Below are 138318 nucleotides of genomic sequence, written 5' to 3' on the forward strand. Positions count from 1 at the left end.
CAGGTTGGCTGGACTGGAAACAGCAAATGTGCTTGAGGGGGCCAGGGCTGCAGAGTCAATAGGACACAAGAGAGGTCAAGTTAAGACCTGGAAAAACACTAGAAGAAAGAAAGAAAGAAAGATATATATATAGAGAAAGACTTACTCTCCGTGGAGGTGCGCGGCAGCAGTGATGCCACAGCGCTGGAAACGGCTGCAGCCATCTCGTTGTGTCCGTTGCTCTCAGACGTGGGGTCATTCAGGCTGTCTGCAGGGGCCAGGCCCTCAGTGGGCAGGGCTTGGGCGTTTCCTTGCTGCTGGGCCTGAGCCAGGGCCTGAGCCAGGGCCTGAGCCTCCTGGAGCTGCTGCTGCTGCTGGACCAGGGCCGCCAGCTCTTGCTGGGTCAGAACAATGGGGATTGTGGTGGTCTGCTGTCCGTCCGAGCCAGAATCACCCTCGTCTATGCATGCAGAGAATGTACATTTTGATTGTGAGACTATGGCAGTTGGGGCGACAGGTAGCCCAGCGGTTTAAGGCCATTGGGCCAGTAACCGAAAGGTTGCTGGTTTGAATCCCCGAGCTGACAAGGTGGAAAATCTGTCGATGTGCCGTTGAGCAAGGCACTAAACCCTAATTGCTTTGGTAAGTCGCTCTGGATAAGAGCGTCTGCTAAATTACCAAAATGTAAATGAGTAGCGGTTGTCTTCACACACGTAAAGTCTTGAAATTCATCTCTATAATTTACCAACAATCTGAGGGCCATACTTACTCATGGCGGCCTGCTGTGCTGCCTGGAGAACTGCCTGGATGGCCCGGGCCTGGGCCTCCTCAGTGGCTGCTGCCTGTGCTGCAGCCTGTGCTGCTGCCTCTGCTGCTGCAGTCACAGCCAGCTCCTCTGCAGACAGACCAGTTCCTATCTGTCCCTCTGACATCAGCTCTGGGGGCAGCCCAGTCTCCATAGCGGTGTCTCCCCCTTCTGTGGCCGCATCAATCTGCATGGGCTCTTCTGTGGAAACTGCTGCACCCTCAGTGATCGATGAAATGGACTGGAGATACAAGGGTAGAAATTAGCAAGAGTGCAAATTCTTAAAATGGCCAAGATGACTGAATTGTCCATATAATGCATTTCTTTTTGGCATTAATTACTGATAATTTGCCTAACCATGCCAGTGTGTGATTTAGAACTAAACCCTTAGCATGACAATTCTGAAATTGCTAGTGCATCAGTAGTCTAGACTGGCAAAGTATTGTTAGTGGTTATTTTACAGGTACTGAGGGCCCTGGGGCTGGTGTGGACTGGGTCACAGTAGTGATAGCTCTGCTCTGGATGGTGGCTGGGGTTGTTCCTGATGCAGTAGTGGAGGGAGTCTCTGTACTGCTGGTGCCACCGTCTGCTCCATCTGCTGTAGGACACGCATTAACACAGTCCATGAAATAACCCTAAAACATGATCCTGTTTTTTAAAATAAAAACACTGAAAACAACAAGTATGTATTCTAGCGTTATACCTGTGGCAGTAGTTGCCGTGTTGGTGGTGCCAGTCTCGTGGGTTTCACAGGGGGGGTCTGAACACACCCCCTGCACCGTCACTGTTCCTGTCTGGTTCCCAGCCATGTTGGAACTGGCCTGGGATGGGGTGTTGGTGGTCCCCGTTTCGTGGGTCTCGCAGGGTGGGTTTGAGCACACTTTCTGCACAGTGCTAGTCTGCCCGTTACCCATGCCGGACGAGGACTGAGTGGCAGTGTTGGTTGTGCCCGTTTCATGTGTCTCGCAGGGTGGGTTAGAGCAAACTATAAGGCCCACGGCTGGTGCTGGCTGCTTGGGACTCTGCACAGTGCCGGTCTGGGCTGAGCCCATGTCAGAGCGTGCTGTGGTGGGGGTGAAGGTGGTGCCGGTGCGCAGGTTCTCTGGTTCCTGGTTGCCTGTGGCGGTTCCGGGGTAAGCAGAGGTGATTGTCTGAGGGGTAGAGGAGTACAGAGATGGGGGGTGAGATGATGAGCTACTCTTGACAGTATCCATTTTGTTAGTTCCCATGATGGAGTGGGCGGTGGTCGAGGTGTTAGTGGTGCCCGTCTCATGGGTCTCTGACGGAGGGCTTGTACACACCCTCATTGCCCCTCCCATGTTGGTGGAAGAGGTCGTTGCGGTGTTGGTGGTTCCAGTCTCGTGGGTCTCACAGGGAGGGTTGGAGCACACTGACATGTTAGCAGACGCAGTGGTGGCCGTGTTGGTGGTTCCTGTCTCGTGGGTCTCACAGGGTGGGTTGGAGCAGACCATGGTGACAGTACCAGGGGCATCCCCGGCCTCAGTGGAGGGCTGCTCAGAAGTGGGGGAGGCCAGGAAGGACACGGGCAGGTCCTGCACTGGCTGGGCTTCAACACCGCTGGGGGTGGTGATGAGAGTCACCTGGGTTGGCTGGTTCACCGACTGCAATGAGAGAATATCAGGTATTGACTGAGAAAACCCATTAAAAACGTGCTCCACATTGGGCAGCATGACATTTCATGTTCCAATTCTCAAAAACATAAATTGGAGCTACATCTACATTTCTGTATAAAGAATAGCCCCTAGCTGTCTTACCATAGTGGAGGTGGACAGGGTAGTGACTGTGGTCAGACTGGCCTGGGCCACTGACACAGTGATGGCAGTGGGGTTGATGACTTGGCTGGGCAGGGTGGCGATGGTGCCCAGGGTGGTGATGGGAGGTGCCAGAGAGGCATTGGCACTGGCTACACTGCCCCCTGCCAGGCTGGAGGAGACTGTGCCTGTGACTGTCCCCAGGGTGGCGACACCTTGGGGAACAAATAAATCACAAACTCAAAAGGGCAGACAGCTGGAACTTGGCCTGAATTTATTTTACTGCATACTTATTAATTGAACAGACCACTTGCCATCTTCAATCAAGGAGTAATTATGAAATGTCATCCATACCAGTTGTTCCCTTGACGACCAGTGTAGTTACACTGGGCTTGACAGAAGTCATCGTAACCGGGGTGACGAGTCGGACTCCACCCATGGGTACAGTGCGCAGAATGGTGCCAGGTTGGCCTGGAGCACCCTTCAAAACCACCTTAAAACCACCAAGGGGGAGGTATAATTGAGACACTAGGGGGCACTATAAAACTCCTCTACTGGGGCAAGACATTTGATAGAGCCAAATGTGTTAGTAGCACCAATCAGAGCAGATCCTAATATAGTCCCCAGAACTACTGAAGCATTTCAACTGCTTCAAAGGCCTTGCTGTACGAGATGTATCGTATGCGACTAAATATAAATGCCATGTGATATTTAAAATGGAAAGTGCACCAATGCAAAAACTGTCAAAGATCAGCTATGAAAGAGCCAACTGACACTTACTCTTGTGTTACTGACTTGTTGCACCCTCGACAACTAGTATGATTATTATTATTTGACCATGCTGGTCATTTATGAACATTTGAACATCTAGGCCATGTGCTGTTATAATCTCCACCCGGCACAGCCAGAAGAGGACTGGCCACCCCTCATAGCCTGGTTCCTCTCTAGGTTTTGGCCTTTCTAGGGAGTTTTTCCTAGCCACCGTGCTTCTACACCTGCATTGCTTGCTGTTTGGGGTTTTAGGCTGGGTTTCTGTACAGCACAGATATCAGCTGATGTAAGAAGGGCAATATAAATACATTTGATTTGAAACATCTTCAACACCTAGAAATATTGTACAATTCATATAAATAATATGTATCTGCTACAAGAGGTTGTAAGGGTAATTTCTGTGAGGCACCTGTGTCAGCTCCTGCTGGCCAGTTGCAGTGCCAAGCTTAGGCATGGTAGTGATGATTTTTCCTGGAGTGCCAGTGGTCATCATCTTGGTGGTGAGAATGGTATAGGGCATCTTCCCTGTGCTGCTGGTCACTGTTATCAAAACAAAAAAGAATAATACCTGTCAGCATATGCTCCCGTTGTATTGTCCCTGAAACATGAAGCCATTGGGTTCTGACCTGTGGCTCCAGACTGGTTCATAATAGCAGACATAGGGATGGTCTTGATGATGGTGGTGCCCTGTTTGGTTGTGGTGGGCGACATGCCGCTGATGTTCAGGATGGTGGGTTTGTTCCCTGTGCCCCCTGCCTGGGACGTGGTGATGATGGTGGTGGGCTTGCCGTCCGCTGAGGTCACCAGCTTCAGTATGGTGCCGGCAGGGAGAGAACCCTTAGTCTACAGGAGACACAGTGGATTATGAACATGATCAACAGAAAGCCGGCTGAGCCTGTCCATGGAGTTTTAGTTAGCTCCTTTTCCTGCACTCATGAAGATAGCTGACCTGTATGAGCTGTGATAGAGGGTTAGTGGAAGCCTGGCCTGTAACAGCTGATGTCTGCACTGGCTTGGTTTGTACCACAGATATCATCTTGCCAAGGCTGGAGATCTGCTGACATAGGAGAGAGACTCAAGTTTATGAGTCACCAGAAAACATCACAGTATTTGGCGTCAGGAGATCAGTGTCTCATGTGAACAACAACTGTGAGTGTGGATAGCTACATTATTCCATGCCAACTGACCCTGACAGTTATGCAGATCTATGAACTCAAGTTGTTCCTTCTCTGAGTTTTCCACAGCCACATCTTCTATAATGGGTTCATGCCTAGGCCATATAAGAGTCATATGAATACAGGTGGGGGACCAAAAAAATATATCAAAGTGTGGCAAACTATTTCTCAGTTCATGGCATGCATATAAAATCCTTAAGTGGGATTGTGTATAAGGACGATACATTTCTCACACAGCCTTCTCCCTGTACTCCCTTCCTGTTCCTGTCAAGTTCTCTCACCAGAGTGCCGCTGCCTCCCATAGTAAGGGGGCTCTTGACCAGGGTGATTGTCTTGGTGACTCCTCCCACCATGGTGGTAACCACCTGGTGTTGCTGGGCTACGGTGACCGTGCCTGACTTGTGCACAGTGATGATGGGTCGGTTGGGCGAGTTGGGTGATGATACAGTCGCTGTGCCCACCTGAGCTGCAGCAGTCTTCAGCATGCGAGTGGCTGGGTTACTGACCTGGAAGCAGAAAATACAAAATGTTAAGTTGTCAATTCTAAATTGGGTCTTGAAAGAGACTGCCTGACAAACTCATACATTCTACCAGCGAGTTTCATTTTCACAGACCAATATTTTATGAGTCTTACCATGAGAGGAGATGACATTTTGACTGCGGTGGAGCCAGCCATGGTTTTGACAAGGGTGGCACCTGCTGGAATGTTGAGCACAGTGCCTGAAGAGGGCGGGATCTTTTGTGTGGCTGCTGCAGCTGCAGCCAAAGCTGCCATGCCACTCATCTGAGGGCTATTGCCGATTGGCTTAAAGGAAAACAAATAGTCTTGAGTGAGACAATACTCTCTTGGCATTACTCTTGACAACATTTTATCCTTGAATAACCAAACCAATTCACAACTGTAAATACCGTTCCTTGGGCAGTCTGGGCAGGAACCATCATCCGAACCCCTGGAGGAAGTGATGTCACAGTGACAGGGGATTTCACAGCCTGGTTGGCTCGCACAGTGACAAGGGAGGTACCCGTGCCAGACTGAGGGGCTGCAACCTTCAAGATGGCTGTCAAATCAACAGAATAAATGTTCAGTATAGAGCCCTCGAGGCCTTCTTTTTACATACCATTTTGGGCTACGATTACTGAAATACAATGGGCTGTAGAGGAGAACAATGCAAATGATTTGTGACAATACTCCACAAATTGGTATGAACAACCTCCATAGAACAAGTAGGACATGCATGGTTTTAACTGGCCCACGAGCTGTGAAGGCAGTCTGCGGGCTTCTGGGGATGTTGGGAAGGAAGCTTGGGGCACCATAGTGATACCTGTGTGTGGTAGGTTCTGAGCAGAGGGAGCAGCTGGGCTTTTGGGCAAGTTCCCTGGTAGAGAAGAGGTGGCAGTAAGGGCCGGGGAGGTGGCAGCAGCGGCAGCTGGGATGTCGTACTTCTGCAGCTGCAGCAGGTAGGTGTCTGCGGTGGACACAGCGCCCCAGCTCACCTCCAGGGAGTTGGTGTTAGCACGGACAAGCTGCACTCTCGAGGGAGCGTGTGGCCTCTCTGTAACCAAATGACAAAATGGTCCCATTTCTTATAAGCAATCAACAGCACAGTTGAGCAAATAATGGGGTTTGCTTTATCAGAGTAAATTAGCAAAATAAAGGTGACTCGCCTGTCTCAAGGTACCAGAGGTCTTTACAGCAGACTTGGTTGTTCCATGCTTTACGGTAACCATCACGGCCACTCCAGACATACAACCTAGAGTTGATGGACACAGAACAATGTCCTGCCCGGGCCCTTGGGATATTGTCCTCCAAGGTGTCCATCAACACTGATTCCCAGGCCATGGAGTCTGGGGTAAAAAGAATCATGAGGGTTCAATCTTATTTTCTGACAGTAATATAATTTGCCCGTGACACTGCCATTTATCAATGGAAAGGGGGATACCTAGAAATGTCACAGTGAATGGTTTCACTCAGAATGAGGTCAGTTCATAATGCACAAATCTAGATAAACATTACTCAACAGTATGTAAGGTTAAATGCAAGTACTAGCACCAATAACTGAAAATGGGGAAGACAAACCGAGATTTAGGCAGGCCAGAGTGTTTGTGCACTTCCATTCCTTCTCATGTGTTGCCACCTTCACGTCATCCATAACCAGGGGAACCCATCCCCCAAAAACAAACATCCTACAATGAGAGGCAGACAAAGAAATCAGAAGCAAGCAGTCACAAAATAGGTTAACTGCTGAGAGATTTAACCGATTGTTATCCCAGACACTGAATTGATCATTTCAACAGGTATTCAGGGAGATCTCACTTGTTTGTGATGGTGATGGCAGAGTGGAGACTCCTGGGCAGAGGTGCTGTGCCATTCACCGATGGCTTAGTCCAGGTCAGGGTGTCTGCAGACAGAGCAAAATCATTTAGAAAATACATCGTCTCTTACTCTAATGAATCAGTCAAGTCAAAGGGTTCACTGTTAATAATTTGGTAATACTGTTAACTCAGGAGCCTACCAATGTCAAGAGTCCATAGATCTCCCAGACGACAGCCACTCATCCCTCCATAGATGATCAGGTGAGATTTCTTGCTCTCCTTTTCTGTGTACACTACAGCAGTGTGGCTCTCGCGAGGAGGTGGCAAAACGCCATAAGTAATTGGTATATCCCAGCCTACAACGCTGGAGCCAGCACGAAGCTCCAGGGTGTACAGATCATTCAGGTATCTAGTGACGAAAGATTTCAGTCAGAATGTCTTTCCAACTGCTAACTACCAGTGCTTGACTTGGACTGAAATACACTACAGGTCAAAAGTAATAGAACACCTACTCATTCAAGGGTTATTCTTTATTTTTACTATTTTCTACATTGTACACATTAAAACTATGAAATAACACATGGAATCATGTAATAACCAAAAAGGGTTAAACAAATCAAAATATATTTTATATTTGAGATTCTTCAAATAGCCACCCTTTGCCTTGACAGCTTTGCACAAGCTTGGCATTCTCTCAACCAGCTTCATGAGCTAGTCACCTGGAATGCATTACAATTAACAGGTGTGCCTTGTTAAAAGTGAATTTGTGGAATGTCTTTCCTCCTTAATGCGTTTGAGCCAGTTGTGTTGTGACAAGGTAGGGGTGGTATACAGAAGAAAGCCCTATTTGGTAAAAGACCAAGTCCATTTTATGGCAAGAACTGCTCAAATAAGTAAAGAGAAACGATAGTTCATCATTACTTAAAGACATGAAGGTCAGTCAATCAGGAAAATTTCAAGAACTTTTAAAGTTTCTTCAAGTGCAGTCGCAAAAACCATCAAATGCTATGATGAAACTGGCTCTCATGAGGACCGCCACAGGAATAGAAGACCCAGAGTTACCTCTGCTGCAGAGGATAAGTTCATTAGAGTTACCAGCCTCAGAAATTGCAGCCCAAATAAATGCTTCAGAGTTCAAGTCACAGACACATCTCAACATCAACTGTTCAGAGGAGACTGTGTGAGTCAGGCCTTCATGGTCAAATTGCTGCAAAGAAACCACTACTAATGGACACCAACAAGAAGATACTTGCTTGGGCCAAGAAACACAAGCAATGGACATAAGACCGGTGGAAATTTGTCCTTTGGCCTGGGTCCAAATTTGAGATTGTTGGTTCCAAGTGCCATGTCTTTGTTAGATGTGGTGTGGGTGAATGGATGATCTCCGCATGTGTAATTCCCACCGTAAAGCATGGAGGTGGTGGTGTTATGGTGTAGGAGTGCTTGCTGGTGACACTGTGATTTATTTAGAATTCAAGGTACACTTAACCAGCATGTCTACCACAGCATTCTGCAGCGATACGTCATCCCATCTGATGGCTATTTGAAGAAACTCAAATATATTTTGATTTGTTGAACACTTTTTTGGTTACTACATGATTCCATACGTGTAATTTCATAGTTTTGATATCTTCACTATTATTCTACAATGTAGAAAAGTAAAATTAAAGAAAAACCCTTGAATGAGTAGGCTTTCTAAAACATTTGACTGGTAGTGTAGGTGCCGGTGCTCATTTTGGGTGCTGGTAATGTTTATATTTAGGTGCGGCAGCTCCACAATACTTTAGAGATAATATTCTATAAGACGAACAGGCGCTCAAACAGTATAATATTTGAGGAGCCGGTACTCAGCTCCAGTGAGCTCCTGCCCAAGTCAAGCAGTGCTTACTACAAACCATTCCACAGCATTTACATTTTAGTAATTTAGCAGTCTCTCTAATCATGTGTGGCTTACAGGAGCAATTGGGGTTAAGTGCCTTGCTCAAGTGCACAGCGGCAAATATTTAGCCTAGTCGGTTCAGGGATTCAAACCTTTTAACCGCTAGGCTACCTGCCACCCCATCAGTTTTTCCTGTTACTCCACTGGTCACATTTCACATCTCCTTCTTACGGCAACGGTACCTAGGGATGTTGTTTTTGGGGTCCTCGCTGTCATTAGCCAACCCTCCAAACAGGAAGCACTTGTTGCCCACCAGAGAGAAACTGTGGCCAAGTCGAGCACAGGGAGGTGGGCCATTTTTGGGAGACTTAGCTTTTAACTTTTTCCATTCCCATCTGCTGGCCTGAACAAGACAAAATGCAAAAGACGATAGCATGCTGTAATCCAGTAAACATAATAATCTATTCATAAGTACTTAAAGACAGCCATTTTAGCTCTGGTTTTATTGCTACCAATGTTTAGAGCGAGAGTGTGCTGTAAGCATTCTATTACCTGTAGCTCATAGAGATCGTTGCTGTATTTTCCATATTCCACCATTCCACCAAACACCAGAAGCCGGGTGCCATCACAAACAAAACCGTATGCAGCACATCCAGGGGGAATATCACCACGAACCGCAGGGATAAACCATTGGTTTGTTGCTAGATTAAATAAGTAGAGGTTAGTCTGTGTGTGACAGTGCTGGGTGGTCAAGTGCTAGGTTGGCCTATGATGTAAGGTGTGAAGCGAACGCTCTTTGAGTAAATATTTACTTGAGCATGATCCAAGCATCTCTGACAAATGCAGCCTGCATCTTCAGGCCAGGTCTGTCACCTGAGAAGTGCATGTTGTATATTCTATACATTGTACTTATATCTGAAATAACCCAAAGATGAAAAACAACAACTGAAATGTCAATTGTAATATAATTTCTCTCATAAAAACTAAACATAGACAATAAGAATGTATAGCTGTCCATGTTGACTACATGAGTCACACTATCATAAAACATTGGAATTGCTGCAATCCACTGTCTTTCTTGTGAACAAAATGTTCAAATAGTCCTAACCAACTTTCCTACTCAGGAAAATATCAGTAGTCATGTGAACAGAAATTGCGTGCATCCATTACAACATGCACATGTGATACAGCATAATTTAGTGTTCAAAACAGTACTCCGGTCGTCCATTTTATTTTAGCGCGCCATTTTTTATTTGTGCGCTTTCAGTTCTGTACCACAAGACGGCGACAGTTTCTCAGGTAATATGTCAGGCTACATTTCCCGCGAAATGATCTTACCTGTGTTGTAGACATGCAATTCATCCACAATTCCTTCATTTCCTCCTCCAAAAACCACCATCAATTCCTTTATAGCAACGGCTCTGTGACCATGTCTTGGTCGAGGCACAGGCCCAGACCATCCTAGAACCCGCTTCCATCGTGGCTGCAGAGTTGAGCCAGTGGTCCCAGACACCATTGAACCAGGAAATGTCATGTCCTCTTCAGATGAAAAAAAATAATACAGCTAAAAGAGCATTCCAGAACAATATTGACAAGTTCTGATCAGGTCTATTGTTGATACTTGCGAAGTGAAGCCAAAATACAAGACACATTTTGCAAAGTGAAGACTTCACGTGCAATCGATTGCTGGGACCAAAACCGATGCATGTGAAAAATAATATTGTAATTGTAAACTCCAGGGAAGCAGCCATTTTACTCACGCTTCACAAAATGGGAAAAGCCGGCTATTATTACCACAATACACCTAATACTAACTAAAGATAATTATAATATGTATTCGACACCACAACTCAACGTATAACAAAGGTGTATTGTACTACCTTCTAAATGTCATGTTTTTTTGCCGTAACATTTTGCAGTTAAAACTGAAGTAATCAGAGTGCCACTCCATGGGAGCCGCCATCTTGTAACAACCAAACAAATCTCCGCCAGTCTGAAAAATGGCGGAAGAGAATACAAACGAAAAAGACAAATAATACCGGTGTTAGATTACACCTTAATTTAGCTACTGCTTCATCAAGAACGTACACCAGCCATGTCCCACTACAGTCATATTGGTAAATATGTGGATGAAGTGTACCACAATTAAATACTCGTAAAGCATTTGTAATTAGACCCCTGTTTACTGTGGATTGCTATTTTCATGCTTCTCTGGGAGTAGCCATATTGTCACACATTCATTCAATCTGTCGCCGCTTCTGCTTCACATTAACATTATATACACATTTAAATTGGAATCGAATACAAGTCAGATGCACACCATCACTTGAAATGTGGAATTTTCGCAACACATCAATTACAAAACCGCGCGTCCCCTATAGAGTAATGGCTAACTAGCTAGGTTAACGTAGCCAGCTGGCTAACAATGTTAGCTTGCGAGGAAACGGTACTAGTACAGCGTCATGCACCGATTACATGCAATTCAGTTAGATAAATATACATGTATTATATAGCCAGCGTAATGCAATTCAACATATCTTATTCAAATAAGCCGAATTGTATTCAATATCATAGTGTTATTGATCATGCCGTGTCTGAAATCGGCCTATATTTAAGCTCCCTCAAGAAAAATGGCCGAGCAGTCTGCCACAACAAAACCCCTATAGTCACAAAACCTGACGTCCATAATACGAATTACTTACTTCGTTCGATGCACTATTTCCAATGAGATGATTTGAGGGTCTACTCTTGAATCACTAGTCCAAGTTCATTCGATTTGTGATTAAGTATTCCCTCTCATGCCTGCCTGGAAGCTGCCATCTTCTTGACAACCAAAAGGGGAGGAAAATACAGCAATTTGGCGTCACCCAAAACAAACATGGCGACTGGTATAGAACCAGTACCAATTAATGCATATTAGAGTAAACTAACCGTGCATTTTCAATTCAAAACAACCTACACCATTTCGTTTGAGATATTTGAAATGGGCATTTGCATTTAGACATTTTCTTTAGCTCGTTGGAAGTTATCATGCTTGCAGACTACATTGTCCCTTACTAAAGATGGCGACCTACACAACAAACTCATTGCAGATTTCTATCAGTTTAGTACACGATTAAAGAAATATAAGATATGTGCTATTGGTGTTCCCTAAATTACGTATAACAAAACACAAAATCAACTGTGCATTATGCAATTTTCATTTTTGGGGACTATACAGTCCTATTCAACAACCCAGTGGATGCTAATTGCCACGTACCCCCACCCCTTTCAATAAGTGACAAAGCCATGGCGCATTTCCAGGCAGGTTTTACCCAAAGCAGACCACTGGCACTTTTCAGCGTTCATATACATAGGCTAAAACAGTGGCTAACTAATACCCGCCTCACAATGCAACTTCTTTGATTATGCAGAGGTTGTTGATTCTGCTCTTCACAAGTCCTCACTGTCTCACTAAGGAAGGCTCCAAAACGGCAGCTTGAGCACACACTTCCTACCGAGCTCTGCATACCAACTTTTGAAAGATAGTGAAAAGTGTATTATTTTGAACTACCAAATTAATACTTCGCTTTCTAAAAACACCAGGTTATTGATGATTTAATATTATATTTTCCCAAATGTAACAGAGTGCTGACAGAGAGATCTTTTGGCTTCCTCCTCAGCTAGCAATGCTCAGGCATCATCCAATGTTGTTACACAGGAGGCAAATGCTTTGATTGACAACTGCCACAACTATACTGGCCTGACTGACTCTATGACACTTACCGTGTCAGACGAGGATTTTCCTTCTTTGTCTATAATCCCAAGCAAACCTCCAGTTTCCAAGAAAGGCATGTTTGAACTGGGCCCAAATGCCGCTGCCAATAATGATGTTATTGCTACTCTTTCCAGGCTCATCACTGCAAGGTCCGATGCCATAGAGAAAATGCTCGGCGACAACGTAACGAAAATCGAAAACTTAACAAAAACTGTTGACTTTGCATGCATGTAAATCAAGGATGTTAAGAAGAAGGTCGCCCACATTGAAAAGCGTGTTGAAAAGGAGGAGGGAAAGATGGTCTTGTGTCAAAGAAGAATCACGGAACTCGAAAGCTACTCCAGACGGTGGAATCTGAGACTGTATGGAGATCCCAAGGCAGATGGGGAGAACGTGCGGCAAGAGACCATCAAATTATGGAGAGGAGAAGGCTAAGCTAACAGATGTTGTCGACACTGTACATCGCCTCGACACGAGAAGGCAGGGTGACTCCAAACCCAGAAGTTTCATTCTCCAGTTCACATCGCGGTTCTACAGGGATGCCACTTGGAAAGCAGCCAAGAAATCTACCTTCCTACGCGACAACAACCTGCGGTTTGCTGAAGACCTCTCGAAAGCAGACGGAGAAAGGAGAGAGAAACTGTGGCCAGCTGTGAGAAAATAGGGGAAAACGGCTTACTTAATCGGAGGGCGCGCTTTCATCAACGGATCTGAAATCAACCTTCCTCCTTGAGGACAGTCATAGACTGTGCCTGGTGGTCAACATAGGCTACCTAGATAGCTACCTCTGATGTGAGCAGATCCCACTCCCGGCCTTAAGGTGATTTAACTTTCGTTCTAATTGCACAGGACTACTGGAGTAATGGATATTTACTATTTTATTTGTTCTCTCACTTCTGATATTTTTACCTGCAGTATAGGCAGTGAGCAAGCTCTTTGTTTCTTGTTCTGGGAGTTATCTTTGTTATGCTAAATTATTTTCTCTCAATAATTTATATCTATCTATATGGTGTGCAACACTGGTTTATTTTCATTCTTACTCGATTTGCGATTGTTGTTTAGCTCGTAATACTTTCTGTTCTATATTCCACTTTGTCTTTGTATATAGTTTCACTCAATGCTTTTTTCAAGAGTCTCATTCAGTTTCTACCGACGTCAACTTCTGGAGATCTGGGGAAATGATGTATGGCTCTCTCATGGTTCTGAACACTCTGCTGCAGTTATCACTCTAAATAATAATTTCAATGGAAGTATTTTGCACTCCGACATACTTTTTCTTGTTATCAACTGTAACAACATCGTTATTATTATTATTACTAACATTTATGGGTACAATTCCAAACTTGAAAATGATGAGTTACTTGAATCTCTGGAAAAGCGTATTCTCCATTGGCTAACCAAGTTCCCTAATGCTTTACTTATAGTTGGTGGGGATTTTGATATTTCTCAGAATAATTTAATTGATAGATGGCCTGCGGGACAGTCCACTTCTATGCATACAAGTTTGAGGCAGTTTATGGAAAGGTTTGGTATTATAGATATTTGGAGAGTAAAGTTTCCTAATGACAAGTCTTTCACTTGGAGTAATAAGGCACGCTCCAGACAATCACGCATAGATTTTTGGCTGGTGTCTAAATGTTTTTATAAACAGGGTATTTCTGTTAACATCCTGGCCACTCCCCTTACTGATCATAGAGCTATTTATATTGACATTAAACTTTTTATCTCTGATAATGGCCTTGGCAGAGCATCCTACTGGAAGCTTAATAGCTCAATATTAAAAGATGAGCTGGTCAAGATGGAGATAAACAATTTAATTACACACTGGAACAAAGCTATAAATGACAAATCATACAGTAATAACTGGGAGCTTTTTAAATATGAGGTTGGAAAATATTTAACAAAATATGGGAGTATTCTTGCCAAGACGAGGAGAGCTGATAAGAAAGTGTAATTACAAAGATCACCTCTCTTGTTCAAAAGCCTGTTGAAAGTCTCTCAGAGGAGGACAAATCTGTTCTGTTTGAGCTACAACTTGAATGATATCTATAAACTGAAAGCAGAGGGAGCCTTTGTCAGATCTAGGAAGAAGTGGCTAGAGGAGGGTGAACAAAATTCATCTTATTTTTTCAGGTTAGAAAAATACAACTCCAAAAATAATACAATTCAACAATGAAATACTAGTGGTCTCATCACAGATGATCCCAACTTAATCTCTAACTTTAGTTGCAACTTCTACAGGAATTTATATAGTTCTAAGTATTGTGAAGTTTCCTCAACTCTTTTCTTTGACTCTCTGGGGGATGTGAAAACAATTGGGGAGGCTGAGAGGGAACAGTGCGATGACCCTATTATAGTTGAAGAGAGAATTTATTATATTGAACACCTGAAAAATAATACGTCTCCCAGGACTGATGGTGTATCTACTGAGTTTTACAAAACTTTTTGTCAACAGTTAGCCCCATTTCTGTTGGTGGTCTTTTCTGAAAGCATTGAAAATAATGCTCTCCCTCCCAGTTTGACTCAAGGTCTGATTACATTAATACCTAAGCCCAAGAAAGACTTGCTTCTCCTCGATAATTGGCATCCAAATCTCTCTGCTCAATAACGACTTTAAAATATTAGCCTCTATATTTGCAAAAAGAATAAAGGCAGTATTGGACTCAATTATAGAAGAAACCCAATCTGGCTTCTTGAGGAATAGACATATAATCTAATAATATCCGACTAGTGTTATCGACTATTCTGATCTAATCTTCGAAGATAGTTTTATTGTCTTTTTAGATTTTTATAAAGCCTTCGATACAGTGGAACATGAGAAATTTGTTTTTGGGGAATTATTTTGTAGTACTATTAAAACTCTTTATATGAATGGGATCAGTTCCATTAAATTAAAGCATGGCACTTCTCCTAGATCTGATTTGAAAAGAGGAATTAGGCAAGGTTGCCCAATTTTGCCTTACCTCTTTCTGCTTGCAACCCAGCTTCTTACAAGTTCTGTTAAATCCAGCGATATAAATGGATCTCTATTGCTGACAGAGAGATTCTCATAAATCAGCTTGCAGATAACACCACTCTCTTTTTGAAAGATGCTGACCAAATTCCTAGAGCAGTCGATGTGATACATATTTTTTCCAAAACATCTGGTCTTTGCCTAAACCTTAATAAGTGTGAATTGTTTGCTGTTAAAGACTGTGTGATACCCTCTATATGCAATATTCCAGTCAAGGAAAAAGTAACATACCTTGGGATTACCGCATCGAAGGATCTACAGGAAAGATGCTCATAAAATGTCATACTTATTATTGAAAAAAAACAAAAAGAAGTTGAACCATTGGTTGCAGAGGGATTTATCCTTGAAAGGTTGAGTATTTCTTTCTAAAGCAGAAGGTATCTCCAGACTTACTTAAGCAGCCCAGTCCCTATCTTGACAACAAAATAGGTAAAGCGGTTGACCAGATGCTTTTCAACTTCATCTGGAAAAATCGTACACATTATATTAGGAAATCTGTTGTTATGAACACATGAATATGGTGGTCTCAAATGTTTAGATTTTCCTACTTTGAATAATACTTTTAAGATAAATTGGGTTAAACATTTCTGAAAGAATCCAACTTCAATTTGGAATTTCATCCCTCATTAAATCTTCTCCCGTTTTGGTGCCTTCAATTTTATGTTACTTTGTAACTATAATGTTGAAAGGATTCCTACAAAATTATCTGCTTTTCATAGACAAGTATTCATAGCGTGGTTGTTAATATATAAACAGAATTTTTCCCCGCATAAGTATTTCATTTGGAACAATAAAGATATTTTGTATAGAAACAAGTCTATATTTTTTAAGAACTGGTTCAATAATCATACCCTGTTGATTAGTCAACTTTTTAATGCAGAAGGATTGTTACTCAATTATGGGGAATTTTTATCCCGTTACAATATTCCTGTTCCACCTAGAGAGTTCGCCATAGTCTTTGATGCTATTCCATCTGGAACTCTCATGTTGTTTGGAGGTAAACTCAGCAAAAAAAGAAATGTCCTCTCACTGTCAACTGCGTTTATTTTCAGCAAACTTAACATGTGTAAATATTTGTATGAACAGGTTCCACAGACATGTGACTAACAGAAGTGGAATAATGTGTCCCTGAACAAAGGGGGGGTCAAAATCAAAAGTAGCAGTCAGTATCTGGTGTGGCCACCAGCTGCATTAAGTACTGCAGTGCATCTCCTCCTCATGGGCTGTACCAGATTTGCCAGTTCTTGCTGTGAGATGTTACCCCACTCTTCCACCAAGGCACCTGCAAGTGGCCGGACATTTCTGGGCCTAGCCCCCCCGATCCAACAGGTCCCAGACGTGCTCAATGAGATTGAGATCCGGGTTCTTCGCTGGCCATGGCAGAACACTGACATTCCTATCTTGCAGGAAATCACGCACAGAACGAGCAGTATGGCTGATGGCACTGTCATGCTGCAGGGTCATGTCAGGATGAGCCTGCAGGAAGGGTACCACATGAGGGAGGAGGATGTCTTCCCTGTAACGCACAGCGTTGAGATTGCCTGCAATGACGACAAGCTCAGTCCGATGATGCTGTGACACACCGCCCCAGACCATGACAGACCCTCCACCTCCAAATCGATCCCGCTCCAGAGTACAGGCATCGATGTAACGCTCATTCCTTCGACGATAAACGCAAATCCGACCATCACCCCTGGTGAGACAAAACCACGACTCGTCAGTGAAGAGTACTTTTTGCCAGTCCTGTCTGGTCCAGCGACGGTGGGTTTGTGCCAATAGGCGGCATTGTTTCCGGTGATGTCTGGTGAGAACCTACCTTACAACAGGCCTACAAGCCCTCAGTCCAGCCTCTCGCAGCCCATTGCGGACAGTCTGAGCACTGATGGAGGGATTGTGCATTCCTGGTGTAACTCGGGCAGTTGTTTTTGCCATCCTATACCTGTCCCGCAGGTGTGATGTTCTGATGTACCGATTCTGTGCAGGTATTGCCACTGCGAGGACGATCAGCTGTCCGTCCTGTCTCCCTGTTGCGCTGTCCCAGCTGTCTCACAGTACGGACATTGCAATTTATTGCCCTGGCCACATCTGCAGTCCTCCTGCCTCCTTGCAGCATGCCTAAGGCACATTCACGCAGATGAGCAGGGACCCTGGGCATCTTTCCTTTTGTATCTTTAAATCAAATCAAAATGTATTTGTCACGTGCGCCGAATACAACAGGTGTAGACTTTACAGTGAAATGCTTACTTACAGGCTCTAACCAATAGTGCAAAAAAGGTGTTAAGGTGAACAATAGGTAAGTAAAGAAATAAAACAACAGTAAAAAGACAGGCTATATACAGTAGCGAGGCTATAAAAGTAGCGAAGCTACATACAGACACTGGTTAGTCAGGCTGATTGAGGTAGTATGTACATGTAGATATGGTTACGGTTAGTGTTCTAAGTTTTCATAACTGTGACCTTAATTGCCTACCGTCTGTTTTTAATTATTATTTTTATTTATTTCACCTTTATTTAACCAGGTAGGCCATTTGAGAACAAGTTCTCATTTTCAACTGCGACCTGGCCAAGATAAAGCAAAGCAGTGCAACATGGGATAAACAAAAGTACAATAGAAAAATCTATATACAGTGTGTGCAAATGGAGTAAGGAGGTAAGGAAATAAATAGGCCATAGTAGTGAAGTAATTACAATTTAGCAAATGAACACTTTACTGATAGATGTGCAGCTGATGATGTGCAAGTAGAAATACTGGTGTGCAAAAGAGCAAAAAAAGTAAATAAAAACAATATGGGGATGAGGTAGGTTGTTGGATGGGCTATTTACAGATGGGCTGCAGCGATCGGTAAACTGCTCAGATAGCTGATGATTAAAGTAATTGAGAAAGATATATAAGTCTCCAATTTCAACGATTTTTGCAATTCGTTCCAGTCATTGCCAGCAGAGAACTGGCAGGAAAGGCGGCCAAAGAGGTGTTGGCTTTGGGGATGACCAGTGAGATATACCTGCTGGAGAGCGTGCTACGGGACGGTGTTACTATGGTGACCAGTGACCTGAGATAAGGCGGAGCTATACCTAGAAAATACTTATAGATGACCTGGAGCCAGTGGGTTTGGCAAAGAATATGAAGTGAGGGCCAGCCGGCAAGAGCATACAGGTCGCAGTGGTGGGTGGTATATGGGGCTTTGGTGACAAAACGGATGGCACTGTGATAGACTGCATCCAGTTTACTGAGTAGAGTGTTGGAGGCTATTTTGTAAATGACATTGCCAAAGTCGAGGATCGGTTGGATAGCCAGTTTTACGAGGGTATGTTTGGCAGCGTGAGTGAAGGAGGCTTTGTTGCGATATAGGAAGCCGATTCTAGATTACATTTTGGATTGGAGATGTTTAATGTGAGTCTGGAAGGAGAGTTTACAGTCTTGCCAGACACCTAGGTATTTGTAGTTGTCCACATATTCTAAGTCAGAACCGTCCTGAGTAGTGATGCTAGTCGGGCAGGCGGGTGCGGGCAGCGATCGGTTGAAGAGCATGCATTTAGTTTTACTAGCATTTAAGAGCAGTTGGAGGCCACAGTAGGAGTGTTGTATGGCATTGAAGCTCGTTTGGAGGTTTGTTAACACAGTGTCCAAAGAAGGGCCAGATGTATACAGAATGGGGTCATCTGCGTAGAGGTGGATCAAGGAATCACCCGCAGCAAGAGCGACATCGTTGATATATACAGAGAAATGAGTCGGCCCGAGAATTGAACCCTGTGGTACCCCGATAGAGACTGCCAGAGGTCCGGACAACAGGCCCTCCGATTTGACAGACTGAACTCTATCAGAGAATTAGTTGGTAAACCAGACGAGGCAGTCATTTGAGAAACCAAGGCTGTTGAGTCTGTCGATAAGAATACAGTAATTGACAGAGTTGAAAGCCTTGGCCAGGTCGATGAAGACAGCTGCACAGTACTGTCTTTTATCGATGGCGGTTATGATATCGTTTAGTACCTTGAGTGTGGTGCACCCATGACCAGTTCGGAAACCGGATTGCACAGCGGAGAAGGTACGGTGGGATTCGAAATGGTCAGTGATCTGTTTGTTAACTTGGCTTTTGAAGACTTTAGAAAGGCAGGGCAGGATGGATATAGGTCTGTAACAGTTTGGGTCTAGAGTGTCACCCCATTTGAAGAGGGGGATGACCGCGGCAGCTTTCCAATATTTAGGAATCTCGGACGATACGAAAGAGAAGTTGAACATACTGGTAATAGGAGTTGCAACAATGCCGGCAGATCATTTTAGAAGGAGAGGGTCCAGATTGTCTAGGCCAGCTTATTTGTACGGTTCCAGGTTTTGCAGCTCTTTCAGAACATCAGCTATCTAGATTTGGGTGAAGGAGAAGCTGGGGAGGCTTGGGCAAGTCGCTGCTGGGGGTGCGAAGCTGTTGGCCGGGGTTGGGGTAGCCAGGAGGAACGCATGGCCAGCCATAGAGTAATGCTTGTTGAAATTCTCAATTATTGTGGATTTATCGGTGGTGACAGTGTTTCCTAGCCTCAGTGCAGTGGGCAGCTAGCAGGAGGTGCTCTCATTCTCCATCCCAAAGCTTTTTGGAGTTAGAGCTACAGGATGCAAATTTCTGTATGACAAAGCTAGCCTTTGCTTTCCTAACTGACTGTGTATTGGTTCCTGACTTCACTGAAAAGTTGCATATCGCGGGGACTATTCGGTGCTAGTACAGTTCTCCACAGGATGTTTTTGTGCTGGTCGAGGGCAGTCAGGTCTGGAGTGAACCAAGGGCTATATCTGTTCTTAGTTCTACATTTTTTGAAAGGGGCATGCCTATTTTAGATGGTGAGGAAAGCACTTTTAAAGAACCACCAGGCATCCTCTACTGACGGGATGAGGTCAATATCCTTCTAGGATACCAGGGCCAGGTCAATTAGAAAGGCCTGCTCGCAGAAGTGTTTTAGTGAGCGTTTGACAGTGATGAGGGGTGGTCGTTTGACCGCGGACCCATAACGGATGCAGGCAATGATGCAGTGATCACTGAGATCCTGAAAGATCCTGAAAACAGCAGAGGTGTATTTTGGAAGGAAAGTTGGTCAGGATAATATCTATGAGGGTGCCCGTGTTTACGGATTTAGGGTTGTACCTGGTGGGTTCCTTGATAATTTGTGTGAGATTGAGGGCATCTAGTTTAGATTGTAGGATGGCCGGGGTTTTAAGCATATCTCAGTTTAGGTCACCTAACAGAACGAACTCTGAAGATAGATGGGGGACAATCAATTTTCATATGGTGTCCAGGGCACGACTGGGAGCTGAGGGGGGTCTATAACAGGAGGCAACCATGAGAGACTTATTTCTGGAATGATTCGTTTTTAAAATTAGAAGCTTGAACTGTTTGGGCATAGACCTGGAAAGTATGACAGAACTTTGCAGGCTATCTCTGCAGTAGATTGCAACTCCTCCCCCTTTGGCAGTTCTATCTTGACGGTAAGCTGTTAGTGTCTTAACGACCGTTCCACAGGTGCATGTTCATTAATTGTTTATGGTTCATTGAACAAGCATGGGAAACAGTGTTTAAACCCTTTACAATGAAGATCTGTGCAGTTATTTGGATTTTTACGAATTATCTTTGAAAGACAGGGTCCTGAAAAAGAGACGTTTCTTTTTTTGCTGAGTTTATAACCAGACCTTACCTTCTTGACCTACCCTCGCTTAATCCATAGGAAAAATGTGTTGCTCCTTGCTCCCTAAGAACAACAGATCTATACGTGCTTTATTTCAAAGGGATATTGTATCCATTCCTTATGTCACAACTTACTGGAACACATTTGTCAATAACATCTGTTGGAAAAAATTCTGGTTATTGCAACACATACCTGCTTGTGAACAAGGTCAAAGAGGTCTCTTTCAGAATGATCCATAAGTGTTACCCTGTGAATAATTACCTGAAGAAACTCAAAAAGACATTAACTGTACTTTTTGTGTTGAGCATCCAGAAACAGCTTTGCATTTATTTTGGCATTATCTACATGTAAACAAATGATGGAAAGATATTCAGAGTTTTATAATTGTTAATATTCTTGATGACTTTTGTTTTTTATGGGAGAATGTGATGCTTGGTTTCCTTAACCATAATAAGGATGAAGAAAAACAATTTTACCTCAAATCTAATTGTGCTAATGGCAAAATTTCATATTCATAAATGTAAATTCACTAATAAAAAAAACACTCTTCCATGTTTTCTATAAGGAATTTGAGCAGTACATTAAGATCATTCTACATTCTTCTAATAAGAAAGCAGTTTAAACCATCAATATGTGTGTTTCTTTTAAGGTCTTTGTATACTGGTTTTTCTGCAATATATATATTTTTAAATAAAACTTGTTTAGCTAAAAATATATAGATTTATTGAGCCTGTTTTGCATGTTATTTTGGCATTAATATGTGTCACCTATCAGTTTGCAAACAATGTAAAAAATAAAGAAAAATAATTGAGTTCATAAAGCTGCATACAAACATGGTCTCTTTTTTGCTTTCTTAAGGCAGCTCCAAAATGCAGGTGTTTCAGCCTAGCTCAGGGCTTTCTATGGTGGTTGGGCAGCCAGCGGAAAATACAGAGCGTAGGGGTTGGTAATGTTCTCTAGTTACGCCGTGATTGGCTCAGTGTTCTGTCACTCATGGGGACACTACGTTACATCAAAATCTACAGGGAGAGCTTGAAAATTCATGCCCCTCGGGTTCTTAAGTGCCCATCCATTAAGGCTCAAGGTCATTGGCCACAGATAAAAGGATGTCAAATCACGTTATATCTACCGTAGCTTTGATTGGACTGATCATGTCAACATCAAACTTTCTAAATCTTAACAAGCAAGCTGGACAAGCAGTTATCATCATGAATCAAGTCAACAATCTACTGGCAAATCCTTTTCGATCCTTCTCATATGTAGAGAAATTATAGATAAAACGTATCGGTGCTAATCGGCCATTGGACATAAACATTACACAGCAAGTTGGAAATCGCAATTTCAACAATGAGTGGTTTGGAAGGAATCAGTGGCTTACTGCAAGAGTTGCAAAGCAATCACTAGCCTGCTATTCAGTGGAGAGGGTGTGCGGTCAGACTTCAGTGAGTTTAAGACAACTGGGAATGAGCTCCGACTGGGAAAACACATTTTGAATGGTCATCCAACTCGGAATTCCAAGTCGGGAACTTGGCCTCTTTCTAGAGCTCTGACCTGAAGATCACTGACATCATGATTTGACCTTGTTTTTTCCAGAGTTCCCAGTTGTCTTGAAAGCACCATCAATCCAGAGAATGCCACACTTTGATGTCAAAGTTTGATGAGTCCAATAATGTCTTGTATGCTGCTGCATAAATTATGTAATATGCTTGGGAGATATGTATACTGTAGCTAAGAAAGTAATACTAAGTGTATGTTGTGTAGTAAGCTGTTAGTAGCCCATGTTCCACCCTAATCATTTGGTCCCTTTCCCCCTCATAACTTAGCCTACTGTTCTGACTTGGTGGTGCACATGTAGCCTATACCCTGTTATAGAGAAATGTCATCATTGTCTGCTTATATGCCCTCTTTATTTATCCTACGGTTCTGACTTGGTGTATAGGGAGACGCACTGGAGGCCGGGTGCGTGGAGCAGGCGCAGGGCGTACCAGGCTGGAGAGACGCAATGGAGACCGGGTGCACGGAGCTGGCACAGGATATACTGGGCTGTGGAGGCGCACTGGAGGTCTGGAGCGTAGGGCTGGCACAACCCGTCCTGGCTGGATGCTCACTTTAGCCCGGCAAATGCGGGGAGCCGGCAACGAGCGCACCGGGCTATGAATGCGCACTGGAGATACGGTGCGCATCACCGCATAACACGATGCCTGACTGGTCACACGCTCCCCACGGTAAGCGCGGCGAGTTGGCTCAGGTCTAAACCCTGACTCTGCCAATCTCCCCGTGTGCCCCCCCCCCCCAATTTTTGGGGGGAGCTGCCTCTCGGGCTTCCGTCGTTGCCGTGCTAATTCCTCGTATCGTCGCCGTTCCTCTCTTGCTGCCTCTAATTCCTCCCTTGGACGGCGATACTCCCCAATCTGCGTCCAGGACCATTTGCCGTCCAGGATCTCCTCCCATGTCCAACTCTCCTGGCCACGCTGCTTGGTCCGTTTTTGGTGGGAGGTTCTGTAACGCTCGTCGCAAGAAGGAGAAGTGGACCAAGGCGCAGCGTGGTAAGTGTTCATGATACTTTATTTCAAGAAGCACTCCAAACAAGAATAACCAAAAGCAACAAATCAAAAGCGAACAGTTCCATCAGACACTAAACAGAAAATAACCTCCCACAAACACAGGTTGAAAACAGGCTGCCTAAGTATGATTCCCAATCAGAGACAACGATAGACAGCTGACTCTGATTGGGAACCACACTCAGCCCACAAACAAAGAAACAGAAAACATAGACTTTCCCACCAGAGTCACACCCTGACCTAACCAAACATAGAAAATACTAAGGATCTCTAGGGTCAGGGTGTGACATACATGGTAAAGTCACCACTGGTACAGTATAAGATAAGGGTGTATACTCCAGCGCAGGTATTCCCAAACTGGGGTATGGATGTGCAATGCTGTCGGGGGTACTCCAAATAAAATAAATATATATATATATATATATATATATATATATTTTTTTTTTTTATCACATTTTCAAACAGTCCATTTATATTTTCCAGCGGTGAGTTTTTTTTCTCCTCGCCTGAGTAGCCTCGTTTCACTGCCAAAAATAAAATTATACCATCTAGTGTTCAGCGAAATTATCAACGCACAAGGTGAGACTCAGATGCAGACACAGGAGGCAGATGGTAGGAGTCTTACAATGTTTATTAATCCAAAGGGGTAGACAAGAGAATGGTTGTGGACAGGCAAAAGGTCAAAACCAGATCAGAGTCCAGGAGGTACAGAGAGGCAGACAGGCTCGTGGTCAAGGCAGGCAGAATGGTCAGGCAGGCGGGTACAGATTCCAGAAACAGGCAAGGGTCAAAACTGAGAGGACTAGAAAAAAGAGAATAGCAAAAATCAGGAGAACGGGAAAAATGCTGGTTGACTTGGAACATACAAGACGAACTGGCACAGAGAGACAGGAAACACAGGGATAAATACACTGGTGAAAACAAGCGACACCTGGAGGGAGTGGAGATAATAACAAGGACAGGTGAAACTGATCAGGGTGTGACAGAAATAACAACACAATGTCAAATACAGGTAGCCTAGTCAAATAATTAACATCCAATCACATTAACTGTTACTCTCTCGCCGGAATTCCACTAACGGTCAGTATGTAGCCAAATGTAGCTGCTGCTCATGTTGGTATCTGTACTGATGGTGCAAAAGCCATAACAGGGAGACATGGTGGAGTGGTAACGTGCGTGCAAGCAGTTGCTCCCGACACCACTTGGGGACACTGCAGCATCCACCAAGAGGCTCTTGCTGCCAATGGAATGCCTGACAGCTTGAAATACGTTTTGGCCACTACAGTGAAAATGGTTAACTTTGTTAAAGCAAGGCCCCTGAACTCGCGTGTATTTTCTGCACTATGCAATGACATGGGCAGCGACCATGTAACACTTTTACAACATACAGAAGTGCGCTGGTTATCAAGGGGCAAAGTATTGACACGTTTTTTTAAATTGAGAGACTAGTTTAAATTTTTCTTTACTGACCATAATTTTCACTTGTCTGACCGCTTGCATGATGATGAGTTTCTCACACGACTGGCCTATCTGGGTGATGTTTTTTCTTGCCTGAATGATCTGAATCTAGGATTACAGGGACTCTCCGCAACTATATTCAGTGCGGGACATAATTGAGGCTATGATTAAGAAGTTGGAGCTCTTCTCTGTCTGCATTAACGGACGACACACAGGTCTTTTCCAAGCTTTCGGACAATGTCAAATGTGATATAGCGAAGCACCTTTCATGCCCTGCCTCCAGTCTACTCACCGGAATCAGAACAAGAGAGCCTCATCGAAATTGCAACAAGCGGTTCTGTGAAAATGGAATTTAATCAGAAGCCACTGCCAAATCTCTGGATTGGGCTGCGCTCAGAGTATCCTGCCTTGGCAAATCACGCTGTTAAGATACTGATGCCCTTTGCAACCACGTACCTATGTGAGAGTGGATTCTCTGCCCTCACTAACATGAAAACTAAATGCAGACACAGACTGAGTGTGGAAAATAATTTAAGACTGAGACTGTCACGCCTGCTCCCTCTCTCCCTCCCTGGTGTGCAAAGGCGCCAGGCTCCCGAGCATTACGCACTCCTGCCACCATGATTACGCACACCTGCCTTCCCTCGTCACACGCATCAGCGAATTATTGGACTCACCTGGACTCAATCACCTGTTTATTACCTCCTATATTTGTCAGTTCCCCAGCTCTGTTCCCCGCTGTTGCATTGATTGTCGTTTGTCATTGTGTACCCGTGTGCTGACGCTGTTCCTGGCTTGTTCTTTGTCTGTCCCTCATTAAATGTTCTACTCCCCGTACCTGCTTCTCGACTCTAGCGTCGGTCCTTGCAGAGACTCTCTCCAATACAACCCAACATTGCAGAGTTATGTGCATCCTTTCAATCACACCCTTCTCATTAACCTGTAGTGAGTTATTCACAATTTTCGATGAACAAATAAGGTTTTATGTGTAAGATTGTTAAATAAAGAGCAAAATTATTGATTATTATTATTTGTGCCCTGGTCCTATAAGAGCTCTTTGTCACTTTCCACGAGCCGGGTTGTGACTAAAACTCACCTTCATTCTTATGTTTAATAAATGTATTGTATAATGTGTGTGTGTGGCAGGCTTACAATGATGGAAAAAACAACATTTGAGAGTACGCTGACCCTGGTGCTAGAGGGGGTACGCAGCAGGAGGTTGAACGTTTGAAGGGGTACGGGACTTTAAAAAGTTTGTGAAACACTGCTCTAGCGTAACACTGGTGTTACAGTCGCTCACCCGACCTACACATGTGTTTTGGCGCATTTTTCAATGCATTGCACACTAAAAAAGGTAAATAGCCTACCAGTACACAGTATGCCATACGGAGACTGTCACTTTATTCAAGTAACACAAGGGGAAAAACAGGGATAGGCTGTGTAGGCTATGCATGCACTACCTCTCGTAAACCCTATGCAGCATTCTGCCTTCTCCCCAGTGGTTAGTTTTGTCCTAATTTCATTAATCAGGCTGTAATACACAATACTTGGTATATAGGGTGAATTCAGAAAAAGTGCGATATCATATAAACTAGGACAGCTTAGTCCTGATGTATTTACTTCTTGGTCAGACAAGTGAAAATCAAAACCATTGTTACTAAGCCCTTGCAGAGAAACCACATGATAAAAATCACATCACTTCTTTGGTGTGAAATCAAACAGGAAGCTCACCCCGCGAAGAACACTGTAAAGCAGTGACATACGCGTGTGTGTTTTCGGTTGCTCATTAGAAAAAGGGGATTTCAGTGTTTCGATTCCGCATTTTTTTATGAAGTTTGTCCCCCATGAGACACTATACACAGGGGAAGCCTATTTCACTTCCTCAAAATCCCCAGAATGAATCTAAGATAACTCAAGAAATCTAATTAATTTAGACGTTTTTGCGGAAGATGTTTTAGTTGCACAATTTGACATCTAACTAAGGTGTTTGGTGCAGTATTTCTCATGTAAAAGAATGTGCATAAACAAAGTTGGGCTGCTGGGCAGGTGTGTCTCACCATCTATCAATGCTGTTGGATAGAGAGCAATCACCCCAGCTGTTCACCGCATGTTAGTGGGTAAATGTACATCATCAAATCAAACACAGTTTATCCTATTTACACTTTATAGTCAATTTTGACACTAGAATAACTGTTTCTGACTCATATTGATGCCACATAGGCAATTTTCAAAGGGATTTGTTGCTTTTTAAAGGCGGTCATGCTTTAATTATGAAACTGTCACAAATAATGCACTGTGCCAAATTGTGATAGAAATGTGCATATTATATACTGGTCAAAAAAACAAGTTGGCAATATTATGTTAACATTTTGTAATTCTGTCATTTTGACAGAAAAAGTGGGACACTTTTTGCATTTCAATCTTCTGTAACCTCGATATCTATCCAACATATTTCCCAACACATGATGCATTTCTGAAATCCTCAATATGATAATATAACAACAACGTGTTATATAGAGGAAGGCCCAAAAATTGTCAATGACTCCAGTCACCCAAGTCATAGTCTGTTCTTTCTGCTACCGCACGGCAAGCGGTACCGGACCGCCAAGTCTAGGTCCAAAAAGGCTCCTTAACAGCTTCTAACCCCAAGCTATAAGACTGCTGAACAATTGATCAAATGGCCACCCGGAATATTTACATTGAACTTGGTAATTATTTACAATGACCATAATCCATTGCACCTGTTTGTTTTTTCAGGCTCAGACACAGATCTCAGCACAGGAATGACTGCCGTTGTGGCCATAAGGTGGGGGTAAGATAGCCAACTGAAATGGAAGATTCCCGGTGTCTGTGACATCCACCGTTTGGTGCAACGCAGACCCGGTAGAGAACGTGGTGAAACAGAGAAGATAGTGTCTATACTACTGAGTTTTGATGCAGAGTCTTTATCAGATAAAGTCAAGTTAGGATGTGTCAGTTATCCCGTGAGAGCTTTTGTCCCAAACTCATTACGGTGTTTTAGGTGTCAAGCTTATGGTCATGTGGCAACAGTGTGTAGGAGAAAGATTTCTAGATGTGAGAAGTGTGCAGGAGGACATGAGACAAAGGAATGTGTAGTATCGGTGGAAAAAGTTGTGTATGTAAACTGTAAGGGTACCCATGGTGCTAGAAATCAGACGTGTCCGGTGAGAGCGAGGCAGGGTGAGGTTGCCAAGATCAGAGTAAGGTGTAATATTCTGAGGCAGTAAAGAGAGTAGTAGTGGAAGATGGGTCCAGGGTGAGGGATCTTAAGAGGATCCCTGTGAGTAGGCCGAGGCCAATAGAGAGTGATAGAAATAGCTTGTGTTTTTTTGGCATTCATGGCCTTGAATGTCAATTGTACCACAGGAATTGAAGTAAATCACACAGGATAGATGTTGTGGTGGCAACTGCAGAGACTTTGTTTATTTAACTAGGCAAGTCAGTTAACAAATTCTTATTTACAATAACAGCCTACCAGGGAACATTTTTTACATTTTTACATTTTAGTCATTTAGCAGACGCTCTTATCCAGAGCGACTTACAGTAGTGAATTTCATACATTTCATACTTTTATTTTTTTTTATTATTTTTTTCTCCGGATAAAGTTATCCGGAACAGTGGGTTAACTGCCTTGTTCAGGGGAAGAATGACAGATTTTTACCTTGTCTGCTCAGGGATTCAACCAGCATCTTTTTGGTTACTGGCCCAATGCTCTAACCACTAGGCAACCTGCCACCCTGAAAGTACTTGGGTGTATGAGATTTTACTTCAGAAGTTCCCGTCCTCCCAGTGTCCCATCCTCCCAAGCTGCTGGCCTGGAGTAGAATCAGACAGGGCCAAAGTAGTGGAATAATGGTGAGGTTTTAACAGGTGCATTGTTATTTGGTAGGGAAGTTTTTCTGATACACAGCCAATACAGTAGGAGGCGGCATGCACCTATTACATTTGTTTGCGGACCGCCATAATATCAAAGAAGAAGAAGATCTCTGGATGGATACACTTTTACTCCTGCTATGCTTAGACTGCTACTGACTGCTACTGCCTGAGCAGAGATGAGATGATGACTTTAAGCAATGAAAAATGATCAAATAAAACTAAGTAATATACACAACTGAAATATTTTATTATTTCATTGTAATTTCACATTTTTCTATTAATGTCTACCCAATGTGGACCTGACAGAGACAGTAAAATATTTTTAAGATTTTGGAAATTGAATGTTCATTATTTTGGGCTTTGGAATTTCCATTAAACAGTTCTAAAATCATTGTAATGTCATTATTTCATAATTCATTAACAATTATCAAACCGAAATCCAAAACCGTGATTGTTTTTTCATAATTGAACTGAAACAGAACCGACCTCAAAAAGCACTAATCGCTCAGCACTAGCCGCCATACAATTAGGACTGTCATAATGGTGTCCCAGTTTAAATAACCATGCTGTCCCAAAATATGGTTTGGGCTCAGTGTACACAAATGGGTGTCCTGGGAATATGATATCCACGTGTCCTTTTTGTGTGATTAGGAAACATCAAGATTTCAGAAATGTATCATGTGTTGGGCTAATATGTTGGATATATGTCATGTGTTGGGTTAATATGTTGGATATATGTCATGTGTTGGGTTAATATGATGGATATATGTCATGTGTTGGGTTAATATGTTGGATATATGTCATGTGTTGGGTTAATATGTTGGATATATGTCATGTGTTGGGTTAATATGTTGGATATATGTCATGTGTTGGGTTAATATGTTGGATATATGTCATGTGTTGGGTTAATATGTTGGATATATGTCATGTGTTGGGTTAATATGTTGGATATATGTCATGTGTTGGGCTAATATGTTGGATATATGTCATGTGTTGGGTTAATATGTTGGATATATGTCATGTGTTGGGTTAATATGTTGGATATATGTCATGTGTTGGGTTAATATGTTGGATATATGTCATGTGTTGGGCTAATATGTTGGATATATGTCATGTGTTGGGTTAATATGTTGGATATATGTCATGTGTTGGGTTAATATGTTGAATAGATGTCGAAAGAGGCTACAGCAGACGGAAATTCAAAAAGGGTCCCACCTTTTTCTGAATTCACCCTACAGCCTGAGACTAATGCCTGCACAAATGTGTAAATGTTCCTTACAAGCCAGAATGTTTAATAAAATTACATTATTCTACCAGTTAGACAAAATAACCAGAGGAAAGGATTGTTTACCTAACTTTTTAGAGAGCCGGTAGGTATATGGTTTGGTGGTAAAATGTGTTTTATATTTGATATTCAGTTTTGTCTTGTCAATAGCTATTGAACCAAGCATGCAATGACAATGAAAATTGTATATTCTGAATCAGGTATGATGGAGAACAATCAACACCTTTTTTTTGTGTGAATTTGTTTATTTTGTTTATTTTTTTGTTCAGATTTTAATCTGCAAAAAAAAAGTAAAATATTAAAAGTGTGGATTGTTCCCCCTGCCTACCTCTTGCTCTTGGTCTTTAGTGGGCCATAGGCTTACATTCTAACCATCTGCCTAATGGGGGCGCTTTCCTCCGTGGAACAGAACTGCATTTTCTGTTGTGCTTGCAAAAGGTTGGCAGGGGGCAGTGTAATCAAAATGTCTCTGGTAAGAAAGCCTACTGAGAGTGCTTTCTTTCCTCGTCTCTGTTCCTTCATCCACATTTATGAAATGTGAAATCAAATCCCTGTTAGGCATCCAGCATGATTTACATAAATCATGTTTGCTTTCCACTCAATTGCAATTTGAGGCCAGTGCAAATGAGCCTACCTTTTCACATTGCCTGTACAGTCCTTTATGGGAAATGTATAGAACAGGGATTTGTTTTCTCCTGTTAAGTTCATTCACATAATGTAGATGAAGGAACGGAGAGCATTATGGAGCAACATTTCTGCCAGCTAACCCACTTGCACTCTTCCTTTTTATAGTAAGCAGATGCTCCTCCTCTCTCTACGGCTAGCTTCAATTCCTCTGTTTTTACCTCAGTGTTTAAAATCCTTCCCTGACCTGGTCCTCTTTGTCTCAGGATTTCTGGTTACACTGTTTTCTTATTTGACTTATCTGACTGTTTTACCATTAGCCTTCCTCTGTCATGTAATCTAAGATGTGAAACAAAATACATTTGCATTATACACTGAGTGTACAAAACATGAAGAACAACTTCCTAATATTGAGTTGCATAATTGATCATAGCTTTCACCTGGATTCACCTGATCAGTCACACATGCTCATGGAAACTCAATGTATATTTGCACTTACTTATATATATTTTGTACATTGCTCATAGTATACGCAGACATTGACATGTGCATATCAATTTTTAAGAATGCATATTATGGTATGAGTAATGGAAAAGGTAGCAGGGCAATTCCACAATAACATAATTATGCTGAGACTGATTTTTCACTTTAAAATGTCAAAGTTTAACAAAACATACAACTCTACGCACAAGGACTACTTTGAAAAATCTATACAGAAATGACTACAAAAACACATTTACTTGAAGAACTGTGGAGATGCAAAGTTTGGTGATAAAATGATGGTAAAATCTCCCTCAGTTATTTATGCAACCACATTTTTCAGAAACTGTTAAATAACTGCTCCGAATTAAAATTCAAAGAGGTCTGCAGAAAGAATGGGTGTCATCTATGACATGATACCTTGAGTTTGAAAAATCTATTTTGGTTACTGAACTACAGTAAGTGAAGTGGATTTACACCCTGTAACAGAATTACGGTAATGTAATTACATCAATGGTCCCTGTACTACAAAGAAATGCATGATTATGGATATGAATGTCATTCTCTTCACAGTGATGTATCCTGAATAGGTACACAAAGGTAGAAATATGCAACATCATCCTTTGTATAAAGTGCATTTGGAATGTATTCAGACCCCTTGACTTTTTCCACATTTTGTTATGTTACAGCCTTATTCTAAAATTGATTAAAATCCTTTTTCCCTCATCAATCTACACACAATACCCCATAATGACAAAGTGAAAACAGGTTTTTAGAAATGTTTGCAAATATATTACAAATTAAAATCAAAAATACCTTATTTACATAAGTATTCAGACCCTTTGCTATGAGCCTCGAAATTGAGCTCAGGTGCATCCTGTTTCTATTGATCATCCTTGAAATGTTTCTACAACTTGATTGGAGTCCACCTGCTGTAAATTCAATTGATTGGACATGATTTGGAAAGGCACACACCTGTCTATATAAGGTCCCACAATTGACAGTGCATGTCAGAGCAAAAACCAAGCTATGAGGTCGAAGGAATTGTCCGTAGAGCTCTGAGACAGGATTGTGTCGAGGCATAGATCTGGGGAAGGGTGCCAAAAAAAGTCTGCAGCATTGAAGGTCCACAAGAACACAGTGACCTCCATCATTCTTAAATGGAAAAAGTTTGGAATCACCAAGACTCTTCCTAGAGCTGGCCGCCCGGCCAAACTGAGCAATCGGGGGAGAAGGGCCTTGGTCAGGGAGGTGACCAAGAACCCAATGGTCACTCTGACAGAACCCCAGAGTTCCTCTGTGGAGATGGGAGAACCTTCCAGAAGGACAACCCTCTCTGCAGCACTCCACCAATCAGGCCTTTATGGTAGAGTGGCCAGACAGAAGCCACTCCTCAGTAAAAAGCACATGGCAGCCCGCTTCGAGTTTGCCAAAAACACCTAAAGGACTCTCAGACCATGAGAAATAACATTCTCTGGTCTGATGAAACCAAGATCAAACTCTTTGGCCTGAATGCCAAGCGTGAAGGAAACCTGGAACCATCCCTACGGTGAAACGTGGTTGTGGCAGCATCATGCTGTGGGATGTTTTCAGCGGCAGAGACTAGAAGACTAGTCAGGATCGAAGGAAAGATGAACAGAGCACAGAGAGATCCTTGATGAAAACCTGCTCCAGAGCGCTCAGGACCTCAAATTGGGGCAAGGTTCACCTTCTAACAGGACAACGCAGGAGTGGCTTCAAGACAAGTCTCTGAATGTCCTTGAGTGGCCAAGCCAGAGCCTGGACTTAAACCCGATCTAACATCTCTGGAGAGACCTGAAAAGAGCTGTGCAGCGATGCTCCCCATCCAACCTGACAGAGCTTGAGAGAATTTGCAGAGAAGAATGGGAGAAACTCCCCAAATACAGGTGTGCCAAGCTTGTAGCATCAAACCCAAGAAGATTCGAGGCTGTGTTTGCTGCCAAAGTTGCTTCAACAAGTACTGAGTCAAGGGTCTGAATACTTATGTAAATGTGATATTTCAGTTTAAACATTTTATGTTTGTGCTTTGTCATTATGTGTTGTTGTGTAGATTGATGAAGGGGAAAAAACATAACAAAATGTAACATAACAAAATGTGGAAAAAGTGAAGGGGTCTGAATACTTTCCGAATGCACTGTATATGGGTATTCTACACACTGGCTATTATTCAAATGAGCTCTGCCCCCAAACAAGACCAAATTTGGTTAGTCCGGACCAAAACTGAACCAATCATAGATTGTTTCACAAGTTTTGACATCACAGTACAACACAGTCGAGCACAATAGAGTACAGTACATCACAGTAGAGTACAGTTCAGTACATTACCATACAGTAAAGTAGAGTAGAGTACAGTAAAATACAGTACATTATAATTATAAAAAATAAAAATAATAATATTTAACCTTTACTTAACTAGGCAAGTCAGTTAAGAACAAATTCTTATTCTACAATGACGGCCTTCCCCGGCCAAAACCACCCCTAACGACGCTGGGCCAATTATGCGCCGCCCTATGGGACTCGCGATCACTGCCGGTTGTGATACAGCCAGGGATCGCACTGTGGTCTGTAGTGACTCCTCTGGCACTGAGATGCAGTGCCTTAGACCGCTGCGCCACACGGGAGCCCTAATGTACTCTACTGCTTCATTGTATTGTACTGTGCTGTCCAAACTTGTGTAACATAGACGTCTATGATTGGTTCAGATTTGGTCCGGTTACCTATCATGGAAGTCTATATTAGTGCCAAATTAAGGCCGGTCTGGACTGACCCAAAAATCAACGTCTGTAGACGTTGAAATCAAGGACCGTCCAGACCGGCCTAAAAAACGAAGTCTGTGGATGTTGAAATCAAGGCCAGGGCAGACTGACCAAATTTGAACTACTTTTGAACGTCCATGGACATCTGGTGTCAGTCGGTGCTCAGTGGGTATGGATGCTGGTTACAGTAAATGGAAAGACAGGGAGCTCATGGGTAGGTGTCAGTAAGAGCAGGGAGAGGTAACATTAACTGGAAATACACAGAGGGAGGGATAGATTGTCCAGACTGTTTTCACACTCTCAATTTGACCACCAGACAACAGAAAGAGAAGGAAAACAGTTATGAACTGAACATAACAGTATGCAAGTGGAAGAGAGGACAGTAGCAGGTGACCCAACTGTGGTTTGTGACTACTATGATTTCCCATTGTTGCCATTTCAATTGCAGTAATTCCGATACTGATTTTTAGGTAATTCTGTAACTGATTTGCTAACAGAACTTTGTAATTCATAAACCAAAATTGATATCAGAAAAAAACTATAATTGGCAGGTCTACCTTTACTTGTTACTTCTGTGAACTTTCATTATCCTCCCTCATGGGGGAGAGAAATTCAAAAATATCTTTAAGATATGTGTTTTTGGTAACAGAATTACAAGGCACAAGGCAATGTTTCTTAAACTTATAGAAGTCAAATCATGTCTCCAAAACTAAGTGTTGATATTAGTTGGCAGGGGTCTTTACTTCAGTATTATTGTGTTTTGGTGTATTTCTAATACCTTTTAAGACTTTTTCTGTTAGGTTTTTCTAAGACCCGTTTTCCATCTGTTTGACCAGATGCTTAATTTTATACATGGAAAATTGTTGAATTTTTTCCCCAAAACATATCAACTCTTAGCTTTCATTTGACACCCAATTGGATATGCTCCTTTGAACATCACATGTTGGTGCTCATGAATCCTTTTACATGGAAATTACCAGCATTACTTTGCATTATAAAATTATTTGTAAAACATGACTTCCAATCTCAGTAAAAAGAGAAGTGAACCTGTCTGATACCAGTCATTTGATTTAGTTTTAATATGTCAAACATATCAGGATGACAGAACATTATGTGACATCCAGATGATCAGGCATCTGACTTGGAACATGCATCATGCATGTTTTACAGTAATGGAGGGTAGTCTTAGCTGGAGAATAGATGTTTTAATTGGATGACTTGTGTTATGCACAGACAGGTTGTGGATCGCAATGGATTTAGTGACGGAAGAAGATCAGTTGGACTGGATAAGCTTAGCAGTGATAGCTGATAGTTTGTCGGGAACAGCGAGTAAAGATTGTAGGTTTACTTCTCATCATATGTACATATTTTCTTCATAATATATTTGATAAGGTTTCCAACATTGTAGACCTACCTGAACCCTATAGCACACAGACAGCTCCTATGTGTGATGTATGAACCACCCAGCACTTTCACCTGTATTTTCGAATACGACATGCATGTAACCCTTCTAACCTTTACCATCTTCACATCATGTTGTTACTATTGATTATTTTAAGCTATTTGTCAAACAAATGAACATTAAAATATGTCTGTGTGCCTCCTTCCGAATGGGAATGCAGCAGAGACAGGACTGTTACACAAAGTGAGGCATCCTCACCCTAGGTATCCCACTTAGCAGCTTCCCACTATCCCTGTTAAGAGCCTTAGGCATGTTTCTGGAAAGAGCTGAGCAGCTAAAGCGATTACTACAGGTCACACAAGTCGAAAGCCCCAAGGATTAAGACAAAGAAGGCAGGAGAGGGAATGAGGTGAATGGGGTGGTAGGGAGGGAATGGCTAATTATATTGACCTACCAAAGAACTAAGCGGTTACACACAAATATTCAAGTACATTACTTCCACAATATGCCATTTGGAATTTATAATGCAGCAAACCTTTATTATTTAGGTCTATTAGATGTAGACACACAAGCAAAAACACAAGCAAAACCCCCAAAAAGTTAGGTGTTAAACAAAATTCCTCTGTCAGGCTACTCAATATTGGCCAAATAGATATGCACGTGCAACTAACATTTTTAAAAGACGTTAATAGGATATTTGCACAACAAATGTCAGTTATATGTGCAGATCTGATATTATAACATTTATGAGGTCATGGTTGTTCCAGAACTACAGGTAAAGAAAGCTAGTGTGTCTGAGCATGTGTAGGCTACGTGTGAGAGAGGGGCTGTGTGATGTGCTAGGGAGGAGAGTAATTAACCAATTAACTACTTAGCCAATTAACAAATTAAGATAACAGCACGATACGCTAATAGACTTCAAAAGGACACAGTCTTATTAATTGATTTATTTGCTCAAATAGAAAGACAGTTTGTCCACAATTAGAAAAAACAACAGTATGTGCAAGGGGGGGGGGGCAAAATGCTTGTTGAGTAGCCTCCCTTAGTGGTCATAAATCACACAGATTCAGCAGTGTGGACAATTTAAATTAGACGCAAAAGAGGTCAAAGAAAAGAACATCTAAGCAGAAAGTCAAGCTACTGGGGGTGTAGAGCCTGAATAAACATGTTAACCATATGACTTCCTGAGTTTCAGTGTACAAAACAGATATATTTAGTTATTATAATTAGAAAAGTGAAATGCATCTCATGTTAATTGTTAATATTTTCCACAGATGAAGCTTTTTTATCCAAACTTTGATAGGCTTTGGTTGCCTAAAATCAATACAATTTCATCATTCTTAATTTGACATGAGTTCACTACAAATACAATTGTAGCATTTTTCTGAGATTATATTTTTTCTGAGATGCAATTCATTTTTGGGATATGTTTTTTTAAGATTTCATATATATTCTGTAAAAAATTACTCAATGAAATTTTTATATCCTGTTATTCAGTTTTTGCCCTTGCTCTTTAAAGGATAAATGCACCTTCTCAAGAGGTCAGTAAACCTTCTCAAGGCAAGTGCTAAACAATCAAGCCTTGATACCTTAATCAAATCAATGTATCATGTAATTAGCACAAATTAAGCCTTTACAACGTAAGTTCCAAGAATTCTGGCATGCCAGAATTAGACCTTTAATTATGGTGACGCACCTGTTAATTAGCTAATGTGTTAATTAATGAGATTGTGGGAGTGCCTGTTGAAGCACCTTCAGTAAAAGGAGAAAATAAAGGCTAAAGGTTGAGTAAGCAACCTTGTTCTGAGTGAGAGGCAACACCTAGGTAGCAAGAAAGGAGGTGAGATGAACCCAACTCTCTCCTCCCTCCCTCTAAAGATTGCATTCAGCTGATGAAAAATGTTTTGAGAAAGTTTGCTGGCGGAGCGAAGCTACGAGGCGGGTTACGTTTTAATAAAGGATAAAGTATTGTCCTGTAGTTGTTTATGGGCGAGGGACCCTTCGGCGGAAATGGAGTCCCTAGAGAAAGCAAGAACAAGATGGTTGTCAGGAGTAGTGCAGTATTATCATAAGGAGATGTGTACTTGGAAAATGGAGAAGGAATGAAGGGAAAAAGAGAGGGAGAGGAGGTCTAAGAGAGAGAGGGAAGAAGAGGGTGAGCTTAAGTCAGATAAAAATGGTGGAAAAAGGGAGATGGTTTGTTAAAGAAAAATGGTAGAAAGTGTAAGCAGAGGGAGCTGAAGACAGGAGGAGAAATAGAAGTGAATGATGGTGAAGTATCGGAGGTGGTAGGTGTGGTGAAGTTATCAGAGACAGAGGTATGCACCGAGGATCAGGAAAAAGCTGAATCACAGAAGGAGTGAAGTTTATGGAAAAAGTGGACTCTTGACTTTTGGCTGATCCATTTGTGGTTTCACGGTGGGTGAAAAAAGAGTTGGGTAATGTGGAATCGGTGAGGGTAACCAGAAGTGGTCTAGTGATAATTGTTTGTGTTTCTGTTGGTCACAGGGAGAATACGCTCAGAGTAAAACGAATGGTGGCAAGAAAAGTCAATTGTTTCATTTTCAAGAAAAGGGCACCAATGAAAGGAGTAATAACTGGGGTAGCAGTAAATATAAAAGTTGACCAGCTGAGGGGAAAGATTCCCGGTGTTTGTGATGCTCTTCATTTGATGCGACGCAGACAGGGTGGCGAGAGTGAGGAAACAGAAGAGTCATTGCTCTTTTGAGTTTTGAAGTTGAGCCTTTGCCCGACAAAGTGAAGTTAGGATATACAGTTAAGGTCAGAGGTTTACATACACCATAGCCAAATACATTTAAACTCAGTTTTTCACAATTGGTGACATTTAATCCCAGTAAAAATTCCCTGTCTTAGGTCAGTTAGGATCACCAGTTTATTTTATGAATGTGAAATGTCAGAATAATAGTAGAGAGAATGATTTATTTCAGCTTTTATTTCTTTCATCACATTCCCAGTGGGTCAGAAGTTTACATATACTCAGTTAGTATTTAGTAGCATTTCCGTTAAATTGTTTAACTTGGGTCAAACGTTTCAGATAGCCTTCCACAAGCTTCCCACAATAAGTTGGGTGAATTTTGGCCCATTCCTCCTGACAGAGCTGGTGTAACTGAGTCAGGTGTGTAGGCCTCCTTGCTCGCACACGCATTTTCAGTTCTGCCCACAAATTGTCAATGGGATTGAGGTCAGGGCTTTGTGATGGCCATTCCAATACCTTGACTTTGTTGTGCTTAGGCCATTTTGACATAAATTTGGAAGTATGCTTGGGGTCATTGTCCATTTGGAAGACCCATTTGCGACCAAGCTTTAACTTCCTGACTGATGTCTTGAGATGTTTATTTATTTCACCTTTATTTAACCAGGTAGGCCAGTTGAGAACAAGTTCTCATTTACAACTGCGACCTGGCCAAGATAAAGCAAAGCAGTGCAACAAAAAACAACACAGAGTTACACATGGAATAAACAAACGTACAGTCAATAACACAATACAAAAATCTATATACAGTGTGTGCAAATGGAGTAAGGAGGTAAGGCAATAAATAGGCCATAGTAGCAAAGTAATTACAATTTTGCAAATTAACACTGGAGTGATAGATGTGCAGATGATGATGTGCAAGTAGAAATACTGGTGTACAAAAGAGCAAAAAAAGTAAATAAAAACAATATGGGGATGAGGTAGGTAGTTCGATGGGCTATTTACAGATGGGCTGTGTACAGCTGCAGCGATCGGTAAGTTGTTCAGATAGCTGATGGTTAAAGTTGAGGGAGATATTTTTGCAATTCGTTCCGATTTTTGCAATTCGTTCCAGTCATTGGCAGCAGAGAACTGGAAGGAAAAGCGGCTACACAGGTGCTGGCTTTGGGGATGACGAGTGAGATATCCTTGCTGGAGAGCGTGCTACGCGTGGGTGTTGCTATGGTGACCAGTGAGCTGAGATAAGGTCAGAGCTTTACCTAGCAAAGACTTATAGATGACCTGGAGCCAGTGGGTCTGGCGACGAATATGTAGCGAGGGCCAGCCGACGAGAGCATACAGGTCGCAGTGGTGGGTGGTATATGGGGCTTTGGTGACAAAACAGATGGCACTGTGATAGACTGCATCCAGTTTGCTGAGTAGAGTGTTGGAGGCTATTTTGTAAATGACATCGCCGAAGTCGAGGATCGGTAGGATAGTCAGTTTTACGAGGGTATGTTTGGCAGCGTGAGTGAAGGAGGCTTTGTTGTGAAATATGAAGCCGATTCTAGATTTAATTTTGGATTGGAGATGCTTAATATGAGTCTGGAAGGAGAGTTTACAGTCTTGCCAGACACCTAGGTATTTGTAGTTGTGCACATATTCTAAGTCAGAACCGTCCAGAGTAGTGATGCTAGTTGGGCAGGCGGGTGCAGGCAGCAATCTGTTAAAGAGCATGCATTTCGTTTTACTAGCGTTTAAGAGCAGTTGGAGGCCATGGAAGGAGAGTTGTATGGCATTGAAGACCGTTTGGAGGTTTGTTAACACAGTGTCCAAAGAGGGGCCAGATGTATACAGAATAGTGTCATCTGCGTAGAGGTGGAACAAGGAATCACCAGCAGTGAGAGCGTCTTCATTGATATATTCAGAGAAATGAGTCGGCCCGAGAATTGAACCCTGTGGTACGCCCATAGAGACTGCCATAGGTCCGGACAACAGGCCCTCCGATTTGACACACTGAACTCTATCTGCGAAGTAGTTGGTGAACCAGGCGAGGCAGTCAATTGAGAAACCAAGGCTGTTGAGTCTGCCGATAAGAATACGGTGATTGACAGAGTCGAAAGCCTTGGCCAGGTCGATGAAGATGGCTGCACGGTACTGTCTTTTATCGATGGCGTTTATGATATTGTTTAGTACCTTGAGCGTGGCTGAGGTGCACCCGTAACCAGCTCGGAAACCGGATTGCACAGCGGAGAAGGTACGGTGGGATTCGAAATGGTCAGTGATCTGTTTGTTAACTTGGCTTTCGAAGACTTTAGAAAGGCAGGGCAGGATGGATATAGGTCTGTAACAGTTTGGGTCTAGAGTGTCACCCCATTTGAAGAGGGGGATGACCGCGGCAGCTTTCCAATCTTTAGGAATCTCAGATGATATGAAAGAGAGGTTGAACAGACTGGTAATAGGGGTTGCAACAATGGCAGTGGATAATTATAGAAAGAGAGGGTCCAGGTTGTCTAGTCCAGCTGATTTGTACGGGTCCAGATTTTGCAGCTCTTTCAGAACATCTGCTATCTGGATTTGGGTGAAGGAGAAGCTGGGGAGGCTTGGGCAAGTAGCTGCGGGGGGTTCAGAGCTGTTGGCCGGGTTGGGGTAGCAAGGAGGAAAGCATGGCCAGCCGTAGATAAATGCTTATTGAAATTCTCTATTATCGTGGATTTATCGGTGGTGACAGTGTTTCCTAGCCCCAGTGCAGAGGGCATCTGGAAGGGGTTGCTCTTATTCTCCATGGACTTTACAGTGTCCCAAAACATTTTAGAGTTAGTGCTACAGGATGCCAATTTCTGTTTGAAAAAGCTAGCCTTTGCTCTCCTAACTGACTGCGTGTATTGGTTCCTGACTTCACTGAAAAGTTGCATATCGCGGGGACTATTCGATGCAAGTGCAGTCTGCCACAGGATGTTTTTGTGCTGGTCGAGGGCAGTCAGGACTGGAGTGAACCAAGGGCTATATCTGTTGTTAGTTCTACATTTTTTGAAAGGGGCATGCTTATTTAAGATGTTGAAGAAATTACTTTTAAAGAACAACCAGGCATCCTCTACTGACGGGATGAGGTCAATATCCTTCCAGGATACCCGGGCCAGGTCGATTAGAAAGGCCTGTTCACTGAAGTGTTTTAGTGAGCGTTTGACAGGGATGAGGGGTGGTCATTTGACCGCGGACCCATAACGGATGCATGCAATGAGGTAGTGATCGCTGAGATCCTGGTTGAAGACAGCCAAGGTATATTTAGAGGATTTAGGGTTGTACCTGGTTAATTTGTTAATTTGTTAATTTGTTTGAGATTGAGGGCATCTAGCTTAGATAGTAGGACGGCCGGGGTGTTAAGCATATCCCAGTTTAGGTCACCTAGCAGTACAAACTCTGACGATAGATGGGGGGGCAATCAATTCACATATGGTGTCCAGGGCACAGCTGGGAGCTGAGGGGGGTCTATAACTGGCAGAAACCGCGAGAGACTTATTTTTGGAGAGATTCATTTTTTAAATTAGAAGCTTGAACTGTTTGGGCATAGACCTGGAAAGTATGACAGAACTTTGCAGGCTACCTTCTCCCCCTTTGGCAGTTCTATCTTGATGGAAAATGTTGTAGTTGGGGATGGAAATTTCAGGACTTTTGGTGGCCTTCCTAAGCCAGGATTCAGACACGGCAAGGACATCAGGGTTGGCGGAGTGTACTAAAGCAGTGAGTAAAACACATTTAGGGAGGAATCTTCTAATGTTAACATGCATGAAACCAAGGCTTTTACAGTTACAGAAGTCAACAAATTAGAGCGCCTGGGGACACACAGGGCCTGGTTTAACCTCTACATCACCCGAGGAACAGAGGAGGAGTAGGAGGAGGGTACGGCTAAAGGCTAACAATACTGGTCGTCTAGTGCATTGTGGACAGAGAATAAAAGGAGCAGATTTCTGGGCGTGGTAGGATAGTTTCGTGGTATAACGTACAGACAGGGGGTATGGTAGGGTGCAGGTACAGTGGAGGTAAACCTAGGCATTGAATGACGATAAGAGATGTTGCATCTTTGGACGCACTAGTTATGCTGGGTGAGGTCACCGCATGAGTGGGAGGTGGGACAAAGGAGGTATCTGAGGCATGTAGAGTGGGACTAGGGGCTCCGCAGTAAAAAAACAATGATAACTACCCTAAACAACAGTATACAAGGCATATTGACATTAGAGAGAGACATAAAGTGAGACATAAAGCAATCACAGGTGTTGATTGGGAGAGCTAGCTAAGACAACAACGGGTAAGACAACAACAGCTAATCAGCTAAGTCAACAACAACAGGTAAAATGGCGATGAATGGGCAGAGAGGATCAGTTAACTACACACAGGGCCTGAGTTCGAGGCTGGGGCCAACAGATAAACAAAATAAACAAAATGGAGTACCGGGATTAATGAACAGTCCAGCAGGCATCAGCTATGTAGCAGAAGCGTCTTCACTGGCGTCCGGTAAAGGCCAATTGAGGGCACATTGGACAGAATTACGTCAGCAGACCAGTCGTGATGGATCGGCGGAGCTCCTTGTCAACAAAGGGTCCAGGCTAATTGTCAAAAGAGGTATTGTAGCTGCAGTAATTTTGTTTGCTAAACGGGAGATGCGCCTGGCTTGAGGCTAACTGGTGCTAGCTTCAGGACAAGGGCGTTAGCCACTATAACCACTCGGTAGCAACTAGCTAGCTGTGATGATCCGATGCAAAGGTCCAGAGCCTACAGCAGGAATCCGGTGATGTAGTGTATTCTAGTTGTGTTAGTGAAGAGTCCGGGAGGCATCAGCTGTGTAGCCGAGTGATCATGGGGTCCACTGAGCAGGCCGGGAGATGGGCCTGGCTCAAGGCTAGCTTTGGGGCTGTGCCACTTGGCACAGCCCAAAAGCTGCGACGTGCTGCGATGATCAGGAGTAATGGTCCAGGGCTTACGGCAGGAATCCGTTGTTGTAGTGGAGAAAAGCAGTCCGGTATGCTCAGGGGTGATATCGCGCTGTGCAGACTGGCAAGTATTATTCAGGCTAAAAGCGGCTGGTGTCTGAGCTAAAGGTAAAGGCCACTAGCAGTGGCTAACAATGACTAAATAGATAGTAGCTAATCAGCTGGTTAGCTGCTGATGGCTAGCCTCTGATGGAGGTTCTAGCTATAAGGTCTAAAAATAGGTAAGGTCTATAAGGTCTAAAAATGTTGTTGCTACAATATATCCACATAATTTTCCTTCCTCATGATGCCATCTATTTTGTGAAGTGCACCAGTCCATCCTGCAGGAAAGCACCCCCACAACATGATGCTGCCATCCCCATGCTTCACGGTTGGGATGGTGTTCTTCGGCTTGCAAGCCTCCCCCTTTTCCCTCCAAACATAACAATGGTCATTATGGCCAAACAGTTCTATTTTTGTTTCATCAGACCAGAGGACATTTCTCCAAAAAGTACGATCTTTGTCGCCATGTGCAGTTGCAAACCGTAGTTTGCAACTACGTAGCAAGCCTTCCCTGTGGCTCAGTTGGTAGAGCATGGTGTTTGCAATGCCAGCATGGTGTGTGCAACGCCAGGGTTGTGGGTTCGATTCCCACGGGGGGCCAGTACATTCACTACTGTAAGTTGCTCTGGATAAGAGTGTCTGCTAAGTGACTAAAATGTAAAAATCTAGTCTGGCTTTTTTATGGCGGTTTTTGGAGCAGTGGCTTCTTCCTTGCTGAGCGGCCTTTCAGGTTATGGCGATATAGGACTCGTTTTACTGTGTATATAGATACTTTTGTACCTGTTTCCTCCAGCATCTTCACAAGGTCCTTTGCTGTTGTTCTGGGATTGATTTGCACTTTTCGCACCAAAGTACGTTCATCTCTAGGAGACAGAATGCGTCTCCTTCCTGAGCGGTATGACGGCTCCGTGGTCCCATGGTGTTTATACTTGCGTACTGTTGTTTGGTAGGCCTTGAAATACATCCACAGGTACACCTCCAATTGACTGAAATTATGTCAATTAGCCTATCAGAAGCTTCTAAAGCCATTACATAATTTTCGGGAATTTTCCAAGCTGTTTAAAGGCACAGTCAACTTAGTGTATGTAAACTTCTGACCCACTGAAATTGTGATATTGTGAATTGTGATACAGTGAATAAGTGAAATAATCTGTCTGCAAACAATTGTTGGAAAAATGACTTGCGTCATGCACAAAGTAGATGCTCTAACTGACTTGCCAAAACTATAGTTTGTTAACCAGAAATTTGTGGAGTGGTTGAAAAACGAGTTTTAATGACTCCAATCTAAGTGTATGTAAACTTCGACTTCAACTGTATAAATTATCCTGTACGATCGATCGTATGTGCCGAATACATTACGATGTTACAGGTGTCAAGCTTATGGGCATGTGGCAGCAGTGTGTAGGATGTAGGGTCCAAGGTGTTATAAATGTGCAGAAGGGCATGAGATAAAGGAATGTGTAGTATTGGGGAAAGTAGTGGAATGTGTTAATTGTAGGGGTGCCCATGGAGCATGCAAGAGAGGCAGGTTGTGGTTTCCAGGGTTAGAGTAGTGCAGAAGTTGTCTTTTGCTGCGGCAGTGAAGAAAGTAGAGGAAGATGGGTTAAGGGGGAGGAGTGGTGAGAGTAGTTGAGATATACCAGTACGAGGAATAGGAAAAAATGTGATATAAATTTCAGTAAGATTGGATTTTTAGCATTTATAGCAATGGTTATCAACTGTACTGCAGGGATGGAATGGAAGTCACAGAAAATTGAGGTTGTGGTGGCAGCTGCAGAGAGGTATTTGGGTGTGCAAGACTTGACATCAGAAGAGTTACAGGGTGTGTTAAGTGGTGATGTCCCATCCTTTCAGGAGGATGGCATGAGGTAGCAATGAATAAATGTATTTAGTGGAGTAGGGTGGTGTTAATATAATTGTATATAATGTTGAAATTAGTGAGTGTTGTGTTAAATGGTAGGGTATTTATTTAGTGCATTTTTATTTTTCAAGCAAAGTACAAGGGAGTTGTACTCCAGTCTAGTAGGTGGTGGTAATGCATCAAATTGGATGCCAATCGCCGTTAAACCTCATAGAAGAAGTAAAGGTTGAGTAAGTTGTTTTTGAACATTGCAGGATGCATTATTTACCAACAACTGCTGTAAATCTACCAAAAACGACATCACATTTTGAAGTTTACTTTCCTTGCTTTGTCTATTTAAAGAATCTCGAATCTAGCAAATAGGTTTTCTGGTTTGGAGTAGTGATGTGCAGTTCATGAATGATTCTTTCTTTTTGAATGACTCTTTTTACAGACTTGATAGTCACAATGAGTTTTTCAGGGTGACTCATTGATTTTAGGGGTTCGATGTGCTGGCTGCAATGAATCCTACAGAAGGATTAACATGCGCTCCTCATGCTCATCGTCTCCGGAGACATGCTCTGACTACTGTCTATCATACACTACATGACCAAAGGTATGTGGACACCTGCTTAATATGGAGTTGGTCCCCCCTTTGCTGCTATAACAGCCTCCACTCTTCTGGGAAGTCTTTCCATTAGATATTGGAACATTGCTGCAGTGACTTGCTTCCATTCAGCCACAAGAGCATAAGTGAGGTCGGGCACTGCTGTTGGGCTATTAGGCTTGGCTCGCAGTCGGCGTTCCAATTCATCCCAAAGCGGTTCAATGTGGTTGAGGTCAGGACTCTGTGCAGGCCAGTCAATTTCTTCCACCTCGATCTCAACAAATAATTTCTGTATGGACCTCGCTTTGTGCATAGGGGCATTGTCATGCTGAAACAGGAAAGGGCCTTCCCCAAACTGTTGCCACAATGTTGGAAGCACAGAATCATCTAGAATGTCATTGTATGCTGCAGCGTTAAGAGTTCTCTTCACTGGAACTAAGGGGCCTAGCCCAAACCATGAAAAACAGCCCCAGACCATTAGTCCCGTGTGGCTCAGTTGGTAGAGCATGGTGTTTGCAACGCCAGGGTTGTGGGTTCGATTCCCACGGGGGCCTAGTACAGAGAAAATAATGTATGAAATTTATGAAATGTATGCATTCACTACTGTAAGTCGCTCTGGATAAGAGCGTCTGCTAAATGACTAAAATGTAAATGTAAAAAATTCGACCTCCACCAAACTTTACAGTTGGCACTTAGCATTCGGGCAGGTACCATTGTCCTGGCATCCACCGAACCCAGATTTTTTAGTCGGACTGGTGAAGCGTGATCCATCTCCCTCACGGCAGTCAATTAATTGCATTCCGCCAAGAGTGTTCACAATCTAGTCCGGTTGCAGCCGTAGCTAGACCTCATTTCAAAGGTATCAATAAATGATGTTATTTGTATGCCTAGCAATCACAAATGTACATTGTTTGAAGCATACTTTTATAAGTCTCAGTCAAAAATGACAGCTCAATGGCGAACGAGAGGCTTGTAGAATCAAGATTCTTTTTTTTGTTTATCCTTCGCCAGTATGGGGTCCTGCATGCTCTGGGCATACTGAATCAAATGAACGAAATTAGTCGAAAGATTTGTTTTTTTGACTGAACGAATTGAAACGATCTGAGTCAGTAAAAATGGCCAAATTTCCCATCACTAGTTTAGAGTGCAGTATTTATTTAGCTTAGTTTGCTAGCAAGTTTCTCACACTGGCTTCAGCCACGGCCCAAGGGGGGAGCAGGCCTGCCAGGGCAAGTTCAGGGGGACTGCCTAGGAACACGTGCCTTGGCACGGAGGCAACTTCAGTATATAGTGCAACAAATTCCCATGATTCTACGCTAGATTCAGCTAAAATGGCTTTGAAAAAAATAAGATATCCGCTAACTGGGTGAAGTATCTAAAAACATAACTACATTATGGTATTCGCTTATAAACTATTTACATTTAATAAAAATGCAGGTTCATTTGTGGATGAAAGTCCTACTTCTCCTTTAAGGTCGGTTTTAAAACAGAATGCATTAAATGCAAAGTGCCATTATGAGTTGGTTTACAGATCTGCTGCTGTTTCAACGATTGAAACCTCCCTAAGTAGCAGCGCAGCATAACCATAGCTCCTCCCCCAATGCATTGCTCTCATTTAAAACAATTGATTTGGCTTCATAATTATATTGTTACAATTTAGATTTTTTTTTATGTATGTGGCTGGGTCATAGGTAAGGGCATGTATTTCTCAAACTTGTTATCGATGAGAATATTTGCCTCTTGAGCCAAAAAGATCCCCTAAATGGACAAAAACATTGTCAAATAATTACATAAGTACATAAGCAGAAGGTTATATTGCAAACGTTTTGTAGCATTAAACTAAGGATTAATCATGCAGTCAAGCCAACACTCAAGTCAACATTTGAGGTAAACAATAGCAACAAAACTTCCATTTGTAGGAATTTGTCAAAGTAATTCACAAATGTTTAAAGGTTACAAACAGTCAGGACAGCTGTTGTAAGCTTATTAGATAAACACCAAAGACCTCAGTGTGAACAATTTTTTTCATGTTACCCTATTTCAATTGTTTGTGCGATTCAGTCCTCTGTTTCTGAAGAAAGTGTTGATGGCACTGCAGGATAACTCCGTCAAAAGCATTTATGGATAAGTCCCTAAAGACCAAGACATCCAGCACAAAGCCAGAGTTTAACCAGCAGAGCCCAGATTACAAAAGGCTGAAATGCGTACCATTAGCCAGCTTAACAGCATTGGAAAGAAGATTAGCTGGCTGCAGTAACACTGAACTGCTATCTATGTAAATGGGATCATCCTTATCATCCAGGTTTTTCTGCACGGAAAGAAGATTACGTTCAGGGACTGTGTCTTATATACATGTGCAGGTGTGTGTGGTTGTATGAGAGGACTTGTGTGTTGAGGAAATTACTTGACATCTTTCATTTGAGGGTGGGGCACTGTGATATCACTCTTAAGGCCTTATAAAAGTCCACTTAGTTCCCCAACAGGACATGCGATCAACCTTCGAGCTCCTGAGGTAGACACCAGGCAATTAACGCATTTTGAATTACTTTTTCTCCTTTTAATGGAATAGATCTTTGTAGTTATAAGACATTGGTAGTGGGGAAACAAATTATACTAAAACAAATTGGTTATCAAATAAAATGAACACAATGAGGTCGAATGCTCGCCCCGTGGAGCTCCAGGAGGGATTCTACATCCCTATCGCGCTGGATACCAACAACATCACTTCACTCAGCCCCTTCCTGGTTCCTCAGGACCACCTGGCGGGCAGTGCTGTCTTCTATGGCATGTCATTTTTCATGTTCTTCCTATTTGTTGCCGGCACTGCTATCAACGTCCTTACCATCGTGTGTACTATCCAGTTCAAGAAGCTGCGATCCCATCTCAACTACATTCTGGTGAACTTGGCAATAGCTAACCTGCTGGTGTCCATGTTTGGATCCTCCACCGCCTGCTTGTCCTTTGGCAACAGATACTTTATCATGGGATCGGTTGCATGCCAGATTGAGGGATTTACAGCTACTCTTGGCGGTAAGGAAAATATATAGACTACAAATACTACAACTATGAGCACAATTGCATCTGAACATCTTTTTTATTGTCTATTAATAGACAAGCTTAAGATGTACAATTTGAAATTAATGTATTGATGTCACACATTTCTTTTAATTTAGTCATTTCACATCTATTGTGACAGTTTGTATGCTTCAATCCTTTGGTAAATTGATAATCTGTAGCAGTGCTTTAGCAATTCCTTAGAGTAAAAAGGATATTCACATCACCCTATAAACCATTCATGTATGTGCTTTTATTTTCTGTGTCATTGCAGGTATGGTGAGCTTATGGTCTCTCTCAGTAGTGGCGTTTGAAAGATGGTTGGTTATTTGTAAGCCAGTCGGTAACTTTCAATTCAAGAGCACACATGCAATACTTGGCTGTGCAATCACTTGGGTGTTTGGGTTGGCTGCCAGTCTTCCCCCTCTGTTTGGCTGGAGTAGGTCAGTGTCAATTTCACTCCTATCTCTCTGTCTCTTTCTCTCTCTGTGTGTACAAACACCTCACATACGCAAGTTCGCACACACACACACACACACACACACACACACACACACACACACAAATAATTTTTGTTTGTACATGTGATGCAACACTGTTCCTGAATTTGAAGGTGAGGACTGTGATCCGTTCTCTTCCCCAGATACATTCCAGAAGGTCTCCAGTGCTCCTGTGGACCAGACTGGTACACCACAAACAACAAATACAACAATGAGTCCTATGTCATGTTCCTCTTCTTCTTCTGCTTCGGCGTCCCATTCAGTGTCATTGTTTTCTGCTATGCCCAGCTGCTCTTCATGATGAAGGCGGTATGTGCAAGTTACACAGAGGAAGAGATCCTTTGAATTAGTTGCTACGTGATAATATGGGCATTGTTAATCAGTGGGAAACAATACATAGAAAACAATGTAGTCACAGAAGTTTTTTTTGGGCAAGTTTATTGTCATATAGCAGAACATATTTAGTTACAATACAAGGATTAACATAAAATATAATATGGTAATCTAAGTAATGACGAGTGGAATTAGCTAAATGTATATGAAAAAGCCTACATGAAAAAGGGTAAATGGTTCAAAGGAAAGGTAGGAAAAGAAACATTTCAAAAACTCTAACCACCATCTTAATGAATTACAATCAACCTAGCGACATTCTAGATTGAGAACATGCTTTCTTCTGCTTATTTTGGAATCTATCCATGTCATAGTGATTATTAGTGGAAGCCTTTGGGATGAGATACAGACATCAGTAGGCTGTTACAACAGCACTGGAATCATGCCCTCTTTATATCCCCGCACAGGCTGCCGCGGCACAGGCAGACTCTGCCTCCACCCAGAAGGCAGAGAAGGAGGTCACCAAGATGGTGGTGGTGATGGTGGTGGGCTTCCTAGTGTGCTGGATGCCCTACGCCTCCTTTGCTGTCTGGGTTGTACAAAACCGCGGTGCACCCTTTGATCTCCGATTGGCCTCCATACCTTCCTGCTTCTCCAAGGCCTCCACAGTCTACAACCCTCTCATCTATGTCTTCATGAATAAGCTGGTATGTTTATAGTTTTTAAGTGTCTTGTGGAAGAGTATTCGCTGGAACAATTAACAGGTTGACTGGTTACCTTAATACCATGAATCATTTTTCCTTATTTAGTCACATGATCGTTTTCATATGATAATTGTCTTCCTCCTCACTTTCAGTTCCGCTCATGCATGATGAATTTGCTGGGATTGAAGTCCGGAGATGATGAGGAAGCATCATCAACATCCTCAGTCACTCAAGTGTCTTCTGCTGGTTAAAGAGGGCATCTCTATTTTTATTTTACTTGCTAAACTGTTGCTACTGTATGATCATTTGTATATTGTAAATAATATTGAATGTGCACTAAACAGGACGTTTTGTCCTTGAAGGTGTTGTCAAAAATATGTGGTATGATAATCTTATAAGAGTAGCTATAACAATTTAAATGCATTAAAGAGAGATGAGAATAAATGCACACAAAAAAAACATTTTTTTAGCTCATTTATTGGTTTGGGTGTTTGTGTCGCTGTACTCACTTTACATAGAGTGCATTATGATGCATTGCTTCAACGTGGGACAAAACAAGACAATAAAACACAAAAGGTACATTTTCAATGTTTAAGTGGGCAAATACACTTTACATAGGTCTATAAGTTGGTAGCCAGAAAATTAGTATTACAATTTGGACTTCAGTAGCAGCACAGCAGTTCTAAATAGTTGCCAACAATCTTGAATTCATATATCATCATATACATCATATCATACAGTAAATAAAGCATATTTCACTCTTGAAAAAAAGGTGGTATCTAGAACCTTAAATGGATCTTCAGCTCTCCCCTAGGATAACCCTTTGAAGAACCCTTTTTGGTTCCAGGTTGAACCTTTTTGGGTTCCATGTAGAACCCTTTCGACAGAGGGCTCTACATGGAACCCTAAAGGTGGAACCAAAAAGTGTTTTCCTATAGGGATAGCCAAAGATACATTTTGGAACTGTTTTTTTTCTACGAATGTACTATATAATGCATAGTGTAATGTGACTATATTTATACACATTATATGTTCCACAATCCTACAATGTCACATTTTTTCAGGGAGCATGTTTTACAATACTGCACTAAGACTAAGACACAAGTGCTGAAAAAATAAAAGGGTATCGATAGCAATTGTAATTTCCTGAAGCCTATTATTTACAATCATATGGCTTAGACTAGTAAGGCTACTTCTGAGAAAGTGCTGAGAACTTAATGCTACATAGAACATGGAGATGAACAGGATTTATGGTGAGAAAACTGGGGAAGCCCATCGAACATATGTTGACATCTCAACATAAATTTATTGGATTCTAATTATCTGTTTCACCAAAGTCTACAATCTCATTGGATTACATAACGAGTCCATGTTTGTGAACATTAGAAAAAGTTTAAGTTTCAACTTTTTCTTCGTCTCAAAATGTGCATCAGCCAATTAAAATCGTTGACGTACTGTAGATGCACGTGATCAAACGTTACACGTTAGCTGTTCCCATTAGATAACCTGACACATTTAGACCTATGCTAACCTGCACACCTGGCCATGATTATATCCCCGTGACAAATTCCATATGAGAAAATTATATTTGTTGATGTAGTTGGACGTGATCAAAGAGATAGAGGACCCTAGTGCCCAAAAACCTGTTTTAGCATGGGCGGCGCCATTGAGGACTTTCACCATGTTTTAAGTTGCCAACTGGGTGGAACTTCCAATAGGTTAAGGAAGGATAACATAATTCCATCCAGGTCACAAGGAGGGATCAGCCAATTAATTATATTCGTGAGGAAACATTCCGTAATTGCAGGTGGCAGCAAATCGCCAACCTTGGCTTTATACCTATTCAAACAACACACTCTAGGTGGCAGTGTGAACCCTTTCAGTTTGTTTGCCAACTCATAGAAGAAGTAAAAGAAGAAAACAGACTACTTCAAAATGGGGATGCTTCAGTGGCGCTGCCCATGCTCTCACAGAAGCCATAATGGGACAGATACAAAGATGCAATGTCGATCTAAGTCTGTAGATGAAATCCAACACTTGTTCATGAAAGCATCCTTAACAGAAGTCCAATGGCACGTTCTGAAAATCAAAGCAACTAGATCACGTGTGTTTGACTGACTGTTCAAATTACAGGAGGCTGCTGAGGGGAGGAAGGCTCATAATAATATTTTGATACCATTCCACTGATTCCACTCCAGCCATTACCACTAGCCCGTCATCTCCAATTATAGTACCACCAACCTCATATGGTACCCCCTCGTTATTGCCACAGATTGTTCAAATCCCACCAAAATCTTGAAAATGTAGATTAAAAATACATTTAATAAGGAGCTGCATTTTGCATTATTTTCCATAGAACGCATAGACCCTCGTTGATTATTGCTTACATTTATTACGTAGACGTGTAGGCCGACACGTACATTTACAACATTTTGTATGCATTATTATAATCATTCACTTGGTCACAAATGCGTTATTTGAATCGAGCATCGAGGACCAGCAGTGAATAGTGTTTTCCTCAACAAAATACTTGGCGGGGTTAAAGTGCACTGTTGTTTTGGAGTCAACCGCTCTAGACCTCGTTAATCTCTTTTCCATAAAAGCACATGGATGTGTGTGTGAAATGGATGAGCAAAAACATGGGATTTTGTCAGATATGTGAAAACGTGCATTTTTTAAATGTTGTCTAACGTTAGTAGCTAGTAGCCTAGTCAAGGATGCATCATTCAATTATTTGCACTCTACACTTGAGACAGACCAAGTGGAACAAAAGTAAACGTTGAATTTGGAGGTTCAAAATATCTCTCTGATGGCCAAGTTGCCCTATTTCCAGAAATGCCATTGGTTGGTGGACATAAAGTCTAAGATCTTTCATAGGCTGATGCAGAATTTGTTACAGGAATTATTCACTGCCACCTACTCAGATTAGCATAGGGCTAAATGTGCCAGGTTATGTAATGGGAACAGCTAACATGTAGCGTTTTATCACATGCAACTACATCAACAATTTTAATTGGCTGATGAGCATTTTGAGATGGAGAAAAAGTTTTAATGTTCGCAAGTATGGACCCAACATGTTAAGGATTTAGTCTGTTGGTGAGATATAACTGACACTATCCATGGTAGAAACACACTGTTCACAAACTGGTTGAATCAACGTTGTTTTGTCAACGTATTGTGACGTGGAATCTACATGGCAAATACATTGGATTCGAAAAAGTAATCAACGTAAACTGTTGTTTTGAGGGTAAAATGTAAACCATAGGATTATGTCATCATGATAACCAAATTTAAATATAGACAAACCTTGTATTTGTTGAATTTGTTCCTTTTAAACAAAGTCACATCTTCAATGTTTAATCCACTATCAGAAAAACAAAACAAAAAAAACAATAAGCTGGGCACCACCTACTACTGGAGATGCTACAGCTATTACCAATGTGCTATTGTGAGAAGGATTTTTAAGCGACCTCCACTTAAAAACGAATTAGAATTACTGTTGCTATCGAAGTCATTCCAAAGGGTAGGTTTAGCAGAGCAAATGAAATGTGACCTTACTCTATCATTCATGTATTATCAATTATGATATTTAGGACTATATAGCATTTGCAAAGTCATCAACAGCTATTGTTTCAATTCAACCTCGGATTCAACTAAAATAGACAATACATAGGCCCAGGGTTTCAAGCACTGGTTGATTTCAAGTGTAATGATATTTAGAGATATTGAATTGTGTTTGGTTGTCGACACAACCAAATATTAACATTTGAAGCAGATGTATCTTCTGCTTGGATAGTTCCATCTGTGCCACTCACTTAGTCTGACTTTAATTCCAGTTTGATATGTTGGATTCACATGTCCATCTCAACCAAAAATCAAGGTTAAAGAATAGGACTAAATCAAATCAAACTTTATTTAAAGTGCATTTAAAGTTTGATTTAATTTGATTTAGTTGTTTTTTGGTTGAGATGGAGACGTGAAGCCAACATATCAATGATTAATTTGTGGACAAACTGGAATTAAAGCCACACGGTGACACAAATGGAACTATCCAAGCAGAAGAAAAATGTCCTTCAAGTGTTGATATTTGGATGTAATGACAACCAAACAAAATTCTGTATCACTTTTAAAATACAATAAAATGCCTATTAACTTGTCAACAAGTTAACAGGGGTATGCGCAATGCTGTCGGGGCTACGCCAAATATATATATATTTTTCAATAAATTACTAAACATAAAATAAAAATAAAAAAACATTTGTAAAAAAAAAAAATATACATTCCCATTTTCAAACAGTCCATTTATATTTTCCAACAGGGCTATACATTTGGGTGAGGTTTTTTTCTTGCCTGAGTAGCCTCGTTTCACAGCCCAAAAATAAAATTAAACCATCTGGTGTTCAGCGAAATAACAACACAATGTCAAATACAGGTAGCCTAGTCAAATAATTGATATCTAATCACATTATCCATTACTCTCTCGTGGGAATTCCACTAACGGTCCGTATGTAGCGAAACAAAGCTGCTGCTCATTCTGTTTGCCCGAAAATGGATAAATGGTTAAAAAAAGTAAGGGCTGCGTCCGTAGAGACACATACCAGCTCTACCAGCAGTACTACACTTGCACCTGTCAACAACACAAGTTGTTCTGCTTCCACGAGCACATCCAATGCTAGCATCAGTAATTCTACATTCGTTGTTAGCCCAGCTAGCATGGACACTGACAGTTGTGAATCTGATGCAGCCAAAGAGCTACTGCCCCCTTACCCGGGAAAGCACCAAACAACAGATAGGGACGTTGGACCATCGAAGAGCCGCAAATATGATGAGAACTACATTGATTTGGGATTCACTTATATTGGGAGTAGTGTCTTTCCTCAGCCACAGTGTGTTATATGTGCAAAAGTGCTATCTCACTCTTGTGCAGACATTTAGAAACAAAACACGGCAATTTGAAAAATAATCCACGGGAGTTTTTTGAGCGAGAATTAAGATGACTTTCGAGTAGTAAGACATGTATAAAAGCAACAGATACCATTAATTAATAAGTCGGGGTTAGAAGCGTCTTGTATGGTGATCTACCGAGGGGCTAGGACAGACAAGCCCCATACTATTGTGGAGGACTTAATTCTTCCTGCTGCCGCGGATATGGCTGGGACAATGCTGGGGGAAAAGGTCAAAGAAACTATACAGACAATGCCTTCATCAAACAATACTGTTTCACGACGCATCATTGATATGGCAGGAGATGTTTTGAAACAATTACTGCTTCACATACAAGCCAGTGAATTCTATGCGTTACAGCTGGATGAGTCAACAGACGTGGTGGGCCTGTCACAGCCCCTGGTATATGTCCGTTACGTTTATGGGGGGTCAATTAAGAAAGACATCCATTTCTGCAAACCACTGGAAACAAGGACAACAGGAGAGGATATTTTTAAAGTACTGGACAGCTTTGTGACATCAAATGGACGTTGGTGGTCAAGATGTGTTGGTATCTGTACTGATGGTGCAAAAGCCATGACAGGGAGACATGGTGGAGTGGTAACGAATGTGCAAGCAGTTGCTCTCAACGCCACTTGGGTACACTGCAGCATCCACGAGAGGCTCTTGCTGCCAATGGAATGCCTGACAGCTTGAAAGACATTTTGGACATTACAGAGAAAATGGTTAACTTTGTTAAAGCAAGGCCCCTGAACTCTTGTGTATTTTCTGCAATATGCAATGATATGGGCATTGGCCATGAAACGCTTTTACAACATACAGAAGTGCGCTGGTTATCAACCGTAAAAGTAAAAAGCCTTAGTTTCATGCATGTAACCGTAAAAGCCTTGGTTTCATGCATGTAAACATTAGAAGCCTCCTCCCTAAGTTTGTTTTATTCACTGCTTTAGCACACTGCCAACCCGGATGTCCTAGCCGTGTCTGAATCCTGGCTCAGGAAGGTCACCAAAAATCCTGAAATTTCCATCCCTAACTATAACATTTTCCGACAAGATAGAACTGCCAAAGGGGGCGGAGTTGCAATCTACTGCAGAGATAGCCTGCAGAGTTCTGTCATACTATCCAGGTCTGTGCCCAAAAAAATTGAGCTTCTACTTTTAAAAATCCACCTTTCCAGAAACAAGTCTCTCACCGTTGCCGCTTGCTATAGACCAACTTCTGCCCCCAGCTGTGCCCTGGACACCATATGTGAATTGATTGACCCCCATCTATCGTCAGAGCTCGTACTGTTAGGTGACCTATACTGGGACATGCTTAACACCCCGGCCGTCCTACAATCTAAGCTAGATGCCCTCATAGACATCATCCTAACCAACCTGCCCTCCAAATACACTTCTGCTGTCTTTAACCAGGAACTCTGTGATCACTGCCTCATTGCCTGCGTCCGTAATGGGTCTGTGGTCAAACGACCACCCCTCATCACTGTCAAACGCAACCTAAAACACTTCACCGAGCAGGCCTTTCTAACCGACCTGCCACGGGTATCCTGGAAGGATATTGACCTCATTCCGTCAGTAGAGGATGCCTGGTTATTCTTTAAAAGTGCTTTCCTCACCATCTTAAATAAGCATGCCCCATTCAAACAATGTAGAACCAGGAACAGATATAGCCCTTGGTTCACTCCAGACCTGACTGCCCTTGACCAGCATGAAAACATCCTGCGGCGTACTGCATTAGCATCGAATAGCCCCTGCATATGCAATTTTTCAGGGAAGTTAGGAACCAATATATACACAGTCAGTTAGGAAAGCAAAGGCTAGCTTTTTCAAGCAGAAATGTGCATCCTGTAGCACAAAGTCCAAAAAGTTCTGGGACACTGTAAAGTCCATGGAGAACAAGAGCACCCCCTCCCAGATGCCCACTGCACTGAGGTGAGGAAACACTGTCACCACCGATAAATCCACAATAATTGAGAATTTCAATAAGCATTTTTCTACGGCTGGCCATGCTTTCCTCTTGGCTACCCCTAAACCGGTCAACAGCCCTGAACCCCCCACAGCAACTTGCCAAAGCCTTCCCATTTCTCCTTCACCCAAATCCAGATAGCCGATGTTCTGAAGGAGCTGCAAAATCTGGGCCCCTACAAATCAGCCGGGATAGATAATCTGGACCCTCTCTTTCTAAAATTATCCGCTGCAATTGTTGCAACCCCTATTACTAGCCTGTTCAACCTCTTTCGTATTGTCTGAGATCCCCAAAGATTGGAAAGCTGCCGCGGTCATCCCCCTCTTCAAAGGGTGAGACACTCTAGGCCCAAACTGTTACAGACCTATATCTATCCTTCCCTTCCTTTCTAAGGTCTTCGAAAGCCAAGTTAACAAACAGATCACTGACCATTTCGAATCCCATCGTACCTTCTCTGCTATGCAATCTGGTTTCCGAGCTGGTCATGGGTGCACCTCAGCCACGCTCAAGGTCCTAAACGATATCATAACCGCCATCGATAAGAGACAATGCTGTGCAGCCGTATTCATCGACCTTGCCAAGGCTTTTGACTCTGACAATCACCACATTCTCATCGGCAGACTTAACAGCCTTGGTTTCTCAAATGACTGCCTCGCCTAGTTCACCAACTACTTCTCAGACAGAGTTCAGTGTATCAAATTGGAGGGCCTCATGTCCGGACCTCTGGCAGTCTCTATGGGGGTGCCACAGTGTTTAATTCTCAGGCCGACTCTTTTATCTGTATACATCAATAATTTCGCTCTTGCTGCTGGTGATTCTCTGATCCACCTCTACACCGACGACACCATTCTGTATACTTCTGGCCCTTCTTTGGACACTGTGTTAACTAACCTCCAGTCAAGCTTCAATGCCATACAACTCTCCTTCCATGGCCTCCAACTGCTCTTAAATGCAAGTAAAACTAAATGCATGCTTTTCAACCGATTGCTGCCCGCACCTGCCCACCCATCCAGCATCACTACTCTGGACGGTTCTGACTTAGAATATGTGGACAACTATAAATACCTAGGTGTCTGGTTAGATTGTAACCTCTCCTTCCAGACTCACATTAAGCATCTCCAATCCAAAATTAAATCTAGAATCGGCTTCCTATTTCGCAACAAAACATCCTTCACTCATGCTGCCAAACATACCCTCGTAAAACTGACTATCCTACCGATCCTCAACTTTGGCGATGTCATTTACAAAATAGCCTCCAACACTCTACTCAGCAAATTGGATGCAGTCTATCACAGTGCCATCCATTTTGTCACCAAAGCCCAACATACTACCCACCACTGCGACCTGTACGCTCTTGTTGGCTGGCCCTCGCTACATATTCGTTGCCAGACCCACTGGCTCCAGGTCATCTACAAGTCTTTGCTAGGTAAAGCCCCGCCTTATCTCAGCTCACTGGTCACCATAGCAGCACCCACCCGTAGCACACGCTCCAGCAGGTATATTTCACTGGTCACCCCCAAAGCCAATTCCTCCTTTGGCCACCTTTCCTTCCAGTTCTATGCTGCCAATGACTGGTACGAATTGCAAAAATCACTGAAGACTTGTATCTCCCTCTCTCACTTTAAGCACCAGCTTTCAGAGCATCTCACAGATAACTGCACCTGTACATAGCCCAGGACCTAAAGCAAGGATATGCATATTCTTGATACCGTTTGAAAGGAAACACTTTGCAGTTTGTGGAAATGTTAAATTAAGTAGGAGAATATAAGACATTAGATCTGGTAAAATATAATACAAAGAAAAAAAACATACTTTTTTTGTATTTTTTTGTACCATCATTTTTGAAATGCAAGAGAAAGGCCATAATGTAAACTCAGCAAAAAAAAGAAACGTCCTCTCACTGTCAACTGCGTTTATTTTCAGCAAACTTAACATGTGTAAATATTTGTATGAACATAACAAGTTTCAACAACTGAGACATAAACTGAACAAGTTCCACAGACATGTGACTAATAGAAATGGAATAATATGTCCCTGAACAAAGGGTAGGTCAAAATCAAAAAGTAACAGTCAGTATCTGGTGTGGCCACCAGCTGCATTAAGTACTGCAGTGCATCTCCTCCTCATGGACTACACCAGATTTGCCAGTTCTTGCTGTGAGATGTTACCTCACTCTTCCACCAAGGCACCTGCAAGACATTTCTGGGGGAATGGCCCTAGCCCTCACCCTCCGATCCAACAGGTCCCAGACGTGCTCAATGGGATTGAGATCCGGGCTCTTCACTGGCCATGGCAGAACACTGACATTCCTGTCTTGTAGGAAATCATGCACAGAACGAGCAGTATGGCTGGTGGAATTGTCATGCTGGAGGGTCAGGTCAGGGTGAGCCTGCAGGAAGGGTACCACATGAGGGAGGAGGATGTCTTCCCTGTAACGCACAGCATTGAGATTGCCTGCAATGACAACAAGCTCAGTCCGATGATGCCGTGACACACCGCCCCAAACCATGACGGACCCTCCACCTCCAAATCGTTCCCACTCTAGAGTACAGGCCTCGGTGTAACACTCATTCCTTCAACGATAAATGTGAATCCGACCATCACCCCTGGTGAGACAAAACCACAACTCGTCAGTGAAGAGCACTTTTTGCCAGTCCTGTCTGGTACAGCGACGGTGGATTTGTGCCCATAGGCGACGTTGTTGCCGGTGATGTCTGGTGAGGACCTCCTTTACAACAGGCCTACAAGCCCTCAGTCCAGCCTCTCTCAGCCTATTGCGGACAGTCTGAGCACTGATGGAGGGATTGTGCGTTCCTGGTGTAACTCGGGCAGTTGCTGTTGCCATTCTGTGCCTGTCCCGCTGGTGTGATATTTGGATGCACCGATCCTGTGCAGGTGTTGATACACGTGGTCTGCCACTGCGAGGACGATCAGCTGTCCGTCCTGTCTTCCTGTAGCGCTGTCTTATGCGTCTCACAGTACGGACATTGCAATTTATTGCCCTGGCTACATCTGCAGTTCTCATGCCTCCTTGCAGCATGGCTAAGGCACGTTCAAAGTCCTCTTTAGTTTCCTAAGTTTTCATAACTGTGACCTTCATTTCCTACCGTCTGTAAGCTGTTAGTGTCCTAACAACCGTTCCACAGGTGCATATTCATTAATTGTTTATGGTTCATTGAACAAGCATGGGAAACAGTTTTTAAACCCTTTACAATGAAGATCTGTGAAGTTATTTTGATTTTTACAAATTATCTTTGAAAGACAGGGTCCTGAAAAAGGAACGTTTTTTTTTTGCTGAGTTTATTATTCCAGCTCAGGCACAATGTAGATTTTGGCCACTAGATGGCAGCAGTGTATGTGCAAAGTGTTAGACTGATCCAATGAACCATTGCATTTCTGTTCAACATTTTGTATAAAGATGTGCCTAAAATGTGCCTAATTGGTTTATTAATACATTTTCAAGTTCTTAACTGTGCACTCTCCTCAAACAACAGTATGGTATTATTTCACTGTAATAGCTACTGTAAATTGGACAGTGCGGTAAGAAACGTTCTTGTTACTTACAACCTCATGTTAATTACATTAGCCTACGTTAGGTCAACTGTCCCGTGGGGGACCCACCGATCCTGTAGAGCAGTGGTTTCCAAATGTTTTATAGTACTGTACCCCTTTCAAACATTTAACCTCCAGCTGCATACCTCCTCTAGCACCAGGGTCAGCGCACTCTCAAATGTTTTTTTTTGCCATCATTGTAAGCCTGCCACACACACACTATACGATACATTTATTAAACATAAGAATGAGTGTGAGTTTTTGTCACAACCTGGCTGGTGGGAAGTGACAAAGAGCTCTTATAGGACCAGGGCACAAATAATAATATAATAATAAACAATAATTTTGCTCTTCATTTAGTCATCTTACTTATAAAACTTTATTTCTACATCGAAAATTATGAATAACTCACCACAGGTTAATGAGAAGGGTGTGCTTGAAAGGATGCACATAATGCTGCAATGTTGTGTTGTGTTGGAGAGAGTCTCAGTCTTAAATCATTTTCCACACTCAGTCTGTGCCTGTATTTAGTTTTCATGCTAGTGAGTGCCGAGAATCAACTCTCAGATAGGTTCGTGGTTGCAAAGGGCATCAGTGTCTTAACAGAGCAATTTTCCAAGGCAGGATACTCCGAGCGCAGCCCAATCCAGAAATCTGTCAGTGGTTTCTGATTAAATTCAATTTTCACAGAACCGCTTGTTACAATTTTGATGAGGCTCTCTTGTTCAGATATCGGTAAGTGGACTGGAGGCAGGGCATGAAAGGGATAACGTATCCAGTTGTTTGTGTCATCCAACTCACTCAGGTGCTTCGCTATATACACAAAAAATCATACAATGATGGAAAGACCTGTGTGTTGCCCTTGTTAATGCAGACAGAGAAGAGAGCCAACTTCTTAATCATAGCCTCAATTTTGTCCCGCACATCGAATATAGTTGCGGAGAGTCCCTGAAATCCTAGATTTTAGATCATTCAGGTGAGAAAAAACATCACCCAGGTAGGCCAGTCATGTGAAAAACTCGTTATCATGCAAGCGGTCAGACAAGTGAAAATGATGGTCAGTAAAGAAAACTTTAAGCTCGTCTCTCAATTTAAAAAAACGTGTCAATTCTTTGCCCCTTGCACCCCCCCTCCCTCACGTTGCTACTACTCTCTGTTATTATCTATGCATAGCCACTTTAACAACCCTGCCTGCATGTACAAAATTATCTCAATTACCTCGACACCGGTGCCTCCGCATATTGACACATTGACTCTGTACCGGTACCCCCTGTATATTGCCCCGCTATTGTTATTCACTGCTGCTCTTAATTATTTGTTTTTCATATCTTACTTTTTCCTGAATAATTTTTTGGGGGGTATTTTCTTAAAACTGCATCGTTGGTTAAAGTCTTGTAAGTAAGTATTCACTGTAAGGTTGTATTCGGCGCATGTGACAAATACAATTTGATTTGATTTGTAAAAGCTTTACATGGTCGATGCCCATATCATTGCATATTGCAGAAAATACATGAGAGTTCAGGGGCCTTGCATACATGAAGGGCACTTTTCGGCATTTGCTGTATGATTGGTGAGAAACTCCCTATTGCAAATGTACGGTCCCTTACTAGACGTCCTCGAATGTTTAAAAAATTTGCCGACGGCGGCGGGCCATGCACCGGGGCCAGATCTTCCGGGAATTCATCAAACGAAGTCTCTCAGACATTATAAAATTTTAAAATTTTGGTTATTTTTCCGCTGTCCCGGTAAATTCCACCAGATGGTTAATGGAATCTTATTGCAAATGTACAAAACATTACCAATCACGACATGGCCATTTCTCCTAAACGGAAAAGACTTCGAAGACGAAACTTGGTGAGCATAGGTTTGGCATAATGGGCAGTTAGCCCAGAAACAAGATGGCATCGAGGCCTCAACGCTTTTTGAGTAAAGACCATTATTCTGGGATTAAAGGTCAAAAATGAAAATAGAGCGCTAATTTGACCGCTTCACGTCAAAGTACATGAACCTACGGTGTCAGGAAAAAAAGAACCAGCCATTTATCTATTGTAATTTAAGAGAAATCGTACAATGTACAATTGGTAATGCTCAAAGAAATGTTTATTTTTTTAAGTTACAGATCCAGTTGCGGCGTGTTCAGATGAATCCGTTAAGGTGGGTTTCGGAGCTCTGCGAGATTGTGATTTTCTGTGATTTTCTGAAATCACACACACTCATTCAACCCACTGTAAATCAGTCAGTTCTTAACGTAAAGACTTAAAACTCAATATTCTGTAAGAGCCTACCCCAAGGAGGATATGAATTCACTTTCAGCTTCCTGTGTCAACCGGAAGTGCCTTAAATGTGGGTCAAAGGGGCTGTTTCGAAGGGTTAAAAAGGTCAGATGTTTCCAAAACTTCATGTGTGTGATTAGGCAACCCTCATGAACTGTAAATCAGTCATTTCTCCCAACAGATGTCAAAGAAAAAACTCACACACTCACACACACACACACACAGCAAGGATGGAGTGACACGTTGCGGGGCTTAAAGACACACAGAGCCTGCAATGGCATTACCATAATCTCTAGGCTGTGCCGAGTTCAACGAGATGCCCTGCTTGACCGTAACTCGCTCGGACTGAGCGCAGCGACCGTGATAAAAAGTAGGCCCATAATGAAGCCTGGACCTAAATTTCAAGTGCTTTTGGGTGACAGCGAGAGACCCGTTAGGGTTAGAAGCACAATTCGACCTCAGGAACGTTCCTGAGGTCCTCCTGATCTGTGCAAGTCTAACCTTGACCGTGTGGCATTAACCCTTAACAGTGAAAAGAAGGTGTTTACATCAAACAGTTTGCAATGACTTCTCTCCCCATAGGCATACAATGCCTGCTCACATTAATTCAACCTGAAGCCTATGTGGGTTATGAATGCCTTATGAACCTGTGTTGATTCTAAGCTTCCTGGAGCAACCGGAAGTGATTAAATTCACCCTAAAAGTGTTTTGCCATACCCAACCTGCAGTTTGTATGAAATAGTGCATTCAACCCTGTGTAAATCAGTCAGTTCTTAACCTCTCTAGGCTAGGCGGGACGAATTCGTCCCACCTACGTAACAGCCACGGCTATCCTGTGGCGCGATTTTCAAAACCTTAAAAATCCTATTACTTCAATTTCTCAAACATATGACTATTTTACAGCCATTTAAAGATAAGACTCTCGTTAATCTAACCACACTGTCCGATTTCAAAAAGGCTTTACAACGAAAGCAAAACATTAGATTATGTCAGCAGAGTACCAAGCCAGAAATAATCAGACACCCATTTTTCAAGCCAGCATATAATGTCACCAAAACCCAGAAGACAGCTAAATGCAGCACTCACCTTTGATGATCTTCATCAGATGACAACCCTAGGACATTATGTTATACAATACATGCATGTTTTGTTCAATCAAGTTCATATTTATATCAAAAACCAGCTTTTTACATTAGCATGTGACGTTCAGAACTAGCAAACTTCCGGGGAATTCGCTAACATTTTACTAAATTACTCACGATAAACGTTCACAAAAAGCATAACAATTATTTTAAGAATTATAGATACAGACCTCCTCTATGCACTCGATATGTCCGATTTTAAAATAGCTTTTTGGTGAAAGCACATTTTGCAATATTCTAAGTACATAGCCCAGGCATCACGGGCTCGCTATTTAGACACCCGGCGAGTTTAGCACTCACCATAATCATATTTACTATTATAAAAATGTCATTACCTTTTGTTGTCTTCGTCAGAATACACACCCAGGACAGCTACTTCAATAACAAATGTTGGTTTGGTCCAAAATAATCCATCGTTATATCCGAATAGCGGCGTTTTGTTCGTGCGTTCCAGACACTATCCGAAATAGTAAAGAAGTGTCACGCGCTTGGCGCAATTCGTGACAATAAAATTCTAAGTATTCCATTACCGTACTTCGAAGCATGTCAATCGCTGTTTAAAATCAATTTTTACAAAATTTTTCTCGTAGAAAAGCGATAATATTCCGACAGGGAATCTCCTTTTCGGCAAACAGAGGAAAAAATCCCAAAGGCGGGGGCGGTCGGGGTCACGCGCATAAGCTAGTGTCTCTTGATGGGCCACTTGAGAAAGGCGATAATGTGTTTCAGCCTGGGGCTGGAATGACGACATTCTGTTTTTTCCCGGGCTCTGAGCGCCTATGAACGACGTGGGAAGTGTCACGTTAGAGCAGAGATCCTTAGTAAATGATAGAGATGGAAAAGAAGTTCAACAAATGGTCAGACAGGCCACTTCCTGTAAAGGAATCTCTCAGGTTTTGACCTGCCATTTGAGTTCTGTTATACTCACAGACACCATTCAAACAGTTTTAGAAAATTTAGGGTGTTTTCTATCCATATGTAATAAGTATATGCATATTCTAGTTACTGAGTAGGAGTGGTAACCAGATTAAATCGGGTATGTTTTTTATCCAGCCGTGTCAATGCTGCCCCCTAGCCCTAACAGGTTAACATAAAGACTTAAAACTCAGGATTATGTAAATGCCTACCTCAATGAGGATATGTGTTTACTTTAAGCTTCCTGTGCCAACCGGAAGTGCCTTAAATTGGGGTCACAGTGGCAGTTTTGAAGGGTTAAAAAAGTTACATCTTTCCAAAACTTCATATGTGTGACTAGGTAACCCTCATGTACTGTAAATCAGTCATTTCTCCCATAAGATTTCCAAGAAAAGCTCACACACACACACACACACACAGCAAGGACGGAGTGACACAGTGTGGTGCTTACAGACACACACAGCCTGCAATAGTTACCTTTGTTTGAACTATCAAGGAACTGTCAGACCTAGAGATCTGAAACCTTAGAAACCTGTTCTAGAGCTCAAGTCGATAGTGCATGGTGAGTTATGTGGCTCTAGAAGGTTCTCAGACCGAGAAACAGCCTCGTACATTTGCAATAACGTCAATTCATTTTGACCATCATGAAAATGACGACATTTAGAAAAGTTCCAGAGTCGCAGGAATATAAGCATTGAAACTGCCTCGGCCCATAGAGACGGACCCCAAAGTTTCTGTCCAATAGCTCATTCAAGGACCCCATAGCAACGCCCGGAAAATGTGGATTTTCAGCACCAATTAAGGTCGCTGCTCGGGCACCGAATGACCTATCGAGCCAAAACTCGGGATTCGGGGTCGCCTCAGCTAGGCCTACACATAATGTCAGAACTGGAGCCGCAGCTAGAACCTAACTACATGTTTTATGTTTTTATTATGGTTTAACCTCTCTGGGCAAGCGTCCCACCCTAGTCAACAGCCAGTGGAATCGCGTCGCGCGAAATACAAAACCTCATAAATGCTATAACTTCAATTTCTCAAACATATGACTATTTTACACCGTTTTATAGATACACCTCTCCTAAATTGAACCACGTTGTCCGATTTCAAAAAGGCTTTACAGCAAAAGCAAAATATTAGATTATGTTAGGAGAGTACCCAGCCAGAAATAACCACACTGCCATTTTCAAAGCAACTAGCATGCATCACAAATACCCAAAACACAGCTAAATGCAGCACTAACCTTTGACAATCTTCCTCAGATGACACTCCTAGGACATCATGTTACACAATACATGCATTTTTTTGTTCGATAAAGTTCATATTTATATATAAAAACAGCATTTTACATCGGCGCGTGACGTTCAGAAAATACTTTCCCTCAAATGCTTCCGGTGAATCAGCGCTACAATTTACAAAATTACTATTCGAAAACATTGTTAAAATGTAATATTTTCATTCAAAGAATTATAGATTAACATCTCGTGAATGCAACCGCATTGCCAGATTTAAAAATAACTTTACTGGAAAATCACACTTTGCAATAAACGACGTGGTATGCTCAGAAAAATAGGCTAGGCGATACATGTTAGCGCCATCTTGGAACCATCAACCATCAAAATACTATTGTAAATATTCCCTTACTTATGCTTTCCACCTAACTACCCCTACTGCATTCAACAGCACTGCACCCCCCACAGCTACTCGCCCAAGCCTCCCCCATTTCTCCTTCTCCCAAATCCATTCAGCTGATGTTCTGAAAGAGCTGCAAAATCTGGACCCCTACAAATCAGCTGGGCTTGACAATCTGGACCCTTTCTTTCTAAAATTATCTGCCGAAATTATTGCAACCCCTATTACTAGCCTGTTCAACCTCTCTTTCGTGTCGTCTGAGATTCCCATAGATTGGAAAGCAGCTGCTGTCATCCCCCTCTTCAAAGGAGGTGACACTCTTGACCCAAATTGCTACAGACCTATATCCATCCTACCCTGCCTTTCTAAGGTCTTCGAAAGCCAAGTTAACAAACAGATTACCGACCATTTCGAATCCCACCGCACCCTCTCCGCTATGCAATCTGGTTTCAGAGCTGGTCATGGGTGCACCTCAGCCACGCTCAAGGTCCTAAACGACATCGTAACCGCCATCGATAAGAAACAATACTGTGCTGCCGTATTCATTGACCTGGCCAAAGCTTTTGACTCTGTTAATCACCACATCCTCATCGGCAGACTCAGTAGCCTTGGTTTCTCAAACGATTGCGTCGCCTGGTTCACCAACTACTTCTCTGACAGAGTTCAGTGTGTCAAATCGGAGGGCCTACTGTCTGGACCTCTGTCAGTCTCTATGGGGGTACCACAGGGTTCAATTCTTGGGCCAACTCTTTTCTCTGTATACATAAATGATGTCGCTCTTGCTGCTGGTGAATCTCTGATCCACCTCTACGCAGACGACACCATTCTGTACACTTCTGGCCCTTCTTTGGACACTGTGTTAACAACCCTCCAGACGAGCTTCAATGCCATTCAACTCTCCTTCCGTGGTCTCCAACTGCTCCTAAACACAAGTAAAACTAAATGCATGCTCTTCAACCGATCGCTGCCTGCACCTGCCCGCCTGTCCAGCATCACTTCTCTGGACGGTTCTAACTTAACCTCTATGGGACCGGCGGGACGAATTCGTCCCACCTACGTAACATCCACTGCCAGCCTGTGGCGCGATTTTCAAAATCTTCAAAATCCTATTACTTCAATTTCTCAAACATATGACTATTTTACAGCCATTTAAAGATAAGACTCTCGTTAATCTAACCACACTGTCCGATTTCAAAAAGGCTTTACAACGAAAGCAAAACATTAGATTATGTCAGCAGAGTACCAAGCCAGAAATAATCAGACACCCATTTTTCAAGCCAGCATATAATGTCACCAAAACCCAGAAGACAGCTAAATGCAGCACTCACCTTTGATGATCTTCATCAGATGACAACCCTAGGACATTATGTTATACAATACATGCATGTTTTGTTCAATCAAGTTCATATTTATATCAAAAACCAGCTTTTTACATTAGCATGTGACGTTCAGAACTAGCATACCCCCCGCAAACTTACGGGGAATTCGCTAACATTTTACTAAATTACTCACGATAAACGTTCACAAAAAGCATAACAATTATTTTAAGAATTATAGATACAGACCTCCTCTATGCACTCGATATGTCCGATTTTAAAATAGCTTTTTGGTGAAAGCACATTTTGCAATATTCTAAGTATATAGCCCAGGCATCACGGGCTCGCTATTTAGACACCCGGCAAGTTTAGCACTCACCATAATCATATTTACTATTATAAAAATGTCATTACCTTTTGTTGTCTTCGTCAGAATGCACACCCAGGACGTCTACTTCAATAACAAATGTTGGTTTGGTCCAAAATAATCCATCGTTATATCCGAATAGCGGCGTTTTGTTCGTGCGTTCCAGACACTATCCGAAATAGTAAAGAAGTGTCGCGCGCTTGGCGCAATTCCTGACAATAAAATTCAAAGTATTCAATTGCCGTACGTCGAAGCATGTCAACCGCTGTTTAAAATCAATTTTTACGTCATTTTTCTCGTAGAAAAGCGATAAAATTCCGACAGGGAATCTCCTTTTCGGCAAACAGAGGAAAAAATCCCAAAGGCGGGGGCGGTCGGGGTCACGCGCATAAGCTAGTGTCTCTTGATGGGCCACTTGAGAAAGGCGATAATGTGTTTCAGCCTGGGGCTGGAATGACGACATTCTCTTTTTTCCCGGGCTATGAGAGCCTATGGACGACGTGGGAAGTGTCACGTTAGAGCAGAGATCCTTAGTAAATGATAGAGATGGCAAAGAAGTTCCAGAAATGGTCAGACAGGCCACTTCCTGTAAAGGAATCTCTCAGGTTTTGACCTGCCATTTGAGTTCTGTTATACTCACAGACACCATTCAAACAGTTTTAGAAAATTTAGGGTGTTTTCTATCCATATGTAATAAGTATATGCATATTCTAGTTACTGAGTAGGAGTGGTAACCAGATTAAATCGGGTATGTTTTTTATCCAGCCGTGTCAATGCTGCCCCCTAGCCCTAACAGGTTAGAATTTGTGGACAACTACAAATACCTAGGTGTCTGGTTAGACTGTAAACTCTCCTTCCAGACTCACATCAATCATCTCCAATCCAAAGTGAAATCTCGAATTGGCTTCCTATTTCGCAACAAAGCATCCTTCACTCATGCTGCCAAACATACCCTCGTAAAACTGACCATCCTACCAATCCTCGACTTCGGCGATGTCATTTACAAAATAGCTTCCAATACCCTACTCTACAAGCTGGATGCAGTCTATCACAGTGCCATCCGTTTTGTCACCAAAGCCCCATATACTACCCACCACTGCGACCTGTACGCTCTCGTTGGCTGGCCTTCGCTTCATAATCGTCGCCAAACACATTGGCTCCAGGTCATCTACAAGACCCTGCTAGGTAAAGTCCCCCCTTATCTCCGCTCACTGGTCACCATAGCAGCACCCACCTGTAGCACGCGCTCCAGCAGGTATATCTCTCTGGTCACCCCTAAAGCCAACTCCTCCTTTGGTCATCTCTCCTTCCAGTTCTCTGCTGCCAATGACTGGAACGAACTACAAAAATCTCTGAAACTGGAAACACTTATCTCCCTCACTAGCTTTAAGCACCAGTTGTCAGAGCAGCTCACAGATCACTGCACCTGTACATAGCCCATCTATAATTTAGCCCAAACTACTACCTCTTCCCCTACTGTATCTATTTATTTTATTTATTTTGCTCCTTTGCACCATATTATTTATATTTTATCTCTGAACTTTCTTCAAACTACAAATCTACCATTCCAGTGTTTTTCTTGCTATACTTTATTTACTTTGCCACCATGGCATTTTTTTGCCTTTACCTCCCTTATCTCACATCATTTGCTCACATTGTATATAATCTTATTTTTTTTTTATTTATTTTTTCTACTGCATCATTGATTGTATGTTGTTTTACTCCATGTGTAACTCTGTGTTTTTGTATGTTGTCGAACTGCTTTGCTTTATCTTGGCCAGGTCGCAATTGTAAATGAGAACTTGTTCTCAACTTGCCTACCTGGTTAAATAAAGGTGAAATAAATAAATAAATAAATAAAAACCTTTGATTATCTTCATCAGAAGGCACTTCCAGGAATCCCAGGTCCACAACAAATGTAGTTTTGTTCGAAAAAGTTAATAATTTATGTCCCAATAGTTCCTTCTTGTTAGCGCTTTCCGAAGGCTACTCATAATGTACTGAAGCGCGCGGGACTTGTCGTCACGAATGTGCAAAAAATATATATTTACGTTCGTTCAAACATGTCAAACGTTGTATAACATAAATCTTTAGGGCCTTTTTCAACCAGAGCTTCAATAATATTCAAGGCGGACGATTGCATTGTCTTACTAAACGTTTCGAAAGGGGAGGGTAGCCAGGGGCGCCCGCGTCATAATGGTAATGGCCCTCCCCCTGTGACCAACTTCCAAAGCCTCTCTTTGGGTCAGTTTCTACCATAGAAGACTCAAACCACTTTGTAAAGACAGTCGATATCTAGTGGAAGCCTTAGGAAGTGCTAAATGATTAATAAGTCCCTGTGTGTTTCAATGGAAATGGTTTGAAGTTATTCCACACGTAAGATTTCCATTTCCTGTTAGGATTTGTCTCAGGGTTTTGACTGCCATATGAGTTCTGTTATACTCACAGACACCATTCAAAGAGTTTTAGAAACTTTAGAGTGTTTTCTATCCAAATCTACTAATTATATGCATATTCTAGTTACTGGGCAGGAGTAGTAACCAGATTAAATCGGGTACGTTTTTTATCCGGCCGTGCAAATACTGCCCCCTATCCCCAACAGGTTAAACAGAAGGTGCTGTGAATTTTGGGGCTGCTCTGAAATTTGTGATATTTGGCTTCTAAACAAGTTGGAAAAAGTGGGTGTGGTGTCAGTTTGTATCAGTTTGGCGTCAGAATGATATCTAATTGACTGATGTACGGTGACGTGCTTACTGACTTGCTGGCTGACTTCCATTTGCAATATGTTTAAACAGTGATAGACCATCACCAAATTGACATTCTGAAATCAACACCAACGAGCGATGGAGAGGAACCAGAATCCCTGCCCGGCCATCCCGAGTTCATCGGGCCAGTCAATTTCACATTCCTGCAGTATTTTCGAGCATGTCAAATTCGTGATGGTAAACGCCCATTGAAACATATTGCAAATAGACAGCTGTGCACCTGGTGATTGGAATGGGTTACCAGGAGCACATTTTAAAAATGTTTTTTAATGCCTTTAGGGGGAGCAAGGGGTCTACGGTTGGGTAGGGAGCACCCCCCCCCCCCACCCGTGCCCATCCAATAGGGGGCGCCCCTGGTCATTTTGGACATTTTTCAAAAAATCATTAAAAACGACAGAGTCCCACTTCTCTCATGTCACCATGGAGCGATGAAGAGGAACCACTATCACTACCCGGCCATCCCGAGTTCATCGGGCCAGTAAATTTTGCATTTCTGCAGTATTTTTAGCATGTAAAATTCGTTATGGTAAATGCCCATTGAAACATATTGCAAATGGACAGCCGTGCACCTGGTGATTGGAATGGGTTACCAGGAGCACATTTTAAAAATGGTTTTTAATGCCTTTAGGAGGAGCAAGGGGTCTACGGTTGGGTAGGGAGCACCACCCACCCGTACCCATCCAATAGGTGGCGCCCCTGGTCATTTTGGACATTTAAAAAAAAAAATCATTTAAAAACAAAAGTCCCACTTCTCCATCATCATACATGACAAATAGACCATCTAGGTTGGCTTAACATAGTGCTATATATCATTTGGGCAGTATAAATGCCATCTGGACATGGTTCACTGACTTTTGACTTCGACTTTTTACTTCCTATGATATCATATTGCAAATGGACAAAACATCCTGATTTGGCACTTTCAATACTTTCATATTGCATTTGGATATTTCTTATGGCATTTGTCAATGGTTCACTGACTTTTGACTTCGACTTTTGACTTCCTATGAAATCATATTGCAAATGGACAAAACATATGCCTTATGGACAAGTAAAAAAATGACAAAAAAATATGACAAAAGTATGTTCATACAGTTGTTATACATGTATAATTGACAAAATAATCGAAAGCATTTCCAAAAACGGTCCAGAAAGCACTTTTTTACAGAATGAGCAGCAGCTACGTTTGGCTACATTAGCGGAATTCCCGCGAGAGAGTAACGGTTAATGTGATAGGATGTTAATTATTTGACTAGGCTACCTGTATTTGACATTGTGTTGTTATTTTGATAAACACTAGATGGTTTAATTTTATTTATGGCAGTGAAACGAGGCTACTCAGTGGGGGAAAAAAACTCGCCTAAATGTATTGCCCAGTTGGAAAATATAAATGTTTGAAAATTGTTTGAAAATGTGAAGATTTTTTTTTTTGTACAAAAAAATCTTCACATTTTCAAACAATTTTCAAACATTAATATATATATACAGTTGAAGTCGGAAGTTTACATACACCTTAGCCAAATACATTTAAACTCAGTTTTTCACAATTCCTGACATTTAATCCCAGTAAAAATTCCCTGTTTTAGGTCAGTTAGAATCACCACTTTATTTTAAGAATGTGAAATGTCAGAATAATAGTAGAGAGAATGATTTATTTCAGCTTTTATTTCTTTCATTACATTCCCAGTGGGTCAGAAGTTTACATACACTCATTTAGTATTTGGTAGCATTGCTTTTAAATTGTTTTTCTTGGGTCAAATGTTTCAGGTAGCCTTCCACAACCTTCCCATAATAAGTTGGGTGAATTTTGGCCCATTCCTCCTGACAGAGCTGGTGTAACTGAGCCAGGTGTGTAGGCCTCCTTGCTCGCACACACTTTTCAATTCTGCCCACAAATTTTCTATGGGATTGAGGTCAGGGCTTTGTGATGGCCACTCCAATGCCTTAACTTTGTTGTCCTTAAGCCCTTTTGCCACAACTTTGGAAGTATGCTTGGGGTCATTGTCCATTTGGAAGACCCATTTGCGACCAAGTTTTAACTTCCTGACTGATGTCTTGAGATGTTGCTTCAATATATCCACATAATTTTTCTTCCTCATGATGCTATCTACTTTGTGAAGTGCACCAGTCCCTCTTGCAGCAAATTCACCCCCACAACATGATGCTGCCACCCCCGTGCTTCACGGTTGGGATGATGTTCTTCGGCTTGCAAGCTTCCCCCTTTTTCCTCCAAACATAACGATGGTCATTATGGCCAAACAGTTCTATTTTTGTTTCATCAGACCAGAGTACATTTCTCCAAAAAGTACGATCTTTGTTGCCATGTGCAGTTCCAAACCATAGTCTGGCTTTTTTATGGCAGTTTTGGAGTAGTGGCTTCTTCCTTGCTGAGCGGCCTTTCAGGTTATGTCGATATAGGACTTGTTTTACTGTGGATATATATATTTTGTACCTGTTTCCTCCAGCATCTTCACAAGGGCCTTTGCAGTTGTTCTGGGATTGATTTGCACTTTTCACACCAAAGTACGTTCATTTCTAGAAGACAGAACGCGTCTCCTTCCTGAGCGGTATGATGGCTGCGTGGTCCCATGGTATTTATACTTGCATACTATCTTTTGTACAGATGAACATGGTACCTTCAGGCGTTTGGAAATTGCTCCCAAGGATGAATCAGACTTGTGGAGGTCTACAATTTTTTTTCTGAGGTCTTGACTGATTTCTTTTGATTTTCCCATGATGTCAAGCAAAAAGGCACTGAGTTTACATTTACATTTACATTTAAGTCATTTAGCAGACGCTCTTATCCAGAGCGACTTACAAATTAGTGCATTCACCTTATGATATCCAGTGGAACCACTTTACAATAGTGCATCTAAATCTTTTAAGGGGGGGGGGGGGGGGGGGTTAGAAGGATTACTTTATCCTATCCTAGGCATTCCTTAAAGAGGTGGGGTTTCAGGTGTCTCCGGAAGGTGGTGATTGACTCCGCTGTCCTGGCGTCGTGAGGGAGCTTGTTCCACCATTGGGGTGCCAGAGCAGCGAACAGTTTTGACTGGGCTGAGCGGGAACTGTGCTTCCTCAGAGGTAGGGAGGCGAGCAGGCCAGAGGTGGATGAACGCAGTGCCCTTGTTTGGGTGTAGGACCTGATCAGAGCCTGAAGGTACGGAGGTGCCGTTCCCCTCACAGCTCCGTAGGCAAGCACCATGGTCTTGTAGCGGATGCGAGCTTCAACTGGAAGCCAGTGGAGAGAGCGGAGGAGCGGGGTGACGTGAGAGAACTTGGGATGGTTGAACACCAGACGGGCTGCGGCGTTCTGGATGAGTTGTAGGGGTTTAATGGCACAGGCAGGGAGCCCAGCCAACAGCGAGTTGCAGTAATCCAGACGGGAGATGACAAGTGCCTGGATTAGGACCTGCGCCGCTTCCTGTGTGAGGCAGGGTCGTACTCTGTGAATGTTGTAGAGCATGAACCTACAGGATCGGGTCACCGCCTTGATGTTAGTGGAGAACGACAGGGTGTTGTCCAGGGTCACGCCAAGGTTCTTAGCACTCTGGGAGGAGAACACAAGGGAGTTGTCAACCGTGATGGCGAGATCATGGAACGGGCAGTCCTTCCCCGGGAGGAAGAGCAGCTCCGTCTTGCCAAGGTTCAGCTTGAGGTGGTGATCCGTCATCCACACTGATATGTCTGCCAGACATGCAGAGATGCGATTCGCCACCTGGTTATCAGAAGGGGGAAAGGAGAAGATTAATTGTGTGTCGTATGCATAGCAATGATAGGAGAGACCATGTGAGGATATGACAGAGCCAAGTGACTTGGTGTATAGCGAGAATAGGAGAGGGCCTAGAACAGAGCCCTGGGGGACACCAGTGGTGAGAGCACGTGGTGCGGAGACAGATTCTCGCCACGCCACCTGGTAGGAGCGACCTGTCAGGTAGGACACAATCCAAGCGTCGGCCGCGCCGGAGATGCCCAACTCAGAGAGGGTGGAGAGGAGGATCTGATGGTTCACAGTATCAAAGGCAGCAGATAGGTCTAGGAGGATGAGAGCAGAGGAGAGAGAGTTAGCTTTAGCAGTGCGGAGAGCCTCCGTGACACAGAGAAGAGCAGTCTCAGTTGAATGACCAATCTTGAAACCTGACTGATTTGGATCAAGAAGGTCATTCTGAGAGAGATAGCAGGAGAGCTGGCCAAGGACGGCACGTTCAAGAGTTTTGGAGAAAAAAGAAAGAAGGGATACTGGTCTGTAGTTGTTGACATCGGAGGGATCGAGTGTAGGTTTTTTCAGAAGGGGTGCAACTCTCGCTCTCTTGAAGACGGAAGGAACGTAGCCAGCGGTCAAGGATAAGTTGATGAGCGAGGTGAGGTAAGGGAGAAGGTCTCCGGAAATGGTCTGGAGAAGAGAGGAGGGGATAGGGTCAAGCGGGCAGGTTGTTGGGCGGCCGGCCGTCACAAGATGCGAGATTTCATCTGGAGAGAGAGGGGAGGAAGTGGTCAAAGCACAGGATAGGGCAGTGTGAGCAGGACCAGCGGTGTCGTTTGACTTAGCAAACGAGGATCGGATGTCGTCGACCTTCTTTTCAAAATGGTTGACGAAGTTATCCGCAGAGAGGGAGGAGGGGGGGGAGGGGGAGGAGGATTCAGGAGGGAGGAGAAGGTGGCAAAGAGCTTCCTAGGGTTAGAGGCAGATGCTTGGAATTTAGAGTAGTAGAAAGTGGCTTTAGCAGCAGAGACAGAAGAGGAAAATGTAGAGAGGAGGGAGTGAAAGGATGCCAGGTCCGCAGGGAGGCGAGTTTTCCTCCATTTCCGCTCGGCTGCCCGGGGCCCTGTTCTGTGAGCTCGCAATGAGTCGTCGAGCCACGGAGCAGGAGGGGAGGACCGAGCCGGCCTGGAGGATAGGGGACATAGAGAATCAAAGGATGCAGAAAGGGAGGAGAGGAGGGTTGAGGAGGCAGAATCAGGGGATAGGTTGGAGAAGGTTTGAGTAGAGGGAAGAGATGATAGGATGGAAGAGGAGAGAGTAGCGGGAGAGAGAGAGCGAAGGTTGGGACGGCGCAATACCGTCCGAGTAGGGGCAGAGTGAGAAGTGTTGGATGAGAGCGAGAGGGAAAAGGATACAAGGTAGTGGTCGGAGACTTGGAGGGGAGTTGCAATGAGATTAGTGGAAGAACAGCATCTAGTAAAGATGAGGTCAAGCGTATTGCCTGCCTTGTGAGTAGGGGTGGAAGGTGAGAGGGTGAGGTCAAAAGAGGAGAGGAGTGGAAAGAAGGAGGCAGAGAGGAATGAGTCAAAGGTAGACGTGGGGAGGTTAAAGTCACCCAGAACTGTGAGAGGTGAGCCATCCTCAGGAAAGGAACTTATCAAGACGTCAAGCTCATTGATGAACTCTCCAAGGGAACCTGGAGGGCGATAAATGATAAGGATGTTAAGCTTGAAAGGGCTGGTAACTGTGACAGCATGGAATTCAAATGAGGAGATAGACAGATGGGTAAGGGGAGAAAGAGAGAATGTCCACTTGGGAGAGATGAGGATTCCAGTGCCACCACCCTGCTGGCCAGATGCTCTCGGGGGATGCGAGAACACGTGGGCAGACGAGGACAGAGCAGTAGGAGTAGCAGTGTTATCTGTGGTAATCCATGTTTCCGTCAGCGCCAAGAAGTCGAGGGACTGGAGGGCAGCATAGGCTGAGATGAACTCTGCCTTGTTGGCCGCAGACCGGCAGTTCCAGAGGCTGCCGGAGACCTGGAACTCCACGTGGGTTGTGCGCGCTGGGACCACCAGGTTAGAGTGGCAGCGGCCACGCGTTGTGAAGCGTTTGTGTGGCCTGTGCAGAGGGGAGAGAACAGGGATAGACAGACACATAGTTGACAGGCTACAGAAGAGGCTACGCTAATGCAAAGGAGGTTGGAATGACAAGTGGACTACACGTCTCGAATGTTCAGAAAGTTAAGCTTACGTTGCAAAAGTCTTATTGACTAAAATGACAAATGATACAGTACTGCTGGCTGGTGAAGTAGGCTAGCTAGCAGTGGCTGCGTTGTTGACTTTGTTTGAACGTGTAGCTGGCTAGGTAACCTCGATAGTTTCAGTACTACACCTTACCATGATACAAAAGCAACTATGTAGCTAGCTAACATAGCACTAATCAAGACGTTCCTATGTAATGTATTTAGTTTCTACAATGCTGCTCGTCGGTAATAGTTGGCTAGGTTTGGAAAAATGGCGTCGCGGGGGACGAAAATAGCTGGCTAGCTAACCTCGATAATTACTCTAAACTACACAATTATCAAACTATGACAAAGACAACTATGTAGACAACTATGTAGTTTGAAGGTAGACCTTGAAATACATCAATAGGTACACCTCCAATTGACTCAAATGATGTCAATTAGCCTATCAGAAGCTTCTATTGCCATGACATCATTTTCCAAGCTGTTTAAAGGCACAGTCAATTTAGTGTATGTAAACTTCTGACCCACTGGAATTGTGATACAGTGAATTACAAGTGAAATAATCTGTCTGTAAACAAAAATTACTTGTGTCATGCACAAAGTAGATGTCCTAACCGACTTGCCAAAGCTATAGCTTGTTAACAAGACTTCAACTGTATATATATATTATATATATATACTGTATATATATATATATATATATATATATATATATATATATATTATATATATATATATATATATATATATATATATATATTAAATGTGAATCACATTTTATTTGGCATACCCCCGACTGCATTGCGCGTACCCCAGTTTGGGAATTCCTGCTGTAGAGGTTAACCGCTAGGCTGTCTGCCACCCTAAGCAGACAGCATTACCTGTTAAACCATTATCTTCATGCTTCCTTTACAGTAAAAACATCTTGGTGTGGTCTGCACTTTAATTACTCTTAGTCCTTAATTACTTAATTAGTCCTTATCAGCTCTCAGTCCTTAAATAAAGATTTGCATGCAGCCACAGGTGTGTAGACTACAGTATAGATTTCAAGAGGCAAGAAGATAGCATCATACATCCCTCATTAGGTATATATTGTTAAGGGATAAAATAGTCTATGTTTAGCCTAATAAATGAGGCTATTTAAATTCTATTATGATGAAATAAAAATAAAAAATACACTTTTTTTATTATGTAAGCTACTGCAGAATATGTATTTTTTTTAAATTACAAATAATATATATAGATATATACCTTGATATAGATGGTTATGGAGGATATTCCTTCCTTCCAGGACAACAACAACAACAGCGAAACAACAACAACACAATGATTATAAATAATTATAGTTATTCATAAATGAATATACTAAATAAAACAATAACAACAAATTAGGCTATGACAGCAATAGTAATACCAGTTATAACACCAAAAGTAGGCTAAGTTATTATTATTAAAATAACAAAGTGACATGAAGGAAATTAAATCATGAAATAGTGTAAAATGTATTTTTTTATTTTACCTTTATTCAACTAGGCAAGTCAGTTAAGAACATGTTCTTATTTTCAATGACGGCCTAGGAACAGTGGATTAACTGCCTTGTTCAGGGGCAGAACGACAGATTTTTACCTTGTCTGTTCGGGGATTCAATCTTCTAACCTTTCGGTTACTAGTCCAACGCTCTAGCCACTAGGCTACCTGCCACCCCAAATGAATTCAAGGCCACACAAATACAATTTGCAACTCTTGTATATATCACACAACTAACATGATTAAAAGTCAATTCATTCACAGTATATTCCTGTACATTAGTCATTCAATACCAAAATCCCAATTTACACAAGAGCATTATTTTCTTGAAGAAAATCCGAGTTCTGCTTTTAGTGAACTTTTACCAATCATGAATAGTTCAAAACTAGCGGAATTCTAGACTTACCCTCGAAGCAATGCAGCATTTTACAGAGGAGCACGATTAGGAGATTGCAGGTAGGCTTTATAAGAATGGGACTAGGCTACAATCAAAGCCAAGTTCCTTCAATTGAATGGTTCAGTTGTGCTATAGCCTAAAACATTTTGCGCATAAAAGGAGGATCATCTGTCAACCATCAAACAGTCAAACAGTTAAGAATAGTGAAAATAGAACCAAAAGACAGCACATAAAACAAAACACTGAGAGAGAGGTAACAAGTCAATAGACTGTTCTCGCACATCATCAAGTTTGCTGGCTCCATCCTCCACTATTCTTGGAGATCTTCTCAAGGCTGTTAGTTAAACGTCACATTCAACAGCTGTAGGAAATGGAAAAAGATACCAGGAGTTAAATAAAACCCTTAATTTAACCTTCAGGTTTACTACTGTCAGGGATTAAACTTGACTCCCTTCAGGTGTTTGGATAAACCCTGCTTCCCCAAAATGAACCATCAATCAGGAGAGATTAGGGCGTTTCTGACTGCACTCCTGTCAATACTAATTAGACTTTCATAGGTAAAGTCCTGCGGAACCCCACTTGTCCGAATAAGCTGCTTTAGTCAGAAGACAAATCCGTCTAACCCAGCTATCAGATAACTGGCCCACTTGGCATGTTACATATAATAGGCCTAATAATGTTTAGGGTGGCATTCTTTATCACTATACTGTACATTCAACAGTTTAACTACAAAAATGTACTTCTAAAGAGATATTGATTTTAATAAAGTCAGTGTTTCCAATGCATTTCAGATGCACTTTTGTCATCAGTCATCATTCATTGAAATATGATGGATATGAGGTATTGTCAATCTGTAGAGTGATAGAGTGATGGTGCTCTCCCCCCCAATGTGGAAAATAGCAGATGAAATGAAATAAAGCACCTGGGACAGCCAAAAAGGCTTTTCTTTTTTTACTTATCAACCATTGCAGCTTCAATAGGGCCTTGTGGGCCTTCATGGCCTGTTGGCACCTGGATTTCTCTCGACACTATTTTTCCTGTTGAAGTGTAGTCAGTCATCATACATATTTCTCTTAGACAACTTTTAATTTTTTTAAGTTACACATTTTAAACCTCTTACCCTAATGCCATTCAATTGACCAATCTGGGCCTCAGTTACAGCAGCATGGCATTTAAATTACTTTTAACCTTCTCTGCCACCAAAGCCCTCTCAGACAAGATTATGGGCCTCTGAAATCCACCCTACTTAGTTGTTGGTGGTAATTAACAGTTAAGAAAAGACAGTCCAGCCCATGCCATGGTACAAATTATACCATGGCCCCAGTGCCAACCATGCCCTAATTCCTCCAAGGCCATAATCCTTTCAAAAGACCCAAAGGATGGTATATAAACCCTAGGAGAGTTGAGAAGCATGGCTTGGACTTCAGCAGTCAACTTCAGAAACTCCTGTTAAGCAGTCCAGGATGGCAGAGCTAGGAGTGTTTGCTGCCAGGCGGCACGACGATACAACGAGAGAATCAGGTTTCGCCTACACCAACAGCAATAACACCAAAGGTACAGTACATCTTGTTCAGTGTAGTGCCTCAGGGTGACATCATTTGGTAGAACTATTGAAAGAGCCTAATTCTGTATATTCCCCCAAAAGATTGGAGTTATTATACATTTACAGAGAGTAATGGTGTCCTTTTTAAATTAAATTGATGTTACTGAAGGTCTTTTGTTGCAGTGTAGTTCTCTCATACGTTATTTCACAAACAGCAGACATATACATTTGTAACTGGCATTAGCAGTACGCACAATGATACAACCAATACATTGAATAATTTCTGTCAGGACAGTGTTTTTCTTGGTCATAACTTTTGATGCACACATTCTGTTCAAAATGTTTGTTTACTGTCCACATATGACCAGTGGTGGAAAAAGTACCCAATTGTCATACTTAAGTAAAAGTAAAGATACCTTAATTAAAAATGACTAAAGTAAAAGTGAAAGTCACCCAGTAAAAATCTACTTGAGTAAAAGTCTAAAAGTATTTGGTTTTGAATCTACTTAAGTATCAAAAGTAAATGTAATTGCTAAAATATACTTAAGTCTAAAAAGTAAAAGTATGGATCATTTCAAATTTCTTATATTAAAACAAAACAGACGGCATGATTTTCTTGTTTTTAACATAGTCAGGGGCACACTCCAACACTCACCTATAATTTACAAACTAAGCGTTTGTGTTTAGTGAGTCCGCCAGATCAGAGGCAGTAGGGATGACCAGGCATGTTCTCTTGATACGCGTGTGAATATGACAATTTTTCTGTCCTGCTAAGCATTCAAAATGTAACGAGTACTTTTGGGTGTCAGGGAAAATGTATGGAGTAAAAAGTATATTATTTTCTTTAGGAATGTAGTGGAGTGAAAGTAAAAGTTGTAACAAATATAAATAGTAAAGTAAAGTACAGATACCCCAAAAAACAACTTAAGTAGTACTTTAAAGTATTTTTACTTAAGTACTTTACACCACTGCATATGACTATATCAATAAGTCAGGAAATTATATAACATTTTTATCTCTTCTTCTTTTGCAGATCCTTTTGAGGGCCCCAACTACCACATTGCTCCAAGATGGGTGTACAATCTCTCAACACTTTGGATGATCTTTGTGGTCATCGCCTCAGTCTTCACCAATGGCCTGGTACTGGTGGCCACTGCAAAATTCAAGAAGCTCCAACACCCTCTCAACTGGATCTTGGTCAACCTTGCTATTGCTGACATTGGAGAAACACTTTTGGCAAGCACCATCAGCGTTTGCAACCAGATTTTTGGCTACTTCATTCTGGGACATCCAATGTGTGTCTTTGAGGGATACACTGTGTCTGTGTGTGGTAAGAGGCTCCTCAGTTTTACAAATATTTGAATTGTATTTATTGTACCAGTAATATGTGGAAATTGTAGATTAATGTATAGAGAAATTGATCGACACAAAGTGCTCCCTATAGTCATTTCCTTGGTGCATGTTATTACGGTGCTGTGTTTTCACATAGAATTAGAGTGTCTCTAACTTTCAGTACAACTGTTCCCCTGCACAGGTATTGCTGCTCTGTGGTCCCTGGCTGTCATCTCCTGGGAGAGATGGGTGGTGGTGTGCAAGCCCTTTGGAAATGTCAAGTTTGATGGCAAATGGGCCATGGGAGGCATTATCTTCTCCTGGGTCTGGGCTGCTTTCTGGTGTGCCCCCCCCATCTTTGGCTGGAGCAGGTGGGATTTTTTTCTCTTTTTATTTCACTGATTTGTGAAAAACTCAATTGTTCAAAATCTCACTATCTCTCTCCCTCCACCAGGTACTGGCCTCATGGCCTGAAGACTTCCTGCGGACCTGATGTGTTCGGAGGCAATGAGGATCCTGGAGTCAAGTCCTACATGATTACTCTCATGATTACATGCTGCTTCTTCCCCCTGTTTGTGATCATCTTCTGCTACATTTTCGTGTGGCTAGCCATTCGTGCTGTAAGTGATATTTTAAATATACTATACTGTAGCAAGCAACTATGTTGTTAAATACAGTAATGGTCAAGCATAGCTTTTGAAAAGGCATATTAAAAGGTTAAATCTAACCATTTGATATTCCTTCTGAATGACCACAGGTTGCTGCGCAGCAGAAAGACTCTGAGTCAACACAGAAGGCCGAGAAAGAAGTGTCCAGGATGGTTGTTGTCATGATTATAGCTTTCTGTGTATGCTGGGGACCTTATACCTGCTTTGCCTGCTTTTCTGCGGCTAACCCTGGGTATGCTTTCCACCCTCTGGCTGCTGCACTGCCTGCCTACTTTGCCAAGAGCGCCACCATCTACAATCCAGTTATCTATGTCTTCATGAACAAACAGGTAAGTGTGTTAGTCTGATAGCTACATGAACACTGAACAAAAATAGGCCCTAATATCTTGATTTCACACGACTAACCCTAACCCTAACCCTAACCCTAACCCTAACCCTGTTGGACACAGATACCTTAAAAAAATGCAGGAGCGTGGATCAGAAAACCAGTCAGTATCTGGTGTTCACCATTTGCGTCATGCAGCGCAACATATCTCCTTCGCATAGAGTTGATCGGGTTGTTGATTGTGGCCTGTGGAATGTTGTACCACTCCTCTTCAATGGCTTTGCGAAGTTACTGGATATTGTACATGTCGACAGGCACGCAGATAAACTTCCTTGAGGTTTCTGACAGTTTGTGCAGAAATTCTTCGGTTGTTCAAACCCACAGTTCCATCAGCTGTCTAGGTGGCTGTTCTCAGATGATCCTGCAGGTGAAGAAGCTGGATGTGGAGGTCCTAGGCTGGCGTGGTTACATGAGGTCCGTGGTTGTGAGGCCAGTTGGACATACTGCCAAAGTCTCTAAAAGGAGGTTGGAGGTGGCTTATGGTAGAGAAATGAACATTACATTCTCTGGCAACAGCTCTGGTGGACATTCCTGCAGTCAGAATGACAATTGCATGCTCCTTCAAAAGTTGAGATATCTGTGGCATTGTGTTGTGTGAAAAAAACGGCACATTTTAGAGTGGCGTTTTATTGTCCCCAGCAAAAGGTGCACCTGTGTAATCACAATGCCGTTTAATCAGCTTCCAGATATGCCATACCTGTCAGGTGGATGGATAATCTTAACAAAGGGTAAAATGCTCACTAACAGAGATGTAAACACATTTCTGCACAAAATGTAACAGAAATAAGCTTTTGTGGATATGGACAACATTTCTGGGATATTTTATTTCAGAAACATGGGAAACATGGGACCAACAGTTTACATGTTACTTTTACATTTTGGTTAAGTATATTTTGACCCATCAATAATAAAGTGGTTAACAAAGGAATTACAGTATGTCTACCTAAATGTAGACGTACTGTATATTTTGAAGCTCTTTCCTCATGTTCCATTCTTATTCTCTCTCCCCAGTTCCGTTCTTGCATCATGCAGCTCTTTGGCAAGGCGGAAGATGATGGCTCTGAAGTGTCTACATCAAAAACAGAGGTTTCCTCTGTGGCACCTGCATAAACCCCAGACAATGGCGTACCTCTTGGAAACAAATCGTTCTATGGAGATTTTCAGAATGGGACTTTTCAAATGTACAGTACATCCTCTTGTGTTTCTTAAAGAAATAATTTCCCACAACTTTTCAGGAGATTATTAAGCTTTACCTCATACAGGTGCAATGTTTGTAAAATCATTACCCACAAAAACTAAATTGCTATGAACCACCCCTTGGAGCTTTTCCAATCAATCCATGGTCTTCAATTAAACAAGCTGAGAGTTGTGTGGCAATTGATATGCATACTATAGTTATTTGGTACATTATGGGAATATGTATATACTACTAGTATCAATGTCTGTCCAAGTGGCAATAATATGTTGGCGTATTGGAAGGCATTCTCTTCACTCTGCAGTTGCTAAACTAGACAGCATCACAGCTAAGGAAAACTGAAATGAACTGCCAATGGAAATCTGATAACTCAAAATGATGTGAACAATGTATGGTTTGAAAACCCCTTACTTTTAAAGTAATTTATGAGCTAAACATGTTCTAATCCTCTTGCAAATAAAAATAAAATAAAAAAATATATATATAGTATAAGAGAATTGTGTATACAATGTATTTAACAATGTTTTTTTTCTGATTGAAATAAATGTCATGCATGCAGCAAAATGAAAATACCCTCTGGACTCACTTTCAATTTTTATACACTGTTCATTCAATTTTTATTCACTGCTCCCTATTATCAATGATTGTTTAAAGACCAAACTCACATGACACACCCAATATAAACTGTCTGGTAAAGCGGATAGGATAGAGATTATCTCCCCAATCAGGCTAAAGGCCGAAGTGATCCACTTTCCTCATGACTGTTTTGTATTTACATGAGGAAAAGCTAGAACATAGAATTAAGTCAATTAAATCAATGTCTGATTATCCCCTCAAAGAATACTTCCCTGTTTACTTTGTTATAGTAAAAACATTCATATTGTTAAAATGCGTTTTCTTTATTTACAAGTAATAAGAACAATTGTTATGTCAACTATTTTCTCTTTTAAACATGAAGAGGATAAGGAATTTCACCTGAATGCTGAATTACGTGACAACAAAAGTACTTCTTATCCAAGAAGGATTAACCTTAAATTCAAACCTTGGCTTCAGTTCGACTTGCTGGCATAACTGAAGTTCTTTTTGGTGTGTGTGTGTGTGTGTTAGTTCTTAATCTCGATGACAACATGGCTTGTATAAAACCCCACAGATTGGGGTACACCATCTTGTGGGTTGCTAACACCACAACAGGTGATCAGCAAGACAAGATAACAGAAGCCAACCACAAGACAGAGAAAAAGCGACCAACAGGTAAAGGCAAAAAACATAACTATGGCAACAAACAACTAGCAAGGCAAATATTTTACAACAATTCGATGACTGAAATGGAAATTATATGTTGTCTTCTTTGTTTGTATATTCTTCAGATACTTTCTCAGAAATGGCAGAAAGGTGGGGAAGTGCTGCTTATGCAGCCAGGCGACAAAACCAAGATACAACGAGAGAATCTTCCTTCACCTTCACCAACAGCAATAACACCAAAGGTGAGAGAGCAACTACATCTTCCTTGATTGAAACTTCCAATTCATATATTTTCTTTCCTTTAAATCATGAGGTTATGTTAACTGTATTTAGTCATATTTTTCTGGAAGTTATATACAACATAGATGGTATAAGTAAAATTGCACTTTATACGTATAATTTGAATGAATTAATATAATTTATGTAATTTGCATAATTTTTGCATTTTAATTGATAATCTAAAAAGCATGTAGATCATTTAACCAGGCACTTGAACGTGTCATTTTCTCCTTCTTAGAAAAATAATTTTGTCTGTTTTATCTCAGATCCTTTTGAGGGCCCCAACTACCACATTGCTCCAAGATGGGTGTACAATCTCTCAACACTTTGGATGGTCATAGTGGTCATCCTCTCAGTCTTCACCAATGGCCTGGTACTGGTGGCCACTGCAAAATTCAAGAAGCTCCAACACCCTCTCAACTGGATCTTGGTCAACCTTGCTATTGCTGACATTGGAGAAACACTTTTGGCAAGCACCATCAGCGTTTGCAACCAGTTTTTTGGCTACTTCATTCTGGGACATCCAATGTGTGTCTTTGAGGGATACACTGTTTCTGTGTGTGGTAAGATGCAGTTTTACATGGACTATAATATTATCTAATATTTAACAAGAAAATTATAAATTGCTACACGGTGCTGAGAAAGAGTAATTGTCAGACGCTAGAACACCGTAGCATAGTGACAGTAATCAGAATTTCTCTTTTGTCTAATTTACATTATATGTATATATTATGCAGGTATTGCTGCTCTGTGGTCCCTGGCTGTTATCTCTTGGGAGAGATGGGTGGTGGTGTGCAAACCTTTTGGAAGTGTCAAGTTTGATGCCAAATGGGCCATGGGAGGCATTATCTTCTCCTGGGTCTGGGCTGCTTTCTGGTGTGCCCCCCCCATCTTTGGCTGGAGCAGGTGTGAATTTCTCTTCTTATTTCACTGAGGATTCAAGTTCAAAAGATTAAATTATTTAAAACATTTCTTTATCTCTCTCCCTCCACCAGGTACTGGCCTCATGGCCTGAAGACTTCCTGCGGACCTGATGTGTTCGGAGGCAATGAGGATCCTGGAGTCAAGTCCTACATGATTACTCTCATGATTACATGCTGCTTCTTCCCCCTGTTCGTGATCATCTTCTGCTACATTTTCGTGTGGCTAGCCATTCGTGCTGTAAGTGATATTTTAAATAAGCAAGCAACTATGTTGTTAAATACAGTAATGGTCAAGCATAGCTTTTGAAAAGGCATATTAAAAGGTTAAATCTAACCATTTCATATTCCTTCTGAATGACCACAGGTTGCTGCGCAGCAGAAAGACTCTGAGTCAACACAGAAGGCCGAGAAGGAAGTGTCCAGGATGGTTGTTGTCATGATTATAGCTTACTGTGTATGCTGGGGACCTTATACCTGCTTTGCCTGCTTTGCTGCGGCTAACCCTGGGTATGCTTTCCACCCTCTGGCTGCTGCAATTCCTGCCTACTTTGCCAAGAGCGCCACCATCTACAATCCAGTTATATATGTCTTCATGAACAGACAGGTAAGTCTTAACAGGATTCTCAGACACTGTTTTTTTTATCTTACGGATTTTATGTACCAAAGCTCTAACAATACAAATATTTCTAAATGTTTCACAATTTCCTTTCTTGTGAAGTACATTTTTTTTATTTTAAAAAACATCAGCTGACAATGTGTTCGCTCAATTTCGAGATAGACATATAATTTGAAAGTCTTCTTATGTTTAATTATTCCTCTCTCTCCAGTTCCGTACTTGCATCATGCAGCTCTTTGGAAAGGCAGAAGATGATGGCACTGAAGTGTCTACATCAAAAACCGAGGTTTCCTCTGTGGCACCTGCATAAGCCCCAGACAACGTTGTACCTCTTGGAAACAAATCGGGAACGTTCTGAGGAGATTTTCCAAATGGGACTTTTCAAATGTACAGTACATCCTCTTGTTTTTCTTAAACAAATATTCTCCCACAACTTTTCAGGAGATTATTAAGCTTTACCTCATACAGGTGCAATTTGTGTAAAAACGTTACCCACAAAACTAAAGTGCTATGAACCACCCCTTGGAGCTTTTTTAATCCACGGTCTTTGATTAAACAAGCAGAGAGTTGTGTGGTAATTGATATGCATATTATTGCTATTTGAGTGGTACATTATGGGAATATGTATATACTACTACTATCAATGTCTGTCCAAGTGGCAAGAAAAAGTTGGCTTCTTGTAAGGCATTCTCTTCACTCTGCAGTGGCTAAACTAGACAGCATCACAGCTAAGGAAAACTGAAATTAACTGCCAATGGAAATCTAATCATCTCAAAACGATGTGAACAATGTATGGTTTGAAAACCCCTTACTTTTAAAGTAACTTATGAGGTAAACATTTTGTATCCCTCTTGCAAATAAAAAAAACAAAAAAATAATAAAACTAGTAAATAGATACTTGTGTATACAATGTATTTAACAATGTTTTTTTTCTGATTAAAATACATTTCATGCATGCAGCAAAATGAAAATACCCTCTGGTCTCACTTTCTATGTTTATACACTGTTCATTCAATTTTTATTCACTGCTCCCTGTTATCAATGATTGTTTAAAGACCAAACTCACATGACACACCCAATATAAACTGTCTGGTAAAGCGGATAGGATAGAGATTATCTCCCCAATCAGGCTAAAGGCCGAAGTGATCCACTTTCCTCATGATTGTTTTGTATTTACATGAGGAAAAGCTAGAACATAGAATTAAGTAAATTAAATCAATGTCTGATTATCCCCCTCAAAGTATACTTCCCTGTTTACTTTTTTATAGTAAAATAATTTTAATTGTCAAAATGCGTTTTCTTTATGTACAAGTAATTAGAATCATTTTTAAATCAACTATTTACTTTTTTAAGCATGAAGAGGATAAGCAATTTCACCTGAATGCTGAGTAACATGACCCCAAAAGCACTTCTCATCCAAGAAGGATTAACCTTAAATTCAAACATTGGATTCAGTTCTTCCGGGTCAGCATAACTTAAGTTTGTGTGTGTGTGTGGTGTGTGTGTGTGTGTGTGTGTGTGTGTGTGTGTGTGTGTGTGTGTGTGTGTGTGTGTGTGTGTGTGTGTGTGTGTGTGTGTGTGTGTGTGTGTCTGACCATTTCTGATTTAGATTCATCTTGATGACAACATGGCTGGTACAAAACCCCACAGATTGGGGTACACCATCTTGTTGGTTGCTTGTTGGTTGCTAACAGAGCAAGAAAAGACTAGAGAAGCCAAACCGCAAGATAGAGAAAAAGCGACCAACAGGTAAAGGCAAAAAACACAACTGTGGTAACAAACAACTGGCAAGGCAAATATTTTAGGACAATTCAATGACTGAAATGGAAATAATTTTGTTGTCTTCTTGATTTGCATATTCTGCAGAGGATTGGAGAAGTGCTGCTTTTGCAGCCAGGCAACATAACCAAGAGACAATTAAATAATCTTCCTTCACCTACAACAACAGCAATAAAACCAAAGGTGGGAGAGGACGAGAAACTACAGTAATGGCCAAGTTAACCTTTTGAAAAGGCATATTACAGGGTAAAATCTAACCCTTTAAAATTCCTTCCGAATGACCATACTGTAGGTTGCCATGCAGCAGAAAGACTGAGTCAACACAGAAGGCTCAGGAGGAAGTGTCCAGGATGGTTGTTGCTATGATTATAGCTTACTGTGTATGCTAGGGACCTTATACCTGCTGCCTGCAACCTGGATTCAGGGTATACGTACATTTTAAATGAAAATTTGTGACACTCAAATGAGTATGATATGTTACATTTGGTATGGTATGTATTAATTTGTGGATGTCCAGCATCCATTTCATATGATATGTTACGAATTACAATTTGTACAAAATGTTAACAATTTGCGATACCTATGATATTAAGTTACAAATTCCAATGTTAGCTAGGTGGCTAGGTGGCTAACATTAGCTGGCCTAGGGATTAGGGGTTAAAGGGAAATTTCACCCTGGCTCTGCCACAGCATATAGTCATTACTATATTAACAACATTACGTTTTGTCCTAAACATCAAAATGATCCAAACCACAAGCTAGAATTTGCGCATTTTCATTTCACTGTTAGAATCGGGAAGTTTTGACTTCTTGTGTTTTCGTCTGCTCATAGTGAACCACAAATTCCGGCATTCATAATGAATACAGCTACCGCCGGTAGGTAGATGGGGCGTGTCCACAAACGTGAGTGACGGTGTTGTTTACTTTGAAACGAACAACACAGTAATCTCAAAACTTCTCCAGGCACATTTTTTGGGGAACATTTGTTTTTCACTAACGTTTGTCATCATGTCCATGTGGTGTTCTGTGCCTGGCTGTGTAAATTACAAACATGCACGAAAACAGGCTATCTTTCACCCTTCTGCCTACCAGAGATCTACCCCGATGCCGCCAGTGGATTGCGGCTATCAAGAATGATGCTTATGATGACCAAAGACTATCAGAGGGATTTTCAGGGTGAACTGATGGGTAATCCATTTCGACGACAGCTGAGAAGTGATGCGATACCATAGATTTTTTCCTTCACAACAAAACAGAAGATTTTTGATTAGAGGTAATCTAACATTAGCTAGCTTGCTAGCCTAGCTGGACTAGGTAAATTAGCTAGCTAATGTTTCAGTCCTGTAATGAACTCCGAAAGCATTCAGCTAAATCATATAGCTAGCTATCATTTGGATACACACTGTCAATCCATTTCGCCTATGCCATGGTAGTCACTGCTAGACTGGTAGCTATATTTGCACAGTAAATATGTTTGTTTATTCATTCTATCTTTTACTAACGGTAGCTAACGTACGCTAGCAAATAAGACTGGTAGCCATAAGTCTGGTAGCCATCTATTCCACTTTTGTCTGGAAAACATTCATCATTGCTACCAACTCTAAAAATAGAAATGTTGATATAGCTAACTCACTCTCTGTTTGTGTGTTGGTAGCAATGATGACTGTGTATAAATTGTCTATGAATGATAAGTTGGTTCTAAGCTGACTAGCAATCTTGCTGCCAATGTAGTGACGCTAGCTAGCTAACAGCAAGCTGACAATATTGAAATGTCCATGTTAGGTGTGCTAAGGAAGCCAGTCTAATAGAGATAAATATAATAGTGTGGTGGTTGAATTGTGTATTGTTGTGTATTTTGTTGTAGGTGGTACAGAATATGATTCCACCAGCATGTGCTTCCAACCCTTAGTTATGCACAAAGTACGTTGGCAAAACACAATACAAGCTCACAGCTAAGATAGCTCAATTTACATTAAGCATGGCATGAACATGAATTGGCTAATGTTTGTATGGGTTTGTGTTATTGGGATAGAGTTAGCCTGAGGACCACAGAGTACCTTCCAGACCATGTTTTTATTTTTTAAATGTAATTTATTATTTCACCTTTATTTAACCAGGTAGGCAAGTTGAGAACAAGTTCTCATTTGCAACTGCGACCTGGCCAAGATAAAGCAAAGCAGTTGACACATATAACAACACAGAGTTACACATGGAATAAACAAACATACAATCAATAATACAGTAGAAAACTCTATATACAGCATGTGCAAATGAGGTAGGATAAGAGAGGTAAGGCAATAAATAGGCCATGGTGGCGAAGTAATTACAATATAGCAATTAAACACTGGAATGGTAGAATGTGCAGAAGATGAATGTGCAAGTAGAGATACTGGGGTGCAAAGGAGCAAGATAAATAAATAAATACAGTATGGGGATGAGGTAGATTGGATGGGCTATTTACAAATGAGCTATGTACAGGTGCAGTGATTTGTGAGCTGCTCTGACAGCTGGTGCTTAAAGCTAGTGAGAGAGGTAAGAGTCTCCAGCTTTATTGATTTTTGAAGTTTGTTCCAGTCATTGGCAGCAGAGAACTGGAAGGAGAGGCGGCCAAAGGAAGAATTGGCTTTGGGGGTGACCAGTGAGATAAACCTGCTGGAGCGCGTGCTACGGTTGGGTGCTGCTATGGTGACCAGTGAGCTGAGATAAGGCGGGACTTTACCTAGCAGAAACTTGTAGATGACCTGGAGCCAGTGGGTTTGGCGACAAGTATGAAACGAGGGCCAGCCAACAAGAGCGTACAGGTCGCAGTGGTGGATAGTATATGGGGCTTTGGTGACAAAACAGATGGCACTGTGATAGACTGCATCCAATTTGTTGAGTAGAGTGTTGGAGGCTATTTTGTAAATGACATCGCCGAAGTCGAGGATCGGTAGGATGGTCAGTTTTACGAGGGTATGTTTGGCAGCATGAGTGAAGGATGCTTTGTTGCGAAATAGGAAGCCGATTCTAGATTTAATTTTGGATGTAATGTGTAATCCATTTAGTCTACCCCTTTTCTCTTTTTACATTTTCTCTTTGTAAAACTGAGGTTATCTGGAGTTCTTCCACAGTGCCCTGCTAAAAAATACCACAAAGCGCTACACAAGCATGAGGGAGCGGACACACCTTGCGGTTATGGAGCACACAAGATTGTGGAACAGAAACACCAGAAACGGAAAGGTATAAAATCAAGACTACAGTAATGACACAACCACCTCACTCTTCTCTCTGCAGATTCTCAAAACACAACACAAAGACATGTCTACAAGAGTCCCCTGCCAAGGGCTACTGTTGACAAGAATGATCTATCAAAGTCAATGGGCTGGGGGAGGTTTACAGACAGGTCTTTGAGATGAGGGAGGGTTTTTGGTTTTGCAGGGTTGTGCTTAGAGACAGTAAATGTATTGTGTATGAGAACGATGGACAGGTAGCATTTCTCCTCAATCTCCAAAACACAACAATACATACTGTGTAAAAACGGCCCTCGTAAGACTATTCACATTTCGCTACGCCAGCAATAACATCTGCTAAACATGTGCATGTGAACAAAAAAAATTGATTATTTTAATTTTGATTACAGGTGCAGACCTTACAGTGAAATGCTTACTTGCAAGCCCTTAAAACCATCAAAATTCAGACAACCCCATCTCTTCAACCAATTTCTGCCCGCACCTGCCCGCCCGACTAGCATCACTACGCTGGACGGTTCTGACTTTGAATATGTGGACAACTACAAATACCTAGGTGTCTGGTTAGACTGTAAACTCTCCTTCCAGACTCCCAGTAAGCATCTCCAATCCCAAATTAAATCTAGAATCGGCTTCCTATTTCACAACAAAGCCTCCTTCACTCATACCCTCGTAAAACTGACTATCCTACCGATCCTTGACTTCGACGATGTCATTTACAAAATAGCCTCCAACACTACTCAGCAAACTGGATGTAGTCTATCACAGTGCCATCCGTTTTATCACTAAAGCCCCATATACTACCCACCATTGCGACCTCTATACTCTCGTTGGCTGGCCCTCACTACATATCCGTTGCCAAACCCACTGGCTCCAGGTCATCTATAAGTCTTTGCTAGGTAAAGACCCGCCTTATCTCAGCTCACTGGTCACCATAGCAACACCCACCCATAGCACACGCTCCAGCAGGTATATTTCAAAGTCTCCAAATCTCCAAAGCCAACACTTCCTTTGGCCGCCTTTCCTTCCAGTTCTCGGATGCCAATGACTGGAACGAATTGCAAAAATCACTGAAGCTGGAGACTTATATCTCCCTCTCTAACTTTAAGCATCAGGTGTCAGAGCAGCTTACCGATCACTGTACCTGTACACAGTCAATCTGTAAATAGCACACCCAACTACCTCATCCCCATATTGTTATTTAAGTTGTTAATGAAGATAAGCCTCGGGCTGTTAATGGCTTGTTCCTTGTTGGAGAGCAATTCATGAGTAAGGATGTTTTTTGGGAGACCCATTTGCTGTCACGGAGATGGTGAGGGATGCATTGAGAAAGGTGGAGGCAGTCAGAGTGGCCAGGACTGGTATGATGTTAATTTTATGTGTGTCAGAAGAGCAAAAGGAGTGTGCATTGTGCCTCTCAAAATATTGACATATGAAAGTGGTTTGCTATGATTTTTTGAATAGCGCACCGACAAATGTTGTTATCTCTAGCATCTCCTTAGATACTGTGGTTTCGGTTTAGCCAGGACATAGTTGATGTTTAGCCAGTAGTTGATGCACATAGCTTGAACCACATGGTAGATGGAAAGAAGAAGGAAAGCCTATTGGTTTTACTGTCGTTTGATGAAGAGTTTCTCCAGACACATGTGCCTTCAGAAAGTATTCATACCCCTTGACTTAATCCACATTTTGTTGTTTTACAGCCTGGATTCAAAATGGATTCAATATTTATTTTTTTCTCACCCATCTACACACAATACTCCATAATGACAAAGTGAAAACATGTTTTTAGAAATGCAGAAATATCTAATTTACATAACTATTCACATCCCTGAGTTAGAATCACCTTTGGCAGTGATTACAGCTGTGAGTCTTTCTGGGTATGTCTCTAAGAGCTTTGCACACCTGGATTGTACAATATTTGCACATTATTCTTAAAAAAAATATTCAAGCTCTGTCAAGTTGGTTGTTGATCATTGCTAGACAGCCATTTTCAGCCCAGTGGGTGAATGGAGAAAAATAAGAAAGTCTGTCGGTGTTGTTGTTTTTTGATGAAGAGCAAATACCTACGCATGTGAAGCTTGGTTATATAAGATACGTGGTAAGAGCTTTCATACCCAAACCACTGCAGTGTAAGAATTGTAAAGGATTAGGCCATGTTTCAAGTGTGTGCAGATGGACAGAGTATACTGATGAATGGTGTGTAGAAGAACGACGATGTTGCAAAAGTGGTGTGGATCATGATCCCGAATTCCTGGAGTGCCCTGTAAGGGTGAAGGAGATTGAGGTGGCAAAAATTAGAGCGGTAAATCGAATCTCCTATGCAGAGGCGATTTAAAATAATTGAGAAAACATGTGATGCTAGTGAAGATATGGTAGTGGATGCACCACAGCTTGTAGTAAATGTTTCCTGCCTGTCAAAAGATACCCTGTGCGGCCTCCTGAGTGGTGCAGTGGTCTAATGCACTGCATCACAGTGCTAGCTGTGCCACTAGAGATCCTGGTTTGAGTCCAGGCTCTGTCATAGCTGGCCGCAACTGGGAGACCCATGGGGCGGCGCACAATTGGCCCAGCACCGTGAGGGTTTGGCTGGCAAGGATGTTCTTGTCGCATTGTGCTCTAGCGACTCCTGTGGTAGGCCCGGACGCAATGCACGCTGACACGGTTGCCAGGTGTACGGTGTTTCCTCTGACACATTGGTGTGGTTGGCTTCCGGGTTAAGTGGGCATTGTGTCAAGAAGCTGTACGGCTTGGCTGGGTTGTGTTTCGGAGGATGCACAGCTCTCAACCTTCGCCTCTGCCGAGTCCATATGGGAGTTGCAGTGATTGGACAAGACTGTAACAACCAATTGGTTACCATGAAAAAGCGCTAAAAAAAATATTTAAAAAGGTGAATTGTGTGGCATTCAAAGAAGTCTAAGAAACTGGACATTATTGTGGCTGCGGCAAAAACGTTTTTGCGACTTAAGAATTTTACGTCTGAAGACTTGCAAGGCGCCGAAAGACCTGTCTTCCCAGGTTCCCCTTGAGCCATTGTAGGGATCAGATCTGTTAGATTTTTTAACATAAACGTTTTTTGATTTATTTTATTCAAACATTTGTTGTAGTTTTTTGGTAGTTTGTTCCGTTTTTGGGGAATCCTGTTTCCATCCCGCACAGTAGGTGGCGGGATGCACATTCAATTGTGCAATCACCAATATGCAATAGAAGAAGAAGAAGAAGAGGTCTGGTGAAGCATGGTGCTGCAGAAAGTTTTGTGGATTAAAATGTGTTATCCGGGGGCTCAAGGGAATGGCATCCCTTGAGAGAAAGAGATGTATGTTAGGGGAAGTACAATATTATCATAAGGAGACATATTCTTGGAATACAGCGGAGGAATGGAGGGAAAAGGAGAGGCAGAAGAGGTTGAAGAGAGAGAGGGAGGAAGTGTGAGTCCATCAAACAAATGGGGACAAGAGATGTGAATTGTTTTGCTCTCAAGAAAATTGTGCCATTGAAAGGAGTGATGACTGGGGTAGTGGTAAAAGTGAAAGTTTACCAACTGAAGGGGAAGATTCCAGGTGTTTGTGATGCTCGTCGTTCGGTGTGACGCAGACAGGGTGGCGTGAGTGTTGAAACAGAGGAGTCGTTGTCTGTTCTTTTGTGTTTTGATGTTGAATCTTTGCCTGACAAAATGATGTTAGGATATATAAGCCATCTCGTACAAGCTTTTGTGCCGAACACATTATGTTGTTGCAGGTGTCAAGCTTATGGGCATGTGGCAGTAGTGTGAGGTAGGACTAGATATATTTAAATAGTGGAGTAGGGTGGTGGGTTTTTAATGAGTATACTCCAGTCTAGTAGTTGGCAGTAATGCAACTTTTATTAGACCTAGCAAGATGGCGCCGACAGAGATGGTCGCCTCGCTTCAGGTCCTTAGGAAACTATGCAGTAATGAGTTTTTTTATGAATTATTTCTGACATTGTTAGCCCAGAAAATCTCAAGTGTTATTACATACAGCCGGGAAGAACTATTGGATATAAAAGCGACGTCAACTTACCAACATTACGACCAGGAATACGACATTCCCGAAGCTGATCCTTTGTTTGGAACTCCACCCTGGACATGGGATCTAATCCCAGAGGCCGACCCAAAACAATGCGGTCACCGCAAGAGAGGCAAACAGAACGGCCTACTGGTCAGACTTAGAAGGTGAGCACACCATCCACCGCTTCCGAGCATATTACTCGCAAATGTCCAATCTCTAGACAACAAGGTGGACGAAATTAGGGCACGAGTTGCCTTCCAGAGAGACATCAGAGATTGTAACATTCTCTGTTTCACGGAAACCTGGCTCACTTGGGATATGTTGTCAGAGTCGGTACAGCCACCTGGTTTCTTCATGCATCGCGCCAACAGAAACAAACATCTTTCTGGTAAGAAGAAGGGCGGGGGTGTATGCCTTATGATTAACGACGCATGGTGTAATGACAGCAACATACAGGAACTCAAGTCCTTTTGTTCACCTCACCTAGAATTCCTTACAATCAAATGCCGACCGCATTATCTCACAAGAGAATTCTCTTCGATCATAGTCACAGCCGTGTATATCCCCCCCAAGCAGATACTTTGACGGCACTGAAAGAACTTCACTGGACTCTATGTAAACTGGAAACCATATATCCTTAGGCTGCATTTATTGTGCCTAGGGATTTAAAAAAAGCTAATCTGAGACCAAGGCTTCCTAAATTCTATCAGCATATCGAATGCGTGACACGAGCTGGTAGCATTCTGGACCATTGCTACTTTAACTTCTGCGATGCATACAAAGCCCTCCCTCGCCCTCCCTTGGCAAATCTGACCATGACTCCATTTTGTTGCTCCCATCCTATATGCAGAAACTAAAACAGGAAACGCCCGTGCTCAGGTTTATCCAATGCTGGTCTGACCAATCAGATTCCACGGTTCAAGATTGCTTCGATCACTTGGACTGGGATATGTTCCAGGTAGCCTCAGGCAACAACATTGACATATACGCTGACATGGTGAGCGAGTTAATTAGCAAGTGCATCAGAGATGTTGTACCCACTGTGACTATTAAAACCTTCCCAAACCAGAAACCGTGGATTGATGGCAGCAGTTGTGCAAAACTGAAAGTGCGAACCACTGCTTTTAACCATGGCAAGGTGACTGGAAATATGACCGAATACAAACAGTGTAGTTATTCCCTCTACAAGGCAATCAAACAAGCAAAGCGTCAGTATAGAGACAAAGTAGAGTCACAAACATGAGACGTATTCGGCAGGGTCTACAGTCAATCACGGATTACAAAAAGAAATCCAGCCCTTTGCGGACATCGACGTCTTGCTCCCAGACAAATGAAACAACTTCTTTGCTCGCTTTGAGGACAATACAGTGCCACTGACACAGCCCGCTACCAAAGCCTATGGGCTCACCGTCACCATGGCCAACATGAGTAAAATATTTAAACACTTCTATGGGCTAGGTGGGACGTGACCGTCCCACACTATTCAACAGCCAGTGAAATATCAGGGCGGAAAATTGAAAAACAACAAAATGTCATAATCCAACTTTCCCAAACATACAACTATTTTACACCATTTTAAAGATAAACTTCTCGTTAATCTAACCACATTGTTCGATTTCAAAAAGGCTTTATAGTGAAAGCAAAACATTAGATTATGTTAGGAGAGTACATAGACAAAAATAATCACACAGCCATTTTCCAAGCAAGGATGTGTCAATAAAACCCAAAACACAGCTAAATTATGCGCTAACCTTTGACGATCTTCATCAGATGACACTCCTAGGACATTATGTTACACAATACATGTATGTTTTGTTCGATAAAGTTCATATTTATATCCAAAAACAGAATTTTACATTGGCGCGTGATGTTCAGAAAATGTATTCCCACCAAAACGTCCGGTGAATGTGCACATCAATTTACAAAGATACTCATCATAAACGTTGACAAAATATATAACAATTATTTTAAGAATTATAGATAGACTACCCATGGATGCAACCGCTGTGTCAGATTTTAAAATAGCTTTACGGAGAAAGCACATTTTTCAATATTCTGAGTACATAGCTCAGCCATCACGGTGAGCTATTCAGACACCCACCAAGTTCGGGGCAACCTAAACTCAGAATTAGTATTATAAATGTGCTCTTACCTTTGCTGATCTTTGTCAGAATGCACTCCCAGGACTGCTACTTCCACAAGAAATGTTGTTTTTGTTCGAAATAATCCATATTTATGTACAAATACCTCCATTTTGTTCGTGCGTACAGATCACTTATCCAAAGGCATAATGCGCGAGCGTGGAACGAGAAACGAAAAGTCTAAATGTTCCATTACCGTACTTAGAAGCATGTCAAACGCTGTCTAAAATCAATCTTTATGGTATTTTTAACGTAAAATTGCGATAATATTCCAACCAGACAATAGCATATTCATTCAAGAAGAAAAAGAAGGGGCGGGACCGAGCATATCCTATCCCTTTGTTGCCAGGCAGACCACTCAGTAACTGAGCTCCTATTATCTGCCCAGTGACAGGAAAATGCTCAAACCACTTTCTGAAGGCTTTAGACAGCCAATGGAAGCCTTAGGAAGTGCAATGTCACCCCACAGACACTGGAGCTTCGATAGAGAATCAAAAGAAGAACTACAATTCTCAGACTTTTCACTTCCTGCTTGGATTTTTCTCAGGTTTTTGCCTGCCATATGAGTTCTGTTATACTCACAGACACCATTCAAACAGTTTTAGAAACTTCAGAGTGTTTTCTATCCAAATCTACTAATAATATGCATATTCTAGTTTCTGGGCCAGAGTAGTAACCTGTTTAAATTGGGTACGTTTTTCATCCGGTCGTGAAAATACTGCCCCCTAGCCCAGACAGGTTAACCCTCGCAAGACTGCCGGCCCAGACGGCATCCCTAGCCGCGTCCTCAGAGCATGCGCAGACCAGCTGGCTGGTGTGTTTACGAACATATTCAATCAATCCCTATCCCAGACTGCTGTCCCCACATGCTTCAAGATGGCAACCATTGTTCCTGTTCCCAAGAAAGCTAAGGTAACTGAACTAAATGACTATCGCCCCATAGCACTCACTTCTGTCATCATAAAGCGCTTTGAGTGACTAGTCAAGGATCAGATCACCTCCACCCTACCTGATACCCTAGACCCAGTCCAATTTATTTACCGCCCCAATAGGTCCACAGACGACACAATCGCTGTCACACTGCACACTGCCCTATCCCATCTGGACAAGAGGAATACCTTCGTAAGAATGCTGTTCATTGACTACAGCTCAAAATGTAACACCATAGTACCCTCCAAACTCGTCATTAAGCTCAAGACCCTGGGTCTCGACCCCGCCCTGTGCAACTGGGGCCTGGACTTTCTGACGGGCCACCCCCAGGTGGTGAAGGTAGGAAACAATATCTCCACCCCGCTGATCCTCAACACTGGGGCCCCACAAGGGTGCATTCTCAGCCCTCTCCTGTACTCCCTATTCACCCATGACTGCGTGGCCATGCACGCCTCCAACTCAATCATCAATTTTGCAGACGACACTACAGTGGTAGGCTTGATTACCAACAACGACGAGACGGTCTACAGGGAGGAGGTGAGGGCCCTCGGAGTGTGGTGTCAGAAAAATAACCTCTCACTCAACATCAACAAAACAAAGGGGATGATCGTGGACTTCAGGAAACAGCAGAGGGAGCACCCCCCCTTCCACATCGACGGGACAGTAGTGGAGAAGGTGGAAAGTTTTAAGTTCCTCGGCGTACACATCACAGACAAACTGAAACAGTGCCTCTTCAACCTCAGGAGGCTGAATAAATTTGGCTTGTCACATAAAACACTCACAAACTTTTACAGATGCACAATCGAGAGCATCCTGCCGGGCTGTATCACCACCTGGTACGGCAACTGCACCGCCCTCAACCGCAAGGCTCTCCAGAGGGTAGTGCGGTCTGAACAATGCATAACCCGGGAGCAAACTGCCTGCCCTCCAGGACACCTAAAGCATCCGATGTCACAGGAAGGCCAAAAAGATCATCAAGGACAACAACCACCCGAGCCACTGCCTGTTCACCCTGCTATCATCCAGAAGGCGTGGTCAGTACAGGTGCATCAAAGCTGGGACCGAGAGACTGAAAAACAGATTCTATCTCAAGGCCATCAGACTGTTAAACAGCCTTCGCTAACATAGAGGTTGCTGCCAACATACAGACTCAAATCTCTGGCTAATTTAATAAATGGATTTAATAAAGGCATCACTAGTCACTTTAAATAACGACACTTTAATAATGTTTACATATCCTACATTACTCATCTCATATGTATATACCGCCCCTTCTTGCCTATGCCGCACATCCATCGCTCATCCATATCTACATATTCATCCCTTTACATTTGTGTGTGTAAGGTAGTCGTTGTGAATTTGTTCGATTATTTGTTAGATAAAATCGGAACTAGAAGCATAAACATTTCGCTACACTCGCATTAACTGCTAACCATGTGTATGTGACCAATAAAATGTAATTTGATTTGGATGCCAACTGCCGTTAAACTTCATCAAGAAGAAGAACAACATGGTGCTGCAATTGTGGTGGGATTCAGAGCTTCTGAGTAGTAGCAAGGATCAAGGTCTGTCACGCATGTCTCCTTTGCAGAGGCAGTGCAAATAGCTGAAGCAGTGGATGCCCTGCAGCCTGAGAATGAAGGTGTTAAAGAAGGTTCATTTCGTTGTTTGTATTGCCCAAGGGATAGATTGTACTGGCCAAACGAATAATAATAATTTAAAAAAAAAACATTACAGGGAATACTGACTAACTATGTTCCCCCCTCACAAGGCCCCAGAGCCTGTGTAGGGATCTGAGTACATTTTTGAGTAAGGCTATGCATTTTTGTTGACGTTTTTTTTAACATGAGTATGTTTTTCCCCGTTTTCACCCCACTCAGCAGGTGGCGGCAATACACCTCATAGGATGTAGTCTGCCATAAACCCCCACAGAAGAAGATGCAGAAGAAGTTTAAAAACAAGTTCGCATCGCAGACATGCGGTTTCAAGGCATATAATCTGCAGTTGCATGCGCTTCTTGTCTTTTGGGTTTGCTGAGCTTTTATTTTGAAGAGCGTTAACCTGATGTAGTGATTTGACGTCAGATCCGCGCAATCCATCACCAACCACTCCACATGTGGAATCATGTCGAAGGCCAGAAGTGCGTAAATACATAAATGTTATTTGACTTTGATAGTTTAAACATTTTATCAACATTGTAGTTAGGTTGATGTGTAACTTATTTTATTGTTCTGGCTTTTGCAGAACAAAAGCGAGCGAAAATACTTTTCCAAGGAAAACAAAAGGTATGTTTAGCTAGCCTGCTTGCTACTCAGAACGTTAGCCAGATTGTAAAGTTATAACTAACAATATGTTATTCACAGTCGAACAATTTCCAATAGATTATATTTTAGAACAGCGCGCTGCAAGCCATAATGTTGAATACAATATAATATCATTTGAATTTCACTTGCGTCGCTGGTGAGTATAGTAGTAATACACAAGAGATGCTAATTGCGGCGACTAGCTAAGTTAGCCTGTTGTAACCACATTGGACACAACAGCCAGGCAGCTGACCCCATTTTGGCGTATACTGTACAACATAGATTGCTACAACTTCACAAAACCTCAGTTTTTGACAAAAACATAGCAAATGATTTGAGAAATGTCTCTGCAGCCCAATATAATACCTTTGTCCGACTCCGTGTGAAGTAAACGGGGCGGCAGGTAGCCTAGTGGTTAGTGGTTAGATCGTTGGACTAGTAACTGAAAAGGTTACAGGAACTGTTCCTAGGCCGTCATTGAAATTAAGAATTTGTTCTTAACTGACTTACCTAGTTAAATAATGGGGGGGGGGGGAAATGACGCACTGTACACATTTTGTATACTGTAACCAACTAGTTATAGCTTAACTAACTATAGTTTAACTACTTATGTTATGTTAACGTCGGTGGCCATATCTCATTGGAGTTTTAATTTCAATTGGAGGGCAAAGATGGACAACAGACTCAAGGAGGGAAAATGCATTCAGAGCTGTCCAATGCACGCCATTCCAAAGAGTATGGAAAACCAGAAGAAGTCCGGAAGAAAAGGGTGAACCATGATATACATTTATTTTTATTACAACTGTTAATTTATGTCATGACAATAGCACAATTCTTCTGGTTTGGCAAATGATTTATAGGTATTTAAAATATGTTGCTCTCTTTGCCATGGTCAGCTTCAGGAGCTCCAAGAAAAGCAGAGGTTGTCAAGAGAACAGGAGCAGATGAAGAGGAGAAGTCTGGACAGTTTTCAGAGAGATATTCTAGAGCGACAAAGAGAGTTTGAGCAGAGGGTAATTTAACTCGTGTAGGTTATAGAAAGAGCAGCTCTCCCAATGCTGTTTTTTACATTAAATGAGAAAGCTTGTCATGAGTGTTTTTGTGTTCTCTGATTGCAGGAAACTGAGATGCAGAGTTTAGAGAAGCATGTCAATTTTGAAAATGAGAATTCAAGAAAGGCGTACTACAGGGAATTCAAAAAGGTAACTTTTCTTAATCGAGTACAATTGTCTGTGAGTGTGCACAGTAGCACGTGTGTAACAACTTGCAGTATTGCACTTGAGTGATACCCATTTATTTACATTACATTTCTGTACCTGTGTGTAGTGCTTACAAGTTATAGTATAACAATGTGTTGTATTCCCTGTTCTGTATAAAAGGTGGTTGAGGCCTCTGATGTGATTCTGGAGGTTCTGGATGCCCGTGACCCTCTTGGCTGCCGTTGTCCTCAGGTGGAGCAGGCTGTCATTCAGAGCGGCACTGACAAGAAAATAGTCCTCGTGCTTAACAAGATTGGTGAGTGTGTGAGAGATTCATTAATATGCATAGTTTTATACATTAGAAAGCATGGTGCCATATTATCTTTAACTGACAAACATGTCTTTCCACTGTACTCTTAGACCTGGTGTCCAAGGAGATTGTGGAGAAATGGATCAAGTACCTTCGCAATGAATTTCCCACTGTGGCTTTCAAAGCCTCAACGCAACAACAGAACAAGAATTTGGTGAGTCAGACTATTCAGAACTATGTAGAACATGGACAGGATAGTTTAACGAAATCAATTTAAGTTACATAAAATATTTGTTTTTTACTGTTAAGCAATAAGGACCTATGTACTAGATGAAAACTGAATAAACTTTTTTCAGTTAGGATCTAGTAACTATACTTATGTTTTCTATTTGCAGAAGCGAAGCAATGTACCTGTTACCCAGGCCACCGCTGAGCTCCTAGGTAGCAGTGCCTGTGTGGGTGCGGAATGCCTGATGAAACTTTTGGGGAACTACTGCCGAAACCTGGACATTAAGACAGCCATCACTGTTGGTGTGGTTGGTGGGTACATTTTAAATGTACATTTGAGTCATTTAACAGACGCTGTTATCCAGAGCTTCTTCAAATCAAAATGTATTTGTCACATGCGCCGAATACAACCGGTGTAGACCTTACAGTGAAATGCTTACTTAAACCAACAATGCAGTTTTAAGAAAATACCTGCCAAAAAGTAAGAGAATTATAACAAATCCTTAAAGAGCAGCAGTAAATAACAATAGCGGGGCTATATACAGGGGGTACCGGTACAGAGGCACCGGTATTGAGGTAATATGTACATGTAGGTAGAGTTATTAAAGTGACTATGCATAGATAATATACAGAGTAGCAGCAGTGTAGAAGGGTGGGGGGTCAATGCAAATAGTCTGGGTAGCCATTTGATTAGCTTAGGGGTAGAAGCTGTTTAGAAGCCTCTTGGACCTAGACTTGGCACTCGGGTACCGCTTGCCGTGCGTTAGCAGAGAGAACAGTCTTTGACTAGGGTGGCTGGAGTCTTTGACAAAATATTTAAGGCCTTCTACTGACACTGCCTGGTATAGAGGTCCTGAATGGCAGGAATCTTGGCCCCGGTGATGTACTGGGCCATACACACTACCCTGTGTAGTAGAGGTCGACCGATTAATTAGGGCCGATTTCAAGTTTTACCGACAATTTTGAATCCCACCGCACCTTCTCCGCTATGCAATCTGGTTTCAGAGCTAGTCATGGGTGCACCTCAGCCACACTCAATGTCCTAAACGATATCGTAACCGCCATCGATAAGAAACAATACTGTGCTGCTGTATTCATTGACCTGGCCAAGGCTTTCGACTCTGTCAATCACCACATCCTCATCGGCAGACTCAATAGTCTTGGTTTCTCAAATGATTGCCTCGCCTGGTCCACCAACTACTTCTCTGATAGGGTTCAATTCTTGGGCCAACTCTTTTCTCTGTATACATCAATGATGTCGCTCTTGCTGCTTGTGAGTCTCTGATCCACCTCTACGCAGACGACACCATTCTGTATACTTTTGGCCCTTCTTTGGACACTGTTAACAACCCTCCAGACGAGCTTCAATGCCATACAACTCTCCTTCCGTGGCCTCCAACTGCTCTTAAATACAAGTAAAAGTAAATGCATGCTCTTCAACCGATCGCTGCCCGCACCTGCCTGCCCGTCCAGCATCACTACTCTGGACGGTTCTTACTTAGAATATGTGGACAACTACAAATACCTAGGTGTCTGGTTAGACTGTAAGCTCTCCTTCCAGACTCACATCAAACATCTCCAATCCAAAGTTAAATCTAGAATTGGCTTCCTATTTCGCAACAAAGCATCCTTCACTCATGCTGCCAAACATACCCCTTGTAAAGCTGACCATCCTACCGATCCTCAACTTCGGGGATGTCATTTACAAAATAGCCTCTAATACCCTACTCAATAAACTGGATGCAGTCTATCACAGTGCCATCCGTTTTGTCACCAAAGCCCCATATACTACCCACCACTGCGACCTGTACGCTCTCGTTGGCTGGCCCTCGCTTCATACTCGTCGCCAAACCCACTGGCTCCAGGTCGTCTACAAGACCCTGCTAGGTAAAGTCCCCCCTTATCTCAGCTCACTGGTCACCGTAGCAGCACCCACCAATAGCACGCGCTCCAGCAGGTATATCTCTTTGACCAGCCTTTCAAAGCATTTCATGGCTACAGACGTGAGTGCTATGGGTCGGTAGTCATTTAGGCAGGCAAACTTCGTGTTCTTGGGCACAGGGACTATGGTGGTCTGCTAGAAACGTGCTGGTATTACAGACTCAGACAGGGAGAGGTTGAAAATGTCAGTGAAGACACTTGCCAGTTGGTCTGCGCATGCTCGGCGTACACATCCTAATAATCCGTCTGGCCCTGCAGCCTTGTGAATGTTGACCTCTTTAAAGGTCTTACATCGCCTGCGGAGAGCGTGATCACACAGTCGTCCGGGAACAACTGACGCTCTCGTGCATGTTTCGGTGTTACTTGCCTCGAAACGAGCATAGAAGTTATTTAGCTCGTCTGGTAGGCTCGTGTCACTGGGCAGCTCTCGGATATGCTTTCCTTTGTAGTCTGTAATAGTTTGCAAGCCCTGCCACATCCGACGATTCGATTTTAGTCCTGTATTGACGCTTTGCCTGTTTGATGGTTCGTCAGAGGGCATAGCGGGATTTCTTATAAGCTTCCAGGTTAGAGTCCCGGTCCTTGAAAGCGGCAGTTCTACCCTTTAGCTCAGTGCGAATGTTGCCTGTAAATCCATGGCTTCTGGTTGGGGTATGTACGTGCAGTCAATGTGATGACAAAGTCCTCGATGCACTTTATTGATACAGAAGCAATTAGGGTTCAGTGCCTTGCTCAACTGCACATTGACCGATTTTTTTTTTTTTTAAATATATTTTTATTATTATTTTAAATTTTTATTTATTAAAAAAAATAAACACCTAGTCGGCTCAGGGATTCGAACCAGCAAACTTTCACTTACTTGCCCAACGCGCCAAACCTCTAGGCTACCTGCTCAATCTTCACACAATTTCGAAGGATCATTGCCACGTCATTCCAGACTTTTCAAACTGGGCAAAGGTTTGAAGTTATGCAATATTTTGGATGGTTTTCTTTTTTTCAGGCTTTCCCAATGTTGGAAAGAGTAGTCTGATAAACAGTTTGAAGCGGGCACGTGCATGCAATGTTGGAGCCACACCTGGTGTAACCAAGTAAGTATAAAACTTTTGGCTTTATTTATGTCTAGGCCTACATGTTCTTCCCTTGCTTGACTGACCTGTATGATGGCTTTTAGGTGCCTTCAGGAAATACACTTGGACAAGCACATCAAGCTTTTAGATTGTCCTGGCATTGTAATGGCAACCTCGACGACTGACGCGGCCATGATCCTTCGGAATTGTGTAAAGATTGAGCAGCTTGTAGACCCTCTACCTCCAGTCGAAGCCATCTTAAGACGCTGCAATAAGACACAGGTATCCAAAGATTATTTTAAAGGCACATTCACTGCAATGATGTGACAAATGTTTCGTCCATGTCATATTATTTCATTTAATTTTTCAATAGATCATGGAACACTATGGTGTTCCAGACTTCCACACAGCTCTCGAGTTCCTGGCTTTGTTGGCGCACCGACAGGGCAAGTTGAGGAAGGGAGGAGTGCCTGATAATGACAAGGCGGCAAAGAGTGTCCTAATGGACTGGACAGGGTGGGTGCAAACTGCAAAAACATTTATTACATCTGAGGTTTTCAAAGCAACACCGTCCCTACCTAATAATGTCCCATTATTCTGTTTAATTTACGGTCATGTAGGGGTAGGATCAGCTACTTTACACACCCTCCGGAGACGCACACTCTTCCCACTCATATCAGTGCTGAGATTGTGGCAGAGATGGGCAAAGCTTTCGACTGGGAGGAACTAGAGAAGGGAAACCAGGAAGTGCTAGCTGGTAGGATACACGCACACATTTGACAGTTACCTAGTAATTGAAAAGTATGTTTGGATAAAAAGAGTTTGTGCTAAATGTTTGTTTTTCTTGTAGTGTCGTCTTGCACTGATGTCCAAATGGGTTTCTGCATGGCAACTGCTGGGATGACTCAGGGTGGTCAAGAAGAACCACCTTGTGACCTGGAAATGGAAGGTGGAGCTTTGGATGAGGTTGAGTCCAAGGATGAAACTGAACCCATGGATGATGATCAGGACCCTGAGGTATTGCAGTGCTTTTACTTGACAAGTTAAACGGATTCTGTGGTACTTTTTAGACATTTTTAGTTCTTAACTCTTGTGTGGTGATCATGTTTTTGTTATTCACCTAATGTTTGTGGGTCTGGTGGACCCACTACATTATTGGGTTTTTAAAACAGTGCTGTAATCATTTATTTAAAAATACTTAGATGTTGACTTATCAATTACAAGCAATATAGACAGCATAGATGGTTAATATTTACCTCTGCTAGATCACATTTATCACTAAAAGCGCAATTAATTTTTTTATTGATCAAATGTTATTTTTGTAAACAAATCAATTATAATCAAGACATGGGTAGAAAAATCATGTTTATCTTGAACAATTATAAATCAAACAAGGTTTTCATCACTTGATGTTTATTGGTTTGAACTGAACAATTTGGAAGGACAAATTTTACATACTGTATTTTATGGAAATTATAAATGAGCCCCATTGAACACACATTAAGGTCGGTCTACACACCACATGAGGGACAGAGTTCTACTGTGTGTGTGTTGCAAATGTATTTCTTGCACTTGATGCATGTGTACTTTGTCTTCCTGTCCTTCTTGGGTCCACACACATCGCAGAGCTTCTTGTTGCTACCAGCTGCAACCTAGAATGATGAAAACACTTAGTTCAGGAATTTTACTAACGTCTCACACACTCACTCACATACATAGTCACATGCATAGTTACAGCAGGCCAAGGTAGGAGAGTCAGACACACACATTCAACAACATCACTCACACTTACTTCCGGTATTGGCTTTGTTGGTTCTGTGAGACGGACTGATGGGTGATAAGCATCCTCCTCCTGAATCCCCCTCACGATGGCTGCATAAGCTGGGGTCCTTGATCTGCTGCTGCCTCTGGATTTGAGGTCTTGCCAATGCCTTGCCCAGCTCCTCTAGAAAGAGCCGTCTCCTCCGGAGCTTCCATCTGTTCCAATCTGGGTTCAACGCCATCCAGATGACAAACGTGTTCTAAGCCAAGATGTTGAAGAATATCACAGCTGTAGCCAGTCACCAGCTTGTCTAAATTGTCCTCCCCTCCTTTTGTGGCAATGTAATCCACTATGATTTGTGGTTTTTGATGTTCCTGGCCACAGATTCTCCCATCCCTATGCAGCGTACTCATGAGTACCACCTTTTTGCCTGCCTTTGGCATGTAGGAGACTAGGGACGTGTCGGCCGTGAACACCAACTTAGAGGAATTGATAGGCCTGTTTTGTGTATTCAACAGCTGAGGTGGAAGCTTTGGCTTGTTTTTTTTTCATACTGTTCCTACCATCGTCAGGTGCTCCAGTCCCAGCTTGTGCGAAGTAAAAAAAAAAAAAAAAAAAAGTTTGAAAATGTGATGTTGTGGCCACGGAGTCCCTGTGTCAGTTTCAGGACAACCTGCATCCCCTGATTCTTCTCAGGGGCTCCTCTGTCTGGCTTCCTTGTTTACACTTGCATGTTCCACGCATATGATGAAGCAGCATCATTGGCAGCCCGGATCTTGATTCCATATTTTGTGGGTTTATACAGTATGTACTGCCTGAAGGGGCAGCGGCCCCTAAATGGCATAAGCTGCTCATCAACAGTAATGTTGGGCTCAGGGTTGTAAAACAAGGGAAGGCGGTCCACTCACTTGTCCCACACTAACCTGATTGCAGCTAGCTTCTCTCTCTGCCGCCGAGTTGGTCTGGCGTCTCGGATAATAAGCGGATAATCCTGGAAATAATGTGGACGTTTTCCAGAGACATCGTTGCACTGAAAAGTTCTCTGCCAGTTTCTGCATCACACAGGGATTCTCTCCATTGTATCTGAAAACACCAGCAAGGATATGAACCCCAAAGTATGAATGTAAATGAGTTGGGTCCATCTCCTTTCATCTCTCTCCAAAAAACACGCCTTCTCTCCAAATTAGTGCCATCCAGAATGGTTTTCTGGATGGTGTCTGGGATGACCAGTTCAAAATACTTTATATCCTGCACATAAGTAACCGCCATCCGCGTCGGCCCTGGTTGCATCCTTATCACATTGGCAGCCATGCGGGGTGTCTCATTACTTGGGTAAGAAGACCATTCAGTTTCACAATTTTTTTGACATCAAAATTTCTCCTACTGGGTCAATCTCAACCTCTTCTTTCAAATCACTGTCAGACTCTGAATTGACAGAGACATGATCCTCAAATTCTGAAAATTCTTTGTTTTCCAACGTGTCTTCTCTCTGCAAAAAAAATTATTTCTAATGCTCTCTGAGCAGAGATTATTTTTGCCATACTGATTGATTGTGGTAAGGAGCCACACATGCAAAGCTATTTGTTGTGTCCCTCCCCTAATGTATACCTGGATGGGTTAGGGTGTGGGAAAATACAGCTTTTTTACAATGTGTTGTAATAACATTTTGCAGGTTTCCGCAAGACATGAGTTTCACACACTACAAAGGGTAAAGAGTGTGAGAAAAGCGGGAGACAGACAGGTTATTGGTGCTATGTTGAAACAGCAGCCCCAGGGAGGAGTAAGGCAAACAACAAACCATTTTGAATAAGTTTTACTTGATTTCACCAACACACACTTTTCCACACTTTTTTTATTAACCTCTGGTCCAGTGGACTCTGAACACCACATACAGTACCAGTCAAAAGTTTGGACACGCCTACTCATTCAAGGGTTTTTCTTTATTTTTACTATTTTCTACATTGTAGAATAATAGTGAAGACATCAACTATGAAATAACACATGGAATCATGTAGTAACCAAAAAAGTGTTACATCAAAATATATTTTATGGTCATCAAAGTAGCCACCCTTTGCCTTGATGACAGCTTTGCACACTCTTGGCATTCTCTCAACCAGCTTCACCTGGAATGCTTTTCCAACAGTCTTGAAGGAGTTCCCACATATGCTGAGCACTTGTTGGCTGCTTTTCCTTCACTCTGTGGTCCAACTCATCCCAAACCATCTCAATTGGGTTGAGGTCGGGTGACTATGGAGGCCAGGTCATCTGATGCAGCACTCCATCACTCTCCTTCTTGGTCAAATAGCCCTTACACAGCCTGTAGATGTGTTGGGTCATTATCCTGTTGAAAAACAAATGATAGTCCCACTAAGCGCAAACCAGATGAGATGGTGAATTGCTGGAGAATGCTGTGGTAGACATGCTGGCTAAGTGTGCCTTGAATTCTAAATAAATCAGTGTCACCAGCAAAGCACCATCACACCACCACCTCCATGCTTCACGGTGGGAACAACACATGCGGAGATCATCCGTTCACCGACTCAGCGTCTCAAAGACACAGCGGTTGGAACCAAAAATCTCATTTTGAAAGATTTCCACCGGTCTAATGTCCATTGCTCGTGTTTCTTAGCCCAAGCACGTCTCTTCTTCTTTTAGGTGGCCTTTAGTAGTGGTTTCTTTGCAGCAGTTTGACCATGAAGGCCTGACTCACACAGTCTCCTCTGAACAGTTGATGTTGAGATGTCTGTTACTTTACTCTGAAGCATTTATTTGGGCTGCAATTTCTGAGGCTGGTAACTAATGAACTGCAGCAGAGAACTCTGGTCTGCCTTTCATGTGGCGATCCTCATGAGAGCCAGTTTCATCATAGCACTTGATGGTTTTTGCGACTGCACTTGAATAAACTTGAAGTTTTCTGTTTTGACTGAACTTCATCTCTTAAAGTAATGATGGACTGTTGTTTCTCTTTGCTTATTTGAGCTGTTTTTAATATGGATTTGGTATTTTACCAAATAGGGTTATCTTCTGTATACCACCCCTACCTTGTCACAACAACTGATTGGCTCAAATGCATGCAGTAGGAAAGAAATTCCACAAATGTCTTTTTAACAAGGCACACCTGTTAATTGAAATGCATTCCAGGTGACTACCTCATGAAGCTGGTTGAGAGAATGCCAAGAGTGTGCAAAGCTGTCATCAAGGCAATGGGTGGTAACTTTGAAGAATCTAAAATATGTTTTCATTTTCGTTACTACATGATACCATATGTGCTATTTCATAGTTTTTAATCTCTTGACTATTATTCTACAATGTAGAAAATAGTAAAAATAAAGAACCCCTGGAATGAGTAGGTGTCAACTTTTGACTGGTACTGTATGTAATATGCACTCAATAGATTTGTTATTTCACATGTTCTTCACAGAAAATGAGCCAAGGCCAATGTGACTCGGGTTGAAAAATTAATTACTTGTATAATTTTTCTTTTAGTAAACATTGAAAATGGGTCCCACAGACCCGAACGCCAGGCAAGGGTTAAAGTAGCATTTGAGCCGAAAGTCATATGCCGATATGTGCACCACATCATTGCTCTCTCTCGCTCTGCTGTGGGTGCATCATGTGCATCTTGCTTGCTGTCACTCATATGGCGAGGGGCTGAAGCTCATTGGCTAATTGAACAATTGAGGGGAAATGTATGGCACAGCACAGCTTCCAGAAAATCACTAGCTTTCAAATGAGGGATTTTGTGGCCAATTGAGGTAAAACAGTAATTCTGCTCATAGATTATGCATGTATGAAGTACAGTCGTGGCCAAAAGTTGAGAATGACACACATATTAATTTCCACAGTCTGCTGCCTCAGTGTCTTTAGATATTTTTGTCAGATGTTACTATGGAATACTGAAGTATAATTACAATCATTTCATAAGTGTCAAAGGCTTTTATTGACAATTACATGAAGTTGACGCAAAGAGTCAATATTTGCAGTGCTGACCCTTCTTTTTCAAGACCTCTGCAATCCGCCCTGGCATGCTGTCAATTAACTTCTGGGCCACATCCTGACTGATGGCAGCCCATTCTTGCATAATCAATGCTTGGAGTTTGTCAGAATTTGTGGGTTTTTGTTTGTCTACCTGCCTCTTGAGGATTTGACCACAAGTTCTCAATGGGATTAAGGTCTGGGGAGTTTCCTGGCCATGGACCCAAAATATTGATGTTTTGTTCCCCGAGCCACTTAGTTATCACTTTTGCCTTATGGCAAGGTGCTCCATCATGCTGGAAAAGGCATTGTTTGTCACCAAACTGTTCCTGGATGGTTGGGAGAAGTTGCTCTCGATGGATGTGTTGGTACCATTCTTTATTCATGGCTGTGTTCTTAGGCAAAATTGTGAGTGAGCCCATGTCCTTGGCTGAGAAGCAACCCCACACATGAATGGTCTCAGGATGCTTTACTGTTGGCATGACATAGGACTGATGGTAGCGCTCACCTTGTCTTCTCCGGACAAGCTTTTTTCCCGGATGCCCCAAACAATCTAAAAAGGTGATTCAGAGAAAATGACTTTACCACAGTTCTCAGCAGTCCAATCCCTGTACCTTTTGCAGAATATCAGTCTCTCCCCGATGTTTTTCCTGGAGAGAAGTGGCTTCTTTGCTGCCCTTCTTGACACCAGGCCATCCTGATGCACTAGCACCTGCCTGCTGCAATTCCTGAGCAAGCTCTGTACTGGTGGTGCCCCGAATCCCGCAGCTGAATCAAGTTTAGGAGACGGTCCTGGCGCTTGCTGGACTTTTTTGGGCGCCCTGAAGCCTTCACAACAATTGAACCGTTCTCCTTGAATTTCTTGATGATCCAATAATTGGTTTATTTAGGTGCAATCTTACTGGCATCAATATCCTTGCCTGTGAGGCCCTTTTTGTGCAAAGCAATGACGACGGCATGCGTTTCCTTGCAGGTAACCATGATTGACAGAAGAACAATGATTCCAAGTACCACCCTCCTTTTGAAGCTTCCAGTCTGTTATTCAAACTCAATCAGCATGACAGAGTGATCTCCAGCCTTGTCCTCATCGACACTCACACCTGTGTTAACGAGAGAATTACTGACATGATGTCAACTGGTCCTTTTGTGGCAGGGCTGAAATGCAGTGGGAAATGTTTTTTGGGGGGATTCAGTTCATTTGCATGGCAAAGAGGGACTTTGCAATTCATCTGATCACTCTTCCTAACATTCTGGAGTATATGCAAATTGCCATCATACAAACTGAGGCAGCAGACTTTGAAAATTAATATTTGTGTAATTCTCAACTTTTTGCCACGACTGTACACATTGACACATCCATCCCAAAGCTGGGGGAAAGAAAAATATATATATGTATATACACTGCTCAAAAAAATAAAGGGAACACTTAAACAACACAATGAAACTCCAAGTCAATCACACTTCTGTGAGATCAAACTGTCCACTTAGGAAGCAACACTGATTGACAATAAATTTCACATGCTGTTGTGCAAATGGAATAGACAACAGGTGGAAATTATAGGCAATTAGCAAGACACCCCCAATAAAGGACTGGTTCTGCAGGTGGGGACCACAGACCACTTCTCAGTTCCTATGCTTCCTGGCTGATGTTTTGGTCACTTTTGAATGCTGGTGGTGCTTTCACTCTAGTGGTAGCATGAGACAAAGTCTACAACCCACACAAGTGGCTCAGGTAGTGCAGCTCATCCAGGATGGCACATCAATGCGAGCTGTGGCAAGGTTTGCTGTGTCTGTCAGCGTAGTGTCCAGAGCATGGAGGCGCTACCAGGAGACAGGCCAGTACATCAGGAGACGTGGAGGAGGCCGTAGGAGGGCAACAACCCAGCAGCAGGACCGCTACCTCCGCCTTTGTGCAAGGAGGAGCAGGAGAAGCACTGCCAGAGCCCTGCAAAATGACCTCCAGCAGGCCACAAATGTGCATGTGTCTGCTCAAACGGTCAGAAACAGACTCCATGAGGGTGGTATGACGGCCCGACGTCCACAGGTGGGGGTTGTGCTTACAGCCCAGCACCGTGCAGGACGTTTGGCATTTGCCAGAGAAGACCAAGATTGGCAAATTTGCCACTGGCGCCCTGTGCTCTTCACAGATGACAGCAGGTTCACACTGAGCACGTGACAGAGTCTGGAGACGCCGTGGATAACGTTCTGCTGCCTGCAACATCCTCCAGCATGACCGGTTTGGCGGTGGGTCAGTCATGGTGTGGGGTGGCATTTCTTTGGGGGGCCGCACAGCCCTCCATGTGCTCGCCAGAGGTAGCCTGACTGCCATTAGGTACCGAGATGAGATCCTCAGACCCCTTGTGAGACCATATGCTGGTGCGGTTGGCCCTGGGTTCCTCCTAATGCAAGACAATGCTAGACCTCATGTGGCTGGAGTGTGTCAGCAGTTCCTGCAAGAGGAAGGCATTGATGCTATGGACTGGCCCGCCCGTTCCCCAGACCTGAATCCAATTGAGCACATCTGGGACATCATGTCTCACTCCATCCACCAACGCCACGTTGCGCCACAGACTGTCCAGGAGTTGGCGGATGCTTTAGTCCAGGTCTGGGAGGAGATCCCTCAGGAGACCATCCGCCACCTCATCAGGAGCATGCCCAGGCATTGTAGGGAGGTCATACAGGCACGTGGAGGCCACACACACTACTGAGCCTCATTTTGACTTGTTTTAAGGACATTACATCAAAGTTGGATCAGCCTGTAGTGTGGTTTTCCACTTTAATTTTGAGTGTGACTCCAAATCCAGACCACCATGGGTTGATAAATTGGATTTCCATTGATTATTTTCTTGTGATTTTGTTGTCAGCACATTCAACTATGTAAAGAAAAAAGTATTTAATAAGATTATTTCTTTCATTCAGATCTAGGATGTGTTGTTTAAGTGTTCCCTTTATTTTTTTGAGCTTAGTACTTAGTAGTTGCTAAAGTCCCTGAGGCAACTCCCCATTTTCATGCCTACTGAACACAACCCAGATGATACCACTTTTACAGTGGTATTATGACTTGTGCTGGGTTCCACTTAAATGCAATTCATCAAAGGACTTTCATCTTAAAACAGTGTACAAAACATTTGAGTACACCTGCTCTTTCCATGACATACTGACCAGGGGAATCCAATATTAGGAACGTGGTGTCAGTGTTTTGTAAATCTTGTCTATTTTATTTAACACTAGTTTGGACCTATGACTGTGGAGATAAAAGCACCAAGGCCAAAGACTGGTGGTTCAGTTGATGCTGCTGCCCCCAGGACCCTCGATTTAAAGGATATCTGGAATGTAGACCCTCTTCAGCAGGGCCAAGCACTCGTGGCTGCTGGGAAGAAGAGGAAGAAGCAACAGAAAAGATCTGGTATGTCTTATGTTTCAACATGAAAAATTTGTTGTATAAATCCTTGGTTTGTATATCACTTGACAACTATATTTTGTTACCTTGAGGTTTTTAACTTCGATATTGTTTAGGTGTTTTTGGTCTACCATTACTTCTGTAATTGATAGGTTGATCTGTGAGTTTATACAATTTCTCCATTCTCACTATTTTCTTTTCAGACAAAATTGCTACCAAACTCTCAGACAGCCTGACCACGGCGATGAACTTTGCATTTTCAGATATATGAAAAATAAAAGGTAATTTAAAACAGGGTGTTTTGTTTGTTTTTTATTTAGTTCTGTTCAGTCAATATCATCAACCTTATTCACAACATCCCCTAGTGGTAGGCATTATGTGCAATAAAGTATATCAGCATTTACATGTCAAGACTGAGGGTGTGTTGTACCAACATAGATTAACTCTTAAACTGGGTTTAATAAAGTTTTATTTATTAATCTTGTTGCACCAAACTTGAATCCTATTTTTAAATTAATCCCACTTAAACTTAGTTAAGAAGGATTAGATTACATTTTGACTTTAAACCAGGATAAAATGTAATATTGTTGCTCCATTGTTTTAAAACTAATTTTACTAATGTTAAATTAGTAAAATCTGAACTACCATTGGAGGAGGTTTAAATTCAGCAAATATTAGTGTATGTGCTTTATTTTTGGTGTGATTAACAATTTTATCTCTGTGGTTTATGTTTGTTAAACTCAACTAGCCAGCTAACTTATTTGACAAAAAAGTGCAATTAATTTCATCCTTAGCCTGAAGTGAAAACTCACTTTGCTAACTAGCAATGACCAGTGCTGGTTTCTTTCCATAGAATTATAACATATTGCTATGGTGAATCCATTATGACACGTGTCACTAATCATAGTTTAGAGATTTAGCCTTAGATTAACAAATCTAGTTTTTAAAATTAAGCAGTTCAATTAGAAACCTAGATTTAGAAAGTCTAGGTCAAATCTAATATTTATTTAAATTACATATTTGTAGCCATGTGAACTGGAACCTCGGTGGCAAATCTAAAGTTGGTCTCTAAGGTCATGCATTTGGTCCTAATATTTCGACACACCTTTACTTGGCAATACTTTCTTCATTCTCGATTTGGAAGGAACCGGTGTCTTAACTCCGTTTTGTAGTTGCAGGTTGGATTCCGATAACGAAGGAATACTCAGAATCATATTAAATCCACTTTTTGCACCGATTGAGAAATTGTTGTTTGGGTCACTGTGACGCGCTGTCTTCCTCCTCCTAAACTCAGCAAAAAAAGAAATGTCCTCTTACTGTCAACTGCGTCTATTTTCGGCAAACTTAACGTGTAAATATTTGTATGAGCATAACAAGATTCAACAACTGAGACATAAACTGAAGAAATTCCACACACATGTGACTAACAGAAATGGAATAATGTGTCCCTGAACAAAGGGGGGGTCAAAATAAAAAATAACAGTCAGTATCTGGTGTGGCCACCAGCTGCATTAAGTACTGCAGTGCATCTCCTCCTCATGGACTGCACCAGATTTGCCAGTTCTTGCTGTGAGATGTTACCCCATTCTTCTACCAAGGCACCTGCAAGTTCCCGGACATTTCTGGGGGGAATGGCCTTAGCCCACACACACTGATCAAACAGGTCCCAGAAGTACTCAATGGAATTGAGATCCGGGCTCTTTGCCTGCCATGGCAGAACACTAACATTCCTGTCTTGCAGGAAATCACACACAGAATGAGCAGTATGGCTGGTGGAATTGTCATGCTGGAGGGTCATGTTTCATGAGGGAGGAGGATGTCTTCCCTGTAACGCACAGCATTGAGATTGCCTGCAATGATGACAAGCTCAGTCCGATGAAGCTGGGACACACCGTCCCAGATCATGACGGACCCTCCACCTCCAAATCAGTCCCGCTCCAGAGTACAGGCCTCGGTGTAACGCTCATTCCTTCGACGATAAACGCGAATCAGACCATCACCCCTGGTGAGACAAAACCGCAACTCGTCAGTGAAGAGCACTTTTTGCCAGTCCTCTCTGGTCCAGTTACGTTGGGTTTGTGCCCATAGGCGACGTTGTTGCCGGTGATGTCTGGTGAGGACCTTCCTTACAACAGGCCTAGAAGCCCTGTCCAGCCTCTCTCAGCCTATTGCGGACAGTCTGAGCACTGATGGACGGATTGTGCGTTCCTGGTGTAACTCAGGCAGTTACTGTTGCCATCCTCCACCTGTCCCGCTGGTGTGATGTTCGGCTGTATCGATCCTGTGCAGGTGTTGTTACACGTGGTCTGCCACTGCGAGGACGTTCAGCTGTCCATCCTGTCTCCCTGTAGCACTGTCTTAGGCGTCTCACAGTACGGACATTGCAGTTTATTGCCCTGGCCACATCTGCAGTCCTCATGCCTCATTGCAGCATGCTTAAGGCACGTTCAAGCAGATGAGCAGGGACTCTTGGCATCTTTCTTTTGGTGTTTTTCATAGTCAGTAGAAAGGCCTCTTTAGTGTCCTAAGTTTTCAGAACTGTGACCTTTATTGCCTACCGTCTGTAAGCTGTTAGTGTCTTAACGACCATTCCACAGGTGCATGCTCATGAATTGTTTATGGTTCATTGAACAATCATGGGAAAGTGTTTAAACCCTTTACAATGAAGATCTGTGAAGTTATTTGGATTTTTACCTATTGTCTTTGAAAGACAGGGTCCTGGAAAAGGGACATTTCTTTTTTTGCTGAGTTTAGTTATTGTAGATGTATAGAGGGAAATTGTGCTTTTTAAACTAAATATGTTGCGAAAGGTATTTTGTTGAAAGTGGTCTAAGAGTTGTCACTTTCATCATGATTTTCAAATGGTTTGTGTAAGAATTTAACAAGCATATGAAACATCCTTCCTCCCAATAAAATTCCTATGTGAGAATTGAGAGGTACCAAAAATATTTCTTTACTATGCTGGCATGGAATTGCCCAAATGTACGATATGCTCTGGCTTTTGTATGCCCTGACTGTATACCTCAACCTAAGATAAAAAGCACTGCAATTTAGAATAATGAACAAAATTATATTTCCAACACCTCGATGAACCAGCAGAGTAAGTTGAAATGGGATTTTGTTCAACATTCTGACTTGCTGGGCTCCTTATTGTAGACGCAAGATAGGTAGCAGCTGTCTGTCTGAGGAGAATCCGACTACACTGCATGCACAATTGTTAGGCAAATTGTATTCCTCGGGATTAATTTTATTGAACAGACACAATGCTCTCAGTCAATCCAAAATGTTATTGAAACTCAAACCTGAATGTTTTACAAAGGAAAAGTGAGTTTTGTCTTTCTCAGGGAAATATGTGTGCAGAATTATTAGGCAACTAAATTACAAAAATAATTTCTCTCAACTCACTTGTTTATTCTCAATTTTTAGAGTGAGTGTAACAGATAAGTAACACAAAATGACAATTATATAACATTTTTGCCCTTTAAAAAATATTCAGTGACCAATATAGCCACCCTTATTTTCAATAACTGCCATGAGCCTTCCATCCATGGAGTCTGTCAGTTTCTTGATCTGTTCACGATCAATTTTCGCAGAAGCAGCAACCACAGCCTCCCAAATGCTGTTCAAAAAGGTGTATTGTCTTCCATCACTGTAAATCTCACGTTTGAGAAGGCCCCACAAGTTCTCAATGGGATTTAAGTCGGGTGAGGAAGGGGGCCAGGTCATTAATCAGGCATCTTTGAGGCCCTTGCTGGCTAGCCAAGCAGTGGAGTACTTGGATGCATGTGATGGAGCATTGTCCTGCATAAAGATCATGGCCTTCTAGAATGCTGAGGACTTCTTCCTGTACCACTGTTTGATGAAAGAATATTCCAGAAACTGGCAGTAGGTTTGGGAGTTGAGTTACAGTCCATCTTCAACCCGAAAAGGTCCAACTACCTCATCCTCAATGATAGCAGCCCATACCAGTACCCCTCCTTCACCTTGCTGGCACCTGACTCAAAGTGGTGCCCTGTGTCCATTACTGATCCAGCTACGGGCCCATCCATTTGGTCCATCAAGAGTCACTTTCATTTCATCTGTCCATAAAACCTTTGAAAAATCTGTCTTCAGGTATTTCTTTGCCCAATCTTGACACTTCAACTTGTGAATCTTATTCAGTGGTGGTCTTGTTTCAGTCTTCTTGACCTTGGCCATGTCTCTGAGCACTTGACACCTTGTACTTTTTAACACTCCAGGTAGGTTGCAGTTCTGGAATACGGTGGCACTGGAGGATAATGGGTTCCTGGTAGTTTGACGTTTAATTCTTCTCAAGTCTTTTGCAGTTAATTTGCGCCTTTTCTTCCCCATGCGTTTTTTGAACCCCAGTTGACAATTCGCAACAAAACATTTGAATGTCCGGTGGTCACGCCTCAATAGTTTAGCTATTTAAAGAGTGTCGCATCCGTCTGAAAGGCATTTTACATTTTTGGCTTTTCAGTGTCAGTTAAAAAAAAATGTGGGTCCATTTTTATCTGAGGTAATGAGGCTGCCTAATAATAGTTATTGGCATGGCCAGTTCTGAGCTTTTGCCTCCGCGGGCAAGTATCTGGAGCCAAAAAGTTACCTCATTGGACAGAAAGAGATTTAGATAACTAACCATATGAAACCTTAGAGGGGTATACTACAAAGTAGGATCAATGAGTTAGCCAGCTAACTTTAATAAACAACCAGAAATAACTATTGATTTTATGATTATACATTTTGTGTTTTGGATTGTTGAATCAGTTAGGCCATGCCCATTTCAAGCTTTAGCACACACACACACACAAATATTTAAGAAAATGTGGACGTTGGCTGGCTAACTCATTGAATCTGCTTTGTAGAATACCCATCAGCATTAGCTGGAGAGGTGAAAATGTTGACTTCTTACTGCGATGAGAGTATGGCCATATACACTGCGTGCACAATTATTAGGCAAGTGAGTATTCTGATATTTCTATTCACATTTTCGAACTCCAAACCATATAAAGTGGAATGCTTATTGGATTTAATAATTTTCAGGTGATATGTATTTGTGTAATGAGGGAGGATGTGGCTAAAGTGAATAACACCTTATATCAAGGTGTGCATAATTACAATTAGGAGCGCACTGGAGTGATGTGTATACTGGTGTTTCTGGAGACCTCTTTTGGCCTTGAATGCTTTTTTGTTGTTGCACGATTTACCAGAAACCCCAGCTCTCATTGGTATTCAACGCTGGGATGACATAGCATCAACATCTGCTCTGGCTGTGGGAGATTTGAGACAGATCTTTACTCAATTGGATTTGCTCCTCTGCTGAATCCTCTCTCTTCCTTCCTCTTTGGCCTCAAAGGTAATTGAGGAGAGGCGACGAGGAGAAGGAAAGTAGATACAAAATGCGTCATCGGACAAATTACGTGAACAGGGTGGAATACTAACGAATTGACACTCGACCACATCAGTTTCCGGGTCACGGCGGAGCGAGGCGATGGAGCGGGCGGACAACGGACTTTTTGCCAAATGAGAATAGGCAAGAAAAAGTGGATGTGATTGAAAAGGAGATGAATCAATTCCATTTACAATGTCTTCAGGACAGGTGAAATGTGATTATGGGTATAGTTATGATTGTTGTTATTTTAATGTTAGGTACATCCGGAGCCATATGGGCCAACTTTTAGAATTTTGATATTGTTCTAATTCTAGAAATTCAGTTACAAAGCATTGTTTAAATATTCCCAATGTAATGTTAACATGGCTGCCATAGAATGTTGTAGTGTCATGTAAATGCATTATAATGTTCATTTTAAACATTGTTTTATAGTATGTTTTAAAAATATTCTCCATGTAATCTATGGCGGCGGTTTGTATGGAGTTTTCCTGTACCGTCCAGTAATGGACACCAAGAAGCTATGCTTATTTCACAGTATCTGGTATATTGTCTGTAGCTACTTGTATAAAGCTATCCCAGGAACTCCAGCCATCCCAGATTGAGGACATCTCCCAAGTGCAATTGCCTGGAGATGGCCAGTGACCTTGACAGGTAGTGCTGCAGTCAGGGACTGTACAGATGACTGAGCAGGATGGAAGGAGACACTGTCACAAAGCCTATAACATGGACAACTGTTCTACTATTTATAGTCCAGCAGACAGTTCTAAATTCAGACTGCGAAATACTTTAATGCAGACTCCTGCACCTTAAAACACAAGTGCTGCCATTTCACCTCTGCACTATTACATTAATTCTTTAACATGTACAGTACCATTCAAAAGTTGACACACCTACTCATTCAAGGGTTTTTCTTAATTTTTTACTATTTTCTACATTGTAGAATAATAGTGAAGACATAACATGGAATCATGCAGTAACCATAAAAGTGTTAAACAAATCAATATATTTTATATTTGAGATTCTTCAAAGTAGCCACCCTTTGCCTTGACAGCTTTGTGCTCTTGGCATTCTCTCAACTAGATTCATGAGGTAGTCAACCGGAATACATTACAATTAACAGGAGTCCCTGTTAATTGTATTTCTTTCTTTCCTTAACTTCTCTAGGGTAGGGGGCAGTATTTTGACTTCCGGATGAAAGGCATGCCCAAATTAAACTGCCTGCTACTCAGGCTCAGAAGGTAGGATATGTATATTATTAGTAGATTTGGTAAGGTAAGTGAATATTTATATTATTTCTGAGTTTTGTTGACTCCACAAAATGGCGGGTTTGGTTTCGTGTCTGAACGCTGTATTCAGATTATTGCAAAGTGTGCTTTCGCTTTAAAGTTTTTTTTAAATCTGCCACAGCGGTTGCATTAACCTGTTATGGCTAGGGGGCAGTATTTTCACGGCTGGATAAAAAACGTACCCGATTTAATCTGGTTACCACTCCTACCCAGTAACTAGAATATGCATATACTTATTACATATGGATAGAAAACACCCTAAAGTTTCTAAAACTGTTTGAATGGTGTCTGTGAGTATAACAGAACTCATTTGGCAGGCAAAAACCTGACAAGGTTTCAGGCAGGAAGTGGCCTGTCTGACAAGGTGTCGTTCTTCTTGTCTCTGTTTATTGAAGAGTGAGGATCTTAGCTGTCCCGTGACACTTCCTACGGCTGCCCTAGGGTCTCAGAAGGCGGTAAAAAGCTGAATCGTGGCTTTGCAGGCTCTGGCTGAAAAAAAGTAGCGCGTTTGGGTAGTGGCTGGTTACAGTACTGTGAGACTCAGGCTCGTGCCCGCGTCGACCGAAAGCTTTGTTTACTTTCCTCTGTTTAGCTAAAAGGAGATTCCCGGTCGGAATATTATCGCTTTTTTACGAGAAAAATGGCATAAAAATGGATTTTAAACAGCGGTTGACATGCTTCGAAGTACGGTAATAGAATATTTAGATTTTTGTCACGAATTGCGCCATGCGCGCGACCCTGATTTACCATTTCAGATAGTGTCTGGGACGCACGAACAAAACCCCGCTATTCGGATATAACGATGGATTATTTTGGACCAAACCAACATTTGTTATTGAAGTAGCAGTCCTGGGAGTGTATTCTGACCAAGACAACAAAAGGTAATCAAACTTTTATAATAGTAAACCTGATATTGGTGAGTGCTAAACTTGCCGGTTGTCTAAATAGCTAGCCCGTGATGCCTGGGCTATGTACTTAGAATATTGCAAAATGTGCTTTCACCAAAAAGCTATTTTAAAATCGGACATATCGAGTGCATAGAGGAGTTCTGTATCTATAATTCTTAAAATAATTGTTATGCTTTTTGTGAACGTTTATCGTGAGTAATTTAGTAAATTCTTAGTGAATTCGCCTGAAGTTTGCGGGGGGTATGCTAGTTCTGAACGTCACATGCTAATGTAAAAAGCTGGTTTTTGATGTAAATATGAACTTGATTGAACAAAACATGCATGTATTGTATAACATAATGTCCTAGGGTTGTCATCTGATGAAGATCATCAAAGGTTAGTGCTGCATTTAGCTGTCTTCTGGGTTTTTGTGACATTATATGCTTGCTTGAAAAATGGGTGTCTGATTATTTCTGGCTTGGTACTCTGCTGACATAATCTAATGTTTTGCTTTCGTTGTAAAGCCTTTTTGAAATCGGACAGTGTGGTTAGATAAAGGAGAGTCTTATCTTTAAAATGCTGTGAAATAGTCATATGTTTGAAAAATTGAAGTTTTTGTATTTTTGAGGAATTTGTAATTCGCGCCATGCCTATCATTGGATATTGGAGCAGGTGTTCCGCTAGCGGAACGTCTAGATGTAAGAGGTTAAGGAGAAGTGTATAATTCTTTGAATAACAGTTAATATTTTATCAACGTTTATGATGAGTATTTCTGTAAATTGATGTGCTCATTCACCGGAAGTTTTGGGAGGCAAAACATTTCTGAACATTACACGCCAATGTAAAATGTTTTTTTTGGGATATAAATATGAATGTTATCGAGCAAAATATACATGTATTGTGTAACATGAAGTGCCATCTGATGAAGATCGTCAAAGGTTAGTGATTAATTTTAGCTGTATTTCTGGTTTTTGTGACGCCTCTCTTTGCTTGGAAAATGGCTGTGTGGTTTTTCTTGTATAGGTGCTGTCCTAACATAATCTAATGCTATGCTTTCGCCGTAAAGCCTTTTTGATATCGGACAATGTGGTTAGATTAACGAGAAGTGTATCTTTTTAAAATGGGATATAATAGTTGGATGTTTGAGATATTTGAATTATGAGATTTCTGTTGTTTTGAATTTGGCGCCCTGCTATTTCACTGGCTGTTGGCAGTGTGTCCCGCAGGTGGGACGCTAGCGTCTCACTTACCCCAGAGAGGTTAATGCATTTGAGCCAACCAGTTGTATTGTGACAAGGTAGGGGTGGTATACAGAAGATAGCCCTATATGGTAAAAGACTAAGTCCATATTATGGCAAGAACAGCTCAAATAAGCAAAGAGAAACAACAGTCCATCATTACTTTAAGACATGGTCTGTCAAACCGGAAAATTAAGAACTTTGAAAGTTCCAAGTGCTGTCGCAAAAACCATCAAGCGCTATGATGAAACTGGCTCTTGTGAGGACCGCCACAGGAAAGGAAGACCCAGAGTTACCTCTGCTGCAGAGGATAAGCTCAGAGTTACCAGCCTCAGAAATTGCAGTCCAAATAAATGCTTCACAGAGTTCAAGAAACAGACACATCTCAACAACAACTATTCAGAGGAGACTGCGTGAATCAGGCCTTGGTGGTCAAATTGCTTTAAAGAAACCACTACTAAAGGATACCAATAAGAAGTGACTTGCTTGGGCCAAGAAACATGAGCAATGGACATTAGACCGGTGGTAATCTGTCCTTTGGTCTGATGGAGGTGTGATTCTGGTGACACTGATTTATTTAGAATTCAAGGCACACTTAGCCAGCATGGTTACCCCAGCATTCTGCAGCGATACGCCATCCCATCTGGTTTGCACTTAGTGGGACAAAGATTTGTTTTTCAACAGGACAATGACCCAAAACACACCTCCAGGCTGTGTAAGGGTTATTTAACCAAGAAAAGTGATGTTCTGCATCAGATGACCTGGCCTCCACAACACCTGATCTCAAACCAATTGAGATGGTTTGGGATGAGTTGGACCGCAGAGTGAAGGAAAAGCAGGCAACAAGTGCTCAGCATATGTGGGTACCTGTTCAAGACTGTTGGAAAATCATTCCTCATGAAACTGTTTGAGAGAATGCCAAGAGTGTGCAAAGCTGTCAAGCCAGAGGCTGGGTGCTTTTGAATAATCTAAAATATATTTTGATTTGTTTAACACTTTGGTTAATACATGTGTGTTATTTCATAGTTTTGATGTCTTCACTATTATTCTACAATGTAGAAAATAATAAAAAAATAAAGAAACCCTTTAAATGAGCACCGAGTGGCACAGCGGTCGAAGGCACTGCATCTCAGTGCAGAGGCATCTCTATAGTACCTGGTTTGGATCCAGGCTGTATCACATCCAGCCGTAATTGGAAGTCCCATAGGGCGGTGCATAATTGGCCCAGCTTCGTCCGGGTTTGGCCGGAGTAGGCCATCATTGTAAATAATTATTTGTTCTAAGCTGATTTGCCTAGTTAAATAAATAAAGGTTCAATTAGTAGGTGTGTCCAAACTTTTGACTGGTCCTGTATGTACACTGCTCAAAAAAATAAAGGGAACACTAAAATAACACATCCTAGATCTGAATGAATTTTTTTATATACTTTTTAAATACTTTTTTCTTTACATAGTTGAATGTGCTGACAACAAAATCACACACAAATAATCAATGGAAATCCAATTTATCAACCCATGGAGGTCTGGATTTGGAGTCACACTCAAAATTAAAGTGGAAAACCACACTACAGGCTGATCCAACTTTGATGTAATGACCTTAAAACAAGTCAAAATGAGGCTCAGTAGTGTGTGTGTGTGGCCTCCACGTGCCTGTATGACCTCCCTACAGCGCCTGGGCATGCTCCTGATGAGGTGGCGGATGGTCTCCTGAGGGATCTCCTCCCAGACCTGGACTAAAGCATCCGCCAACTCCTGGAAAGTCTGTGGTGCAACGTGGCGTTGGTGGATGGAGCGAGACATGATGTCCCAGATGTGCTCAATTGGATTCAGGTCTGGGGAACGGGCGGGCCAGTCCATAGCATCAATGCCTTCCTCTTGCAGGAACTGCTGACACACTCCAGCCACATGAGGTCTAGCATTGTCTTGCATTAGGAGGAACCCAGGGCCAACCGCACCAGCATATGGTCTCACAAGGGGTCTGAGGATCTCATCTCGGTACCTAATGGCAGTCAGGCTACTTCTGGCGAGCACATGGAGTGCTGTGCGGCCCCCCCAAAGAAATGCCACACCATGACTGACCCACCGCCAAACCGGTCATGCTGGAGGATGTTGCAGGCAGCAGAACGTTCTCCACGGCGTCTCAAGACTCTGCCACGTCTGTCACGTGCTCAGTGTGAACCTGCTTTCATCTGTGAAGAGCACAGGGTGCCAGTGGCGAATTTGCCTGTCTTGGTGTTCTCTGGCAAATGCCAAACGTCCTGCACGGTGTTGGGCTGTAAGCACAACCCCCACCTGTGGACGTCGGGCCCTCATACCACCCTCATGGAGTCTGTTTCTGACCGTTTGAGCAGACACATGCACATTTGTGGCCTGCTGGAGGTCATTTTGCAGGGCTCTGGCAGTGCTCCTCCTTGCACAAAGGCGGAGGTAGCGGTCCTGCTGCTGGGTTGTTGCCCTCCTACGGCCTCCACGTCTCCTGATGTACTGGCCTGTCTCCTGGTAGGGCCTCCATGCACTGGACACTACGCTGACAGACACAGCAATCCTTCTTGCCACAGCTCGCATTGATGTGCCATCCTGGATGAGCTGCACTACCTGAGCCACTTGTGTGGGTTGTAGACTCCGTCTCATGCTACCACTAGAGTGAAAGCACCGCCAGCATTCAAAAGTGACCAAAACATCAGCCAGGAAGCATAGGAACTGAGAAGTGGTCTGTGGTCACCACCTGCAGAACCAGTCCTTTATTCGGGCTGTCTTGCTAATTGCCTATAATTTCCACCTGTTGTCTATTCCATTTGCACAACAGCATGTGAAATTTATTGTCAATCAGTGTTGCTTCCTAACTGGACAGTTTGATTTCACAGAAGTGTGATTGACTTGGAGTTACATTGTGTTGTTTAAGTGTTCCCTTTATTTTTTTGAGCAGTGTATATAACTCTTTCCTTGACTACACTGTACTTTATTCATTTGGATACCCAATAAGGGGAAAAAAAGCTATCTTTTTAAGTACTTTTTTTTTTTGTGATTAAAAAAAAAAAAAAAAAAACCTTCTCCATGGTCTGTGTGATCAGTTCAGTACTCCACTCTGTTTTCCAACCTGGTCTCAGAGCATTTAATATTATTCCGTACGTAAATCCAAGAACCTCCATTTAAAGGGAAAGGAAAGAGGGATACCTAGTCAGTTGTACAACTGAATGCATTCAACTGATGTGTCTTACGCATTTAACCCAACCCCTCAATCTTCGGCGCCTGGGGAACAGTGGGTTAACATTTTAGTATGATAGGTTACGTTTCGTATGGTATGTATTCATTTGTCAATGTCAACACATATTTAATGTAATATGTTACGAATTACAATTAGTATTCCGTTATAAATTTGCAAAACGCACTGTTACGAATTTGCAAAACATGATCTGTTATGAATGCTAGCTACAGTAGGTGGCTAACGTTAGTTAACTTTATCCAGCTAACTAGGCTAGGGGTTAGAGTTAAATTTAGGAGTTGGGTTAAGGTTAGAGTTGGGGTAAAGGTTAGCTAACATGCTAAGTAGTTGCAAAGTAGTAAGTAGTTGAAAAGTTGCTAAAATGCTAAAGTTTTCCGTGATGAGAATCAAACTTGCAACCTTTAGGTTGCTAGACGTTTGTTATACGCCCACCCATCCACCCCGATCAAACACCCTACTTTAGTTTTTGCCGTAAGTAACCATCAGTCTTCTGTAACCATACCAAATCATACTAATTTGAGTGTCTCAGATTTACTAGGTTACGTCTAGTCTATAGACCAGGCTGTATTTTCAGGCGCATAGATGTTCAAGACGAGTACTAAAACCATTCCAAATGTACAATTATGATGCCTATATGCTCGGTCAAAAATGCAGATTCTCACAGGTTTGTTGCCCACACAAAGTTCCCTTATTTACATGTTTGGTTGTAGGCACCTTTTTCAACATTTTCTGAGTACTCTGTAGGTTCACACTTCTGTGAGCAACAAAGACTGACAACATGGAAACCCAGATCCGTCCCTGCTCCAAGGTTTGCTAACTGCATCCTGTGTTGCATGGCACCTCCTCGAAGTTGTAGCAGCTCAGCCTTTGTTGATGGCACTTCAGGGAATCTTCTTATGTAGGCTTATAAACTGCTCACGCACCAATATTTACCAGACGGTCACTCAAGACTGGAATTGATTAGCTTTTTCTAGCATTGACGTCACCAGAGCCGGGCTTTCGGGGCATTAGTCCCAAATTATTTTTTCTCAGCCCTGAGTCTTTTGCCCTGCTGGGATGGTGTAAATCAAGCTAGGCTACACTGTGTGTTTGGTGCCTGTGTTTGAACATATTATCTGCAAAAGTCCTGTGTCCTCCCTCACTCTTCAGTTATAATAAAAGCCTACTGCTAATTTGAGTTTACGCAGTTCCAAAAATAATCCAACGGTTGGTAGCCTAAAATCCCAATACTGCTATATTGCAGATATTATATTAATTGAATCTGATGGCTTATTCATCACGAAACCATTTGATGTTGCTGATTTATTTTAATGATTATTTCATGGGCAAACTTAGGCAGGAACTGCCAACAATGAATAGTGAGCAATTGTATTCATGGATAAAAAAACGAATAATGAAAGAAAAGCATTGCAAGTTTGAGTTTTGTAAAGTTAGTGTGGGAGAGGTGGAGAAAATTGTTATCGCTCAATAATGGCAAACCTCTTGGCATTGACAACTTAGATGGAAAGCTATTGAGGATGGTGGCTGACTCTATAGCCACTCCTATCTGTCATATTTAATCTGAGCCTAGAGGAAAGTCTTTCCTCAGGCCTGGGGTTAAGCCAAAGTAATTCCGCTACCCAAGAGCGGTAAAGTAGCCTTTAGTGGTTCTCACAGCAGACCTATAAGCTTGCTGCCAGCTCTTAGCAAACTGTTGGGCAAAAAATTGTGTTTGACCAAATACAATGCTATTTCTCTGTAAACAAATTAACAGACTTTCAGCATTCTTATAGGGAAGGGCACTGACACAAATGACTGATTTGATTGAAAGAAATGTATAAGGTCTCCAACTCAGGAGTACGAGATGGGGAGGGGGGCGGGGGTAGGTTGACCTCAGGTCTCCCCACTGGAAGCCCGAGGTAGGGGGAGCGGGGGAATCTATCAAATAGCGCACCTCTAACGTTGTACAGTACTAATGCAATTAGTAAAATCAGTCACACTACGAAATGCTACTAAATAAACCACAATTCATTCATAATACTGTGAATATATAGTTTTAGACATATTGTTGCATTTTTTTCTGGTTTGTGTAGGTGTGTCCATACGGGGGGGGGGGGGGTTCGCCCAGGGAGGCATACAAGCTAGAACCGCCACTGCTAGGCAGTGATTGCTTCTGTAAACCAATAGTCTCCAAAACAATTAGTGAATATAATATGTAAGCTCATCAAATCAAACGACTATCATTAGCTTGTAGATATGATTCTCCTGTAAAGGCGTAATCAGAAAATCTTCAACCAACCTTTACTTGGCGATGCCTTTTTCATTCTAGATTCGAAAGATACCAGTGTCTTAAACATGTTCCCAGTTGCAGGAGGTTCTGAAAAATAATCCACTTCTTGGAGCGTGCAAGGAGGTTCCTTGCCATAATAGCTGCCTGAGAGCTTGCATTTCCAAACATCTTTACAGGAACTAACGTAACAGACATTTGACAACAGCCGTCGACTGCATGTAAACTCAGCAAAATTAAAGAAATGTCCCCTTTTCAGGACCCTGTCTTTCAAAAATAATAGGTAAAAATCCAAATTACTTAACAGATCTTCATTGTAAAGGGTTTAAACACTGTTACCCATGATTGTTCAGTGAACCATAAACAATTAATGAACATGCACCTGTGGAACGGTCGTTAAGACACTAACAGCTTACAAACGGTAGGCAATTAAGGTCACAGTTCTGAAAACGTAGGACACTAAAGAGGCCTTTCTACTGACTGAAAAACACCAAAAGAAAGATGCCCAGTGTCCCTGCTCATCTGCATGAACGTGCCTGAGGCATGCTGCAAGGAGGCATGAGGACTGCAGATGTGGCCAGGGCAATAAATTGCAATATCCATACTGTGAGACGCCTAAGACAGCGCTACAGGGAGACAGGACGGACAGCTGATCGTCTTCGCAGTGGCAGACCACATGTAACAACACCTGCACAGGATCGGTACATCCGAACATCACACCTGCGGGACAGGTACAGGATGGCAACAACAACTGCCCGAGTTACACCAGGAACGCACAATCCCTCCATCAGTGCTCAGACTGTCCGCAATAAATCAAATGTATTTATATAGCCCTTCTTACATCAGCTGATATCTCAAAGTGCTGTACAGAAACCCAGCCTAAAACCCCAAACAGCAAGCAATGCAGGTGTAGAAGCACGGTGGCTAGGAAAAACTCCCTAGAAAGGCCAAAACCTAGGAAGAAACCTAGAGGAACCAGGCTATGAGGGGTGGCCAGTCCTTTTCTGGCTGTGCCAGGTGGAGATTATAACAGAACATGGCCAAGATGATCAAATGTTCATAAATGACCAGCATGGTCAAATAATAGTAATCACAGTGAACAGGTCAGGGTTCCATAGCCGCAGGCAGAACAGTTGAAACTGGAGCAGCAGCATGGCCAGGTGGACTGGGGACAACAAGGAGTCATCATGCCAGGTAGTCCTGAGGCATGGTCCTAGGGCTCAGGTCCTCCGAGAGAGAGAATTACAGAGAGCATACTTAAATTCACACAGGACACCGGATAAGACAGGAGAAACACTCCAGATATAACAGACTGACCCTAGCCCCCCGACACAAACTACTGCAGTATAAATACTGGAGGCTGAGACAGGAGGGGTCAGGAGACACTGTGGCCCCATCCGATGATACCCCCGGACAGGGCCAAACAGGCACGATATAACCCCACCAACTTTGCCAAAGCACAGTCCCCACACCACTAGAGGGATATCTTCAACCACCAACTTACCATTCTGAGACATAGGCTGAGAGAGGCTGGACTGAGGGCTTGTAGGCCTGTTGTTAGGCAGGTCCTCACCAGACATCACCGGCAACAACGTCGCCTATGGGCACAAACCCACCGTCGCTGTACCAGACAGTACTGGCAAGAGTGCTCTTCACTGACGAGTCGTGGTTTTGTCTCACCAGGGGTGATGGTCAGATTCGCATTTATCGTAGAAGGAATGAGCGTTACACCGAGGCTTGTACTCTGGAGCGGGATCGATTTGGAGGTGGAGGGTCCGTCATGGTCTGGGGCGGTGTAACAGTGTCATCGGACTGAGCTTGTCATCATTGCAGGCAATCTCAATGCTGTGCGTTGCAGGGAAGACGTCCTCCTCCCTCATATGGTTCCCTTCCTGCAGACTCATCTTGACATGACCCTCCAGCATGACAATGCCACCAGCCATACTGCTCGTTCTGTGCATGATTTCCTGCAAGACAGGAATGTCAGTGTTCTGCCATGGCCAGCGAAGAGCCCGGATCTCAATCCCATTGAGCACGTCTGGGACCTGTTGGATCGGAGGGTGAGGGCTAAGGCCATTCCTCCCAGAAATGTCCGGGAACTTGCAGGTGCCTTGGTGGAAGAGTGGGGTAACGTCTCACAGCAAGAACTGGCAAATCTGGTGCAGTCCATGAGGAGGAGATGCACTGCCGTACTTAATGCAGCTGTGGCCACACAGTGAGAGGTCATTTATTTTTTTGCTGAGTTTACAATCTTTGGAGAAATCCACAGAATTAGGCTCTTTCAATACTTCTATGAAATTATATCACCCCAGGCACTACTAGGGCTGTGGCGGTTTGCTTGACAATCACCGGCTCACATGACATTTTGTGAGCCGGTGATTGTCATGCAAATAACTGCCGGTCTCACAGTAATTGACCGTTAATTAACATAAACACCTTTAGCATCTTCTGGCTTCCATGCATAGCCTACAAGTCACTGATGCAGAGCTTTGGAACAACTACATTTTAAAAAAGTCTAATAACTCCATGTAATATAGCCTACACCTTCTCAATAAATCCATTATTTATTTTAGACAGGTCTAAAGAAACATGATATGAAGAAAATGTACTCTATTTCAGCAGAATAGAATAGCATATTTTGAGTTGTCCTTATGTTAGGCCCTGATTTGGCTATGCCATATGGCTGTGGGCTACACTTGTTCATTTAGCAGACAAGATTTGCTTTGAACTCTGTGTCATTATTTTATATTAATTCATAGTATGAAGATGACAATTGAACATTGCTGAATAAAATAGAAAGGATATTTTCTCCAGATGATTTGAGTGAGCACATGCGGCTATTCTCTGTTGAGCAGTTAACAAAGAAACAGGTACTCATATATGCTTAATTTATTTACGCAACTTTAGTTGTGATAAAAATCAAAACATATAGCCCAAAATGTGTAATACATTCTAAGGCTGCATGATGTGACTGATGATTTGAATACACTTGCATGAAAGGAATGAGCTCTTTTTTTGTGCAGGCTGTACACACTTCATCTCTCATTCACAATTTGACAAGCACTATAATGCATCAAATTTCCCAGCTGCATTCACTTTGTGTGGCCATAATTCCCCATAAAAAAATCCACGCCTTTTGCGGCCAGTGGCTGTTGTGCCCTTGGGCTGAATATAATAATTATAATTCCCTTCTCCCGGCTGCGTGCCGAAGCACCTCTCACTCACATGGCTCTATGTCACGTGATCGGGGCTCAGACACTTGGGGCCCAGAGAGGGGAGGGGTCAGACTTGTCGTCATGGGAATGTGTCTTTACCTATTTCTTAAACCATGTGAAGGGATGGCGTGATGAATGGGGAACCAATGACTTGTCTCCACAATGTCTGTGAGCAAGTCACTCCCTCCTTTTCTTTATTGTGGGGAGGATTATGGCAGTAAATGGACCCTTGTATGTCCTCTCTTTGATCTCACACTTATCCTGTGATAATATATGGCCAAGAGGCTCACTCCCTCCAGTGAGCCTGTCCAGGAGTAGGGTCAAGAGGGGGTTTGCTTGAGATGGGAGTATCTAGAGTTGACAATTGATATATGCCATTGGATGAAATAGTTCTGTTCAATACCGTACCAGGGAGGGACGGTTCTAAGGAGACCAGATACTGGGCTATACCATTAATCCTGTTGACATAGCAGTTACTGTCTGATGTGTTTTATTGATATCTGTCATACAAAACTTAACCTTAGTGAACTGTTACTAAGTATCTGTGGTTTGTCAATGTACGTTGAAGGGGGTGTATCGTTGCTATAAAAGATCCCTGTAGCCATTCTGTAATCACCTCATTAAATGATTCATTCGAGAGAGTGCATTATTGGGGGTCAAGAACTTTTGCAAAAGTATCTTAAGTATTAAAGATTTAGTTTAACTCGGACTGGTGTGTTTGTAACTCCTCATTTGGTAATGCGGAAATTAGCCACCACACAGCTTCTACCACCAAGCCATAAGACTCCTGAACAGCTAATCAATGGGCTACCCAGTCTGTTTATTATCTATGCATAGTCACTTTAACTCTACCTACATGTACATATTATCTCAATAGCTAGACTTACCGGTGCCCCCGCACATTGACTCTGTACCTGTACCCTGTATATAGCCTCGCTATTGTTATTTTTCTGTTGCTGTTTAATTATTTGTTACTGTTCATTTTCAATTTTTTTACTTAACACTTTTTTACCCTGAACTTCTTAAAGCATTTTTGGTTAAGGGCTTGTAAATAAGCATTTCACTGTAAGGTCTACACCTACTGTATTTGGCGCATGTGACAAATACAATTTGATTTGATATATTACAAACATAGTCTAGGACAGTTGTGGGATGCGATAGATCCCAAATTAATACAAATTAATACAACCACTAGCCTGACGCAACAAATCATAACATTTCGCTTAAAATGTTGATAAACTATTAGGCTATTTCTTCATATTGCGCACATGGCAGGAGCCTATAAGTGCAAACGTTCTATTAGCAGGAAAACATGTTTCTCAAAAGTGACGGGAATGAGATTACGCATATAATGCTTTTATTATAAAGGTGCATTTTTATGATAAATGATCTTCACCAAACTTGAGTCACGCGCTGCATATGTATGCCAATTAGGCTCTACACCTGTTGTAAAGCGGATTAATGTGCTTCATTTTAAGAAGTTATTTGGCCACTTTAGTTGTGATACAAACCTTATCAAAACATATAAGCCTATGGGCAAGGAGACGTGAGGTGTGAGACTGCAATTTTAAAAAGTTGAAAAACAAAGGCATGGCTGTTTCTTGCCTTAAACTGGGCATCATTCACAAGTGAATGATGGAAATTATTCGAACCCCTTTATTTTTCCACATTTTGTTACCTTACAGCCTTATTCAAACATTTATTAAATAGTTTCCCCCCTCTCATCAATCTACACACAATACCCCATTAATGACAGTGCAAAAACAGGTTTAGATATTTTAGCAAATTTATTACACTTTTTTTTTTTTAATTAAGTATTCAGACCCATTACTCAGTACTTTGTTGAAACACCTTTGGCAGTGATTACAGCCTTGATTCTTCTTGGGTATGACACTACAAGCGTGGCACTCCTGTATTTGGCGAGTTTCTCCCATTCTTCTCTGCAGATCCTCTCAAGCTCTGTCAGATAACTGCATAGCCATTTTCAGGTCTCCAGATCAGGTTCAAGTCCGGGCTCTGGCTGGGCCACTCAAGGACATTCAGAGACTTGTATCGAAGCCACTCCTGCGTTGTCTTGGCTGTTTGCTTAGCGTTGTTGTCCTGTTTGAAGGTGAACCTTCACACCAGTCTGAGGTCCTGAGCGCTCTGGAGAAGCTTTTCATCAAGGATCTCTGTAATTTGCTCTGTTCATCTTTCCCTCGATCCTGACTAGTCTCCCAGTCCCTGCCGCTGAAAAACATCCACACGCCATGATGCTGCCACCACGTTTCACCGTAGGGATGGTGCCAGTGTTCCTCCAGACTTGATGCTTGGCATTCGGGCAAAATAGTTCAATCTTGGTTTCATCAGACCAGAAAATCTTGTTTCTCATGGTCTGAGAGTCTTTGGGTGCCTTTTGGCAAACTCCAAGCGGGCTGTCATGTGCCATTTACTGAGGAGTGGCTTCCGTCTGGCCACTCTATCATAAAGGCCTGATTGGAGGAGTGCTGCAGAGATGGTTGTCCTTCTGGAAGGTTCTCCCATCTCCACAGAGGAACTCTGAAGCTCTGTCCATCGGGTTCTTGGTCACCTCCCTGATCAAGGCTCTTCTCCCCCGATTGCCCAGTTTGACTGGGTGGCCAGCTCTAGGAAGACTGTTGGTGGTTCCAAACTTCTTCCATTTCAGAATGATGGAGACCACTGTGTTCTTGGGGACCTTCAATGCTGCAAAATAAAATTGGTACCCTTCACCAGATCAGTGGCTCAACACAAACCTGTCTCAGAGCTCTACGGACAATTCCTTCGACTTCATGTTTTTGTTCTGACATGCACTGTTGACAGATGTGTGCCTTTCCAAATAATTTCCAATCAATTGAATTTACCACAGGTCGACTCCAATCAAGTTGTAGAAACATCTCAAGGATGATCAATGGAAACAGGAAAATGTCTAAAAACCTGTTTTTGCTTTGTCATTATGGGGTATTTGTGTGTAGATTGAGGGGGAAAAAAGATTTAATCAATTTTAGAATAACGCTGTAATGTAACAGAATGTGGAAAAAGGTAAAGGGTTTGAATACTTTCTGAATGGACTCTAGGTGATTTGATGATGTTGAAATGGTACTGGAATAGTGGAGGCAGCTCCTGTTTTCTTTGCGACTTGCCTACTTCACAGTGATGCTTAACAATGTCATTTATGTTATCCAATAATTTTTCAGTGGGGACTATTTCTTTCATGTTTCATGAGCTCAGTATGCCTACTACTGCCTATTTTCTTATCACTCTAGGCATTTTCATTCATTGTCGTCAACAAAGTGTTTATCAGCAAATAACACAACTTGGAAACCAGGTGTGTACAGTCCCGTGTGGCTCAGTTGGTAGAGCATGGTGTTTGCAACGCCAGGGTTGTGGGTTCGATTCCCACAGGGGACCAGTACGGAGGGGGGGGAAAAAATGAATGAAATGTATGCATTCACTACTGTAAGTCGCTCTGGATAAGAGCGTCTGCTAAATGACTTAAAATGTAAAAACTTTGATATGTTATGTCGGTATTGCACCCAGTTTCATCTAGAATCATAGTTATATTCTCCAGCCCTCCCAATAGTAAACCAAGTGGCAGTGCTGTCATTGACTAGCCTCACAATGCCGCCTGATCTTGCAAGCTTACATTAAATGCTGCACGGTTTAATGTAAGCTTGCTGGATCAGGCCATTTAGCAAAGCTAGTCATTGACGGGAATATTTAAAGGATTGTGGCTGTCAGCTGCAGTTGGTTACCTGGTAGTTTTTATACTCGTCATCATTCTAATAAAAATGTTTTATCGTTACAAGTGCTGCTTCAGCTTTCAAAGGACCAAGCTACATCTTTCCTGGACTGAATCGGGAGAATGCTTCTCCATGCATGCTTCAGCCTCTGATTTTGCCTGTCAGGGCGGTCATACCAACTACTAGTGCCAATCCCAGATCTCCCTTCATGGTTGTATCTTCCAAACAGCATGCATAGATCTGTCAGATATCATTCTACTCCAATCAACGTGATCATCGTTCATTGGTTGTCGCACGGTCATACCACTAATAACTTAAGCCTGGCACAACTTGAAGTTGTGCCAGGCTTAAGTTATTAGTGGTATGACCGCTGTGCATTTTTTTTATTTAACTAGGCAAGTCAGTTAAGACCAATTTCTTATTTACAATGATGGCCTACCCTGGCCAAACCCGGACGACGCTGGGCCAATTGTGTACCGCCCTATGGGACTCCCAATCACGGCTGGATGTGATATAGCCTGGATTCGAAACAGGGACTGTAGTGATGTCACGACTTCCGCCGAAGTTGGTGCCTCTCCTTGTTCGGGCGGCGTTCGGCGGTCTACGTCACCGGCTTTCTAGCCGCCACCGATCTACGTTTCTTTGTCCATTTGTTTTGTCTTGATTGTACACACCTGGTTTCCATTACGTTATATTTTATTCCCTATTTAACCTTCTGGTTCCCACATAGTTTTGTGCGTGTTTGTTCTTTGTTAAGTGGTTTCTCTTTTGTGTCGAGCTGGATTGTTTTCCCTGTATGGAATTAGTTTGAGTTATTCGAGTAAAGTACGTTTTTACTCAGTTCTGTGTCCTGCGCCTGACTCCGTCCTACCCGCTGCACACAGACACTTGACAGAAACACGCACCAAGATATGGAGTCAGCAGGTACACCCAGTCCTCCGTTACCGGTGGAGGAGCGTGTCCAGCAGCATGCGACAATGCTCCGAAATCTTGGCACAGCCATGGATCGCGTGCTGCACACCATGGAGCGATGGGAGAGAGGTGGTTTTCACACACCACCATCCACTTCACCCCAACCCACACCGCTGTCCACTCCTCCGTCACCTGAACCCAGTGGGATTCGGCTCTCGCTCCCGAGGGCATATGATGGGATGGCTGCCGGGTGCAAGAGGTTCCTGCTCCAGTTGGAGCTCTACCTGGCGACCGTCCACCCGGCTCCCTCGGGACATGAGAGCGTGTCCGCCCTCATCTCCTGTTTGTCGGGGAGAGCACTTGAGTGGGCTAACACCGTATGGGGGAGAGAAGGCGCAGCGTTGGTCCAGTACGAGGATTTCGCCCGCCGCTTCCGGGCAGTATTCGATCATCAACCTGAGGGGAGAGCGGCGGGGGAACGGTTGTTCCATCTCAGACAGGGGATGAGGAGCGCACAGGACTTTGCACTGGACTTCAGGACCCTGGCAGCCAGCGCGGGATGGAATGAAAGG

The 138318-nt window shown here is 42.4% G+C and overlaps 5 protein-coding genes across 18 annotated transcripts in view; 4 read left to right on the plus strand and 1 right to left on the minus strand.

Moving 5' to 3' along the window:
• The window catches only part of LOC106565771 (host cell factor 1), a 17341-nt gene extending 4132 nt beyond the window's left edge, over window positions 1-13209 (minus strand). The window contains exons 1-23 of one of the 11 annotated variants that reach the window (XM_014133269.3): window positions 11397-12396; window positions 10575-10687; window positions 10033-10233; window positions 9247-9395; window positions 8937-9097; window positions 7016-7224; window positions 6817-6901; window positions 6580-6686; window positions 6168-6347; window positions 5825-6055; window positions 5412-5560; window positions 5137-5307; window positions 4784-5008; window positions 4277-4384; window positions 3954-4170; window positions 3737-3867; window positions 2911-3049; window positions 2560-2771; window positions 1488-2406; window positions 1246-1382; window positions 749-1025; window positions 146-439; window positions 1-47 (exon numbers count right to left, since the gene is read on the minus strand). The exon at window positions 1-47 is cut by the window's left edge and continues 48 nt beyond it. In XM_014133269.3, coding sequence (XP_013988744.2) covers window positions 1-47; window positions 146-439; window positions 749-1025; window positions 1246-1382; window positions 1488-2406; window positions 2560-2771; window positions 2911-3049; window positions 3737-3867; window positions 3954-4170; window positions 4277-4384; window positions 4784-5008; window positions 5137-5307; window positions 5412-5560; window positions 5825-6055; window positions 6168-6347; window positions 6580-6686; window positions 6817-6901; window positions 7016-7224; window positions 8937-9097; window positions 9247-9395; window positions 10033-10228 — 4344 coding nt within the window. In that variant the 5' untranslated portion in view covers window positions 10229-10233; window positions 10575-10687; window positions 11397-12396. The other 10 variants (XM_045691823.2, XM_014133271.3, XM_014133268.3 and 7 more) reach the window with 10 other exon arrangements.
• Window positions 13210-48423: 35214 nt separating this feature from the next.
• Window positions 48424-50623, plus strand: opn1sw2 (opsin 1 (cone pigments), short-wave-sensitive 2). Its single transcript, NM_001123706.1, is given in 5 exon segments — window positions 48424-48814; window positions 49113-49281; window positions 49482-49647; window positions 50136-50375; window positions 50525-50623. Coding segments are annotated over 5 exon segments (1065 nt in total).
• Window positions 50624-72299: 21676 nt separating this feature from the next.
• Window positions 72300-84639, plus strand: LOC106565770 (red-sensitive opsin-2). 3 transcript variants are annotated; one of them, XM_082959361.1, is made up of 7 exons: window positions 72300-72321; window positions 80592-80669; window positions 81692-81988; window positions 82193-82361; window positions 82445-82610; window positions 82748-82987; window positions 84055-84639. In XM_082959361.1, exons 1-7 carry the CDS (start codon window positions 72300-72302, stop codon window positions 84151-84153), a joined length of 1071 nt encoding a protein of 356 aa, XP_082815487.1. In that variant the 3' UTR covers window positions 84154-84639. The 3 variants fall into 3 exon arrangements, with proteins under 3 accessions (XP_082815487.1, XP_082815488.1, XP_013988742.2); XM_082959362.1 differs by lacking the exon at window positions 72300-72321 and adding an exon at window positions 73446-73831; XM_014133267.3 differs by lacking the exon at window positions 72300-72321 and having other exon boundaries at window positions 80579-80669.
• A 766-nt stretch (window positions 84640-85405) lies between these two features.
• LOC100136940 (long wave-sensitive opsin) lies at window positions 85406-88076 on the plus strand. Of its 2 annotated transcripts, XM_014133083.3 has the most exons (7): window positions 85406-85489; window positions 85606-85722; window positions 86026-86322; window positions 86497-86665; window positions 86755-86920; window positions 87047-87286; window positions 87510-88076. In XM_014133083.3, exons 2-7 carry the CDS (start codon window positions 85620-85622, stop codon window positions 87606-87608), a joined length of 1074 nt encoding a protein of 357 aa, XP_013988558.3. In that variant the 5' UTR covers window positions 85406-85489; window positions 85606-85619; the 3' UTR covers window positions 87609-88076. The 2 variants fall into 2 exon arrangements, with proteins under 2 accessions (XP_013988558.3, NP_001117177.1); NM_001123705.1 differs by lacking the exon at window positions 85406-85489 and having other exon boundaries at window positions 85620-85722; window positions 87510-87608.
• Window positions 88077-101363: 13287 nt separating this feature from the next.
• On the plus strand, window positions 101364-115883 carry gnl3l (G protein nucleolar 3 like). The gene is made up of 15 exons (XM_014133266.3): window positions 101364-101543; window positions 101648-101688; window positions 102371-102475; window positions 102603-102719; window positions 102825-102908; window positions 103086-103221; window positions 103326-103429; window positions 103611-103755; window positions 106385-106472; window positions 106556-106733; window positions 106825-106967; window positions 107072-107208; window positions 107302-107468; window positions 115420-115594; window positions 115792-115883. Exons 1-15 carry the CDS (start codon window positions 101528-101530, stop codon window positions 115857-115859), a joined length of 1704 nt encoding a protein of 567 aa, XP_013988741.1. The 5' UTR covers window positions 101364-101527; the 3' UTR covers window positions 115860-115883.
• The last annotated feature ends 22435 nt before the right edge of the window (window positions 115884-138318 follow it).

Source organism: Salmo salar, chromosome 12 (assembly GCF_965601325.2).
Source record: "Salmo salar chromosome 12, fSalSal1, whole genome shotgun sequence".
NCBI classification, from domain to species: domain Eukaryota; kingdom Metazoa; phylum Chordata; class Actinopteri; order Salmoniformes; family Salmonidae; genus Salmo; species Salmo salar.

What these genes read in the sequence shown, in the direction of transcription:
- LOC106565770 (XM_082959361.1), top strand. Translation starts at nt 72,300, where the DNA reads ATGACAAAAAAATATGACAAAA. An exon ending in ATACACTGTGTCTGTGTGTG is followed by an intron (nt 81,989 to 82,192) that starts GTAAGAGGCTCC and finishes TCCCCTGCACAG; the next exon opens with GTATTGCTGCTCTGTGGTCC. An exon ending in CCCATCTTTGGCTGGAGCAG is followed by an intron (nt 82,362 to 82,444) that starts GTGGGATTTTTT and finishes TCCCTCCACCAG; the next exon opens with GTACTGGCCTCATGGCCTGA.
- LOC100136940 (XM_014133083.3), top strand. Translation starts at nt 85,620, where the DNA reads ATGGCAGAAAGGTGGGGAAGTGCTGCTTATGCAGCCAGGCGACAAAAC. An exon ending in CCCATCTTTGGCTGGAGCAG is followed by an intron (nt 86,666 to 86,754) that starts GTGTGAATTTCT and finishes TCCCTCCACCAG; the next exon opens with GTACTGGCCTCATGGCCTGA. An exon ending in ATGTCTTCATGAACAGACAG is followed by an intron (nt 87,287 to 87,509) that starts GTAAGTCTTAAC and finishes CTCTCTCTCCAG; the next exon opens with TTCCGTACTTGCATCATGCA.
- gnl3l (XM_014133266.3), top strand. An exon ending in ACTACAGGGAATTCAAAAAG is followed by an intron (nt 102,909 to 103,085) that starts GTAACTTTTCTT and finishes TCTGTATAAAAG; the next exon opens with GTGGTTGAGGCCTCTGATGT. An exon ending in CATCACTGTTGGTGTGGTTG is followed by an intron (nt 103,756 to 106,384) that starts GTGGGTACATTT and finishes TCTTTTTTTCAG; the next exon opens with GCTTTCCCAATGTTGGAAAG.